The sequence below is a fragment of the Camellia sinensis genome, chromosome 5 (assembly GCF_055761805.1).
Source record: "Camellia sinensis isolate YWXY chromosome 5, ASM5576180v1, whole genome shotgun sequence".
NCBI classification, from domain to species: domain Eukaryota; kingdom Viridiplantae; phylum Streptophyta; class Magnoliopsida; order Ericales; family Theaceae; genus Camellia; species Camellia sinensis.
This window is the reverse complement of record NC_138965.1, coordinates 109493771-109634561: the sequence shown is the minus strand read 5'-3', so window position 1 is coordinate 109634561 and position 140791 is coordinate 109493771. Positions and strand designations below refer to the sequence as shown.

General features: G+C 37.3%; 1 protein-coding gene and 1 long non-coding RNA gene across 7 annotated transcripts; both read left to right on the top strand.

The window, feature by feature from the left end:
- The first annotated feature begins 65104 nt into the window (after nt 1–65104).
- Nucleotides 65105–137435, top strand: LOC114323181 (F-box protein At1g47810-like). Of its 5 annotated transcripts, none has more exons than XM_082869499.1 (5): nt 65105–65227; nt 65471–65568; nt 65991–66052; nt 74114–75104; nt 78099–78573. In XM_082869499.1, exons 4-5 carry the CDS (start codon nt 74398–74400, stop codon nt 78136–78138), a joined length of 747 nt encoding a protein of 248 aa, XP_082725625.1. In that variant the 5' UTR covers nt 65105–65227; nt 65471–65568; nt 65991–66052; nt 74114–74397; the 3' UTR covers nt 78139–78573. The 5 variants fall into 5 exon arrangements, with proteins under 5 accessions (XP_082725625.1, XP_082725627.1, XP_082725628.1 ...); XM_082869501.1 differs by having other exon boundaries at nt 65106–65227; nt 74114–74328; XM_082869502.1 differs by lacking the exon at nt 78099–78573 and adding an exon at nt 136968–137435 and having other exon boundaries at nt 65115–65227; nt 74114–74328.
- LOC145790789 (uncharacterized) lies at nt 127789–130378 on the top strand. 2 transcript variants are annotated; one of them, XR_014329977.1, is made up of 4 exons: nt 127789–128200; nt 128295–128599; nt 128885–128950; nt 130093–130378. It is a non-coding gene; the product is annotated as an uncharacterized LOC145790789 (long non-coding RNA). The 2 variants fall into 2 exon arrangements; XR_014329978.1 differs by lacking the exons at nt 127789–128200; nt 130093–130378 and adding an exon at nt 129099–129506 and having other exon boundaries at nt 128481–128599.
- Nucleotides 137436–140791: the final 3356 nt, after the last annotated feature.

Sequence of the window (140791 nt, the reverse complement as noted above, 5' to 3'; positions counted from 1 at the left end):
CACATGCTCTAAGCACTGTTTGGGAATCCATTTGCAGAAGAGATGAGCTCAACTCTATTGCCATAGACTCTCTGAACCAGGAGCTCCCAATGTCTAGAGCTTTCTCATTCCCTCAATTTTGTGTCTTTATGCTTCCCAGTATGGTTCTTTTTTTATGCAATCATTGGTTCTGATGATTCTTTAATTAATGTTTTTGGGGTAGGCATGGATGATGGCGTAGTGATTGTCCTTTTTGTTGGTTGTTTTTTGCCTTGGAAAAAGTTTGCTGCACGTTGTGTGCATGTGCCATTGGCTTGGAAAAAACAAAAAGTTGTATTTAAAAGGGTTGTTTACTATGATTCGTTGATTATTATTTTGGGACATGATAATGGTTATCTGAGTATCCTTTTTTGTTGGGTTTCTGCCCAAAAAAAAGATTACTACACAATGTTCTAAAGCAGAGAAAAAGAAGGGATACTGCCATAGGAAAAAGGAAACAGTGGTATCGAAAAGTCCAAAAGGTTGTACTTTCATAAACTATTCCTAGGATGATGGTTCTCTGTCTGAAAAACAAGAAACAGCAGTGGATTATAAAGTTGTCATAATGTAAGAGCGGCTCAATTATTTTTTTTAAATGAAGGTCTTTTAATATTTAAGTATGGAAAATGCTAAAGATAGTCTTTAGGATTGTCATTAGTGTTGGAAAAGTGTGTAAAATTGTACTGGGATATGTAAAAAAATGTATTGAGATTATAAATATATTGACATTTTGTGGTAGTTACTGACAAGATCTTTTAAATATTAATTTAAATAATTATTATTTAATTTTTAAAATGGACAAATATTTTTTTTTTTACTCTCACTAATGTTTCGAATCTAGACTGTTGAGCAAATAAAAAAGAAGACCAGATGAAAAGTTACGAGTTTAACTATTAAGTGAACTGAAATCGAATTGTGAAATCGAATTGTGACGTTATATGTATGTTATAGATATATTTGAAATTACATGTGAAGAAAAAAGTTATAAGATGACATTCAATATGTGTATTTTCTTCTTTGTAGAAGTTTGCAAATGTGTAGAATTGTGGAATATACTATCTTTGTTGACTTGTAAAACAAAAATGATAAAACTTAGTTTTGGTCATTTGAATTTGAAGTAGTGTTGGTGAGATTCCAAAAGGTTGCACACGTTTTTTTTATTAATTCATAGTTCTACTACCCACACACTGGATTAGCACATTCGGTACCCACTTCCCACGTCGAATTAGCACATTCTTACCGACTTCCCACATCGAATTAGCACATTCTACTCTATGAAGCATCCAATCACACGTTTAAACATACATCCTAAATTCTAAATCCCACATCGGTTGCTTGCGGAAGTCTTAGACCTTTTTCTCATTTTATTGAGATGTGATAGCTCTAGTGTAAACGGTGCTAATTAATTGGCAAATTTTGTTAGTTTTTACAATGTAGGCCGGTTTTCCAGTGCAAAGTCTTTTGGTGACTTATTGAAACTCTAACAGGTTTATATTGAAACATTTTGTATTTTATAATGCAAAATTATTAATTAAGTTTTTATAAATAATTTTTTTAAATATATTTTTTCATTGACAATACTTTTTAATTTGTTTACTAATTAAGTTTGTATGATTTTAATCAATTTTAGAGAGATGAAATGTAAATTTTGTTGAAAAATGTTAGGCTTCTAACACACTTGATTATTTTAGAGGTCAAATTAAATATATATATATATATATATCATTTTTTTCTAGAACATTCAATTGCATGAGAATTTTATTTATTTGACCCCAATACAAAAACAAATAAAAAAATATATTTTATAAAAAAAAAACGAAGAAGAAGAAGAATAAGACATGAGGCTTCATTTTTTCTTTCTTTTCTTTAATTATGATTTGAACCTGTGAGGCATAGCCAAACTTTATTTTTTCAGAGAAATAACAAATTTTTTGAGCTTTGCCCATTATTATGAGAAGAAACCCCATATACCACTCAATGCGTGTGCAATTCATATAACTAATAATAAAAATAAATGATAAAGAATTTAGAGTAAATTATATAAATAGTCCTTATAGTTTACACAATGTGTCAATTTGGTTCCTATTATTTTAATTTGTTCGATTTTGTCCTTTAATTTAACAAATTGTGTCATATTGATCAAATAAATAACGGCTTTTAGGTTTGGTGGATGGAAATTTAAGCGATGTGTCAATTTGGTCCCTGTAATTTATCCAATGTGTCAATTTCGTCCCTATTATTTTAATTTGCTCGATTTTGACAAGGACCAAATTGACATATCGTGTAAACTACAAGGATCAAATCGACACATCGTTTGAGTTTCCATCCATCAAGCCTAACGACTGTTATTTATTGGACTAATATGACACAATCCGTTAAATTAAGGGGCAAAATCAAACAAATTAAAATAACACGGACCAAATTGATATATCGTGTAAATTACAGTGACCATTTGCATAATTTATCCAAGAATTTAATATCATAATATGTATGCTGCTTAAGTGATAAGTATATTTTTAATAAAATCCAAGGTCTTGGTTTCAAAACTTGCTTATGACGTGTATAATAATTTTTTAATTTTAGCATATATAAAGCTGATGTAGAGGGTCAGAAATTAAAGTCCAAATCAAGTATGGACCTAAGTGCGGAGGTCGCCTTTTTCAGGCAACCAGGAATGACCGAAGGAGCATGTACTACAACAAATTACACTTTGGCGACTAAAGTTTGTCACCAAAAGTCATTTTTTAGTCGCTGAAGATTTTTGCCTACTAAATTTTTTGATCGCCAGCTTTGTCGCTGGATGATTGTCGAGAAAGGAATTGGCGACTAATTTGTTTTTAGTCGCCGAAAGCCGCTAATTGGCGACTAAAAATTTAGTCGCCCAAAGTTTTAAATAAATGTATTTTTTGTTTCAACGACTAAAATATTTAGTCGCCAAAAACCGTTGGTTTCTTTTTAGCTACCAATTTTTTACTCGCTAAAATCATGGTGTTCCTTTTTAGCTACTAATTTTTAGTCGTCAAAAACTTTCATTTTTTTTGGCTACTAATTGTTTAGTTGCCAACAAGTTCCCTTTTTTTTTTTTGGTCACTAAATATTTAGTCGTCAAAAGCTCTATTTATTAATTTTTTTAAAATGCACAAATTGAATATTTTTCATTAATTTCTAAATTATATGCATTTCGTTATCAATGCAACCTATAATCTGTACATATACAGAATAATACATCTATCAATTATAATTTAAATCCATTATCAATAATACCCATTTCATTATCAATAATACCCATTTCATTATCAACTATCCAAAAACTTTAACTTGTAATATTATATTCCAAATATCATATAAATCCATACCAACCAAATATAATCCATTTAAATTAAATATTACATACAAAAATGCTGGATTTCCAACAAAGGATTGTACAAAAATAAATGTCTTCCATATACCGAACAAATGCTTTTAGTACACAAAAATAAATATCCACAATAATCCATGCAAAAGCAAAAAAAATAAAAAATATAAAAAAATCAACCATTAGCACTTATATATATATATATATATATATATTGTCATAGAAAACTGGAACATGAACACATACCTAAAATAAATTGCCCATGAAATCAGAACAAAAGCAACCCCTCATTCCCAAAGCAATCTCTCCCATAACTAAAATCTTCAAAAGAAATAAATTGGCTAAACAAATCTAAAGCCTCAAAAGATAAATGCACATATGTATATATATATATATATATATATTTATAGACATACATCAAAATCAGATGGACCTTTCCAAGATTCTTCAGCTAAGGAATTCACTCCTCCAAAGGAAACCAATGTCGCTGCAACATCAAGCCCACATCCAATGGAAGTGAACAAAGCCGAGAAGTCAACAGTGGAGGCTCCACTAGCTCCAATCCCCAAAACAAGAAGATCAAGCGTGGTTGGCTTGTTCCCATAGAACGATGGTGGACCCACCATCAAATTAGTCAAACTGGTGGCGGCTCCATCAATGTAGAGCCCTAGACCTAGCCCAGCCGCCACCGATGAGTTACTCTTTGGCTTCACAACCACAAGGCTTACAGTCAGATGTGCCGGCAAAGACCGCCGATGGTGTCGGCAATGGTGGTAAGGACATACAAAGTGGCTTTAGGGATTGAGAACGATGACCCACAAATGAGGAAGAGAGAGCTCCTTCAGAGAAACATATTCAATTTAGGGCAAAAAAATGGGGAAAGAAGAATATATATATGGTTATTGGCAACTAAAATATTTTTTAGTCGTTGAAAATATTTTATAAATCCCTCCAAAATTTGAAATGTCTCCCTCAAAATATTTTAGTTCTTTGGTGAGGAAAAAAATTTTTAGTCGCTGAAAATAAAGTTTTGGCGACCAAACTTTTATTTGCCAAAAATAAAAAGTAAATTTTTGTTTTTCATTCGGCGACTAAATACTTTTAGTAGCCAAAACTAATATTTTTTAGTCACTGAAAATAAATTTTTAGCGACCAAACTTTTAGTCGCCAAAAATAAAAAGTAAATTTTTGTTTTTCATTCAGCGACTAAATGATTTTAATAGCCAAAACTAACTATACAGCGACTAAAATATTTTTTTAGTTGCCAATTGTAGCATTTTTAGCAACTAATTTTTTTTTAGTCGCCAATTGTGGCATTTTTAGTAACTAATTCTTTTTTTAGTTGCCAATAATCAATATGCCCCGACTAAAAAAATTTAATAGCTAAATATTGTACTTTTGTTGACTAACATAATTTTTGGTCCCCAATTCCACAACTTTTGGGGACTAATTTTTTTTTAGTCGCTAAATTTGGTCACGAAAAGTGCATTTTGTTGTAGTGATGGACTAAAACCTAGGGGAAGTGGGTCAACAGTGGGTCGAAGCAGGTCCGACCCGCCAAGGTCCGAGTGGACTCCATGGGGGAAAATGTCTAAGTCAAGTTGTAGAGGCATTACTTGCAGCGGTCAATTTGCTGAGGCACTTTGTCTCAGCGTTGCCATTCCAAGTATTGCCAGTACAGCCGCCATATAGAGTTGTTGAGGGAAAGGGAAAATCAGAGTAACTAAGTTGCAGAGGTAGCACTTGCAGCAGTCAAGTTGCGGAGGTACTTTATCGGCGCTACCATCTCTAGTATTGTTGGCACCGCCATTTGAACTTGTCACGGGAAATAGCCACCGCAACAATTACAACTGCGGTAACTAACTTGTGGAGGGACCACCTCGCCAAGGTGATGGTAGCCTTTGGGAGAAGCTTCCCCTCCACAAGTAGAAACTAAGGCTTGGTGCTGATAGCAGGCCCCAAAGCCTATTGGTTGGAGCTGATAGTAGTTCCATAGATACCAGTATACCATGGTGACCCCGTGTAGCCCGACTTTTTCGCGCCCCCTTTCGGAAGGTTCAAAAGGAAGCCCTACAGTTTAGAATCTTGCAGTTCTAAATCTAATCTCACAAGTGCAATGTGAAATTGATAAACACCTAAGAGTCCAAATCCGACAAATTTTTTGAAAAATCGATTTTTGAATCAAAAATGCTAAAACTGGATTGCTTTGCCAAATACAGAGTCACCACCTAAATATTTTATTTTGAGGAAATTTAGGAAACCCATGACTCGTGGCAAAGGCCATTATATGCTCTTGTTCTGGTTTATTAGGCCAGCATTACTACGTCAGGCGCACAAGCAAAGTATAGACTAGTTTGCTCAAATTGGAACAATTCGATTTCATGTTTGTTTTTCGATCAGTGTTTGATTTTGCCATCTCAAGTGGGCTTAAAGTTTGCGAATTTGCCACTCAACAAAGTGGGCTTAAACGTACAATTATTGAATTATTCCAATTCAAGCAACAAGCCTTCATCCACAAGCATTCAAGCAGTTTAACAAGTAAGCATTTAGCTTCATGGCATGCATGCTAGTCATGGCAATCACTCACACTCATGCAAGTATGCTAAAGTACTAAAACTCACCTAGTACTCCGAGCCAAAAAAGAAACTAGTTAGGAAAAATGCATGTTCCTAACTATGCCAAATGTCTAATGCAACACATGCGAAAATGCAACTAATAGGCTCGGCTACTAGTATGACATATGAATCGATTTGATAACATGCGGTCAAAGCACGTATTCTATTTAAACAACAATGCAGTTAGAATTATGTGTCGAGCCTTGGTGCATGCAAGACAAGATAAATGGATGCAAACATGCGTTATACTAAACGAAACATGATACCCCTAAACTAACCATCGAAAGCGGATAAATAAAAGGGAGAAAGATGTGGAGTTAGAAGTCATACACATTATTACATTGTGCTCTCACGAATGAGAGTCTGAATGAATAAACCTAACTAGCTAACTAAGCTAAACCAATTAAGCTAAGCTAATTAAGCTAATTATTACAAACCAAAATGAATAACTAGCTAGACTAATTTAACTAATTATTACAACACTTGAACTAATTAACTCACTAAATAATTACAATACAAATGTAAGTAAACTAAGTAATTAAACTAAACATCAAACTACTCTGCCTCAGGAAATGAAGGATGTGCATTCGCATGCTCAAATATCACCCGAAAAAACCACCATTTTGCTCCCGAATGCCTTTGTTTGCACATTTGAACATTTCTACGGCCATTTTGCTCCACCTTACCAACACTCTACTGAGATTTGCATCAGTGGCTAGCCGGCCACTGGAAAGCTTGTCGGCCACCTGCCAGCCATGAAAGTGGCCTGTTGGCCATGGATGGTGGTCTGCCGGCCACTTGCTGGCCATTGGAAGTGGCTTGCCGGCCACTGATGCACAGGTTCAACTTGCTGCAACAGAGAACAAACAGAGTATATATACGGTATTTACAAGGATTGTTTGCATAATTCCCTCCCTCCTTTTCATAGCAAATCCAAGGAGTGGTGAACTTAACCCACAAACCACCAACTCAAGTAATTTCATTGCGTGACGGCTTGTGACTCAAGATGTGCAAGCTCAATAAATGCAAAACAAGACACAAACCTTCCCCCTTTCATGAAAGATCAAGGGAAGAAGGTGACCTTGGAGACTTGGATCATTTCATCACTATCAAGTATGAAATGGCCCAAGCTTCCTTGTGTTCAATTAACATTCGATTGAACACAACCAAATTATTATCTTGCTTAATTTTTAATCCCAAGTTTTAGTTACTCATTTTAACTTACCAACCATTCTTTAATCCAATTAAGTCCATTGGGTGAGTTAAAGTCCTCTAGTGGAAAGAGGGCTTAAAACACAAGTTGCTTTGGGTATGAAAGAAGTATCATTCCATTGGTAATGAACCCTCTAAGGGATTAAACCATTAAGTATGAAACCTCAATTTCACACTTAGGCAAGCAAGTGACTTGACACCACTTTCAAAGCAAAATTAAAAGCCAAGAAAGGAGGGAGGTTACAGAGATTATTAGTGCTGAAATGAAGTAAGAAAAGCACTAAAACAATGCAATCATCTTAAACAAGTGGTGTCAAAAGGCCTAAAACACCAAGCTTGTGAGGACTATTACACTATAAGCATGCAAAATAAGACTCAAATGACTTAATCAACCCAAAACAGAGTTAAAATAGTCCAAATTAGAGGCTAAAACATGCTGGAATTAAACTAGAATAAGCTAGAAAAATAAGCTAAAGCGTGGCACCATCTAGGCTAGCAAACAAGACACAAGGAGGGGAGGCTAACCCCTCCAAACTTGGATTTCAAAACATGATTTTCATCATTGAAAAAGCTCTAAAAATCAGTGCTTAAAGGCCCCAAAAAAGATGGTTTGAAAGTGGGAAACAAAGGTGGAAAAGCCTTATGAGTAAGGAATAAAGAAGGGTGAACCAACCCCAAACCTTAAATAGCTTAAAACCACAGATTTTACCCCACAAAGATAGAGTTTTTATAGCCCAAAAACAGTGGGAAAAAGATAGAAAACAAGTATGCAAAGCAAGCTAATAAAGCAAATATTATACCTCTTGAAGAGAATTGTAATTCCAAGCTACAAAACCAAGCAAGTACACCTCTAGAGCTCAAACAAGCTCAAGAACACCTCAGCTCAAAGATGGTGAAATTTGGTTAAGGGTATATAGGCAAAGGTTAAGGAATTGGAGGCTAAAGTGTAGAGAAATGCTAGAGAGAGAGAAGAAAATTTTTGAGTTCAAAATTTTCTAACCTTGCTACAAGAGAGAGGGGGTCTCTATATATAGAAAACATGAAATTCTCTCAAGGAGATCTAGCCCTCCACGTGTGGATAGATGCATGCATCTGTGCAAACAGTTGGCACAACTAGCATAAAATATCTACAAAATACACTGGTGGCCAGCAAGCCACATCAGTGGCTAAAAAACCAAAAGTGATGGCCGGCAGCCTTTAGGGATGGCCGACAGGCCACCAGAGGTTGCAGGCTAGAAAGACACCGAGGCATGGTCCAAAAATGAGACAAAAAGGGTGCAGGGTTTGAAAGGCTCAAAGTTGTGGCATTCTGCTGAGAACTTCGAGCACTTGGCAAGCAAATAGACTCATCATTGGGTGTACTTGCAAGGACGCTCAAGTCGTAAGGGCCGTCAAAAATGGGTTATCTACAGTTGCCCCTCTTTGACAGAACTCAGAGTCATGAAATGACGTGAGTGAATGTCAAAGCCTGAAGATGACCCATTTTGACAAGGCCGTAAGGCTTGGACAAAAAATCAAGATAGAAAACAAAATGGTTGCGCCCACAGTCAGCATACGTATCCCTTTGCAACGAATCAAACCAGTGTAGTTCTGGGAAAAAATGCAAATGATATGCATAATGCAAGAACATAACTTATGATCATGCAATAAGGCTCTGCAATGAAACATTTGAATACAAATGCAATGCAAAGAAAATGCCACATTTAAACAAACTGAAACAAGGCACAACAATTCCAATCATGAAAACAAGTAAATAAACAAACTCGCCCTGCGTGGGAAACGCGAACCCAAACCACATTTCATGCAGAAAGGATGTAAGAAAATTATGCAAGCTTAACTACGCGGCGTACAGGAAAGACGAGGAGCGACATAACCATCGAGCGCACCTGAGGTCTCAACCAAGATCCTAACGCGCTGCACTCGTGAGGAGAAAAAGAGTGGTGTGAACACCAGGTGCACCTGAATGTTTTTAACCGATTGGAAATCCTAACGCGTCGCACGCGAGAGGAGGAAGGGTGGTGTGAACACCGGGCGCACCTGAATGTTTTTAACTGATTGGAATCCTAACGCATCACACGCAAGAGGAGGAAATGTGGTGTGAACACCAGGCACACCTGAATGTTTTTAACTGATTTGCAATCCTAACACGTCACATGCGAGAGGAGGAAGGGTGGTGTGAACACTAGGCGCACCCGAATGTTTTTAACCGATTGGAAATCCTAACACGTTGCACGCGAGAGGAGGAAAAGGGTGGTGTGAACACCGGGTGCACCCGAATGTTTTTAACCGATTGGAAATCCTAATGCGTCACACGCGAAAGGAGGAAGGGTGATGTGAACACCGGGCGCACCTGAATGTTTTTAACCAATTAGAAATCCTAACACATAGCACGCGAGAGGAGGAAATGCGGTGTGAACACTGGGTGCACCCGAATGTTTTTAACTGATTTGCAATCCTAACACATTGCAAGCAAAAGGAGGAATGGGTGGTGTGAACACCGGGTGCACCCAAATGCTTTTAACTGATTGGAAATCCTAACGCGTTGCACGCGAGAGAATGAAAGGTGGTGTGAACACCGGGTGCACCCAAGTGTTTTTAACTGATTGGAAATCCTAACGCGTCACACGCGAGAGGAGGAAAGGTGGTGTGAACACCGGGCGCACCCAAATGTTTTTAACCAATTTCCAATCCTAACGCGTCGCATGCGAGTAGAGGAAAGGGTGGTGTGAACACCGGGCACACCCGAATGTTTTTAACCAATTTGCAATCCTAACACGTCGCACATGAGAGAAGGAAAGGTGGTGTGAACACCGGGTGCACCTGAATGTTTTTAACCGATTGGAAAAAAGATACGATCCGAATGTATGATTTTATCTGGAACTCCTCTGAATGAACTGTACATACAATATCGTTTGCCTATATAAGAAAGAAACTTAACAAGTGTGATAAAGTAAGAATGCGTATTCTATGCAAGACAAACAATCGAGATACAATGTTAATGGCATGTTCTATGCGAGAAACAAAAGCAGAAGCATATTCTATACGTGATTCAAGAGCGGAAGCATATTCTATGCGTGATTCATAACAGATGCAAAACGTGCATGCAATATGCGTGAAATGCATATCTTATGCAACAACGTATGTGAAATGCATATTCTATGCAACAACGTGAAATGCATATTCTACGCAAGGTACAAAAGCATAATTTGACAAAAAACAAATTCAATGGCAACTTCTGATTTACCTCTTGAAAGAGTTACAATATGTTTAAAGGATACACCTTGTTCAAGTTAACAAGTGATGAACATTGTGCATCGAAAACACAGTTTTGAGCTTCCGTAGAGACAATCTGGACCCAACAGTGAACCATTCCTACATTTTTTGGAAACCAAGGACACAAAACAACATCAGGACCCTAAAGGAGGCCATCGGCCACTGGCCGGCCACAAGAGGAGGCTACCGGCCAGGTGCCGGTCACCAGTGAGCCTTGCTGGCCACTTGCCGGCCAACGATGGCAGATTCGGGGCTTTTTGGTCTTTTAGCCTCGGGTCTTTAAGTATGAGCAACTAGGGCTCATTTCCTTATAACCTCATGTCCGAAAATCTTTTACCTCTTTCTTTAGACACTCTTTCTCTCTAGATTTGTGCTTTCTACGCATTTTCCAACGCCCCACGTGAAGTTAATTCACTAAACCCTCTTTATTTTCTTCATTTTGAATCGATTGAAATTTGATTTCGGTACTTTTTCTTGGAGTTTCGCCATTCTAGGCTCGTTCCCCTCGAGTTTCTCTCGAGTTCTGTGCACTTTTCCCGGTTTTGACTTTTTCTTCCATTTTCTCTCTCCTAGGGTTGAGTTTTTCCAAGTTTGCCTTCTTTTCTGCATTTTTCTTCACTTTTTCACCTACTTCGCGCCCCTTTCCAAATGGCGGATGATCTACCACACGACGGGGCTCTTCCAGAGACTTCCCTGGTATTTCCACCAGTTTCTGAGGTAGTAGAGCCAGTAGCTGACCTTGAGGCCGACCTTGAGGCAGAGTTCGAGCCTGAGGTCGAGCCTAAGCCCCTACTGCTGAGGGTACGGCCTTTCGATCTAGAGAGATACCACACCCAGACACATATATTGCCTACTGCCAGAGGCATCAGATGCTTCACTGAGTTTGCTCACGACGCACCGGAGGACCTCCTGTTGAGGGAGCTGGCTTCTCACCTATCAACCATTGCCGTTGAGGTATGAACACTGTTTTCATGCATTTTGCCTTTCTTTATTTTCATTTCTTGCACTGCCTTTTATTCGACTATACTATCATCACTGCTTTATCCGACTACACTTTCATCACTGTTTACTGCATTTCTTACACTGCTTTTCATCTGACTGTATTTTCATCACTACCTGATCTGATTCATCTGTTCTTTGCCACAGGGTGAGGCTCGTGCCTTTCGAGGCTACGGTGCGACGACCGCACGAGACTGGTATGACGAGCTCCCCGCTGGAGTTCGTGACATCATAGACAAGGCTGGCTTCGACCTTTTCTGCTCTGGCCTAACGCGGGTCACCGCGAGCCGTCCTCTCATCGGAGCGCTCATGGAGAGATGGTGGGACACCACCAATTCCTTCCACTTTTCCGCTATAGGGGAGATGACGATGACTCCCTATGACTTCACCATGATCACTGGCTTAGACCTAGGGGGCAATCCGATCTCTCTCGATACAGACATGGAGGAGTGAGAGGCGGCCTGGTTCGAGCACATCCATCTATATATCGGACAGGCATGGTCAGATACTCCTAGTTTGCCGAGCGATTTAGAGGGACCGAGCCCGAGACGATAGAGGAGATTGAGCGGTACGCCAGGGGCTTCCTGATGTTTGTCTTCAGTACCACCTTGTTTTCGAACAGGTGGAACACCGTAGGCCTGTATTTGCTGAGCGCCCTAGTGACCCTTCCTCGGGTTCATTTTTATGACTGGGGCGGAGCGGGCCTCTCCACTTTATATGGCTACATGAGTTCGACCTCCCATCTGAGAGGAGACTTGATTGGAGGCTACTGGTGAGCTTGGGAGGTACACATCTCAATTCCCTCTTAGCACTTTACAGTTTTTGCTCTACATCTGTTCAATAACTGTGCTTTCTGCTTTGCACTTTCTGCATCTGCTCATACATTGTGCTTTCTGCTTTTCACTTTCTGCATCTGTTCAATACTGTATTGATCACATATCACTGCACTTTCCCCGCAGCTGTGGGTGTACGCATAGTTTCCGACCCTCGCCCCAGAGCTTGTAGAGGAGCTTCCATTAGTAGTCCTCTATTCGCGGAGATTCGACGACAGGCTTCATCATAGGACTCATGAGCCCTTCACGTTTTTCTGCCAGTACTTCGACATAGTAGTTGCCCATGAGGTAACCCAAAGCACAGTCATTTTCATTTTAACACTGTTCTGATTTACATATTTAGCAACTGACAGCAACTAATAATTTGTACAACCTCTATTTGTAGATCATATGGCAGCCATGGGCCTTGATACCAGCTGGGATTTGGGACCAGTATGTTAGGGCCTGGGCCACTTCCTGCTTCCGCATTCTACTCGAGGGCCCAGTCTACCGGGCTTGGTTCCTGGGTGAGCGTTTCGTGCGCCAGATTGTGGGCCTGCCTGACCCGATCATCCCGATGGCTTCGCTAGAGTCCATGCGATCTACAGACAGCCTATCCATTGAGGAGGTCATTCAGTTCATGGTGGACCTGGATGCTGACTACTTCTGAGCGGAAGGTAACTATGCGGCCTTCATCCAGACACATCTGATGCCACCCCTGACCGGTGTTCGTGGAGGTGAGGAGACGAAAGCTCCTGCTGCGCGAGAGGCATCGAGAGTGACGCAGGCGACTAGGGCCCGTGGTAGAGGGGCTTCCCGAGCGAGGCAGAGCACTGATTGGCCAGAGCTTCCAACCATGCTGATATGCTGGCGGCATATAGGAAATGCTTACCAGGTTCCGATTAAGCCTGCAGCGGTTGGTTATGAGCTTGTCGGGGTTCGAGGCCCGACTCAGGTATGGACTACTCTTTATGTTTGCACCACATATTTCATTTCAGATATGTTTACTGCAGATACTAATCACCCAAACGCATTTGCAAGCCTCCACAGAGTACACGAGGAGGGCTCTTGAGTTGATAGCCTCCCTGATGGAGATGGTATAGAGGAGAGAGGCGCTATTCAGCCTCTACGGTATTCAGGTAATTTTTTCAGTTTACATTCCAGACATCGAATTTCCACTGACACACTGACACTAACATTTCAACTGAAAACTTCCCAAACTGCACTGATACACTGCATCCGACATACTGCACTCATACACTGTGTTCATATTGTACTCATACTGTATTTGATTTCTACATACACTCATTCTGCACAACATGCTTGCATTTAATACAAATACTGTATTTGATATGTGACAATTGTCTTTTTAGATCCCACCAATGACGATGGCACTAGCTGCAGTTGCAGTTGCAACACTTGCACTAGCGGTACCTCCTCCAGCAGTGGAGATGAGAGAGAGACAGGTTCCAACACGCGGCCGAGGCAAAGCTAGGGGCACCCGAGATGAGAGCGGTCCTTCAGAGCCCATTCTGAGTGATGATGATGCTGAGACGAGTGACTCTGAGGAGGCAGTGAGTCAGTATTCAGAGTCATCTGAGAGTAGGGATGATGCTGGCTCGGGTTACGAGAGTGGAGATGACACCGAGGCAGGTTCTGAGGTGGAGAGCGGAGATGACACCGACTCAAGTTCCGGTTTAGGTTTAGACAGTAGTGCTGACGGAGATAGTGTCCCAGAGTCTTCTCCTTCGAGGAAGAGGACGAAGAGGGCCTTTCGAGCCTAAGGCGACCAGCGTTGATTTTTTGTATTTTTGCTTAGTTTCTTTTTGTTTATAGTTTTAGCACATTGTATAGCTTTAGACTGATTTTATTTTTGTTAAAATTTGTATTCCACTTTTGTAAAAACAACCATGATCAGAATTAAAAAACAATTTTTATGAAAAAGTGTTGTATTTTGCATCATGAGCACTATATAGCATGAAATGGGCATGGAAACGAAACGGCCAAGAGCACCCTTGATTGAAACAAAATCTTAATCGAGTAACGAACTGACCAACAGATGAAATACAAACAAAGCAATATACAACTCGATAAACAAAACAACATATAACTCGATAAACCAAACAACATACAACTCGATAAACAAAACAAAACAACACAGGTACAAATTCAACAAACTTGCTAAAACCAAAAAAGGACTCAAAACAAGACCTTAAGACATACAAAGAGCAAAACAAAACACATGCTTTCAGCATTGTTCAACACAAAGGAGGACAGCAGGTCAGAGTGAGAGATTGCCGGCCACATGCCGGCCACCAATACAACTTGCCGGCTACCTGCCGGCCATCAATGTGAAGGACCTCCAGATTGTTGACACCTGGCTTTCACTCACTGCCTTATCTTCTACAAAAGGTTTAAGCTTCGTGGTTTCTTCATTTTAGCTGCAAATTCTTCACAAATAGAGCCATTTTTTGCTGAAAAACTCTCGAATTGAATTGTAACTTTAGACGACTCGGAAAAGGTAAATTTATGGGGTTTCGGCATAAATGCACTTTTCCCGCTGAGCCGTTCTCCGCTTTGTTTTCCGTTCCTTCATGCCGTGGCTAGATGTTGGAACCCGATTACACATGTCTTCAGCTTCGGGGGACAATAGATATGCCCAACAATTGAAGAATTTCAGGCACTAATGGAATCCCGGCGCAACGAAGAGATCATAACTCAGCCCTGTTTCGGCCACATCCAAGCTTTGGGACGGATGTGCGGGCTCAGTCTACATGAGGCTCGATCCTTGGTCCACAATGGCGAGCTGGATATTCCAAGTCTGATTCATCGATTTTCTGACGTTGGTGACCAAGGTAATCTTCTTTGGTGGGGTTTTTGGTAACACGCCCTTTGCTTATATATGTCGGCTCATTTCCTTCTTGCCCCAAATTTTGACGGGTCTAGCATTCGACTGATTGAAGTAGCCCAATGTTTGAAAGAGGGCAAAAGTTGTATTAGCTTGGTACTGGCCGAGACTTTGACGGGCTTAGACGCTTTCCACCAGTGAGAGACTACCAAATTCGCAGGGAGTCCACTATTTCTACAGGTACTGTTTCTCACCCTTTCTCATATGGGTTTCTCACATCTCTCGGCACTCATGCTCTATTTTTCTCTCAAAGCCCTTTTCTCTTTCTCACTTTTCTCTCAACATATATCTCTCTATTCTTTAATCTCTCTTTTCTTTTATCCCTCCCCAAGTGTGGCTAATGGACAAGCTGAAGGTAGTGGACTCTTGCCTTGCATACTCAGCTCGAGCATACTACTTCCGCCAACAGTTAGTGTATTTTCCCAACGAGGGGCGGTGGTGCTACTGGATGTGCAACAGGTCTGCTACTGACATTGCTTGGCATTACCTTGGCTTAACCTGACCGAAATGAGCTACAGCATGACTCGACAACCTGGTATTCAGTTGATCGGCCTTACATTCTATGTATTCTACTTTTCGTTCTAGTTCAGACGTCAGTTTGGACATAACAAGATCCGCCCATAGGAGGGGGTAGAGTACCCGGTTTCATTCTCCATCCAAGGTTTACATTTGGCTAGGTACCTCACTGCTTGGAGGATGAGAGAGCTTCTAGACCCTGCCCCTAGTTTCAGCTGTGCCCTTTCTGGTGAGTGCCTGGCTTAGCTCAAGGATGAGGCACAAACCAGGCCCACTTTAACATCAGAAACTTCCACAAGCACGAGCGGGAGATGCAGGAACACCTAACTGATCTATGCCCCTAGTTTATTGCTTTGATCTTTCTTTTCAAGTTTTTGAGTGTAATAAAGGCGACTTTGATTTGTATCGAGAGTTGGAGAACTTTGTATTGAAATCAACGAAATCAAAGTTGTGAGCACTGAAAATTTTCCTTTTGGTCCAAAAATGGTCTAAGTTGTGAAAGACAAAATTTGAACAAAATCAACTTTTATCAAAACTTTCCAAAACCATTTTTTATAAGGATCACCACTTGACACACATGGAATCTATCTTCGAGATGTACAACCCCGAATCCAAAGATCACAAATTGCCCCTTGACCGAATAACATTGCTCAGCACTATAACCAATTCTCAGAACAAAGATCACAACCGAACCCTCAGATAAAGAACAGACAAAGATGACCTGATTAAACACATAGACGAGACAGTTGATTTGGAGGTGTTTACAGCCGAACTTCAGGATGAAGTTGCCTACATATCCCAAAGATGGGAATCAGGCCTTACGTAGTTCGTTTTAGGTTCACTCGAGTATTAATGCTCTCATTTTGCGCTCTAACTTTTGCCAAGGCCGCCCTTTAGGGTTTTCAATCTTGCGAGCTCAGTTTTTCTTTATTTCTAATTTTTGTGCTCTAACTTTTGCCTAGGTCGCCTTTTCGCGTTTTCGGCCTTGCGAGCCTCTCAGGGATAATATTTCTTCAATTTGTCCATGTTTATTGGTTGGGAAAATTCTAGGCCATCCAGGTCCATGAGAATAACAGCTCCACTCGACCAGATAGTTTTGATGGTGTAAGGACCAGTCTAATTGGGTCTGAACTTGCCCCTAGGGTCATGGATGGGAGCTCGGTTATCTTTCAGCACCAAATCCCTTTCTTTGAGATTCTGGGACTTAACCTTCTTGTTAAAAGCCCTGGAAATCCTACGTTAATAACCCTGAACATGGTACAATGCTTTCAGTCTTCTCTCATTAAACAACATTAGTTCTTTGAACATGCTCTGTTGTCAGTCCGCCTCTCCTGTTTGACATTCAGCCATAACTCGTAACGACGGGACTTCTATTTCGATTGGCAGAACGACTTTCATCCCATAGACAAGAGAATAAGGAGTTGCCCCTGTAGACGTCCGGATTAAAGTTTTATAGCCCCAAAGTGCGAATGGCGATTTGTCTGGCCAGTTCCTGTAGGTCTCAACCATTTTTTGCAGAATATACTTGATGTTCTTGTTGGCGGCCTTAACAGCTCCGTTGGTTTGCGGCTGGTATATAGATGACTTATGAAAAGCGACGTTGTATTTCTCCAACAAGTCTACCATTTCTTTCTTGAAATGGGAACCATTATTTGAAATGATCTCATTTGGGACTCCATATCAACAAATAATGTTATTTCGAATGAACTTAGCCACATGGGCTGTTTTCAACACGGCGTAGGACTGAGCTTCCACCCACTTTGTGAAGTAATCAATTGCCACCAGAATGTATTCATGCCTATTCGACCCTTTTGGTGTGACTGCCCCAATGACGTCGATTCCCCAAACTGAAAAAGGCCATGGTGAAGTCGTGTTGTACAGGTTCGACGGCGGGATATTCATGCGACTTGCATGAATTTGGCATTTGTGGCATCGCCGAACAAAACCAATACAATCCTCATCTATAGTAGACCGGTAGTAACCCTGCCTGAGAATCTTTCGGGCTAACATTACTCCGTTCATGTGTGCTCTGCACTCTCCTCCACAGATAGCCTCCATCAAGTGCTTTGATTCCTCTGCTTCGATACACAACTTGCGCATTTCCAGGTGGCCTCTCTTGTACGGTTTACCTCTGCAAATAATAAATTGAATAGCCATCCGCCGTATTGCCCTCTTGTCTTTGGCATTTGCCCCTTGTGGATAAACCTTCTTTTCCAAGAAGTTTCAGACATCATAAAACCAAGGGTTTTGATCTTGTGCTGCATCTATTGCGGCGATAGTCTCGTAGGCTGGCCTATATCTCTGCTAAATGATGATCGTACGCATTCGGACTCTAAGCGGGATGTCTATTATAGAAGATAAAGTTGATAAGGCATCAGCGACCTGTTGTTCTCTCTCAGTAGATGCGTGAAAGTCAGTTTTTTAAACCTAGGAATCAGAACGTCCAGGGTCTGGTGATAAATCTGCATCTTTTCTTCTTTGACCTTCTAGTCTCCATTTGCTTGAGACACAACTAGGTTTGAGTCTCCGATAACGTCCAGTCTTTTTGCTCCTAGTTTCAGGGTGACTTCCAAACTAGCGATACACGCCTCATACTCTACTTCGTTATTTGATACCTTGAACTGGAGTTTGAAGGCTAAAGGTATATGGGAGTTGTCGAGTGCTATCAGCAAAACACCTATCCTATAACCGTATTGATTAGACACTCCATCAAAGTACATTGTCTAAGTCTCTTCCTCGACTTGCAGAATGGCATCTTTTAGGAACAGGTATTCCACCGCTTTATCCTATATTCACTAGGTGATTTGCCAAAAACTCCGTTATTGCTCTCCCCTTGACCGACTTGCAAGTAACATACTTCAGATCAAATTTGGAGAGAAGAAGCAACCAACAGGGCAGCCTACCCGTAAGCGTTGGTTTCTCAAAGAGATATTTGATGGGATCTAATCTCGAAACCAAAATTATGGAGTGAGCTAACAAGTAGTGCCTCAACTTCCTGGTAACCCATACCAAGGCTAAGCAAGCTTTCTCAAGCGGAGTGTAGTGGGTCTCGTAATTCAGCATTTTCTTGCTCAAGTAGTAGACGGCTTTCTCCACCCTATCCTTAGATTCCTGAGCAAGCATGCATCCCATCGTTGTGTCTGTTACTGAAGATACAAAATCAAAGGCTTCCCCAGCTCTAGCGGTGACAACACAGGTGGATTCTGAAGGTACTGCTTGATCTGTTCAAAAGCGAATTGGCACCGATTATCCTATCGGAATTTCTTTCCTTTCTTCAGGAGACCAAATAGTGGTTCACAAGTCAAGGTTAATTTTGAAATAAATCATCTTATGAATTACACTTTACCCAAAAAGCCTCGCACCTCTTTTTTAGTCCTGGGTGGTGGCATTTCTAGGATGGCCTTGATTTTGGAAGGATCTACCTCGATGCCCCTTTGTGTGATCAAGAAACCCAGCATTTTCCCTGTTATTACGCCGAAAGTGTACTTCTGTGGATTCAACCTCAGTCTATATTCTCTGATCCGTTGAAAGAATTTCTTCAAGGCAGTGTAGTGGTTCTTTCTTTCTTTGGACTTGACAATCATATCATCCACATACACCTCAACCTCTTTGTGGATCATATCATGCAGAATTGTGGTTGCAGCCCTTTGATAGGTAGCCCCGACATTTTTCAGCCCAAATGGCATCATCCTATAGCAGTAGGTTCCCCACGGAGTAGTGAAGGTAGTTTTCTCTCTCTCTTTGGGCGCCATCAGAATTGGATTATACTTGGAAAATCCATCCATGAAGGAGAGCAACGCATGACCCGCGGTGAAAGCCACCAATTCTTCAATGTGTGGCATAGGGAAGTCGTCATTCGGACTGGCTCTGTTCAGGTCTCTAAAGTCCACACATACCCGAATTCTGCCATCTTTTTTTGGGACTGGAACAATGTTGGCTAACTACGCTGGATACTCAGACACAAGCAAGAACCGTGCCTCAATCTGTTTGGTAACTTCTTCCTTAATCTTCAAAGCCTAATCCGGGCGTATTCTCCGCAATTTTTATTTAACGGGTCGGGCCTCGGGGTTGAGAGGGATATGATGCTGTACAATCTCAGGATCGATTCCAGGCATGTCTTCGTAGGACCATGCGAAAACATCTTTGAAATCTTTTAATAAAGCAACTAAGCGCTCGTGCTCCTCCGAAGACAACGTGGACCCGATCTGGACCAAACGCGGATCCTTCTCAGTACCCACATTAAAAGCAATGATTTCATCAACAAGGGGTTTTGCAAACCTCTCATCCTCTCAATTAATCAAAATTTTCAAAACCAGAGGAATTCCCTCATCTTCATTTTTATTAAAATTTTGAAAGTCCTGATCAATGCAATAAACAAGCGGCACAAAGAAATACTCAGAATCTACAGTGGCATTCTCATTTAAAAGGTCCAGCTCATCCAGCTCTTCGGTTACAATCGACTCAAAAGAAAAAGAAAAGGACGCCCTGGACAAGACCTTGGCATCCGGGTTATCACCTCCAAGAATACCGGACTCGGACTCAGAAGAACTGGAATCTGATTCCTACTCCACAGACTCTGTGGAATCAGATTCTAGTTCACTACCTGACTCAGAACAACTAGACAGGTAGCCCTACTCCAGTTGCCAAACGAGAGATGGCGCTTCAGATGCATTCAAAATGTTGCTAGAAGAGTTCACACCCAGTTGGTCCCCGATCATGGAGATGGTCAGGTTATCCCCCAAGCTCTCTGAGTCGATTAGAGGATTTGAAAGGAGACATGCCAATGTTGCCCCTACTTCAAGTTCGTTGCTGTCCCGGTCACTTTCTATGCTCCGTTCAGCTTCAGTAGTCAGTTCAACCTTTTCCTCTGTATCACTGTCTTGCAGCTATAAGTCAAAGAAAATTTCAAAACCGGGAACACGCTACTTCTCAGAATTCAACCAGGGTTCAGAAAAGCCACAAAATGGGAAATCTTCCCCTTCTCAAACAAAATGACCATTCAGTGTTCCCTGAATCAGTCTGTGAACAAGCTTATAGCATTTCCCAGCTTGCTTAGTTTTGGCTCTGCCTGCCATCTCTTTTCCTTTCCTAACCCAATCCTTTTTGGTGGGTGTATAGCCAAGACCAAAGGCATATGGATTATGTGGCACACTAGTCAGTGCTGTGATGCCTTTTCGGCCACTTCTTCCCAACCCTATTCTTGGCACATGTTGGAGCTTGTTCATTAAATAGATTGATTTGGCATTGACATACATGCCCTCATTAGCTGCTAAGATGGTTTGCACTACTCGGGCTTTAGCTAGAGTGAACCCTGAAAGGAAAATATCTTCCTCGCCATGAATAATTTCCAACACAAGTGTAGTTACCTCTAGCGGAGGATGTATGGACGAGTTCCCAAACACAATAGCCGCCCCATTCCCATGAGGGTATTTCAGCATTTGGTGGAGGATAAACGAGACAGCTTTCACCTGGAGTAACCAGGGCCTCCCTAGTAGTAGATTGAAAATGGCCGGCATATCCAAGACATGGAACTCAATATCCTGTTGAGCTGGACCCACTTGAAATCCGATCTGTACTGTGCCCATAACCTCTCTGCTGGTATTGTCATACGCCCGAATCACCTGGGCTGGAGGCACGAAATCTACTGGTTTCAGGCCGATGGGATATGCTATACGAGATGGACAGACGTTGATAGTTGGCCCAGTATCGACTAACACCATCGGCACCCATTTTTCTGTGCACTCCACTAATATGTACAGAGGTTTGTTATGTGCTAAGCCTTCTGGCGGCAGTTCTTTCTTGGAAAAGATTAGGGTTGGACTTGCACCACCTGGGAAAACTAGTCCCACAAGCTGTTTAGGAGTGGTGTCAATGGACAGTTTGGCTTTGTCCATTATTGATAATACTACCTGTCGATGCACCTGAGAAGCTATGAGCTGAACCCAGATAGAAATATTGGCTTGAATTTTCTTTAGCTATTTAAGCACTACCTCTTCTTCAAACTATTTTTCCTTCTACTTCTCAACTTCTTTATCTTTCTCGGAGGCTTCAGCTTGGTCTAAATGTGGGGGATTCAAATACTGCCCACTCTTCATCATGTGGTCCACCTCTTCAGAGTACCAAGTATTGTCTGGAAAGGACTCGTCCCAATCATCATCAGTGTGGACTAGATGTAGATCATCATCTTCCTACCATACACCTCCGGCAACTGACAAGCAATTGCCCGGTTCCGTTCTAATCACTCTCACATCAAAAACATCCCCCGCAAGGTGTTGGGCTTTTCCAGTTTCCTGTTTGTCTTGATCCCTTTCTTGCACAAACCGCTTCAATGCGGCTTCCTGCTCTGTATCAGTAGTACTCACGATGCCCAATTCCTGAGCTAAATTCTTAATACCAGTGCTCTCTGGCAGTTTCCCATTTTCTTCGGCCATTCCAGCCATTGTAGCAATTCTTGCTTCTTTCTCTTTAGGTTTTGTTTCAGTTTCTTCCTCTTGGTTAGGTTCATCACCAAGCTACCCTCCTGAGTTGTCCGTCGACCCATTCAAATCAAACCAGTCAATCTGCACGTCCCTTTGATCTTGTTTGTCATAGAATTGCAGATTGTCTAAGTCCTTTTCCAGCTCTGCTAGATTATCCAGTCCCTGACTTGGGCTATCTTCTCGAACCACATTGACCTCCACTGCTGTTGGCAATACCACTTCGGGTTTGGCTTGATCAACTAGCACAATGTAATAGCACGGATCATATTTCCCTTCAGATAAGTTCGCAAGGCTCTCAGGCAATGGATTGATATTCTTCTCCAAGGCCAACCTCCTTCCTCCTGCCATTGTCACCACCATAGGTTCAGGTTAGAGTGTGGATGTGTCCATCATGCACAAGTCTGTCCTTTCAGGAATGAACATGGCCGGTTTGGGTAGGTGGGAAGGGGTGATATATACGCTGGGGTCGTATGGGATGGCCAGTGTGTGTATTAGGTTTAGGTTCTGAGGTAGGGGAACTTGGTTGTGGGTCGGAAGAGGTTTGGTGGTCACATTTGGGTTTTAGGGTGGTGCTATCACCTTGTTATCGATGAGATCTTGAATCTCATGACGCAACCTATAGCATTGGTCGGTGTCGTGATTGTGCTGCTGGTGAAAAGCACAGTATTTGGCTGGGTTGTGTTTAGGTGGGAGATGATCGGGTAGTGGGAATGGCTTAAAATGCCCCTTTTTGATCAGCACCCTCAGAGCTTGGGATAAAGGCATATAGAGCGGGGTAAAGACCCTTTGAGATTGAGCCTGGTTGTTTCAGGTTTGTGGATTTGTACCGGCGAAAGGGTTAGCTGTCTTGGCTGTAGTGGTGACAACATTCATATCAGATGGCCACGTAGTTGTGCTTCCACTAGTGGTTGCATTAGAACTGGGTGCAAAAGGCCTCTTGGGCTGCTTCTTCTCATTGGTTATCAACCCTTGTTTCATAGCGTCTTCAATCTAAACTCCCATCTCATGGAGCTCGGTGAATGTGAACAAGGGTAGGACTATCATTTTCTGCAACAGTTTCCCATGCAGATTGCTAACTATCATTCTTATCTGGTCTTTCTTTGAAGGTCGTATAGTCATCATCGAAGCTTTAGCCTTTCACCTCGTTACAAAGTCTATGAAGCCCTCATTTGGCTCCTGACGGGTTGCCTCAAGATCACGAGTTGTGACCTCGATCTGCGTATTGTATGAGTATTGCGCAATGAAGGCCTCAACCATTTCCTCCAAGCTCTATTTCACAGAGTCTTCCAGCTTTGCATACCAGATAGCCGCTATTCTTGACAAGGTCTGGCCAAAAAGTGATAACTTTTGAAGTCTGGTAAGGACCATTGGCCGCAGGATATAGGAGAACAGCCGCAAATGAACCATGGGATCCCTAGAGCCATCGAATCGGTCTATGTGTGGCATTTTGAACTGATTCGGCAAAGTTACCGCGGAGTCAGTATATCCATATTCTATGTCAGGGATTGAGTTCACACCCTGTGCTCGTTTGAAAAGCTTCTCCAGCTTGTTGACCTTTAGTACAGTCGGGTCAACTTCGAATTCAAACGGAGGCTCGGTTTGGTACACTGGTGCCTTAGAGGCTTGCGGTGGGATGGGGTCTACCAGATTGCCCAAATTCTCTTGGACATTAGCATGATTCCTGGCGTTGGGATACCCGTAAGAGGTGTATGGGAAGCAGAGGCCGCTGCCGGCTGTGGCTGCTATTGCTGCAGCTTGTTTATCACTTCCGCTTGGTGGGCTGTAACTTCAACTTGGTGAACAACATCTTGCTGCATGGTTTCTTGTTTGTTGGAGATAACCAATCAAGTCCTCCATACTAGCTACAGGGTACTGAGTCATTTGAATAGGTGAGTGATCTTTTGCTGGCCTAGATGTAAAAGATTGCCCTTGACTGGATGCAGGTGAAGTAAAGGGTGTCTGTTGGACTGGTGAATTATGCCTAACTTTTCTCCGTCTGGTAACCAGTGGGAGCGAAGCAAACACAGGTTGTCCCCTAACAAGATCCCCAGATCTGTAAAGTCTCCTAACACGGGTCCAGAGTGCTTGGGGGGTAACCGAACTATCCGAAGCAATTGTGATAAACTACCTTGCAAAAAGAAATAAAGCAAAAGGAAAACAAAAATCAAAAATCGCACAGCACCTCAGCTCAGATGTTAACCAGACACTAATGTATCAAAGCTGTAGGACTACAATCAAACACTGAATTCTGCCCCCTAAATCTGATACCCAAACTTTGCAACTGATACGCACATTCCTATAGAGTATCACTCTGAAAGCACATACCAGTTAAGTGAGAACCAAAACACTCCTATGAAGGGGTAGGGTGACCTTGTCCTAGTTTCGTCAGGAACTAGGGTTCACTATTCAAGCAAAGTGGTTTCACACAATCTTGCATTCGGGTAAGCATCATGTCCTAGTTTGGAACAGTCGCTATAGCTTTCAATATGCAACTAGGATGAATGGTCAAAAATGGTACCTCAACAAGACTACCTAATATACCTTTCACACCTAACACTGAGAAGTGAAAGGAGGATTAAACGGTACAGCGGTAGTCCAGATCCAAGGGTTGTGTTCCCATCGTGGTAAAGCACGCGACCGGTCAACCTTTTGGCAAGCTTTTCCAGGTAAGCCTCCGACAAACCGTCCAGGAATAGCAGATGAAAAATACAGTGACTTAGGCGCACCAATGCAAAGAAACACATGAGTGTAGATAAATTTTTATATCATGAATTTCAAGTCAAGTTCTCTAAATTCCCCAGCAGAGTCGCCAGAAACTGTAGCTCAACTTTTTCGCGCCCCCTTTCGGAAGTTCGAAAGAAGCCCTACAGTTTAGAGTCCTGCGGTTTTGAATCTAATCTCACAAGTGTAATGTGAAATTGATAAACACCAAAGAGTCCAAATCCGGTAAATCTTTTGAAATATCGATTTTTGAATCAAAAATGCCAAAATTGGACTGCTTTGCCAGATACAGAGTCGCCACCTAAATATTTTATTTTGGGGAAATTTAGGAAACCCATGACTCGTGCTAAAGGCCACTTGTCCGTCATCACCAATGTGGCCTCGGCTTGGGAACTTAGGTACAAGAGGGGAATGTCATGAATTGAGAACCCCCGCTCGCCCGATCAAAGATCGGCCTCTGCTAATCATGATATGATTTTTATCAACATTATATGCACTTGTTCCAGTTTATTAGGCTAGCATTATTATGTGATGCGCACAAGCAAAGTATAGACTAGTTTGCTCAAATTGGAACAATTCGATTTTATGTTTGTTTTTCGAAAAGGGTTTGATTTTGCCACCTCAAGTGGGCTTAAAGTTTGCGAATTTGCTACTCAACAAAGTGGGCTTAAACGTACATTTATCGAATTATTCCAATTCAAGCAACAAGCCTTCATCCACAAGTATTCAAACAGTTTAACGAGTAAGCATTTAGCCTCATGGCAAGCATGCTAGTCATGGCAGTCACTCACACTCATGCAAGTATGCTAAAGCACTAAAAACTCACCTAACACTCCAAGCCAAAAAAGAAACTAGTTAGGAAAAATGCATGTTCCTAACTATGCCAAATGTCTAATGCAACACACATGAAAATGTAACTAATAAGCTTGGCTACTAATATGGCATATGAATCGATTTGATAACATGCAGTCTAAGCAAGTATTCAACTGAGTATTTAAACAACAATGCAGTTAGAATGATGCGTTGAGCCTTGGTGCATGCAAGATCAGATGAATGGATACAAACATGCGATATGCTACACGAAACATGATTCCCCTAAACTAACCATCAAAAGTGGATAAATAAAAGGGAGAAAGACATGGGGTTGGAAGATATATACATTATTACATTGTGCTCTCGCGAAGAAGAGTCTAAATGAATAAACCTAACTAGCTAACTAAGCTAAACTAATTAAGCTAAGCTAATTAAGCTAATTATTACAAACCAAAATGAATAACTAGCTAAACTAATTTAACTAATTATTATAACACTTGAACTAATTAGCTCACTAAATAATTACAATACAAATGTAAGTAAACTAAGTAGTTAAACTAAGCATCTTACTACTCTGCCTCGGGAAACGAAGGATGTGCATTCGCATGCTCGAATATCACTCCAAAATACCACTATTTTGCTCCCGAATACCTTTGTTTGCACATTTGAACATTTCCAAGACCATTTTGCTCCATCGTACCAACACTCTGCTGAGATTTGCATCAGTGGCTAGTTGGCCACTAGTAAAGCTTGCTGGCCACATGTCGGCCATGGATTGTGGTCTGCCGGCCACTTGCCAGCCATGGAAAGTGGCCTGCCGGCCATTGATGCACAGGTTCAATTTGTTGCAACAGAGGACAAACAAAGCATATACAGGTTATTTTCAAGGATTGTTTGCACAATTCCCCCCTCTCCTTTTCATGAGCAAATCCAAGGAGTGGTGAACATAACCCATAAACCACCAACTCAAGCAATTTCATTACATGATGGCTTGTGACTCAAGATGTGAAAGCTCAATAAATTCAAAATAAGACACAAACCTTCCCCCTTTCATGAAAGATCAATGGAAGAAGGTGACATTGGAGACTTGGATCATTTCATCACTATTAAGTATGAAATGACCCAAGCTTCCTTGTGTTCAATTAACGTCCGACTGAACACAACCAAATTATTATCTTGCTCAGTTATTAATCCCAAGTTTTAGTTACTCATTTTAACTTACCAACCATTCTTTAATCCAATTACGTACATTCGGTGAGTTAAAGTCCTCTAGTGGAAAGAGGGCTCAAAACACAAGTTGCTTTGGGTATGAAAGAAGTATCATACCGTTGGTAATGAACTCCCTAAGGGATTAAACCATTAAGTATGAAACCTCAATTTCACACTTAGGTAAGCAAGTGACTTGAAACCACTTTCAAAGCAAAATTAAAAGCCAAGAAATGAGGGAGGTTGTAGAGATTATTAGTGCTGAAATGAAGTAAGAAAAGTACTAAAACAATGTAATCAACTCAAACAAGTGATGTCTAAAGGCCTAAAACACCAAGCTTGTGAGGACTATTACACTTTAAGCATGCAAAACAAGGCTTAAATGACTTAACCAACCCAAAATAGAGTTAAAACAGTCCAAATCAGAGGCTAAAACATGCTGGAATTAAACTAGAACAAGCTAGAAAAATAAGCTAAAGCATGGCACCAACTAGGCTAGCAAACAAGACACAAGGAGGGGAGGCTAACCTCTCCAAACTTGGACTTCAAAACATGATTTTCATCACTAAAAATGCTCTGAAAATCAGTGCTTAAAGGCCCAAAAAAATATGGTTTGAAAGTGGGAAACAAATGTGGAAAAACCTTATGAGCAAGGAATAAAGAAGGGTGAACCACCCCCTAACCTTAAATGGCTTAAAACCACAGATTTCAGCCCACAAAGATACAGTTTTTATAGCCCCAAAACAACCCAGAAACAATGGAAAAAAGATAAAAAAAAACAAGTATGCAAAGAAAGCTAATGAAGCAAATATTATATCTCTTGAAGAGAAGAGTAATTCCAAGCTACAAAACCAAGCAAGTACACCCTCTAGAGCTCAAACCAAGCTCAAGAACACCCTAGTTCAAAGATGGTGAAATTTGGTTAAGAGTGTATAGGCAAAGGTTAAGGAATTGGAGGCTAAAGTGTAGAGAAATGCTAGAGAGAGAGAGAATTGTATAGAGAGAAGAAAATTTTTGAGTTCAAAATTTTCTAACCTTGCTACAAGAGAGAGGGGGTCTCTATATATAGAAAACATGAAATTCTTTCAAGGAGATCCAGCTCTCCACGTGTGGACAGATGCATGCATCTGTGTAAACAGGTGGCAAACCTGGCATAAAATATCTGCAAAATACACTGGTGGCCGGTAAGCCACATTAGTGGCCGGTAAGCCACATTAGTGGCCGGCAAACCAAAAGTGATGGCCTGCAGCCTCTAGGGATGGCTGGCAGGCCACCAGAGGTTGCAAACTAGAAAAACCAAGGCATGGTCCAAAAATGAGACAAAAATAGTGCAAGGTTTGAAAGGCTCAAAGTTGTGGCATTCCGCTGAGGACTTCGAGCACTTGGCGAGCAAGCAAACTCATCATCAAGTGTACCTGCAAGGACGTCTAAGTCGTAAGGGCTGTCAAAAATAGGGTGTCTATACCCCTTAAAGATGGAAGCAGGACAGCCCGAGTGCAAGGGACTCCCTTTCCATTTACTCAGGTCATGGACCTGTCTTGGTTGCACAAGTAGGACCAATTGGGCTTGGTACTAAGGCACAGCATGACTGATAACAGGCTTGGATGTGGCCTTCACTGTGGAAAGCTGGGAGTTTGTGGTTAGGTGGCTAAAGGTAGAGGTTTTGCTGAGGTGAATACGAACATAGCCGATAGCAGGCTATGAAGTCTTGAGAATGCATGTCTTGGCTAAACTGAATTGAGAAGGCAAGTGCAGCGGGCAAACAATACTGCCGCAAGTGCACTTGCTGAGGTTTAAACTGAGGAGGCAAGTTTCAATGACCAACACTCCCGACACAAGTGCACTTGCTGAGGCATCTGTGCCAAACAGATAGTACATAGTACATCTAGAGGGACATGTGGCACCTTCAGTTTGGTGGCATAAGGTAGAATATTCCATGTGATTCTTAGGGACACATGTCCTTACTTTATTTGGCCAGTTGGTATCCTTTAGTACCAAGGAAAAGCCTATAAATAAGACCCATTTCCCAAGGTCCAAAGGAGGATTTTCTGGGAATTTGGGGGAGATGTTGCCCATTGGTGCACTGCCATGCTCTTCTTCTTGAGCCACTTGCTCCACTGTCACCTAGCTGCTCATCCCCCAGCTTTCTTAGAGTTTTGCTAACTCATTCTCCAATCATTCCATCTTTGTTGGACCATTAACATAGTTTTGTCTCTCTAATCACTTCCTAATCATTGTTACCTCGAACCTCCCTACAGTTGCCACGTGGCATGAGGAGAAGAAGATTTCACTAAACCAATTTACGCCTTCACTTAATAATAGTATAGATTATTAAGGGTCCTTAAAACGTGGGTGTCTTCTTAAATATGAGACCTTTGGTGGTTAATTAACTCGCCTAATGGACATGTCACTCTTAGATAGCCAAATGTACTACAAGGACAGCTTGAGATGCTCTAAAAGGGAGTGTGTAATAGAGAAGTAAGGGGTGTGAAATGTAAAAATACCAATGAGTGGGGATTGGGGCTCAAGACTGCAATTAACCTTGAGCAAGGGTCTCAGGTATTGGTGTTGGGTTTTGTATATTTTTTTCTGACAATTGTACTATTTATTAGTCATAGTAAATTTACCTATTTCGCCGATGGATGTAGTCATTTTTGCTGAACTATGTTAAATATCATATGTTTTTCCATTGTGTGTGTAAATTTATTTTGAGCATGCTTCTGCTATCACATGAGAATATTTTTCAACAAGTGATATAAAAAATGATAAGGGGGACTTACGTATTGGTCCTAATAAGTAGACTTGTTGTCCAACAAGTCATATGATAATTAATGACCTTTTTCATCAAATACTGTTAAAAAACGTCATTAATTGTTAATTTTTAGCGACAATTTGAAATTTTTGACACAAAAAAATCACTAATTATAAGTTTTAGAGATAGTTTAAAAAATTGTCACTAATTTTCAATTTTCAGCGACAGTTTGAAAATTTGTCATAAAAAAAATCACTAATTGTAAATTTTAGCGACAATTTATAAAATCGTGACAAAAAAAAGTCATTAATTGTCAATTTTTAGCGACATATGCAAACAATTGTTACAAAAAATTATTTTTAGCGACGATTTTAGTAGGACTTATTTTCAATAGAACTTGATGAGAATTAAATCCAACTATTAGGACCTATTGGTAGTTTACTCTAATGATAATTGGTGATCTTGGTGGCAGATTCATGCTAGGCCAACGGGTATGGAAGGTGACGGTTCAATGCCATAGTAGCAGCCAAGGCCGAGGTTGATGGTACCAAGGCAACACACACTAGAAAAAATGGTAAGCAATTCTTGGGAAGGCAAACATGTAGGTGCAAAAGAACAAGCGTATGGGAGTGCATTCTAGGTACGCTTGTATATACAAATTTCGTGTTATGCGATAAAGAGCAAGAAATAAATGGACAAAATTTGATTTTATTAATTTAAATAAAATGGGTACAATTTTATGTGGTTACACTAATTACAATTGGTGAACCACTGATTCAATCTTCAAGTATGGTTGCAATCCAATGGCTATAATGGCTTGTTGTTGAATTGAACCACATGATGAAATTCTTCAAATCTTCGAAGGACAAAAACTAAAGAGAAGTACTTGATCGAGTTCTTGAAAATCTTGATCTTGAATGATTCTTGGCACGTAGAATGTGCTTGGTTTGCAAGCAGTCAAAAGAATCGGCACGTTGTAAAAATGCTTGTTGATCTTCCACGAAAACTATGAAGAGAGTCTTGGAGAGAACTTTATGTAAATCCTTGAGGAATCTTTGAGAACTCTTTGTCAAAAAGTCCTTCCATGAATGAGTCTCTATTTACATGCTCAAAAGATGACGTGTTAATTTTGAAAACCTCATTCAATTGATATTGTAATTGATTTCAATTTCTAAATTGGAGAAGTTTGTCTATCAATTTTTACAGATAAATTGAATTTGAATTTAAATAATTTCTATTTTTTTAAGAATTTTTGACAAGTATCCTTGCGGAACCCACACATTTGGATTGGGCCAATTGTTTGATTCAATTGTCAAAATAGATTCACATGTTTCTCTTGGGCATGATCAATGTTTTGAAAGAAGTTTCTTTTGGGTATAACCCGTATTTTGAAATAAGTTAAGTCCAATGATTTTGATGATACCCACATCTTTTTGAAGACTTTGACTATCTTCATTTTGATTAATTAAATTTTTTTAATTTGTGTTGATCAATCAAACGGTGTTAAATTATGTATAAATTTAAGTATCTACAACAAGTATATCGTATAGTGGGATAGGCGTAAACCAAGGTTATACACTAAGTGGATGTGTGAGCACTAAAAGCATCCTCAAATGGCGGAGTATGGTCACCCAAGTGAGAGGGTGCCAAGTACGGGTGGATAAACACCGAGCCAGGCCAGGTTCTAGCTGTGCTTACACTATATGATAAGAGCACATGTGTTATCCCAATCCAATTAGCCCAAGATCGGGTCTAATTTAACCATTCAAAGCTTGATAGATTAATGGCCTAAATTAAGATGAATTTAGAATCATGAATTGTCCTTTCCAATAAAATGACTATTAGAAAGAAATTCATGGGGTCATGAAGGGCTCAATAAAGCTTCTTCTTTTTTGCTGATAAAAAAAAAATGATGGGCTCAATCTTACAGTTACTCCATTTGCACACTATATTTTATCAAAGTTTATACATTTGTGTCGTTTAAATATTTATTTATTATAAACAAAATCTAATTGGTCTGATATCAACTATTGAATAGTTTTTTTTTTTTTTTTGTAAGTTGATACATGAACAACTTATTTTTGTTCAAAAATTGATATCAAAATGACAAAATGATATAAATTCAAACATAAGTTGGTTTGCAAATAGAATAATCCATTTCTTGGTTATCAAAGATATTTATCAATTCAAAGACCACAAAATTCCACTCAAGAGCATGGAGTTAGACGCCACCCATATGTGAAGTCCATAATGTTGTGTTTAAATCATGAATTTGGATGAAAATTTAAAAAGAGAGAAAAAAGATGAGATAAATATGAATGAAATATAATCAGGACATTTGGCTTAGTGGTGGGTGTAACACTCTTTGTGGTGTGAGGTCTTGAGATCAACTGTTGTTCTACTTCTCTCTCTCTCTCTCTCTCTCTCTCTCTCTCTCTCTCTCTCTCTCTCTGCATATCTACTTCCATGGCATCTCTATTGTAGATCCATCTAAAACCTTCATTTCATTGCGTGAAGATGAAGACAATGACCTCTCTCTCAATCTCTGAAGTGGAGGGGGCTCCCTCTCCTAGCAGCCATCGATCCGCCTTCCCCAACGACCTCCTCTCCCTTTCATCTTTCCTTCCCAGCGATACTAAAAACAACAAATCAAAAAGAACAGGCTTCTCCCATTTTTCTAGTAGGTTGGTCATTCATTGCACAGTGGTATTTTATGCAATCAAGATTTTCACCTCCAATGGATTGGATATTCTTCAAATTTTTTGCATTGCCAATTGTTGTGTGGGTTGTTGCAAAATTGAGATCTGTGTACAAATTATTGGAGTTGCCAATTATTGTTATTGTTTTAAACCTATTTGTTGGGTAAAATCAAAATTGAAGAATACCTAATTACAAAAATCTTTTCATTTTGAACATGTTTGACAATTGATCTTACATTACAAAGCTAGCTTTATGAGCATAATTGCAGATTTTGCCTGTAAAACTAGGTACGGGCAAAATAGAAAAAGATCGTTTGTAGCGGTGTTGGCGGAGGAAGAGGAGTTTGGTGAGGGAGGGAAAAGGAGGCACTGGTAGTGGTGGTGGCAGCATTGATAGTAGCAAGGTTGATTGGGAAAATGTAAGGAAGAAAATGATGTGTATATATATATATGATATGGTGTATATATATGATGTATGTATATAATTATATGGTAAATTGACAAAATTATCCTTTTCTGTCGGTGCTTTGAAACGGAGGTGAACGGGTGATTTGAATTGAAATCAATTCATAGGTGTATAGTTTAAATTCAAAAATTAAGGTAATGATGGTATCGGTGAAAAGGTGATCAAGATAAGTAGGTGCTAGACATCTTTTGGTTTTGTGTGGGATGTGGGTTAACTTTTTTTACTTTTTTAGCTTGAGGCTAAAAAGTCTCTTTTGGGATGGACTTTTTGACTTTTTTAACTTTTGTGGGAGAAAAAATAAAATGATTATGGTTTGGATGTGACATTTTTTAGCTTGAGGCTAAAAAACCTACTTTGTCTTTTTGTAACTATTTTAGCCCCAACCCACTCCAACCTATCATGCCAAACCAGTGCTTTAAAAAGATGTAGATGCTCTATACAACACATTTTGAGAGAAGGAAATCAATGTACTGATAAATTGGCTAATCTTGGAGCTGATCAAGATGAGCACCTAGTTGTCATGGAAGACCCTCCTGGTTCGAAGTTTGGTGGTGGCTGATCTTCTTGGGCATGAATATCAGAGGCATTAGGCCTCGGTTTGTTGTTATAGTTTTATTGCTTTTATTTTTCTTATCTTTCTTATCTTCTGTGTATTGTTCCATTCCTTTTCGGAGCACCAAAAAAAAAAAAAGAAAAAAGAGAAAGGTAGACGTGAAGGGCTGTAGTAGTTATAGTAATGACAATGGCGCTTATGGTAGCGGTAATGGTAGTACTTATGGCAACAATGACAATAGTAATGAAGGTAGTGGTGGTGGTGGTGGTGGTATAATGATGATAATGATGGTGGTGGTGGTGGTGGTGATGGAGGTAGGGAGTTTATAATAGTGTATATCGACACTTATGTTTAATACTTTTATATTTGCATCAGAATTACGTAAGTTTCATAACATTTAAGGTAGCGTTTTGTTTTGTTTTGTTTTGGAATCGTGATTTTGATCAAAAAATTTCAAAACTCTTTTCAAACACATAACTCAAAATTCAATTCACATTTTTTTTTTCAAAACTCATAACTAAACTCTTTTCAAAACTCTATTTAAAAAAAAAATTCAAAAAAATATTTTTTTATTTTGTTCTTTAAAATTATTTATATTTTATATTTTTTTTGAAATATAATTTTTTTATTTTCATTTTTGAAGAAAAATATTTTTTATTTTTTCAAAAAAAATATTTTGTTATTTTTTTAAATGTTGGCCAAATAATTTGTCACAATTTAAATATATATGGGTGATCCAACTTTTTTTTAAAATTTCAAAATAAGATCAAATATTTAAAATTAAAAAATTAAAAAAATATTTAAAATATTAAAAAAAATACAGCGCACAAATGTAATAAATACAACGCACATTAAAAATAAATAAATAAATATTTACAATAAAGAATATTTACCCTAAAAAAATAAAATTAAGAAAATTTTTAAATATTTGAAAAAATAAACCGAAGAAATTTCAAAATACAACTCAAAACTCTTTTCAAAACTCATAATCAAACAAATTTTCTCTTTTCAAAAACTCAAAACTCAAAATACAACTCAAAAATTAAATCATAATTCAAAAACTAAACCAAAAGTTTGGGGTTTGATTTGTTATAATAAGGGTGAAACTCTAGGGTTTTTTTTTTGTTTTGTAATTAACCCAAATTACTTACTAAGGATATTTTCGTAATAGTGGTGTGTGCTAGACTTTTTCAAAAAAAAAATTTGTGCTTATTCTTAATGTATTAAAGATTTATTATAAACAGGTTTTGATCAAATTCCTCCCAAAAAACAGAGTACATATTAAAAGAAAAATCACAACAACCAAATATAAAATTTTACTTTCATATTTACAATTGAACTTACTTTTTGTAATTGGCACCATCAATCCACCTAAGTCAATCCTTCTCCTTATACTTCTAAAATCAAGCACCAACCAATTGATTATTTTGTGTATATAATTTTGTGATTGTGTGTTGGACAATTGGATATAATTTTGTGGCTATTTTGTAACTTCAAATTAACCATAAGAGACTAAACGGGAGCTAAGTAAGTAGTGTGTATTAAACTAAATAGATGTGTGTACTAAACCAAGTAGTTTTGTTTTATTTCCGCATATAATTTTCTCTCAATGTACATTTTTTTTTTTAATAGAGAAATCAACTTTGGAATAAAATTATTTGGTTATGTTATATCTTTGTTTTTTAAACCAAAATATTAGGAAATAAACATTCAAATTAAAATTTTGAAAATTAAGTGTGTGAAGTGAGATAATATGGTGCGTAAAAATAGAAGCTTTCATAATTTGCTAAATCAATTTTTTGAAATGGGCATGGTTTGTCTCTAGTCCACTAGTTAGATTGGACAATGCTATTCAGGCCTATGAGGCCACTAAGGCTTACATTTTGATTGTTCAAATTGTTTGCTTTTAGGTTATTTTGTGTAGATTATTCACATAAAAAATAGATCATTACATAATTTTAGGGTGAAACAACAATAAATCTCATTTTGTGAACTTGTGCACTAGTTAGTCCTGCAAATTTTTCGTTGAACTGAAAAGTGCGCGTGTTGATGTGTTTAATGGGGGTGTTTGTGGCTTTTTGCTATTGGTGGAATTACAGTTGTGGACATAAAGTGCACTATAGGCATTTTTTGGGTTTCCCTAGTCTTTGATTGAATGTTACGAGCTTCATATGGAAACATTGAGAAGAAATGTTCCAACATTAGAGACTTTTCCATGTTAGTTGATTGAAACCCTAGATGTTATTGAGTGTTCTCTGAAAACTTGTTCCATCAAATTCCACATTTGATTTTTCAACTGGAACCCTAATTGCAATAGCCTCTTCGTTGAGGAACCACCTACAACATTTGCCAATTACTCTACTCCAACGAGGGTTTGGCGGATTCTTATCCGTATAGTTAAGTACATACGCAATGGAAAGTAATCCGTTTCCGATACACCGATCACGACATTGTAGCAATTTCAGACGAATACAATGACATTCAAAGGTGTGTATTGTTTAACAATGTAAATGATGATGTTTGTTCCAATTTGTTTCATCGAATTCCATATTATTGTTGTGTGGGTTACTGATTTTGGGGTTTGTTTCGTCATTGCATGGCCTATGTTGTTAATATAATGTGCAATGCTATATTTGGGTAAAATTATGTTGTGAAGATTGAATGTGACATTGGAGACACAGTATATGTGTAAGATTATGTTGGGTATGCTGTTGTTTCTAGTTGGTATGCTGATGTGTGTGACAATTGAAATCACAGTACCTGGAATTTTGTTGGTATGAGTTGTGGTTATTATTTTAGGAATGAATGTCGATGTTATGTTGTCGATTTGTAACTAGGAAAATGCCCGAGTTGGAGGTATGATATTCATTTAGTTAATAAATGTTCGTGCATGTTAATTTCGCTGTTATGTCGGCAAATGCATTGGAATATTTTCCCGTGTTAGTTAATTCTATTTTAATGTGAAGTTACATTGTGTGAAAAATGGAGTGTGTATACGGTAGTATGGTGTTCCCCTGTTGCATTATTTGGGAAATGTGTTTGGGAGCGCATGAGAGAGTGCATTGTTAATGTTCGACGTCGTACTACGAGAATGATGTTGATGTTGTTGTTTAACTTAGTTTTGCCTCGTGAGTATGTCAATTTGGTGGAGTTGGACGTTAGTACTGTGTTTGGAATATGACGGCCAATCTGTGGCACTTTAGCCATTCCCCAATTGGTATGTGTTGAATGTGTCATTACATTGTGCGTAAGTGTTGTGGTTTTGACTGTAATATGTGGAGTACAATGTGACCATGTTGGTGCAACAGTCATGTATTTGCGTTATGGTGATGGACATATATTATGTAGTAGACGTTGCATTAAGGTTATCATATGAATTGTAGTTGCATAGTGAACATTGTGTTGAATACAATCAGGCAAATACATGCTCGTACGGTTTCATTTGAGAAGAACTAAAATGCAATTGCTTGATATTGTGGTTGGTAGGATGTTTGTCATTGTTTGGCTACATTAAAAGTAGAACAATTGAAATATGAAATAGTGAATTATTTGATACAAAATGGGCATCTAATGAAATTGGTTGCTATGGTTTTGTTTGTGTGGTTGACATGTTTGTGAGCTTGAGGTTTTAATGTTGCAGATAGTATGTGCATAATCCATTGTATCATTTGTGGAATGCTGATGTTGTTTATTCATTCAGTGCTTGATAAAGACAAGCGTTGATGCATGCATGTAGTCTTGGTTTTTATTTTTTTAAAATGAGAAAAGTAAGTTGACATATTTGTTTAGCCGTTTGATTTGGTGGTTTACATTACGTCAAATGTGAAGTGTAAGTGATACGTGAATAATAACAGTAAACATGACTATATTTTGCATTTTTACATGTTAATTTTTTTGATGCCTCACGTTGTAGGAGCTTGTTGTCGTTTGGGTCGGTGTTGTGTTTGTGATTTGTTTAGTGTGACAATATTTGATTAGGCAATATCCACTTTGGTCCACTTTATTCAAAATTCGTTATTATCATGTGTATTTATGATGATGCTTGTGGCGTTTTGACATGATGAATTGCATACCCAATCTGATGACCAGTTCGTAAAATTCATTGCAAGTAATGAACAACATCGAACACCCTAAAAAATGGCTGCTGTGAGGACACGCGGCTCTGGTGCGAAGACGTCCACGTCGACAAGGTTGACAGTAAGAAAACAAGCAAAATTACCTTTCAAGTCCCAAAAACTTGCATCAGGCATGAAGAAGATACCATGCGTTGACCCATCATGGCTAATGTATCGTTCAAACATAGCAGGCGTATAACGATTCTAGTTTAGACCCGATCCATTTATTTGATTTTGAATCCGAGAATCCTTGCACTTAACTATTGTCCATATTTTTTTCCATCTTAATGCTTGTTGAGTTGGGCTATTGGAAGTTTTGGTTGTGTTTGAAATGGGTTGGGAAGTCAATTTTTCAATAAGTGGTTGCCTAGATTTTTGCTTTTTCGCTTGGGCGATGCTTTTTGCGCTCGAGTAGTCTTTTACAGTCTGTAAAACTACTAAGAGTGTGATATCTGTGCTCGGGCGACACTTCTTGCGCTCGAGAGATCTTTTGCAGCCTGCAAAACTATTATGAAGGGGTCATTGTGTGCTCGAGTAGTGATTTTGGTCGCTCGAGCAGTGTTTTGGTCGCTCGAGTGGTCTGTGCGTATATCAGTCCAAGAAAAAGATTTGTTGGATCACTTTTTCATCTTTATCTCTCTCTGAACATTTGAAAACCCTAAAATCTTTACCTTCTCTCTCTAGTTCTTGTACTCTAGCTCCAAATACTCTCAATCAGTTGATTTCTTCACCCTAGCCCTTTAAAAGATAGAGCACGTCAAGGGCTTCATTCTAATTGGAGAAGTTAGTGTTTTCGGCTCCGTCACGTTCTACCCATCATTTCTTCTTGTCTTCTACTCTGAGATAGGGATTTCCTTGACTCTTTTATATGATTTTTAGCTTAGAAATTTGCACTTTGAAAAGGGTTAATGATTTGGGGATTTTTGGAAAAACTTAGGGTTTGAGTTTGAAATCAAAATAGGGGTTTTTCAAATGCATTTTTGAAAATGGTTATGGGAATGTATTTATGGTTGAAATATGTTAAAATGGTGGATATCTTATCTTGAAATTAATTTTGTAATAAAATGGGGTTTTGCCCTATATTTCAGATATTTGGATTTGTGAAAGGAAATGGAAAATGATGTTGGGTTTCATGAGATTGGAACAATGATTATGTTGATGATGATGGTGGAGTTAGATATGTAATATCACTCCCATTGTAAAATGATGGAATTGTATATTTTGATTGAAAACTATCTGTGAATAAAAATAACTGTTTTGGACTATCGGTGGAGGACAGTCTTGATTGTTACAGATGTTGCATGAGGATTAGGTTGAATTGAAATTAATTTCTCATACATTGTGCATTGAGCATCATTTCATATTGAACATTGTAAATGTATTGATTTTGAAGAATAATGGGTGAATACCTTGGTGAATCTGGTTAGGGGGTGTAGTTGTGGTTATTATGTTAGCCCGTGTGTCCTTGATAAAAGTCCAGAAATCCGTGCAGTTAGGTGCCGATCCTTTCAGATAGTACCGGTAAAATGGCTTTGGTAATTGTAGACACCCCATTTTTAACCACCCGTAAGACTTAGGCGCTTGGTCTAAAGCACTCGATGATGAAAACTACATTGTGTGATTTGAGTTCTCGACGAGGGAATCCAAGGTCGAGTCCTGAAATAATCCTAAAACCTTCTTAGTTGCCTTATTCTTACCTCAGAGGTTCATTTTTGAACATTATGTCACCTTACACTGAGCTTGTAATAGGGGAATAGGGTAGCACATTAGGGCCCAACCGTGCCCCATTGAGAGTCGGCCGTGCCTTGCTGGCGATACACACTGTTTTGGGCGAGAGCCCGCCAGCTGTCTTTTTTTGAAGATATTTTCAACTTGTTTTGCTCAAATTCTATAAAAACGAGGTTATACCTCTATTTTGAGGGTTGAACAATTTCTAAAGAGCCTATACACACAAAAGAGAGCTCATTCTTTCTATGCACCATATACCACCTTAGATCATAACCTTAGAGCCTTGGTTGAGGCTTGTGCATCACAATTCAAGCTTGAGAGTATGCTTGAACCAAGTTTGTGTTACAAACAAGAGCTTGCTTCTTTGAGAGGTATAAGCTTACCACAATCTCTTTTACTTTTTTTTCCTATCTCTTATTAGCTACTTCTTGTGTCTTTGTGCTATCTTGAGTCCATTTCAAGTGTTTAAACTTGGGTTTGGATAGCTACCAAAAGGTAAAGAAGGTTAACACTTTCTCTTACATCTTATTTCATAGCTCAAGCCCTTGTTTTTACACTCTCTTCTTTGCCTTTTAAACTGATTTTCAGAGCTTGGGAAAGGCTAAAAAACATGGTTTGAGGTCTCAAATATGGAGAAGTTAGCCACCTCTCCTTGCTTTTGTTCACTAACTTTGCTTTGTCGTATTCTTTCCTACCTTTTTATGCTCTCTAACATGATTTTTTGTCACTATTTTTAGCATATTAGGGGCTATTTTAGGGCTGTTGTAATTTATTTAATTAGTATATGCTTGAATATCTAGCTTGCTGTATTGTAAGTCTTCACATCTAGCTTGTTATGTTGTGTTATACATGCTTTAATTCTTTTCTATGGTTAATCAAGAATCAATCTCACAATCATGTCTGCAACCTTCCCTTTTCCTTCTTTTCTTCTCTTGTTTGAGAGTTATTTCAACCGATCGATGGTTATTCAAAATATGAGCTAGAGACCTATGCTCAATGGCTTAATCTCTACGAAGGTTCATCGTCAAAGTCATGGTCTCTCCTTCATATTTAGGAGTACCTCTCGCTTGACGTTCTACTCATTTAGCGAACTTAATCATCACTTTGGACAAATGGATTAAAGAATGGAAAGGACGAAGAAAATTAGCTTAAAATGAACCAACCAACATAAAGAAGATGAGTTGTATTGCCTAGGCTCGGCCGGACGTTATGCCGAGTCCATTAAGTCAAGGGTCATCATACGTCAATTCATGATGTTTTGATAAACCTTGAAGTGTCTCTACTTCCCTCTTTGAGCTCACTCCATGATAAGAGGGAGGGGTAGGTGTTGTTCATTGCATTCATCGATTTTTGTCCAACTCGTGCCCGAAATCATCAAGTAATCAACTTTCTCATTGATGGTTTTGGAAGCAGTTTCACCCTTCTCTTGAGGCTTTCCATGACAGAGAAGGGTAGAAGGGACAAACAGGGCTCAGAAAAATTTTGTCTGCACTGTTTTCACCTCAAAGCATAAAAATAGAGTTTTACATGAAATTACGGCATGATCGGCTTTATTTGGGCCCGATCGGGCTTCATTGGGGGCCAGCCGCCCTCCAATGTTTGGTAAATCGAGTGTTTTGTAGAAACAGAGGGCAGTGACTGAAGGTGAAACAGGGCAAATTCCAAGGAAGGCAGATAGAGTTGCTTCTGAAAATCGTTACGTGCATGACATACTTGTACTTCTTGGTTTTATCAAATGTTGTAAATTAATGCTCTCATTATTGTTATAATTATATTATTGTTGTTGTAAATATTATTAATATCATTGCAATTTCATGTGTTGTTATTATGCTTAGTATCGTCATTATGCCTTTGTTGTACCTATAGTTAGATAGATAGTTGATTTAGAATTCATTTGAATATGTAATAAGTAGTTAGTTTAGTTCAATTTGTTTCTTTGGGTGTTGTAATAATTAGTTTATTTTGAACATTTGGACATTAATTCGGACCCTCATGCGTGAGGGCAAACATTCTGTGGGTGTTGATTTTTTACCACACATTCAAACGGGGAACTCAGCTAGAGAGCACCGGCAGAATAGATTAAGCCCAACAACCTGCACAAGAAGATGAGAATCTGGCGGTGGTTCGTTAACTCGGGGGCACTCCGACGATCAAGTCAGTAATTAATATCTCTCAAAGATAGCAAATTGTGCTTAAACTCACCAGAACGAACTTACCTCAAACCCATGAGGGTGCCCTACTTTTATAACCGGCACTGATCTGATCCCTGTAGATGCCTAACTTTAATGGACTCAAGCTCAATGCTCATCTTGGACTCTCAGCTAGATAGGGATAAACTCCCTAAGAGCTTTATCTTTATCCAGACTGAGACCCTCCTCTGTTCTAGGACTCTTGTCCCTTATCCGCTCATCTTGGATTTTGGCATCTCCGCGGGTAACCTCGGCCTAGCCGAGATCACCTCAGCACCAGGACCAGGCCACGTGGCACCTTAGCTAACACCCCAGCGTCACCTTGGCCACGTGCTGTCATTCACAAAATATGTCCCCACAACTGGCCCCTAGGTTCTATTACCTCAGCAACATGAGGTAATGGAACCTACACCGCTTGTTTATAGACCATGTTGGCTAAAATTCATTATTCCCTTTTACTGAAGTCACGACTCGTCGGTTTTAAGTTCCCAGAACTCAACTGCCCATTTTTATCAAGGATCAGGAACCTAGAGTTAAGTTCTTTAAACATTTCAACCGAGATCGCTCCTCTAGCCGAGGTTTTTGTTTCATTAATTAAGAACTCCAAGGGCTTTGACTGCGCATGAGTTGTCACGCACAGTTTACTCAACCATTTCCTTCACGCGTCCCTTTTTCATTGGTTCATGCCTGACACGCGCTATTAGGTCGCATTGCTTCTGCGCACGCCGCTTGACAAGCACGTCGTCCAAGGCATTTCATTATGGTTTGCCGCCTTTTCGAGTTTTAATAAAACTCATTCTCTCTCTCTCTCTCTCTGCCTCTTCACTTTCGCAAAATTTGATTTCTTTCTCTTGTGCTCAAATTTTCGTTCCCTAGATTCTGCCATTTTCATACATTTGAAGCTCTGCACTTGCTCCGATTACCTTCTCCGGCGACCTTTTCATCATCTATTTCTGGCCATTTATGCCGTCTGACTCTGGCGATCCCCATATTGGCGCTCATTTCATTTGGTAAGTTCACAATTTCTTTCCTCTTTAAGTTCAGTCTTTCATTATTTCTTTGATTTGTTTCAAATCTGTTACCTATTTACATGTTGTTCGCTGCGATTGCAAATCAGTTTTTGTTCTTGAATTTTTGTTGTATTTTGAATCTCGTGTTTGTCCGTGATTCGTGCTGTTCAATATATCCTTGTGTCTATTCACATTGTTTGTGATTCTCGCACACATGTACGTAGTGTTCATAAATTTGAAGCTTTAACAATTTTTGCCACTGTTCTTGGCTTTTGCACATCCTCACACACCTACTTAATGTTTCTTGAAAAATGTTGCTTTCTTGATTCTGAATCATGTTCTTTTCTATTTTTTTTTTGACATGATTCCAGATTCTTGCCTTTGATTATTGTTTCCATATAGACTTAGGTTTGAGATTTGATAGAAATCACATTCTTTAGGAAAATTGAAACAAATCCCCCCTAGATCTTCAAAAACCCTCACCCCAGTTCCAATTTAGGTTTTAGCCGAGGTTCTCAATCCCTACCATTTTCTTCTCTCTGGCATTCATCCCAAAACACTCTAAGCTGAGATAATGGGTATGTTTAGGTGGAGGGTAGATACTCCAGAAAAACTCGAGCACTTTAGGAGAGAGTTTTCTATCCCAGCTGACGTCCAGATTAAGTTGGCTGGGGAGGAGGACTCTATCATGCCGGATGAAGACTCCATGCCCTTTCTAGTGGTTGCCTTTATCGAATGCGGACTTCGGTTTCCCCTTGATACTCTTTTTTTGTGAAATCCTCCACTATTACAAACTTAACCCCATTCAACTTGCCATAAACTCACATAGGGTCATCAATGGCATAATTGAACTAGCACACCGAGAAAAAGCTAGGATCACTTTAGCCGACATCTAATTCTGCTATACCATGTGTGGCCTTAAGTCTGAAAAATGCTACATATACTACCTCAAGCCTAGGTCCACTGCCTACAAACTAATAACCGACCTCCTGGACTCTAACAAGGGTGCTGGAGATGATTACTTCATCGTCTCAGGCAACTGGGAATTTGCACCTGATGATGACCTTCATCTCTATCCTCTGCGTCGACTGGTGTTTAAAGAGGGTGATGGTAAGAGCTAAGTTACTCTTTTAATCATATTTCGGCTAGGATTTGTCAGTATATATTTGTTTTTTGTAATGTTCTTCTTCTCACTTCTTTTTGCAGCTCTTCCCTAGCCAGCAAAGGACTTCTGGCAGACCTTTTTTCCCAACCCCAATCTAAAAAGGCTTTTAGGTTTGGATATTAATAAGCGCAAAGCCCCTTTGTTGCTTAATTATATACCGACCTACAGGTCCGCGTTACCCGACGTCCCAGCTCGAAGCAAGACTCCCCCATCACCAACAACTCCAACAGTTGCTTCATCGCCAAGGCCAGATTAGGCCTCTTCATCAGACCCAGTAGAGCAACCCTCCATTTTGCTCTAACTCAACTAATCCCACCATCTCAGTGCTGACGTCAACGTCGTGCTCTATCAAACGTACAAGCAGGCCAAACTCGTAGTCGCAAACGACAAGATCTTAAGGCATCGGCCTACGATCCAGCCAATCCTCCCACCGCCCTTCTCGCCATTCACTTTAGCACCAAAGTTATACTTGCTGCCACTGCCGACGAAATGGGCCGCAAACCAACCGTCGTTGAGTACCTTCTAGCCAATATCCCTGGGGTAGTGACTGTTCAGTCCTTATCTTCTCCCGCTCAATCCAAGCCAAAGCCTAGGAGAGTTAAGAAGGCTAAGGCTACAGTGACTTAGGTTGATTCTGAGGACACTATACCGATCTCAAAATTAGCCGAGTCAGAAAAGAATACTTCTGCTGCCGATAAGAGGCTAGCCGAGGCCCTATCGCCCGATGTCTCTCCGGTAAAGAAACCAAGATTTGACCACCCTGAAGGTAGCAACAGCTTTTCCCATAGCATGATCTAGGCGCCCGAGGTCATGGTAGGGGACAGACCTTCGACGGCTGGCGACAGCGTGATCCAGGACATGGAGGTCGGCGCCGCCTTGTCAACGGCTGTGCTCCTACCAGAAGACTTGAATCAAATAGCCGACCTCCATGAGTATGAGAACTTCGGTCTGATGATGTAGCACTCAGTCTTGGTAAGCCTCCTCATTTACTCTTTTATAGTTTTTTAACACTTAGTCAAAATTTTCATAATCTGTTTCAATCCTTGCAGGCCATCCAGCACGCGCATTCATACACGGTCAAGACAGAGATGACAATGAAGGAGTTGGCGAAGAAAACTCAAGAAGCTGCCAAACTCCTGTCCTCGCTCAATCATGCTGAAGCCAACGATAGAGCTCTGTTGGATCAAGCCAAGGCTTCCAGGGCTGCTCAGAACCAAGCCGAAGAGAAAGCAAAAATGGCCGAGGCTGAAGCCAAAGCCGCTAAAGCTGATCTTGAGGCTGCCAAAGCCAAGGTAGCTGAGTTAGAGGCCAAGTTCCAAGAGGCCCTTGACTCAAAGGATGCCAAGGTCAAGGTGGGCGACGAAAAAGCTTTCGAAGAAGGGTAGACCGTCCTCCTCGATCAGTACAAAGGGCAAGTTAACCTGGCTTGCAACTGAGGTTATTACCTCGGCTGGACGGCGGCGCTCAATAAGATGTTTGTCCCAATGGACTCTCCACTCTGTGATATTGACTAGCTCCAAGTGTCTTTCCCTCCGGCTCCACAAGAATCCGATGATGATGCCGAGGAGGATGACGCTGAAGAAGAGGCTGCGAATGAAGACGAGGCTGCTGTTGAGACCAAGTCCCCCACTCTAAATGAGCAAGTCCTTGACTTGACTCAAGATGAGAAGGATGAGGTCTCCAAGAGTGCCTCTCCCAAGAGAGCTATGTCAGAAGCTAAGGTACAGACAGCCGAGAAAAGCCTTAACCAAACTCTTCTTGAGATCGATGCCAAGATCGAAACGGAGAAGATTGTCGAGAAGCTTTCCCAGCTGTTTGCCGAGGCCGACACACAGCCAATCGCCGATACAGAACAGTCCACTTAGAATCTTTGTCCTTTTTGTAATAATTGTAACTTTTTTGCTCAAACAATGTTTTTAGCTTCAATTTGGCCGATGTGCCTTTTTTGCACCCGAACAAGTTGTCTTTTTACCAGGTCGAAGTGCCTTTTTGTCTATGAACAAGTTCCATCTTCTGAGTGCAAGTCTTAAATTTCCTTCTAAGTGTTAAATGTATGCCTTCTTTTCTTCTATGCATGTTTCTATACTTAGAATATTTTTTGCATGTCTTCAAAGCACAACTTAACTGTATAATCACCTCGGATATGAACCTTGACTGTTTGTTTCAACTAACAATTGGAATACCTCGGCTAATATTTCAAAATATTTTTACAAGTGCTTGTTTCTTTAAATTTATTCAGTCAAGTACTGCTTCTTTACTTCTACTTGCTGTCTTCTATCAAGACTTCATCCTTCCATCATTTCCAAGCTTGGCAACCTGGTTGGTCATCTTGGCTAGTATGTACCTCGAATACTTCTTTCAATATTACCTCGGCTAACTTCAACTTGTAAATTTTCTTGAAATTTTAACAAGTGTTAAGTCAATTCTAACTTGTAAATTCCTCTAAAAAAAAATTAACATGTCCCAAATCATTCCATTGAAGAGTAGTTCCATTGAAGTTCACATTATGCTTTTGTAGTCTTTTGCCGAAGTCAGACTCAAACAAGACTAGCCGAGGTGTTCAACATTGGTTTCTTTGTTAATCCAACTAAAGCACACTTAGTTTCGTTTTGAGTTTAACTCTGCCGACATGGCCTGCCTAGATTAATTCAACTTAATTCAACTCTATTATATGCAAGTGTAATTCAACTCTGCCATATAATAAGTCTAAGCTACTCGTCATGTTTCTTTTGGAAACATCGCCAACTTAGTTCAACTTTATTATATGCAAGTATAATTCAACTTTGCCATATAATAAGTCTAAGTTATTCGTCATGTTTCATTTGGAAACATCACCAACTTAGTTCACTCCATTATATGCAAGTATAATTGAACTCTTCCATATAATAAGTCTAAGTTATTCGTCATGCTTCATTCAGAAACATCGCCAACTTAGTTCAACTCTATTATATGCAAGTATAATTCAATTTTGCCATATAATAAATCTAAGTTATTTGTCATGTTTTATTCGGAAATACTGCACAAATTTCTAATTCAAAAAATCAAACTAACTTTTTATTATTACTTCAGCTAATAAAATTATGATATAAACTCCCCAAAAATAAAAAAAAACTAATGATAAAAAAACTTCAAGTTGCAAGTGTTCCAGGGTCTTGGCAACTCTTTGCCCTCAGCGTCTTCAAGCCGAGATGTCCCATTACTGGCAACCGAGATGATGTTGTAAGGCCCCTCCCAGTTTGGGCCAAGTTTTCCCTCCCTGGGATCCTTCTTGTTGCCGATGATATTTCTTAGGATGAGGTCTCCAACCTTAAACTCTCTTGGGTTGACCTTCTTGTTGTAAGCCCTAGAAAGTTGTTGCTGGTATGCCCCCAACCGAATTGCTGCTTTCTCTCTTTTCTCCTCCAGTAGGTCTAGATCTCAGGCTAGGAATGCCTCATTAGTCCCATTTTTTACTCCCTGGGTTCTGATCCCAGGGATGCCGACTTCCAGTGGGATAACTGCTTCAGTGCCATAAGCCATGACAAATAGAGACTCCCCAGTCAATCTTCTTGGCGTAGTCCGATATGCCCAGAGTACATTGGGCAATTCTTCCACCCATTTTCCCTTTGTTGCTTCCAGCCTCTTTTTGATCCCATCCAAGATAGTCTTATTGGATGTTTCTACTTGACTATTGCTCTGAGAAAACTTGGAGTAGAGTAATAGTTCTTGATTTTATACTTTGCACAGAAGCTTTTGATTAACTTACTGTCAAACTGTGTACCATTGTCTACTATTATTGCCTTTGGGATCCCAAACCTGGTGATGATATTCTTCCATATGAAGTTCTTCACATCAATATCTCGAATCTTCGCAAGGGGTTCAACTTCTACCCACTTTGTGAAGTAATCAGTTGCTAATAGCAAAAACTTCATTTGCCCAGTTGCTTGGGGCAATTGTCCAACAAGGTCCATGTCCCACTGGGCAAATGGCCAAGGGCTGGATACTGGGTTCAAATCTGCTGCTGGTTGATATATCAAAGGTGCAAACCTTTTACGCTTCTCGCACTTTCTGACATAGGCTTCAGCATCCTTTTACATGTATGGCCACCAGTACCCCTAAGTAATGGCCCTATGAGCAAGTGATTTGCCCCCAGCATGGCTTCCATATACTCCTTCATGTATTTCATACAAGAAGTCTTCAACTTGGGAGGGATGCACGCATCTCAAAAGGGGACCAGCGAAGAATCTCCTGTAGAGATGGCCATCTGCTGTTAGGCTGAACCTGCCCAATTTTAACCTGGTCTTATGTGCCTCTTTTTGGTCGTATAGCAGCTTGCCATCCCTAAGGAACATCACTATTACATCAATCCAACTTTGTCTCATCTCCACACACATTGCTTCATACTCTGTGATTAGTGGTTCCACACTTGGGCCTGACAAATAATCAACCATTATTGTCCTTGCCTTTCCTGATTTCATTGCACTAGCCAAGTTAGCCAATGCATCGGCATGGCTATTATCATCTCGGCTAACCTGTTGTAGCTGGCAATCCTGGAACAATGCTAGCAGTCTAACAACTTCCTTGACATAGTATATCATTCTTTCATCTCGAGTTGTGTACTCGCCTGTTGCCTGATTCACAATAAGTTGGGAGTCACAGAAGACCACCACCTCATCGGCTTCCATTACTGCTGCTAACTTCAACCCTGCGATTAGTTCCTCATACTCTGTTTCATTGTTTGAAGCCTTTGACCCCAAACGAATAGACTACTCTAACATTCACCCGTCTGGTGATACTAACACTACCTCTGGCCCCACTCCTTGATGGTTTGAACTTCCATCAATAAACAGACGGAATGAGTCACCGATGTAGATGTCGTAGGGCTTTGGTTTTTCTTATTTCTTCTATTTTGCTTGAGTGGGGTTCTTTGGCCCCAGCTGGGTTTCTTCTTGCTCTCCTGGGCACCCCAAGCCGCGGCTCGGCTGAGTCCGACGTGGAATGGCACCAGGTGCGAACTCGGCTACAAAGTCGGCCAAAACCTGACCCTTAATTACTGTTCTGGGCCTAAATTCCAATCATATTGACCCAGCACTACTGCCCATCTGGCTACCCTGCCTGTCAGATCTCCTTGTTGCAACAAGGACTTCAAAGGATGCTCAGTCAGTATCACGATCTTGTGGGTTTGGAAATAGTAATTCAGTTTCTTTGAAGCCATTACCAAGGCTAGTGTCAATTTTTCCAGGGGTAAGTACCTGGTTTCTGCGCTTGCTAGGGTTTTACTTACGTAGTATATTGCCCTTTGTTCTCCCTTCTCTTCTCTGATTACCACTACACTCACTACGTGCTCTGAAACTGCCAAGTATAAGAACAGTTCCTCCCCAGGTATTGGATTTGAAAGAACTGTAACTGTTGTCAGGTACTTTTTCAAGTCGGCCAAGGCGACTTTGCACTCTTCCATCCACAAAAAATCTACGGCCTTCTTTAACAAACTATAAAATGGTTTACACTTATCCGAACTTCTGCTTATAAACTTATTCAGGGCTGCAGCCCTTCCAGTCAACATTGCACTTGTTTTGCCGATGTTGGGCTTTTCAAGTCAATGATGGCCTTGATTTGATCTGGGCTTGCTTCAATGCCTCTTCTGGTAACCAAGTACCCAGGAACTTACTAGACCCGACTCTAAATGCGCATTTCGAAGCGTTGAGTTGGAGCCGATATGTCCTCAGGATGTTAAAAACTGCCTTCAAGTTGGCCAGATGATTTTCAAGTTCTTTGGTCTTCACGACCATGTCATCAATGTACACTTTTACTGTCTTGCCAATCAGATGTCTAAACATTTTGGTTACTAACCTATAGTAGGTTGTACTTGCATTTTTCAGTCCGAAAGTCATCACTCTGTAGCAATACAGCCCTTTCGGGGTGATAAATGTAGTCTTTTCCTTATCTGGGGGATACATTGCTATTTGGCGGTATCCCCTGTAAGCATCTAGGAAGCTCATCCTTTCATGCCCCGAAGTGGCATCTACTAACTGGTCAATCTTAGGAAGTGGAAAACTGTCCTTGGAGCAAGCCTTATTCAGGTCGGTGAAATCACCACAAACCCTTTACTTGCCGTTCTTCTTTTTCACCACCATAGTGTTGGACAACCAAGTAGGGCAGTTCACCTCGTGAAAGGCCTTGGCTTCCATCAGTTTTTCCACTTCATCCTCAATTGCCTCGATATGCATCAACATTGACCTCCTTGTTCGCTGGATAATAGGTTTAGCAGACCTGTCTACATTGAGCATATGTCACGTGACCTCGGGGTCAATGCTTGGTATCTAGCATCCAGGAAAATACTTCTATGTTGGCCCATAAGAAAGTTTCCAACTCCCTTTCCTCATCCTCGGCCAAGCCTGAGTCGAGAAGAAAGAAGCATTCTTCATCCCCTTTTTGGACCAAAATTTTCTTTAAGGCTTCCTCACCCTTCTCGGCCGGTTCTTTGCTGACATCATCTATAACTTTCATGTCTTTGTCTTCAATTTCTGCTGTTTTTGTCTCTCATACATTGTAGGTAGATTTCATTGCTGCCATGGAGCAATTTTTTGCCTGCACCTGATTCCCTCTAACTTCCTCAATTCCATGCTCCGTTGGGTACCACAATAATTGGTGCAGCGTTGAGGAAACAACCCTCGTCGCGTGCAACCATGGCCTTCCTAAGATAACATTGTAGGGAGAGGGAGTGTCAATTACTATAAACTCTGTACTTACCTTCCTGGTACCTGTCTGCACCTCCAAATTTATTGCTCCCATGGGCCATGTCAGCGCTCTATTAAACTTGACCATTGGGCTGTTGGACTGCTCCAAGTCATCTTGATGAAGGCCTAGCTCCTTGTAACATCGGACATACATGATGTCACCAGAGCTGCCTTAGTCGATTAGAATGCGCCTTACCTAGCATTATCCAATGTTGAGGGTCACTACCAGAGCATCGTTGTGTGGATGCTGCACCATGTCTAGGTCTTCCTTAGTAAAGGACATCATTGGTTCCTGGTACTCAGTTGTCATAGGCCTCTTTTGCTAAACCTGACACGCATGCTGTAAGTGTTTTACCTTCTAGGTTTCTCCTCGTATATCATTCTCATTAACCTTTGAGTGGATCACATTGATCACCTGAGGTTCTACTTGCTGTGGTTGTGGTGGAGGTGGTGCTGCCGGTGCTTAGGGCAGTCTCACTTACTCTTCCCTTGTTCTGGCCTCATCTACTAGGTCCCTCAAGTGACCTTGTCTGACCAGATCTTCCAAATGCGCCTTTAGGGCTCTGCAACCCTGAGTCAGGTGTCCATCTTCATTGTGGTAAGCACAGTGCTTTCCTAGACTTCTCCCCATAAATTTGCCAGGGATCCTCTCTGGTGCTCTGTAATACGGCTGGTTCCTGATCCTTTCTAGAACTTTATAAACTGGAATTTGGAACACAGCGGTGATTGCCTGTGCAGCCCTCAGCCCTGTTTCTTGTCTATTAAATCCAGTATTACCTCGGCCTCGCTTCGATGAGCCGTTTCTCTTTTCTTACTTCGGTGCCTTTGCTCCCGGTGTATCCTCTTCTGCTTTGGCATATTTCTCAATCCTTGCCATGAGCTCCTTCATACTCTTTTGGCAGAGTCTTTGCTAGTGACTTTCGAAGCATGTAGTCATCCTCCAAGCCATTCTTAAAAGACATGACTGCCAACTCTTGGTTAAATCCCGGTATTTGGTTGAACACCTCATAATACCTTTTGGCATAGGCCCTGAGGCTTTCACCCTTGCTAATTTTCAAAGCCATCGGGGAGTCTACCCTTAATAGTTACAACTTGTTCTTGCCAAACCTGGCCACAAACATCTCGGCCAGACCTTCCCAACTCTTCACAGTTCTTTTCGGCAACTTGTGAAACTAATTCGAAGCGATTTCCCCAAAAGATGAGGGGAACACCTTACACAGCAACGGTTCGTTCCCAATATATAAGGCCATTGAATTCAGGTATAAGTTGACGTGAAAGTTCAGATCTGACTTACTATCATATATCTGGAACCTCAGCATATGGAACCTTTTTGGGGCCTCAAACCTATCCAGCTCTACTGAGGATAGCGTTCTCGGCTTGACGGGTGATGTGACCTCGGCATTCTGCTACTTCCTCTGGAGGTAGTCCCTCAAATCCTTCTTAGTCCGACCAGGAGGTCGGCTGTTGACGGATTTCAGCCTCTTTGGTGCGCTGCTCCCAGTGTTGTTATGCGTCCTCTTAGATTTTTCTTCATTCACCGTGTCAAAACAAAGTTCATTCCCTTGAACATGCTGAAGTTCCTTGGCATAAGTTCCCTTGGTACGAGGCGTCCTTTGAGACTCTCATTTCATCAATTCTGCTCGCCTAACATCTCATGAAGGCCGATATGAGCGTTCCTTCGCTTTGTTATGCTGAGGGACTGCTGGGATTGCTTTCTGCCCCCATTTCTGGGCGTTGTTCTTAGCCGCTGGAATCGGCGTGTCCTTCAATGGAAATAGCGGCTGCATGACGTTGTTCTACATCATGAAGTTGACAACCGATTGCAGGTCTGCCAACTTGTTTGCCATTCCCTTCATCTTGCCGTCCCTCCTTAGGCATTTATCTTTCCATACCTGGAGCTTGCTTTGGTTGTAATACTCGTCTTAGCCTACTTTCTTTGGTGCGTCTCCCTCTTGGCCAACATCTTTCTCCCCGGGATTCTGATCCCATGTTCCTTCGTTATGGTTTTCTTTTTCCATGTTTGGATCGACATGCTTACTGCTCCCACTAGGGATGTCGTCCTCGATCTTTTCTTTTTGCCCGTCGTTGGCTATCTATTCTCCTTACGTTGCCACAGACGATCCCAAATTATGGGTGTTGATTTTTGACTGCACAACCAAACGGAGAACTCAGCTAGAGAGCACTGAAAGAATAGATTAAACACAACAACTTGTACAAGAAGATGAGAATCTGGAGGTGGTTCGTCCACCTGGGGGCACTCCGACGATCAAGTCAGTAATCGATATCTCTCAAAGATAGCAAATTGTGCTTAAACACACCAGAAAGAACTTACCTCAGACCCACAATGGTGCTCTACTTTTATAACCAGCACTGACATGATCCCTGTAGAGGCCTAACTTTAATGGACTCAAGCTCAATGCTCATCTTAGACTCTCAACTAGATAGGGATAAACTCCCTAAGAGCTTTATCTTTATCCAGACTGAGACCCTCCCCTATTGTAGGGCTCTTGTCCCTTATCCGCTCATCTTGAATTCCGGCATCTCCGCAGGTAATCTCGGCGCCAGGACCAGACCACGTGGCACCTCGGCTAACACCCTGGCGTCACCTTGGCCATGTGCTCTTATTTACAAAATATGTCCCCACATCTTTCAATCCCCATTTATTTCTCTCTTTTATTTACCCGCTTATGATGGTAGCATAGAGCATCATATTTACTTAGCATTCCCATGTTTGCATACACTTGTTTCATGAACATTTGGGTTCGGCTCATCATACTAACCAATGTCAAAATCAAATTCATTGCTTGAAAACTTGATCTATCGCATGCCTTGAATTGGATCATATACCATGCTTTTAGTCGAGCCTATAAAAATTGCATAAATGTATGCGTTGCATTAGTCACATTGCATCGTTTAGGAACATGCATATTTTCTAATTATTTTTGCTTTGTTTGGCTTGCCTTGGAGTACTAGGTGAGCGTTTATTGCTTTAGCATCTTGCATTGCGTGTGATTGTTGCCATGTCAAATGCTTTCCATGAGGCTAATTGCTTAAATGATATATCTATTTGAATACAGGTGGATGTAGGCTAATTGCTTAAATTGGGCTAAGTTGATTAATGTACGTACAAACTCACATTTTCAAGTGACGAGTATCAAAAATAATTTTCAAACAAACACAAAATCAAATGTTCTAATTTTGCCAAATTAGTCTATACTTATGTGCGTCACATAGTAAAATAGCCTAATAATCAGAACAATAGCATATAATGTAAATAAAAATCACATCATGATTAGTAGAGGCCGATCTTTGATCGGGTGAGTGGGGTGCTCAATCCATGACCTTTCCCTCTCATACCTAAGTTCCCGAGCCGAGACACTTTGGTGATGACGGATAAGTGCCCTTTGGCATGAGTCTCGGGTTACCTAGATTTCCCAAAAATATTTAGGTGGCAACTCTGAAATCTAGCAAAGCAGTCCATTTTTGGCATTTGATTCAAAATCGATTTTCCAAAAGAATTGCCGGATTGGGACTCTTTTTGTGTTTTCACTATTTCACATTGCACTTGTGAAATCAGATTCAGAACCACAAAAGTCTGAACTGTGGGGCTAGTCGTATCCGAAAGGAGCACGAAAAGCCAACCACAGTAATGCTTGTATAGCCTACTAGCAGACACATATCTAGAGATTCCTAGTGTGTTATATCCACTGCCCTGTTTTCTATTATAAAAGGATTATTTTCATGAATTGATTTATAATCTGGCATTGCATTATTTTTGGGATGGAAAACGAGGAATGTTTGACAAACGACATGCATGTGCATTTACCTTATAATTTTGTTAAGAGTCATATAATGTGTTAAAGTATATATACTGAGTCGTGGCTCACCCTATGTGGAAACAACTTTCAAGTGCTGATGATATGCCTCCACCAAGGACGTAGTTTGAGAGGACTTGGAGCTTAAGGCTTCATTTTTGGTTTCTTAATGTAATTATTTTTGTTTAAGTCTTGGGCATTACTTATATTGAGTTTGAACTCATTTTGTTGTAACTAAGTATCATCTTGGAAAGTTATAGCCCTTAAGGCATTTCATTACTTGGCTTTGTTTATCTTTTTACTCTTGTACCCATGCCATATACCATAGATTCAGAATCTAGAATTTGTGAATATATATTACATATGCCATCTTTTGTAATGATCAAAGATATAATGAATAGAAGTTATGAGATTGTTGATCAATTATTGCACTGTTATGAGATGGATTAATGTTAATTATTTCGGGTGTTACAAGGCGTAATCAAAACAGTGATAGATGTGAAGCTGGATGATAGGCACATCCGACAACTAAAGAAAACACCATTCTGGTTGATGATTGAGGCTATCCGTAAACACAAATTGCAGCCAAATTCCTTCAAGAAATGCAATGAAACGGTATGTCGAATAATCTAGACATATAATCCGTTGATGGGAAGTTTTGCATTGGAGGTCAAGAGCTAACATTACAGAATAACGACATTCGACTCATATTTGGCGAGCATTGTGGGAAGGACAAATTGGATGTGTCTTACGCGACTAAACCTCTATTTGATTTTGTACAACGACGAAGCCCCCATGTCGGAAGAATATGTTCGAAAGTCATAAAAGATCTATTGGTTGACGCACTAAAGGGAAAAACAGAGCGTGATGAGGAAGACATTGTGAAGCTACTATGTTTGTACATCTGCGCTAAATTATTGTTTGCAACCACCGGAGAGTTGATTGGTTGGTCTTTCGTCCGTGTTATTGACAAGTTGGAGACGTTACAACGATATGACTGGACAACAACCATCCGAGACACACTAATCAATTCCCTGAATGAGTTCCACAACAAGCCTGCGAAGGTTACAGGATGCGTCGTCGTTTTGCTCATAAGTTACCTCAATTACACTGCGAAAACACAAACGAACATAGTCACCAACAAAATGTGCTAGGTGTTGTATTGGGAATGAAAATGTGATTGTTATTTTTTTTGTAAATTTATAGTTTTTTTATATGCAAACACACGACCCTTATAGAACCAGATCAACGTACGGCATATCTCAAATTTTGTAAGTGGAACATCGAGACGCTCGTTGCTAAAATGAAGCGCTGGACTTGACAACAACAGACTCAATCGAGGTTTGGATACACTCTTGCATAAGCTATGTATTATAAGTTGGTACTATGTTCGGTTTAATAACATTACTGACTTCCATTCTCAGGTGGACTACGAGAAGCTCGACGCGACTATTCTTGAGTGTTTCTACCTGAATCCAACAACCAATGACATTTTGGGTAGTCAACAAATTCAGGGCGCGTTGGGGGTTGATCATGAGGTAAAGAAAGATGCTTGGAAGAATGTTATGAGTGAGATGAATGATGTAGAGCCAAGCTTTGATTGTTGGAGACCGGACTCCCCCATGGGTAGGGCTGCAAATGAACAGAGTCGTTCGTGAACAGACTCGAGCTCGACTCGGTAAAAGCTCGTTCGAACTCGGTTCGTTAATTTTTTTTTTGCGTTCGAGCTCGAGCTCATTAAATTTTTAATAAACAAGCCCAAACATTCTAAAGCTCGGCTCGTAAGCTCAGCTCATTTAATATTTATTATTTATATATTAAATAATATAAACATATGTATGAAAAATAAGAGAAATATGCTATTTATATATTTAAAAAATATAAATGTAACTAATAGTTAACTATAGATAGTACATTTATGTAATAATGGTAGTAGATATTATTATTTTAGTAAAATATGGACTTTTTTTAGTATGTTTATATATATATATATATATATATATTGTATATATAATTGTATAATTAAAATTTTAATTGTAACTTTAGTCTTACATACAAGTATGAATTTAAATTTTTTTTGGCTTGTTAAGGCTCGTGAACAGGCTTGAGCTCGAGTCGAGCCTAAGCTAACTCGGCTTGAGCTCGGTTCGTTAAATTTTTGTTCAGCTCGAGCTCGAGCTCGAGCTCGAGCTCGAGCACGTTAAAATCTTAATAAACAAGGCCAAACATACTAAAGCTCAGCTCGACTCGGCTCGGCTCGTTTGCAGCCCTACCCATGGCTAGTAATGTTTAAAACGATGTTGTAGTTGATGCCATGATAGAGGGAGACGATGTGCATCATCCAATGGGGAATCAGTGTGTTAACATGCCAGACGCTGGAGAGGGTTGGCCGGAACTGTTTCCCAATCTTTTGGAGTTGTCTAGCATACTTGTAACTGCTGGGGATGTGGACGATAACGATTTAGTTGAAGGGCTGAGGAAGGCGTTGCAAAAAATTAAGGACTTAGAGGACGTAAATCGAAATAAGATTGCAAGGGTAAATGAGCTGGAAACACGTGTGAGAGCAGTGGAACGTATGCTTGGCACACGAACAACAAATTTATTTATTGGGTTTGACAGGGTATTTGCTGCATAGGATGCAGAAATATCATGTCTAAATGCGATGATGACTCAATTGAAGGAAACAATCACAATGTTGGAAGACTAAGTTGATGACTACGAAGCACATGTAGTGACGCAATCAGCCGTGAACACTAACTCAATTAAGAGCATCCCATCCAACCAATAGTCAGAGAAGTATGTCTGCTTGAACCAAACTCACAGCGGTGGCAATGAACATCGTTCTGACATTTCTAACAGCAGTTTTGTACTTATTGTGTCATATGCTGCAATTGGTGTTGATGTGAATGATGGTGTGGAAATTGTTTCCCCAGGGAAAAATGCCCCAAGAGTACCTTCGCAACTAAACACGCCACTAATGGGTCCATCCTTACTTATTATTCGATTCGATGTTAATTGTTCCGTGGGTGTGAAAGATGTTCAAAAAACTATTGTGCAAACATTGGCGAGACAAAGCAGAATGTGAATAGCTATAGTCTGATGGTATCGTCATTGGTCCAGCATTTCAAAAACAAGTCGAGACGGGAGTTGAGATTGGCTGATTACGAGTATCCTGGATTTGTTGGTCATACGAAATATAATACAACATTCGAGAAAACCATCGCTTTGGACTTGCAGTACATTGTCAACGTTGATGACATAGACATCCAACATAAAACATAGAACGGGTTCAATATGAATAATAAGCACGTCATTTAGATGATGTTGTCAATAGAGGACAAGAAACAACTACAGGATGTGTAGAGTTTCCACGGAGATGGGTAAGTTGTGTGTTATGTTAAATATGGCATACTTATATGTTTGCTTTATGTGTTGTGTTAAAGATGACGAAATTGTGCTTTTGGTTTGAAATTGTCTATAATACCTTGTTGTGTACGTAAATATGCAGGGCTGTTATTTGGGACGGGGGAGATAATGGCATATGCATCTACTTTAGTGATATCCAGGCTTTGGTTCAGTAGTCATGCCTAAGTGGGAAGGAATATAGCGTGTGTGAGTGAAACGGTGTTAATTTTCTTTGGCTTATGTGTTGTAATGGTAAGTAACTCTATCATGAACTCAAATCGATGCACTAACCATGCACCGTGTGTTGCAGGTTATCGATGCTTATGTCACCATTATTACCGATTTACAGAATAGGTTTAATGCAGAGGGCGAATATGGGGACATTTGCTACTTTTACAATAGAATTTGCATGGTTCGTATAGTACGTTATGTAAATTGAAAAGTATCAGTGTCGGAATGAGCTTAACATAGACTATCTATATGAATAGGACTTGATGAAAAACCCGAGTATGACGTCAAGAGAGAAGTACCTTGATGTCGGAGTCGCAAAAGGACACATGTTCATTCATTTCCATATTTACTATGATAACCACTGGACCATCATGGTAAACGATTTGAAGTATGCGACTCAGAAACACTGCAATTTTATGAGGCAGAGGCATTGAATCCGAGACATGCATTTCACTGAGGCACTGAAAGTGGTGAGTACACCCCTGCTATTTTTCTGAGTTAAATTTGCACCACCTGGAGGAAAATGAATAACATTATCTGAAGTTAGCCAATAAAATTGTAATTGTTCATGTGGAATGATGTACACAAAAATCGTCATCATGTACTGGTTTGTGATCATTTGACAAATATGAGTTCGAGTGGTTTGTGTAGACCTCATGTAGGTTGCCTTTTTTTTTTTTTTTTTATCATACTTATTATGTATAATTGCATATCATTATCACAATGGTTATGTAACCAGTGAACGTGTTTGATGCATAAACAATGGGTGGTTGACCATATAACTAAGCTTGCGGAAAGTGGTACCACAACAATTGTAAACCAATGGAAGACATCGATGGCACATTAGAGTTAGTGATGAATTACCCTCAACAAAAACCTAATACATAAGTGTTTATGAATCACGCCAAAATTTCACCCCCCAGTCCGCCCTCCTCCCCCCTGGTTAACTGTGATTTATGTTTTGTGAAACTTTCACCTTTAACACCCAATTACCATAGCGATACAGGTCTGAATGTGTGATGTTGGTATGCTTCATCATGCGACAGTATGTGCACATGGTCGATATTGATACAACAATGGACGGGCTGATGCCACCTGTCTACCGTACGACAATGGTGAAAACATTCATAAACAACCTGAAGAGATGGCTGGTTTCCAGGGTGCTATGATGGTGCAATGCCAACACCCTCCTCCACCAATCTTAACATGTCTACATATTTATTTATTTTTTTGTTGGTTTTATTTGGACGATGGAATTTGAGTGATAACAACATTATTGCTTAATGTTATGGATTGTTCTTATGGAACTTATTTGTGAATGACACTAGAACTGTTAGGTGGTTTTGGCTTAATGTTTCTCAAGTTTAGAGACGATTAATTTTGTTGAGGCACAATGTTTGGGTGGTTGATCATAATTTTGTTTTTTGCATACACAGTTATGAACACTATTTTGTGGACAATGCATGGATATGGTTAAATATAAATTTTTAGATTGCACAGTGCACTTGCTAATTGGTAGTAATGGAACTTGCTAAATTGCACACCAAACTTTTTGATTGACATCAGAACGCCAACGCAGGGAATGGCCTGGATGATGATATGCACCCGTCATGTACAAAGTGGGACGTACTGTCAATGCAACGTTACTTAAGTGCACGTGGGTTAGATCATGATATTTCACATCTCGATAATGTGTTGTTCTCTTGTCATGTTGTTTTGTTGAAAAGTTTGGCCAATGTTGTGAAATCTGACCCAACCACACCAAACAACCACTTTGGACAGAAGAAAGGGCCCAATTACACAGTTGAAACACAAGAATAATGGAAATCGGTCAAAATACTCCAAATGTACCATGTAACAATAAATATGAATGACAATCTACAAAATCAATTCCAGTGTGAAAATCAACCCACCCAATTAACAATGGCTTGCCATAGTATATTAGAGTATATACATACGACGTATGCACATGATACAACAATAACATGTGAACAATATATCAACAACTAATGTATTATTGGTAAATTAACTACAACTATTGAATATGAAGATATCATTGATGGTTATTTATAAGGTTAACGTGCGCTATTGCACCGTTAACGTAGACAAACATAATGTAGATATTTAAAAAGTGTTTTGCGAATTTAACAAGAGAATGCCAAAATTTGAAATGCACCATAACTATATCGATTCCTTACGTGTCTTCCTATTATGGTTACCCATTTTCCACAATGGCTACAACGAATGCGTTGCACCATCTCACCCCTCGATAGAATTCTATTACGTTTAGGCCTCCCTGGTGGGCACTTGACAATAGATGGAGCTATGAGATAGTCGGTAGGCATGAATGTCGGCTTCTCAACTATTAGAATAGGAAAAATTGACTCGAAGTACAATGCTCTAAACTCCTTAACGTGGTAGTATGGTTCAATCGAGTCATAAATGTTCCTTCCACTATTACAGAATGCAACCACCGCGTGCGAACACAGAAACCCATTCAATTGCCATTGGCAACACAAGCATATACGCCTACTAACATCAACTAATATCGACAGGTGCGAATGCACCTCATACACATTATCATCAGCCTAACTTACAATCCAAGCTCTACTAATTTTTTATGTAGCCTTCAATTCCTTCTCCATCTTCAGACAAATCTCGCCAACCCAATTGCTAGATTTTGCCCTACGCTTCGACCTTTGTTCCATGATTTGACCTCTAATGGCATCAACCAATTGCGTAATGAAAGATGACGTGCTTTGCCAATCCAATTGTTGAAAGACTCAGCAGCGTTTAACCACATCTCACCGTACTGACAATCCCTGCACAAGCCCGACGTAACCAAATTAGAAAATACCTATAACATATAACAAATAAACGTACATACAGTAAACCAACCAAAAAAATCTGAATAGACCCATGACATTTACATACTGAAAATGCGCATTAGCCCAATGTTTTGGGTGCAAATCTTTTAAGAACTCTCCGACAATAGTTGGACTATAAAGTCTCAACGCCTCAATTTTCTAGTTGAAAGATATGAAAGTAGGTGCGCAAGCATATTCATGTAGCTTCGTATCAAACCAATTTTGTGCTCGGCGTTGACATATTTCATTCGGTCCCTTAGATTCATTTGAATATGTAACAGGTAGAATGCGTGATGTGCCGACAGGAAAATGTACAACATGGATTGTAAAAGTCCAATGTGGTGGTTCGAAACAAATGTCAAGGTCTGATTGCGATCAACACCTTCGACAAATGACGAAGAAACCACTCCCAATTAGCTACATTTTCGGAATCAACAATCGCAAACGCAATGGGGAACAACCCTATTAACATTTACAAAAAACGAGAACAACAAAATCAAAACACACTTCATATCGCCATGTTGAATGCACTAAGAAACACACAAACACACCACACAGGTTATGCAACTTGGGCTGCAGAAATTTACTGAAATAATAAAAATGTTCGCTTACAAACACAACATCTATTACCTTAGTTCTTATCCTTGGCAGTAGCTGCAAGCAAATTACGGTTGAACCTGCCCTTCAGAAATGTACCATCCAGAAACAACAACGGGCGACAATTCTTAAACCCATTTATACACGCACGAAATGATATGAAATATCTAACAAACGTACCGATTCCTTGATCGAAATCAAGATTTATGTAATTGTTTGGGTTGCTTTTCATAACCGCATTGCTATACCACCTAAGTTGGTCGAACAATACAGCATGATCCCCATATACTTCACCTCTCGCTTTCTCAACCCCAAACCCGATAACTAATATCCACCCCGTAATCATTTTTCAAATCGAAAACGACTTTGCTTAGGCGTGTCAATGGTTGAGCGCGAACACGATCCGCAACAACATTGGCCACCAAATCAGACCTAGTACGTAGGTTCTTGGTCGTACGTACAGCAGCCCCACACGTGTGCAAGCTATTAAATCTCTTCACACAAAAATTCCTGTTCAATGCTAACACCCTCGTATATACTATCCACGTACAACCCATTGAATCTGCAAATTTACACATAGTTGTAACACGGATCAAATCATTTTTCACATATTTAAACTGAAATCCACATTCGACAGTGTACTTAGAAAGCATCGTCCGAAATTCGTTTGCGTCACTCATAAAAACCTGACCCATATTTGTAACACCTTATGCCCACCTAGCTGACAAAAACGATTTTGATCTATGCGGGCAATATGACGGTAGCAGATCTGTCCGGTCATCAAAATCGGACATCCTTCCACTATCGAGCCTGCTCCCACTATCCCCCGTGAAAACACCCTTACTGTTGTTAACACCGACAATAAGATCGCATTTTTTAATAAGCACATCGATATGATCGAGGCCAAAAGACTTGGCAAGACACCACATGTTCCGAACATCCTCATAGAAAACAACCATGAACTTATTATAACCAAGAATAGCGAACAATAATAACACCATTTTGGGTGCCAACCCATCAAACTTCCCACATATCTCATCAACTAACTGCGCAAATGTCAATGCTTGATGAAGGTGAACAACATCGTTTGTTTTGTTGTAGGTACACAATAATAAAATAGAGACCTCCATGCCTGTAAAGCGCACAAAAATCTTAGGTTGCGTTTGGTAAAGTTTTGTAAATATAATTTGAGAGTATGAATTATATTTTGAGTTTGTAAGTTGTGGAATTATGATTTGAGTATAGAAAATTTGTTTGGTTATGGTTTTTGATTAGAGTGTTGAATTGAGTTTTGAATTGAGTGTGGAATTAAGTTTTGAAAATTTGATTTGACATGTGAAGTAAGGAAATTTGTTTGATTATGTGTTTTGGAAAAAGTTTTCAAAACTTAATTTAAATTGTTATAACTCATAACAAAATATACTATTTTCACACTATTGAAAATTCTAATCAACATTCATAACCAAACACTTTTTAGAATTCAATTAAAAAAATTTATTATTAACAGAAAATAACATTAATCAATTTTTTAATTGAAAATATTACAAAGGAAATAATTTTTTTTCAAAATAAATATTCAAAAAATTTAAATCATAAATATTTAAATAATTTAAATAATCTAAAAAATTTAATAAGTAAAAAATTAAAATAAATATTCAAAAAATTTAAATCATAAAAATTTAAATAATTTAAAATGTTACTATTTTAAATTTAAAAACAACTCTACATTCAAATCGTAACCAAACACATAAAACAAAACTCAATTAAGAAATTATTTTTAAAACTCATAACCAAACACATAACTCGAAAGTCTATACTATTTTCACAACTCTACACTCAAATCAGAACTAAATACATAACAAAAAAATTAATATATTTAAAAATATTTTTATAAAATATTTTAAAATTTAAAAAATTAAAATCGTAATATTTTGAAATTAAAATATTTAAAAATATTCAAAAAATAAAAAAATTAAAAAAATCCTAACATATTTAAATATTAAAATATTTAAAATCTTAACAAAATTAAAATATTTTTAAAATATTTAAATATTTAAAAATTTTAAAAATTAAATCGAATTGAATTTTGAACAGAGTTTTGAATTATGTATTTGGTTATGAGTTTTGAAAAGTAATGATTATGTTTTGAATTGAGTTTTGAGAAATGAGTATAGAATTATGACTTGAAGGCTCAAAACAAATAACACACTCAAATCAATAGATAAAACTATAATTTAAGAGACTTACCAAACGATGCCTTCGTATTCCACTGACACCTCCTAACCCAAACGCATCACTCTCCAATGGAACACAAACCCCCCATAAATCAACAGCGCTGCATACAGCCTCCTTCTCATAAACATAAGAATAACCCACACCCTAAAAACAAAAAAAATTGTCCCTACATTTACCTCGTCACATAAAATTGCAGAATAGCCGCCAACATCGCAAAACAACAAACAACCCAACAGACTTCTAGCAATCCAGAAAAATGGTTACCACGTTACAAGAAATACAACATCAGTAACTGTAAAACAACATACACATGGAAATGTAAAACATTGCCCCCAACATCGTTACCACACTTCAGCGAAAAGAAATCACACCAAATCCCACAAAAGGGTAAATATATAAACTCTACACATGCCAAATCACAGGAAAATATTTCTTGCCCATTAAATAGACCAAATGGTTCATAAAAAAAAATACAAGACTAAATGTATCAACATTCCCCAAATTGGGATTTACCGGAAATTTTTCCATAATTTTATCACATTTGTATGCAAAACATATATAGTCTATTTTCAAAATTATTTTTGTCATTTATTTTTTGAGAGACATATATATTGGATTGACTTGATTTTTTGTATACATAATTTACACAATAATCTAAAAAATAAATAATTCAAATAATCAAAACAAGATCCGTAATAAAACTTATAAATCCAAATAGTGCGGTGTAGTCAAGCTAGTGAATTGAAGACAATTTATCCCAATTAACAAATTTATCTCCAAAACATTTCGTGTTAATGTTACACATTTTATGGTAATGTTATTTATTTTTATGATAATGTTATATATGTTTTTATTCAAATATTTTCTAACTAAAAGATATATAATATTATTACAAAAATACCTAATATTATGGGAGCATTACGTGTAGGCCTTAATAGATGAATTTATTGTTCAATAGGTCTTATGATAATTAATAACGTTTTTCATCAAACACTATTAAAAAAGTCACTAATTGTTAATTTTTAGCAATAGTTTAAAAATTTTATTACAAAAATGTTTACTAATAATAAGTTTTAGCAACTGTTTTAAAAAAAGTCACAAAAAAAGGTCATTAATTTTTAACTTTTAGTGACAGTTTAAAAATTTTATCACAGAAAATGTTATTAATTGTAAGTTTTAACGACAATTTATAAAATTATTATCAAAAAAATCACTAATTATCAATTTTTAACGATAGTTAAAAAAAATTATTTTTAGCAATAATTTTACTAGCAAACCATTTGGGCTAAATAATCACAAAAAAACTAAAAGCCAAAAAGCCAAAAAAACTAACAAAAAGTTTGTCATTCCAAAGCCAAAATGCCAAACAATAAAACCAACCAAATAAAAAAGTATCAGGCTAAAAAAGTCAAAAAAGTTAAAAAACCAACTAAAAATGTCATTACCAAATGACCCCTAGGATTTATTTTTAATTAGACTTAATAAAAATTAAATCTAATTATTATGACCTATTAATAATTTATCGTAATATTATTACAGTAACATCATTTCTTTTTTTTCTTTTTTTTTTTTTGCAACTCTATCAAAAGAGTAAACGTAATATTTAATACGAAAATATGTAACACTGCCATATTTGGTACGCGTGTTCCATAGCATTTCCCTTTATAAATAGTCAACCTTCTACACAGCTCGAAAACCCAGGTTTTGAACTATTGGGTTTTGTTGAACGAAGAATCTTGTTTTGTGTTTTTCAGTAGGTAGTTGATTATTTGTGTTTTTCCCTTTATGTTGAACTATTATTATGCGATCTGCTAATCTTCCATTGATTTTTTAAAATTTTTTTATGTTCGTTCCAATTGTAAAATTTAATTTCATATGAAATATTGGTTTTCATGGAAACAATTTTTTTTTTTTTTTTTTTTTTGTATATATTAATTCTTGATTGATTAAGTGGCTGATTGGTAGGTAGGTGTGACTTTGATTTCTTATTTGCAACACAGACTAGAGAGCAATTGGGGCACTGCTAAACCCATTCTTCATCAATTTTGAAGGGGTTGGGACTCAAAAGGGTTGAGAGACATGCCTCCTCAGTCTTCAGGTAATTTTTCTACTCCATTGTCATTGCTGCACATGTTATCCTTCTTGGGGTTATACATTTTTTCCTTTGGGTTTGACTTTGTTTGGATTATGGATTTGGATACAGATTGGAACATATGAGGTCAATGTGAATGAAAAGTTTTTATTTATTTATTTATTTTTTCTCTATTTGTCTCGCCTTTTCCCTCACTTTTCAAATCCCTAACTAAATTCTAAATCCATGATCTAAACACAACCTTCGTCATTTCTAGATCGAGGTTCACTATTTGCATTATTTTGATTAGCATATATATTAATGAACCAAAGTTTTTGGAAGTGCTATTGTTTAATATCTAAATATTTTCCAATGCTTGTAAACAAGGGTAAATGCTTTCATATCTTTCTTTCTTTCTTTTTTTCTTTTTTTCATTTGTAATAAAATAGGTTTACTTGGAACTTTGGAAGTTTTGATGGCATGAGTGGAGTCGGAAAAAAACTAAAATGAGGTATGAATTGTTTCTCAATATTCTATGTAAATTTTACTAATTCAATTAGATTCATTTTTATTGTTTTATTTATTTAGTGTTTAGTTTTCTTTTGAACTATTCAATCATTAGATTCTCTGCCCTTGTAATAATGCTGCATATTTTTAATATTAGTTTGATGAAACATTTTTCAGGGGAAAATTAAAAGTCGTTTTGATTTATTGTGTAACCTAAGACGTATGGGCACAGACACGTGACATGACACAGACATACAAATTTTAAAAAAATACAGGACACGACACATTGGAGATACGTGCAAAATATATAATTTTATATATTTATTATATGTCATGTTTTAAAATTTTTAATATTTATTTTATGTTAAATATTTAATTTTATCAAATTTATCAACTTTAGGTATGCTATTTTAGTAAAAAAAAATAAAAATAAAAATACAAAACTTTGAAAAAAAAAAATGGTCCTCAACTATGAAGCACGGACATGTGACATGACACAGACACGCAAACATGCAAATTTTCAAAAAATGAGGGACATAATACATTGGGGACACGTTCAATATATATATAATTAAAATTTATTTATTATATGTCATAAAATTAAAAAAAAATCTTTGAAAGGAAAAGAAAATAAATAAATAAATAAACTAATCAATCAAAATAAATAAATAACAGAGATAGAGTTAGAGATAGAGAAAAGCCAAAAAAAAAGCAAAGAGAGAGAGAGAGAGCGACTGAGAGACAAATCGAAAAGCAGAAAAAAATAAGATTGAAAGAAGAAGAACAAACTTGCGCAAGAGCAAAGAGTAGCTAGCAACCTTCTCTCAGCCTCTTCTCCTCTTTTTGTTTGAAATCAAGGTTAGGGCCCCCAATTGAAGTTTCAGAAATTATGTTTTTGACCCATTTTGTCCGAAACGTGTCCATAACGTGTCCGGCTGCAAAAAAAGAAAAAAGAAAAAAAGGGGACGCCTTTTGCAACATGTCAAACATATGTTCACTGCGTATTCGTGTTCGACACTAATACGTAACCCTCGGAGAGGTGTCTGTGCTTCATAGGTCCTCAATGTGCTCTCAACGTGCCCTCAACGTATCCCCAACATGTCTACAGCGTGTCCCAACGTGTCTATAGCGTGTCCCACATGTGTTAGGAGCGTGTCCCACACGTGTTAGGAGCGTGTCCATGGCGTGTCCGTGTCCGTGTCCGACACATGTTGGACACCTGTACGTCGCCTCTGGAGAGGTGTCTATGCTTCATAGTGAGTAACTCATGTATTGGTTTGGTTGGTATTTTCTTATTATGCCTTATGGTGGTTACACTTGGTTCTTACTCATTGTGGGCTGAAAATCTTTACCAAAAATTATTAGCAAAGCAATTTCAATCTGTCACGCCCGGATTTTTCACCCTTGCTCTTTTTTTTTTTTTTTTTGGGAAAAGGGGGTTTTGAAAATCTTTAGCCAAGTGTGATGAATTGAGATGGAATTGACAACTTATACATAAGCCTTGAAATTTTTAAAACTAGGAGTCTTAATCTAATATGGGAGCTATATGCTCAATTATTGGTAAAGGTGACTTTCAATTATTGAAATGCTGAAATCAAAAACCATATGTTCAACTATTTCGATTTTTGACCTGGAAGAGTTTATATTTTTTGTCTGAATGAAACTTAATTTCATGAATGAAACTTAATTTCGGGACAGGCGCGGGGCTCAAGAGTGTAACGGTGTTTGAGTCAGACATGGGGTTTATCAGTGTATCAGTGTAACAATGTTTTAGGTGTGGGACTCAAGAGTTTGTACCTTCAAATTTCATATTTTTAATGGAATTTTTCTTTGCCGATCAAAAAATAAATAAATTCATGATATCATATTCTTTGGTGCTTTTTAAATTTGATTAGTGTGATTATCCTAATACTCACACAATAGAGACTAGCATAATTTCCAGAGTAAGACTGTAGGAGCCATTCCCATCGAAAATGTGACTAGACAAACATGTTCTAATTGGGGAAACACTATGAAGCTAATAACATGGAGCATGCGGAGTCTATTTTGCTTATAAACTTGGAAAGAGATGCAAAATAATGACTAAAATCTCACTGGTAATGACTTTCAATTGTATAGAATTTTTAAAGGCCAAGAAGGATGGATATGGATGAACCTGGGGTTGGTGTTGTGCCTTATAGGCATAGCACCGTGCTGTGACCCTGTGAAGGCGTGTCCCAAATTTATTTTATTAATCCAAACTATTCATAAAGTAGGGTTTGCTGAGTAGATCATCTATGAAAAAATTCAAGTTAATTAGACATCTGTAACCTACAACATGACCACGCTTATGTTTAGAAAAAATAAACAGTTAACATGATTTTAATAATTTTTTTGGGTTATTATTTGGCTTGATCATAGGATTCTACTTATCCGATTAATTTCATTTTTGATATGGATGATATACCCAACAAATCCTACAATATGAATGGCTCGGATCAAACATGATTGGAACAAACCTCACGGGAGTGTGACAGCCCACCCCATATCTGGATATGGACACAAGAGACGGAAATGACTGGATATGAACACATTGGCAAAAATTTCCAAAAAAATTAGGACTTGACATGAAGGGACATGACAACAAATAAAGATATATTTTATACATATTCATGGAAATAAAACAGTTTCTTTATTTTCTGGATTGGAAATACTTTGGCCATGTTTGGTTCGATTTTCATAAATTTGTTTCAAATTTAAAAAAAAAAAAAACTAAAAATTGTTTGGTGAAAGAAATAAAAAATTCAAAAACTTATCATTTTTACATAATTTTATATTTTAGGAGGTCAGAAATAAATTTTAAAATATCTTTTTGATATTTATTTTTATGAAATTAGCTTCTTTTTTTTCAAACTGTTTTTTTTTTTTTTTTCTTTTCCTGAAATACAAACCAAACATAGCATTTATATTTTATCATATAAAAATAAGAAGTAACTTTTCACAATTTACATGTTGGGAGAGAAATGTGAAAAAAAATAAAAAATCATAATATCTATTTTAGACAGTTATCCCAAATCACAAAAGTTGAACTGAACTCACTCTAGGATAAATAGTCGTACTTGTCCCCGTATCTATGAATCAAACATGACCCTACTCTATCACTAGGCTACTTCTCATCTTTGATTCAAAATTACCTTAACTCAAAAGTTGTCATTACACAATAATTGATGTCGTAACACCATTGAGTAGTACACATTGATTAAATTTTGAGGATATTTAGGTTTGGGAATAGTTATCTTTGCCCTATGTTGTTTCCTATAAAGGTACTAAGTGCGATTTGAATCACATTCTATCTAATGCATTCTCTTACAGTGATAGGGCACCATGTGACTTAGACCAATTCTGGTCTTACATGGATATGGTTTGGACTTGCTCATGAATCATGCTCATGCTAATTATACATTGGGTCTGATTCAAATGTATTCTTCTCACACCATAATTAATTCGATAAGTTTTTTGTACAAGTGCAGGTAGCTTGTGTGAAACTCATGCGTTTAGGTAGTCCATACATATGTGCACACACATTGTAATTTTATGAAATCTACATATTTCATACGTGGACGTTAGGGGTTGTTTAGTAAAGATTAGCATGTGAAGGTATGTTTTTAAACTCAGGCACATACTCTTTAGTGAAGACATCTGCACCATGATGATATATGATAGATATAGAACTAACTATGCTACAAGAGCCTGCGGGCTTGGCCCAATTGTGTGCACATGGCCCTCCATCTGTGGCCCACCATTGCTAGCTCATATTAGAGTTTCTCTATGAAAGACTTAAGGTAAGACAAACACAAGGTAGGCAATATTCAGCAACTCTAAATCTCTCCTCTCAATCTATCTCTACTCTTATTCTATTCCATCAAATTGAGTACTGATTGAACCATTGGAGGGCTATTGGATGACACCACAATGGTGTCACTAAAGAATCGCCTCTTCTTTTTCAAGATTGGTAGATCAGCTCAGGACCATATGGATTTGATCTTCATCAATATATATATATATATATATATGTGCATGCTTTTTTGATTTGATGGTCCGAACCAATTAGATTAAAATGATTTAGTTTCCTTTTAGTTGTAGTTCAAACCTATTAATACACTTCTGGTCATGTAGAATTTTATCTAGATGCTTATATTCAGTAACCAGTGTTTGTGTGAAAACATGGCACTTGTTTCTAAGTTCAATAATCATGTAAATTATGGGATTGAATGCAATTGATATTTATTCTCTTTTGCTAAATACGTTTAATTGTGGAAACATACGTCACAAATACAACATTGCCTTTTGGTCCGCCTTTATTGTTACAAACTTCTTACTTGAATTTATATCTTGTTTTAGATTTAGTACTAAATAAAATTTCATTTATGTTAATTTCATTGATGATCAGTTGTAGTCCTATGATAGAAGTTATTGCTTGCCTTTTGTGTGAGTTTTTTCCTAGTTCATGATTTGCAACCAGAGGTATTCTTTAATACTTGTTTGGATATGAGTAGTAGCAAACATACTTGTTATATGGTTTATTGTCATGGTTGAAATAAGCCTTTTGGCTCAAATCTCTAGTCTAAACTCAAATCCTACAATTTGTGTGTAAACACTATGTTTCTTTCACTTGAATTAGGCGCATGAGAGTAATTCAATTTATTGTAGGAAAGGGAATAAGACATTCATTTTTGCTTATGAGTTTATTTGGATATTGGTATTCTTTGTATGGGATTGTCTAAGAATATGGTTCACAAAAAATGCTTGAGACACCTAATTTATCATCCCTAAAAACCACTCCTAATGATGTGTCTGACAAGTATCAAATTTTGATTTGTCAAGCATTCTATCATGTGGAGTCTAATCTCAATGTCACATCATTAGGGGTGATAAATTAGGGAGAAATGTAGCATTGTTGCATGGTTCACTGACTATTGGCACACCAATTTGATATGGAAATTTTATTTACAATTTTATAATTTGATGTCATTAGTATTTTAAATTATTGTTTAATTAGGAGTCTTTTTAGTATTTGGTTTCCTATTTTGTTAAGAACTCTAAATTTCTTTTTAGTATTGGGATTTTTGCCTATAAATAAGAAGTTGTGGTAATTGTATTGGATATAGTTGATTAATAGATTTGTGTGATTTGAAAATAAGAAGTTGTGGTAATTGTATTGGACATAGTTGATTAATAAATTTGTGTGATTTGGGTTGTGGCCCTTGTGTTTTTCCTCTATCTGTTTACATCAATTGGTCATGATGATTGATAGTGAAAAAGACAAAGAATAAAAAAAACTGTTGATAGAGTCAAAGGTGAAGAAATATGTAAAGATTAATTAGTCGTATGATACGTATTGAATTGCGATGGATACAATACCAAATCATATGTTATATATAGAAACATCTCTAATCATTTAAGTCACCAGCAATAGGACCAAAGATTAAAGTAGCCGAGCCTAATTTGAATTTTTTTCCCTTATTTTTTATATTTGCAATGAAATATCATTTATCTTTTGTTATATTAAAATTTAACTTTTATGCCTAACCTAATATCTTATAGTTTGATGCTTTGCTTTTTTATGAATGTATATTTGTCTCTTTAACCAATTTGTAATTTTACTCACAATCTGTTGGTCAAAATCAAAAGGGTTAGTTACACTTCTCACTTTTATAGTTTGATATAGTTTCAAATTGAATAATTTGATCCCTACATTCTAAATCTAATTTCTGCTTGGTCATTCCATTCAAGTTTGAGGTGAAAGTTAACAATTTTGGGACACTTGTTAGTTTCCTAAAACCCATGTAGGAAAATTAACGAAAATTTGGACAGAAGGACTAAATTGAAATTGAATTAAAGTCATAGGGATCGAATTGTTCAATTTGAAACTACATGGGCTAAAGTAAAATTTGAGTCAAAGTGTAGGGGCTAAGAGTGTAATTAACCCAAATCAAAATTTGATATTAGTGGTTTGCCTTATTCTTCATGTTAAAAAACTCAATGAATGATACTGCATTTTTAATCATCTATATCAATTCATATTTCAATGCCCACTTGATTTTCTATATTGTTTTCATTAATCAGAACATAAATTATCAACTTTGGGGGTTTACTAGCTAGGTTGGTTTTGTTGCCTTAATTTTTCTTAGCTTATGTTTGTCATTGACACATGCGCCCTAGCTAGCTAATTTATTAGTTGTTTCCATATCAAGACCACTGCAAACCAAAGTTAATAATCTTTTCCACACTAGTTAGGGACATATCATTGTCACCAAGAAATTAAATTTTATTACCTTGTTTGCCATCTTGTGTTTTGTTGTTTGGGGTTTTTTGGCATCTTGGTTTGGTTTGGGAAATAATTTTTTTCATTTTGTAATTTAAATGATGACTAAGGTTAATAATGAGAAATAGGGAAAAAGGCTATTTTGGGCAAAAGAAAGTTGGTAATGTTAGAATATATGTCGTTTATATACCAAGTGTCTTTTATTGTTATTAGCGAGGGTACTAATGTCATTGTGTTATTTTATCTATACTATTATAAAGTGAACACATAACTCTTATGGTGTCCTGAAGCTTTACTCTCCTCATGCCATGTGGCAGTATTTTTTATTTTTAAAAAAAAAGTTAAACAAAGAGATGGACAAGGCTTAAACCCATGACCATGGATTTAAGTACAATGACTCATACTATTCAAACTAAATACACATTATAATATTAATTTCATTATTATTTTTTTTTTATTCCTACTTATTTAAATTGCGCACACACACCACTAGTTACAGTATAAATATGGACTGAGGTAGAGGTACGAGACACAACCCTAATACCTATTCCTATAATTTTTTGTTTCCTCTCTGTCTTCTCTTCTTGTTCTCTCTAGCCCTAACCTTGATCTCACATATTCTATAATTCAATTGGTAAGAGAATAAAACTCATCATCTCTTACGCACGATCTCACTTTCTCCGTTTTCATTTGTTTCTCCCCCAATTCCTGAGCCTCAGTCCTCGTGAAGATCCATGGGATTCGAGTTCGAAATCACTGAGCCCTAGATCTAAAAGAAGATAAGAGGGATTCGAGTTGTTCTTTCTAACAAATATGTATTTTCTTTAATTCCTCCAACATTCAAACACACATGCATTTATTGCTTCTAATTGTGATTGTTCTTATCATTAATTTGTTTTCCTTTTTGCTAATTTTTGTTGTTGAATGACTTTCTTAAACTTTATTTGCTTTCTTGAGGTGGTATTTTTAATTTGTCAGCAATAAGTTTATATTGTTTCTTTTTCTTTCCTCTTTGTTGCAATTTGACGCAATTAAATTGTTAAATTATAGCTATGGAAAATAAACTAATGTCATTGAGTTGGGCAAAACTTTGCCAAGTTTCAAAATTATTTTTGTTAACTTTCTTATATTTCCAATAAAACTAGGGGAAATTGCAAATCAGTGGGACAATCATAAAATAATTGCACTGCAGATGGAATTTTTTTGGTGCAATTCTGACACATAGTAAAGACTTACACCAAACACATAATGGACTTGCACCATACATCTAGTAGACTTGCACTACCGTGAAAATAAAATTATTTTTCCATTGTTCCATTGAAAAGCATTTCCCCATTAAATTATCTCACATGTGGTTGATGAAGATTATTTTTAATTTGAAACAGTAAAAAAGTGGGGTACCGCATTACCAATCTAAAATGAAAATTAAGTTTCCTGCCGCCAATAAGAGAGGTGCAGAGTTCAAATCTCTACCAGGGCATGAATATCTCTAAAATTTATCCAAATGAATGAAAGATAAAAGAGAAAAAAATAATAAAAAGAAGGTGACACTAGGTTTATTATTTTGGTTAGTTGGTTTAAGTGAGATTTTTCTTTTGTATGTGCTTCTCTTCCTTTTGTATTTCATTTTGTGCCAAAGACATTTTCATGTCCAAACCTATAGCTTTTTATTCCATAGATGTGTGAACAATGTTGTTATTTGTCTTATTTTTTTATCATCATTTATCAAATTCTTATAGTTTTCTCTCTATATTTTTGTAGGAATGCTTCATCCTCTCAAACAAAGGAACCGAAAAATGACATCCCATTTCTTCCCGAGGACATCATTTTCCACATTCTTATTTGCCTTCCTGCTGAGTTTTTGCATTGCTGTGGAAAATTTGTGTGCAAGGCTTGGGCCAAAATTATATCTAATCCTTCTTTTATCAGGGCACACCTCCTTCAGTCAAATGATGGCTTGTTCGTCCAAAAATTTGGTAAGCCATATCATTCATGTTTCCTTGAGTTCAATGAGGGAGAATTCAGAACAACACACCTAAATTGTCATGGACATATGTCCTGAGAGATTTCTTTTTGTTGGGAATCATGTGACACAAAAGTATAAGAACTTACCTTTTCCTATTGCGAAAGGTCATCTTTTGCTCTCTTGTCATATTGGTTACATTTCTCACATTGAGGAGTACAAGGTGGTTTGCCATTGTGAAATATTAGGTGGAGAATATAGATGGTTTGTATTGTCTATGGATAATAATAACATGTCATGGAGAAGAATGGAGACTTCACTAAAAGGAATCAGTTTTTATTGTGATGACAGAGCTTCAGTGTCTGTTGGAGGCGCTATTTATTACTCTCAAATGAACAGTCATATTTTTGCTCTTGACCTTTATGATGAAACTTCTCACACCATTAAAGTCCCAAATGAATTTGTTGGGAGTTGTTATAGTCTTCTTGAGCTGGGGAATAGTTTATCTTGCATTGTGAGACATTCGGCAGAGATTCATGTATGTGTATTAAAGGACTTACGTTGCAATGAATGGGCTAAACTTTACAAGATTAGAGAAGCAATAGATGGACCAAATTTTTTATGTGAGAGTTTCATACCTGTTGGTTGGCTGGATGATGGCCAACTCTTGGTCTTCATTCACTTTGAAAAGTTGGTTGTGACTTATAATGTGAAAACAGGAGAGGCAAGATCCTCCGATGTTTTCAGCTCTGATTTAATACGGAAACACACCAACAGCCTTGTTTCATGGTAAATATGCATTCAAAGCTATTGAGTATTTCTTTTTATTATTGGCTATGAAATCATTTTTGCTTGTACTCATGAATTTTATTAGTTGAAGACTTTATTGATTGTTTATTTTCTTGTATCTGATGCGTGGTATCCAGCTGGGTGTTGTGTAGAATGGGTAAGTAGACACCTTTTTTTTTTTTATATATATATTATTATTTGTAGAAAAAGATAAAACATAAACAAGAGGGGATGAAGAACTATGTAGAAAAAGATAAAACATAAACAAGAGGGGAATAAGAGGGGCTTAGCCTCCGTTTGGGAAGTGGGTTAGCTTTTTGGCTTTTTAGTTTTTTTTTGGCTATTTTAGTTTGGGCTAAAAAGCTTGGTTTGGGAAGGACTTTTTGGTTTTTTTGACTTTTTTTGTGAGAGAATAGTGTAATAATTATGGATTGGATTTGATGTTTTGTTTTTTGTAGTTAAAATAGCTTATTTTGTCTTTTGTAGCTAAAATAGCCAAAAAACCCTGGAATAGCTCTTCCCAAACGGTCCCTAAATTGTATTTCAGGAAGAAAGGATAGATAGGTAGCACAATTTGTTGCCTGAAAGGAACAGGTGGAGCTACATCTTAATGAATGGTCTCAGTTTTAATTTTTTTATAACCAAAAACCGACCCTAGTCAGGAGGCTTTGGGACCCACCTTAGAACTACAAACTCAAGATACATGCAACCACCTGCTAACCTCACATATTGACCACTCGCTAGCCTTTCATACTGAGTGGTTTTAGTTAGGGATGGCAATTTGAACCCGGCCCGACGGGGACCCGATCCCCCGACCCCGAATTAGGCGGTTTTTCCCCGAAAAATATCCCCAATGGGACGGGGATGGTATTTAAAAATTAATCCCCGACCACTTTCGGGCCGGGGACGGGGATAAGTGTCCCAGCCCCGTCCCCGGCCCGTCCCCGTCCCCGTCCCCGTCCCCGTTAGTCCCCGAAATAAAATTACCTTTTTACCCCTCATATATATATAAACCCAACCCTCCTCTAACACTCACTGTGCGTCTCATTTCCCTTCCTTTACTTTCTCTCTCCCTTTCCCTCCCTCACTCACTCCGATTTCACCAAACCTCCTCTCACTCACACTCACTGGGTCTCTCATCTCCGTCCCTCTTACTCTCTCTCTCCCTTTGCCTCACTCACTCTCAGAGACTGCGTCTCTCATCTCCCTCCGTCTTTCTCTTACTCTTACTCTCTCTCTCCCTCTCCCTCACTCACTCTCATCATCGTCATCATCATCCAAATCCACCACCATGAAGCCATCAATCTGAATCATGAAGCCACCGACGCGAAGCCACCAAGCTGAACCCACCGATTTGAACCGTCAAGCCACCGATCTAACAGATCGTGGTCCGTAAACCGTCAAGCCACAGATCTGAACAACTCTCTCTCTCTCCCTCTCTCTCTCTCTCTATATATATATATATATGTGCGTGTGTGTGTATAATCAACAAATCTGTTGTTGATGAACAATTTTTTTTTTTTTTTTTTTTTTAAGTTGTTGATCGAGTGTTGTTCATATATAGATTACATTTTTTTGATGATTATTGTTGATGAACAAATTTGTTGTAGATCTGTTATTGAGAATTGGGAATTGCGTCTGTTGATGAACAAATTTGTGGTAGATCTGCTTTTGAATCTGTTTTTTCTTTTCTTTTTTTAACTGGTTTTTGAATCTGTTGTTCAGAATTGAGAACCACGTCTCTCACCTCCCTCCCTCCCTCTTACATTTTTTTTTATTGTTGTTCTTGTGTGTGTAAAGAACAGATCTGGCGGGGATTTTTCGGGGTCGGGGAAACCCGATCCCCGTTAGGGGGCGGGGATGGTGGAGGAGATGGGTTCCCCGTCGGGGATCGGGGCCGGGGCCGGGGAGTTTTTTGTCATCGGGGATCGGGGACGGGGAGTGGCATCCCCGGCCCCGCCCCGCCCCGTTGCCATTCCTAGTTTTAGTTGACTACACTCAATTTTGATTTTTTTAAAAATTAAATGTAGAAATTTATCCAAAATGTTTGGAGTTTTACAAATTGAACCTAGTAGATTTAGAGAAAAAAAGAGTTACTTTTCCTATTCCACTTCATTATAAACACAATCTAAAATTTGTCTTTACTGTTTAAACTTATACATGACATGATTCTTAATACATATTAGAATATAAATTCTGAGGTGTATTTATAATGTGGAAAACAATTACAAATGTTATTGTCATTGATTGTATGAGTTAACTGTAGATATTTGCTTTTGTTGAAACGAAAGTATTACAGGGAGAGGGAATGGAAGGGAGTGAATACTTGTTTTGAAAACAAAAGAAAACAAACACTTATTTTGTTTTTGTTTTCAAATGTTTCGAAAATTTTAGAATTGATTCTAGTTTTATGAAAATGAAAACAACATACTAAAACACAAAACAAAAACGGAAGAGTTAACAAACGACCCCTTCTCAATGTTTGTTTTTATACATAATTTGATGAAGTTTGAATTACTTTTGTCTATGTATATAAAATTATAATGTATTATGTGAAAGTTGATTTTGAAAGGTTGTGTAGAACTAATTTTACATAATGACTTGATATTTTTTGAATGACTATACTAAATTAAAATCCTAGCTAAGCCACTGAATAGGAACATGTTTCATCAACACCCAAAAGGTTTATGCAATATATCTGGTATGTAAGTAGGCCAACATTTCTATTGGAAGATTGGAAGTTTCCAAGTCCATAACTCTTATGTACAAAGTAGTCGTAGTAGTCTGGGTTGAGGATGATTAGTAATATCTGATGTGTCCTCAAAAAATAAAAACTTAAAAGAAAAGGAACGAAAATGTATGATGTGTAAAAATGATGCAGTTGTGACAAGCATACTAGTAATTACGTTCAGAAGCATACTAGTAAATACACACATACACATGGTATTTTTGCTTTTATTTGGATCCTTAAATCTGTATGCTCTGTTTGTGCAGGAAGCATTTAGAAGGCAAGGACAAGAGAGGAGGAGTCTGATCAACATAAAATGTTGGCAGAAGCTAAGCTGCAACATTTGGAGTTTGAATTCTATTTCTTTGCATGATGCCAGAGTTTATAAAAGATTATGTATACCAACTTGGGGGTAACTTGCTTTGAACCATTATTGGTGTCCAAGTTGTGCGTATAATTTTCTTACAGTGAGTTTGTTATAAATAAGGCTTGGAAGTTGATTAGGAAAATAGTAAGGGATGAATGAAGTTGGGCAGGGTATTGGTCCTAACAGTTGAAGACTAAGTGGTTGGTAACTTTAAAGTGTCTTTGGTTTTGTGTGTGGTGGTTTACTTTTGTTTCTGTTGTGTGTTACCTAGTTCATAAAACAATTCTGTAGATTTATGACGTTACCTTTTGCCCCGTGTATGCAATATAGTGATGAACATAGCATTTGTGGGTTGTGCTTGGTTTTCTTGTCAATGTGTTTATCTGTTTGGTATGCATATTTTTCTCTAGTTGAACATTTTTAAATTGAAAACAGTTTTTACTGTCAAAGAGAAACAACATCTGGTTTTATCCTTTCTTGTCCAGATTGCACCATTATTCATAATGGTTTGCAATTGTATTATGAGAGACGGTTGCATAGGGGATCGACAGTGAGCAGTAAAAGGTTTGTTTTATTTTTGGAGCAACTATTTTGAAGTTTAAGTCACATAAACAGTTTTTTATAGAACTTTATTTTTGGAGTGGCTATTTTCAGGTTCACATAAACCTCTTCGGAAATCTGGGACAAGACTATTTGCATGATAGCCTCCCTAGAACCTGTTTTATCCAGAGCCTGAATTGTCCTTTCTAATGAAATGACTATTTGGTAGAGAATAATTGTGGAACCTGAGAAACAATTCATGGGGTCATGAAGGAACTTAAAAATTGGGGTTTTTGGTGTTGACTTCTTGGGAATAATTCTATTCACACACTATACTTAAAGCTTGTTTGGGAATTGACTATTTTATTTAATTTTTGATTTTTTATGAAAAAAAAATGTATAAAAAATAGAGAAAGTGATGTGATAGTTTTGTTTGACTTTTAACTATGTTAATCAAAAATTCACTCTCTAAGCAATCTTGTTTGTTGCGTTATTTTGATATTTATTTCTAAATAAAAAATAATTGTTCGGATATCAACTACTGAATAGTGTATTTATTTGGAAGTTGGTAGTTGAACAACTGATATTTGTTCAAAAATTGACATCTAAATCACAAAAAGATGTGAATTGAGACAATTCTATCAATTCATAGACCACAAAAGTCCACTCAAGAGGTGGAATTAGATGTCAGAATTCAAAACCATTTGAGACACACCCATCTATGTGAAGTCCATAAATTTAGGGTCTGTTTAGTGGATGTTGTGTTTCCAACATTGTAGTTATTGCTCTGCTTCCGATGGGATTTATTCTTAATCATATTTCGATACTCTAAATTATGCACTTTTTAAAATATGTTAAGTAGAATATATTTATAAAAAATTAAATTGATTAGATATAAATGTGATTAATGAAAGGGCTATTGATCTCTAATCAATTTTTTACAAATATATTTTACTTGATATACCTTAAAAAATAAATTGTTCGAATTATTAAAGTGGGACCCAAAATGAGTCCTATTGAGTGCACAACCGTGATTGTTGCGCTCACTTTGTTTAGTGTGGTTTTTATTTTGTAGTTTTAGGTTTTTTTAGTTTTCACAAATTAAAGCAATGAAAATTTTGAAAATACTTATTTATTTCATATTATTTTCACTTTGTTCTGTTTGTTTCGACATAAAATATTTTTCTTGTAAATTAATTTTACATCGAAAAAATATTTTTCTTTTAGTTTTTTGGCGTTTGGTTGACACTTGAAATAAAAATATTTCATTGCCTAAAAGAGAAAATTTGATTCAATAAATTGTCATCTAATAACTTTTTAGTAAGTTAAGATATTTATTTGAAAATACTAAATGTATTGAAAAAATGGTGAGTGAGAGTCAACTTTGTAAAAATTGACTTACAAAATTTTTATTGGTAAGCTATTTTTGAGAAAATTATGCAACAATATTTTATTTAAAAAAATATTTTACTTGCTTTTTGTTCAATCAAACAACGGAAAATGAGTAAAAAATATTTATGACAAAAACATCTTCTCTCGAAACAAACGGAGCCTTCATGTAAAAATATATTGTAAAATTTTAAAAGCAATCAAACACGGCGGAAAATGAGTAAAATATTTTTAACAAAAACATTTTAGGTCAAAACAAACGGAGCCTACATGTAAAATTATATTGTAAAATTTTTAAAAAAAAAATTATGTGTATATATATATATATATATTAAATAGCTCGTTCAATAATTTTTGTCTTAAAATAAAAATTTTAAAAACTAAAGTGATACCAAATAAGCCTTGGTATATATATCATCACTTATGTGTATGCTTGAAATTGATAGTTATAGATTGAATTATAGAATAATTTGTGCTTGACTTGTTAGTTACAAAAAGATAATTTTGGAATAAAAATTTTGTGACAAAAAATATCAACACCAACTCAGCTCTTTGCACTATAAATAGAATGGATTATTGACATAGGGACGGAAAGAGCGGAGTCCTTGAACCTAATGGCACACAAAAAGTAATTAAGAAAACTCTTATTAATGTCAAGTTTGGGATATTGAGAAAAAGTTAAAAAGTTACTTAAAAAGTTAAAAAGTTAATATTATTCACCAAAAGTCAACAATTACGGCTACACAATTCCCAATTCTAATTTTTTCTTACAAATCAATTTTTACAATTTTTTAATACACATTTTTTCATAAAAAGTCAAAAAGTTAACCCAAACATCCATATTTTTTTCCTCAATTTTTTAGTCCAAAAAGACAAAAAGTGCACTTATTTAAGACACCCCAAACAACCCCTAAATATAGATACACACAACAACACCACACACACAAAACAAAATAAATAAATAAATAAATAAAAATTGGAGCTTCTTTTAGCTACATCTAACAATTAAGGATTCTCTATTTCCAATTTTTATTTTTATTTTGTTTTTGATTTTTTTTTTTTTTTTTAAAACCCATAGTCTATGTACGACTCATATATGTTGGGTCAAGTGAGTGGATAAGTTTTTTTAGTATCGGGCTTGAACCCATTCCCAATAATCTCCCTTGTTATAGAAACTTTTTGTTATATTGTTTATTTTTATGCAATGAGAGATTTATTGTTAATTTTCCCTATTTACAGTCCGTTTGGATTGATGATGTAGGAGGAAAAGTAAAGGATTTGGAGGGTAAGGTTATTTAAATCATGCTTGAATTCTTTTAAAGGATGGAAATGGAACTGCACAGAGGGGGTTATGGGGAAGAGAGTACAAGTTTTTAAGGATTTTATTTTTTCTCCAAAATTGGGAGGAAACGGAAGGGAAGTGAAGTATTTTTCATAATAATATATGCAAATATCTAATTGAAATATCTGTTCATAATTAAATATTGTCTAACCAAATAAGATAGAGGAGACTTTCTCTTCCTTTCCTTCTCTCACAACCAGGGACGGAGGCATGTGAGGTCCAGAGGGGTCACGTGTCCCCCCTCAACTTTTGGGAAATTATTCTTTTGCCTCTAATAAAAATATATAATTTAATACAAGTAATATCTTGAAATTTTTATATCACTATTTTCTTTACCTTTTTTTTTATAAAAAAAAAATGTTTAATTTATCACTTTAAATGTTTAATTATGCTAAAAAAAATTGTTATAAATTTTATAGTAGAGAAATGTTATATATCACTGATATTTTGTCACTGTTTTATATCAACTCTTATACAACACATAATTATTACACAATTAATGACAACTAATAATATATTGCCATGTAATTCAATTATTCAAAACAGTGAAAAAAACAAGTAATATATAATAGCCTCTGTATATTATTTATTCATCTTTTTCTCATTTCTTTCTCTATCTTCGCTATATCTCTTTATCTGTGTGTGTGCATCTTAATATAATTTTGTTCTCATATTTTATGAGGGTATATGCGATTATTTTTTAAGCTATGGTGATCATCATATATAAAATAAATTAATAACAATAAAGATAATGATTAGTTAACTTGATCTTATATTTAAATATAACTTTTGCATCGCACTAATTTTTAGTCCTACCATCAAATAAAAATTAAGTTAAATTATGAGTTTTGTTAAGATTTTAATTCAAAGGTGTCCCTTCTAAGCCAAAATCCTGGCTCTGCCACTGCTCACAACTAGCTTTTCCTTCCCCTCCCCTCCCCTCCCCTCCCCTCCCCTCAATCCAAATAGAGTCTTACAATCAAAGCGAATCTTTTATCATGTGTAGCAAAAATGTGATCCCAGTGAGCTTTATGGTCTAGAGAAATGAAAATTTGGTCAAAAATTCTTCACCATATTTGTATAGTGATACAAGAACAAATAAATATTTTTTATTGCATAAAATCCTTTAAAATAAATTTATCATGTATCAAGAACAATCAAAATATGCTTACCCTTTTTATTGTAAAATCTATCCATGAGATTTTGTTTGCACAGTTAAATGCAAACAATGAGAAGATCATAAAATAAACAAATAAACATGCATAACTTTCTTTCTTGAACATGATTGATGATGACTGAAACTTAGGGAAATTATATGCACCATATGTATTATTGTGATGTATGTTGTATATTTTTGTGGCAAGTGTTCTGTAATTTTCTAATAGAATTGTGATAATTTGCGATTCAGAAATGAAGATACTTCATCTATTAACGACAAATATCATAATTCTACCTAAAAATTATATAATATTTATTATAAAAATACATAAAATACATACAATAGAATGTATATAGTACACACCCTTTCCTACAACTTTATTCACTACATTCGCACTTCTTCATTTCAGATCTAGAATTTTAACAGTTTGTTTTATGGTGTCACCCATTTAAATGCACACATCCAATCGAAACAAATATAGACAAGAAGAGAGTAAGAGATGGATTAAAATGTGCCCACACCAGATTTCTTTTTAATTGTTTTTGTTCTTGAAAATAAAACCTCTTTCTTTTTTGGCCAAATAACATAATAGTGATTGCTAGAAAAACAATAATTATAAAAAATAATAAATATTATAAATATAAATATTAAAATTATAATTTCTTTTCATTAATGTGCAATAGTTTTTAAAAACTACATTGAATGATAATTTCGCTTTCTTTTTTTCCCAGTTCATGGGCACCTAATCTCATTATTGTTAGTTATATACATATATATGCTTGCTATTTTATATCATCTCCAACCCTTCACAAATTTGATTCCAAGTTTGAGTAGAAGGTTTTATTTGATATGAATTGATTTGAACTACTCCAATCATTTCATAAGATTCTCATCAAAATCTTTTTAAAAATTCTTGTCTTATTCTAAATTTCCCTTTTCATCAAATTTGATAAAAATAAAAAAAATTCATTTTCATTACTTCATCTTTTTAAATTTTTTTCAAATTCAAATTTTCAACAAAGGATTAATGAGTTTTAAATTTGATGAAAAAAATCATTCTCGCTTGATTTGATTAACATTTAATGAAAGCATTAAAGATTATTTTTTAATACTTTTTCATCAAATTTAAATTTGATATAATAAAAGAAGGAGAATTGAAGATGCTCTTAGGCCATCTCCAACTGTATACCAAATCTATCACCAAATTCAAATTTGATGAAAAGTAGCTTCTTTTCTTGTTCCAACAGTTTCACCAAATACGTATCAAATCGAGAATATCAAAAATCTTTCATCAAATTGAGAACGTCTGGGACCTTTCAACATTTCACTGTTCAGGACCGTCGTTTTCAGGCATCAGACGACCCCCGGACGACCGGCCGAGCGTCAAGCCATATGTCCACCAGGTCATCTGCTTTGTTGAAAACTTCCCACAAAAATAGGTGACATAGCTCCAAGGTTCCAAGTTAAGTATAAAGGGCCATTTTTGATATAATTTCCAGTGATTATTGTTGTTGTATAAAGGACCAAGAACAAAATGGGAAGTAACAGAGGGCCATCACCATTAGTTCCACTACTAATGGTGGAAGTCCTTGCTCTGCTCATCTTTGGACCTTTCTTGGAATCTGTAGTTGAAGCTTTCTCATCTCTGTATCAAGAAGTGATGGACTATATGAAGGTGGTTTCACCTTTATGATGCTGCTTTGTATGAGCTTAATGTTGATGGTAATGTACTTGCTCACTCTCTTCTTTCCCATACTTGACATCTTTTATATTGGAAATCGACAAAGCGAGAGATTGGGTTATGAAAATGAAGGGCTTGGATTGGGATCTTTTCTTCTAGCTCTGCTCTTCTTTGTTCTGTATAATGTCATGTGAGGAGTTTGGAACGCTTTACAATTTTTTAAGGTGTATACGTAGTAAACATTAACAAAAAAATTGAATAAAAAAACTAAATTGAAACTGAACTTAAAATGTAATGACTAAATTGTTCAAATTGAAACAGTAGATTATTTTGGGTCAAACTATAAGGGTGAGAAGTATTTGATCTCTGGTATAAAAAATAAAAATTAAAAATTTTGGAGGAAAAAAAATCTTCATGTTTGATCACTATGATAGGTATTTTTTTTAGGGTGGATCGAGAGGAAGATTGAGGTGGAGGTGGAGGCCTGGCAACCATATATTACTAAGAAGACACTTCATCAACTAAGTTGGCATCTTAAATTACAGTGCCTTTGGTTTTTATTCTTACGCAAAAGTTTGCATGCTTTCATTTTCACCAATATTCTCACATTTCAAAATTTCAAAAATAGAGAAGAAAAAAAAAAGGAAAAAAAAAAAAAAGAAGCAACCATTTTCTTCTAGATTGTAATGGAACCAGGTTTGTTTTAAATTGTTTCTAACAATGGGAATCCCAGTATGCTGCTTGCAGTTATTGCCACATGAGTATTCTATTTTGACCTTTTTTGCACTGACTGGTCGACTAGCCGGTCGACCGCTGGTTTGCTAAAAAGCCAAATCCCTCCGTTGGAGCAGGCGATATCAAAGAGAGTTTTTACTTAAATTTGATGAAAAAAGTAATGCACCGTTGGAGATTCCCTTGTACGAGTAATTTTGTTTTGTGTACTTGGAAAGTAAATGTTATGTAATACCATTCTCTTATTTGACTGCTTTGACAATTGGTCAATTACATTTATATTAGATTTTTTTTTAATGATTGGATGTCCAGGCTAGCTTACACGTACCTCGATTAATTTTGGGACCCACGCAAAGCCTCCTCCAAAGAGCCCATGGGCGTGGTCTCAAGGAGCGGATTACTCCTAATGGGAGTGAACCTAAGACTTAAAGAGAGCACACCCCTAGACCACAAGTTGCATTCACTAGGCCAACATGAGGGGCAAGGTACCTGTGATTGGTTTAGGAGCTCACTAATGAGGTGGTGCATAGAAATATATATATTTTATATAAACACGGCAAATTTTACTCTTCTTTTAAGGGTGGTCAACCCTTAGGTCCATTCTATAGACTTTTAACGACGTAGATCCAGGGGCCTTTTTGTTTGGGTCAATAAGGACGCATCTTTCAATTTGTTTAGATCTACACATGTTATCTGTTGAAATCAAACCCATTTTCCTCTATCTCTTCCATCCATGTGTGTAATGGCCTAGGGTCAAAAAACCTTACCCGGTTTGTTTTTGGATGGGACACATGTCGTCCTAGTTGACTTTGACCTTGTCGGGGTGGTTTAGACCCTGGTGTGCTTCGACTTGGCTACAGAACAGCAGCCCAGGTTTGTTGTGTGAGCTTGGTCACACTCGTGACCTACGTGACTGCGTCCGCGATGTTGAGGGGTGGAGGTCACGCCCACGATGGATCGCGACCGAAAGTGGAATTGGTCGTACCCACGACCTATTATATCGGTGAGATCGCGCCCTCAAAGGGTTAGACTGCGGCTGCAATGGTGAGATTATATAAGTCCGCAGTGCATTGAAAAGTCACTTTTTTTTGGTTTCCTCCCTCTCTGCCCTCTCTGTTTCCACCATTTTTGGGTTTTTTCAACCTAGAAGCTTGGGTTTCATCTATTTATACTCATTTTTACCCCTAGTTCCATGGACCAAAACGTAGAGGGTGGCGAGCGTTGTTTTAATCTGAGCAGGTCGTGATTTCGTCGTCGTTGATTTTCGGGTGGTCTCCTCTTCGCTTCAAGAGGTAGGGATTCTTGAGTTTCTTTTCAATATCTCACTATAGATAGATTTGTAGTACTTTTTATTGCATTAAAAGCATAGTTTTCATGTTTGATTTTATTAAACTCATGTGGGTTGGTTTGCGTTTAAATTTGGGGGCTTATGGTTTATAATTGTGGTTGGTTATGGGTTGTAGGAGCATGGTTAGGAAGAGGGGCCAGAAGGCTTGGTGTTTAAATTGTTAATGTCATAATGTTAAAGGAATTGTCGATGGTTTTATAAAATTGAATTTAGGGGTTTTGATAAATAACCATGAGAGTTGGGTTGTTGTATATGTATGTTGGGGATTTGGAGAAAAAAGAACTAGTTTTCAAAATGTATTGATGTTGGTGTAACATGCCCAGGCGGTATCCGTGTGCGTTAAACAGTTCGGACCCTCGATTTCTTTGATCTAGTCTCACTAGTGCAATGTGAAACTTAGATGAGAGTCTAAAGTTGGCAACTTTTAGAAAATTCATTTTATTGCAAAAACCATTTGCCATAAATGGACTGCGTCATCAAATCTTAGAGTCGCCACTTAATATTTATTTTGGAAAAAGTAGGAAACTAGTGACTCGTGTTAAGACCACTGTTCGTCGTAACCAAGGATGCTTAACTCGGAACCTTAGGTATGAAGGGGAAAGGTCATTAATTGAGCACCCTCGCTCACTCGATCAAAAGATCGGCCTTTACTAAACCATGATATGAATTTTATTTTCTTTATATGCTCATGTTTGATTATTTAATAAATCCTAAAATTTACTATGTGAAGCATAAAAATATAGAAAATGCCATTCATTTTGGAACAATTTGCTTTCATGTATTTTGAGAGAGTTTTGGAGATGTACAACCCAAATAAATTGAGTTTACAAACATGAAAAATCAACATCATTCCAAATTAAGCGACATAACCTTCATCCACTAGCATTCATACAGTTATATCAAGTAAGCAAGTAGCCACATGGTAGGATGCTTAAACATGATAAAAAAAAACACACACAATGCTAAAGCATAAAAACTTACATATTTACCGACGTCCCACGAACAGCTACAAAACAAAGTTAGTAAAACATGCACGATCTTTTATACAAAATCCAAATGAAATTTACTCATGAGATGCAACTAAAGATTCCGCTTCTAAGATATGACATGTCAATTATCTAAAAAATATGAGGTAGCGCGAATAATTACATAGGAATTGATTAAATCCATAAATGCAAATTTAGCTTAATCAAGATGCATGAAACATGGATACAAAGCATCGATATAATAAAAAACAAAATATGATGCATATTCACAAATAAAGAAAGCAAGTAAAAGAATGAGATAGAAAGAAGCGGTGTGAGAAATTATTACAACATTTTAAATATTACAAATCCAAGGGAGATGAATAAATATTACAACACAATATAAAAAACCTCACAAACACTCAAAATAAAATAAATATAAGAAAATAGCAGCTTCAACCATCTCAAAGACCATCGGAGGTTGATCTTCTTATTGTCGAAAGGCTATCCGGTTTTGCCTAGAGGTCGCGGGCACGATCATGAAGGCTGCGGGCACGATGGTGTACTTTTAGGTGGCTACCCGACCAACTAATGGACTGGGTAGCTCGATAGGCTCGGCCAAACTCTGTTTTCTTAGATTTTCACAAAAAAAACAAACAAACAAACAGAACTAAAAATAATATATATGGGAGTCTCAACTCACCACTTTCAATTACAACAATACAAAATATAACAAGAAATCAAAGCAAAAGAGTAAAATAAGTAAGAAATGCAATGGGTTCAATATGACGTCTGATTAAACGCAACTCAATTTTATTATCTTGTGCCTTTTTTAGTCCAATTTTATTAGCCCTTTTCATTACCTTTCCATTCTTTATTTATTTTGTCCAAAAATAATTATGTCTACTAATGAAGAGAAGCGTCAAACAAGAAGTTTGTTTTTGGCATAAGAGAGAGATGTAATGCCTTGGTAATGAACCTCCGAAGACATTAAACCATTTAGCATGAAAGGTCTCTTTTGCATGCTTAAAACAGAACTAAAAATAATATATATGGGACTCTCAACTCACTACTTTCAATTAGATTACAACAATATATAATATAACAAGAAATCAAAGCAAAAGAGCAAAATAAATAAGAAATGCAAGAAAATGAAAAATTTGTGAAATTCACCTTCCAAGGAAAGGATGAAGTTCTTAGTTCACAAACTCCCTCTTGATCACCCTCGTGTAGGAAGGTGTTCTCAAATCCTCAATTCGAAATTATGGAGTTTATGGAATGGAAAGTGAATAACTCTCTAGTTTTTCTCACTTTCAATCACTAAACACTCTTCCTTATGATCAAGGAAATTGATCTTTGGCCATATAAGAATTTTTGGAGTGGTTTTGGTGTATGTAAATGAGGAATTTCAGTAGCTATGGAAGCTTGGAAGTGTTTTGGCTCAAGGTTGCACTTTAGACAGTCTTTCCTCTTTTGCTCTCTTTTCTCTCTAACTCTCTCGAATGATTTTCCCCTCTTCTTTTCTGTCATCCCCCTCTTGAATATATCATTTGAGTGTATAAGCCATGTAGGAATAAATAAGTCAAGGAATGGGGGACAAGGTGGAGGACAAAGGTGATGGGCATGACAAGGATGATAATGATGATCAAGACTTTGTTGCTTTTGATTCATCCTTTATGACAAGGCCAAAACCTCTTTTGATAATGAAGAGTGAGTGGAGATAATGGAGGATGAATGGGTACACTTGAATGGATCATAAAATGGCTCAATGGGGTGTCCCAACCGAACCAAAAAAAAAAAAAAAAAGAGGTCTAATGCTGTTTCAGGTCCGGTTAATAAAATCTGCTCTTAAGCCCAACTTCAAACGGGCATATCTCATTTATCCAGACTCGGTTTTAGGTGCTTCTTGAGCCTAAATTGAAGCCCCAGAAATCTAATTTCGAATAGTGGTGGCCTCACATATAAATTACAAGTGTACAAAGAGATATACCTAATTTAGTGAAGGTTGTTCATTTCCCTCAGGCCAGGTCAACAAAATCTGCTCTTAAGCCCAACTTCAAATGGACGTATCTCCCTTATCTGGACATGGTTTTAGGTGATTCTTGAGTCTAAATTGAAGCTCCAGAAGTCTATTTCCAATGGCGGTAGCTTCATATCTAAATTCCAAGTGTACAAAGAGATATGTCTAATTTAGTATAGGTTGTTCATTTCTTTCTTAACAATTTGATGCTCATTATTTTCCTAAACCAGTTTTCTTCCACCCTTCCTATTTCCTTCAACTCTAAACCTATAAAGAAGATGTTTTTAAATATTTTTCAAAGAGTTCACCTGCCTTCCATTTATTTCCACTTTGTCCTTACTCAGTTTACTAAAAAGTGCAATATTTTAATCGAAATGGGAGCCTCGAAACATCATAAAAATATTAGAAAAAATATTTTGAAAAGAGGGTTTTAAGGTCTAAAATAGTTTGGCAAAAAAAAATTGTGTAAAGGTTAAGTTTAAAGTTCAAATTTCATCTGTCTTATTAAGGATTCTGTGAGAAACATATTCCAATTGTTATCATTAGGTAATCAAAAGAAAGCGCCCAAGTCTTAGGGCGGGTCAAAATGGGGTATATACAGTTGCCCCTCTCTGACAGAGCTCGAAGTCATTTCATGACGTGAGTGAATGTTAAAGCTCGAAGATGACCCTTTTTACAAGGCCATAACACTTGGGCAAACAAACAAGATGCAATGCAAGTGGTTGAACCTGAAGGTTGCCTACGTATCCCATTGCAAGGAATCAAACCAGCGTAGTTCAGGGGCAAGATGCTAATGATATGCAGGAAGATTTTGGGAACTGGACTTATACGCTACGCAAAGCCGATTATTTTTGAAAAACTTATGATCATGCAATGAGCAATGTGATAACATGAATGAAAAGCTTAAATTAAAACAAAAAGAAAGCCATGTCTCACACAGAAAGAAGTAAGCGAATAATAAGACGGTGTAACCAATCAAAAATATCTCCTCGCGTTGCATATGGAAAGAGAGGGAAGTCCTCAACCAAGAGAAATCAACAACCTAACGCATCTCACGCGAAACGAGGAAAGGTGGTGTGAACAACAGGCGTACCTGATGTCTTTAACTGAGGTGAAACAATAACCTAACACTTCTCACGCAAAATAAGGAAAGATGGTGTGAACAACAGGCGCACCTGATGTTTTTAACCGAGTGAAACAACAACCTAACCCGTCTCATGCGAAAGGAGGAAAGATGGTATGAATACCAGGTGCACTTGATGTTTTTAACCAAGTGACTAAATAACCTAACACATCTCACGCGAAATGAGGAAGATGGTGTGAACACGAGGCGCACCTGATGTTTTTAACCGAGTAACTAAACAACCTAACGCGTCTCACGCGAAAAGAGGAAAGATAATGTGAACACCAGGCACACCTGATGTTTTTAACCGAGTAACTAAACAACCTAACGCGTCTCACGCAAAAGGAGGAAAGATGGTGTGAACACCGGCGCACCTGATGTTTTTAACCGAGTAAATAATCAACCTAACGCATCTCACGTGCAAGGAGGAAAGATGGTGAACAAATCCAAATGCGTCTCACGCGAGAGGAGAAATAGTGAACAAATCCCAACACGTCTCACGTGAGAGGAAAAATAGTGAACTTGAGATCCAAACACATCTCACGCAAAGAAGAAAAGTGAAATTGAGATCCAAAAGTGTCTCACGCGAGAGGAGAAAAGTGAACTTGAGATCCAAACGCGTCTCACGCAAGAAGAGAAATGTGAACTTGAGATCCAAGCACGTCTCACGTGAGAGGAGAAAGGTGAACTTGAGATTCAAACGCGTCTCACGCGAGAGGAGAAATGTGAACTTGAGATCCAAGCGCGTCTCACGCGAAAGGAGAAAGGTGAACTTGAGATCCAAACGCGTCTCACGCGAGAGGAGAAATAGTGAACAGAAATAGTGAACAAATCCAAACATATGTATACAGGCACACACAGGCAAGCTATACACATATACAGACACAAAAAAAAAAACACACATACACAGACATATACGATATATACATAGTTATATACAGACAAAATACATACATATATGTACATACGATACACATATACACATTCGGGAAATATTCTGTTACTGATAAGGACTATTCCGTTTGCTAACATCAGTTAGGAATATTTCGTTACTGATAAGGAATATTCCGTTTGCTAACGTTAGCATACACAAAACACGCAAAAATAAGGAAAAAAGCACAAATGTATTGATACGGGGGTTCGAACTCCCAATCTCAAGCTCAGCCTCCCAGTCCTTAACCATTGAACCAGACCACCTAACCTAGCCACTCTTGTGACAAAATTTTCAAAGAAATATATATATAATACATAGGTATACAATGCACATACACATAAACCAAAACACAAAAAGAAATACTCGTTGCTATAGGGGTGCGAACCTCTGACCTCAGGCTTAGCCTCTCAATCCTTAACTGTAGAACCAGATCACTTAACCAAGTCACTCTTGTGACAAAATATTCAAACAAATATTTATAATACATAGATATACAATATATATACACATATGCATATAACTCTCCCACCTCTCCTGTTTTTGTCTTTCTCTCCCTTTGAATGTCACGCCTGACATACAGCTTTGACTTTTGCGTCATCCAGCCGACAAAGCTAGACTGTTGCCAATTTGTACCGATTGCCTCGCACTCTCTCTCTCTTTGTCTTATTCTCTTCCGTCTTCTTCTTAATCATTGTCTTCCGTATTCTTCTTAATCACTGCTTGAGAGAGAAAGAACAGAGAAACTAAGCAGAGGAGAAAGGCTGCCCAAAACTCAGTCTGCTCTCTGCTATTATTTCGGGACTCCTTTCTTTTACACCTCTCTTCTTTAACACATGGCCTTGTCTCATCCCCTCACTCTCTTTCCAAACCTTAATGATCCTATAAACCCCCCTGGACCAAGTGCCCCTGCTCCTACTCCTCTTAACTTTTCTACGTATCAGTCAAGCAAATAATGGCAGCTCAATCTGACATTAAAGCCAACCACTACATGTTGAAGTCTTGTATGGAGACGGTGACTGCAGTCTCTAAATTGGCTCTCCGACTACAAAACAGGACAAGCGAGGTACACTAATGCCCAACTCTCTCTGCTCCAAAGCATGTACAAGGATGCACGAGTAGAGATTTGCACACTGAAAGCGGAGAATAAAGAGCTGAAACGACAGGCTACCTCCATGTTCCGATTCAGAGTACCGCCATACTCTCTGCCTTTGATGGTCAGTGATGAGTCAACTCTCTCGTTGATTTTGTAAACACTGAGGCAGGGTCTATAAGGATCTCCCAAGACGAAATCAAGATGAAAAGATTGGCAGGAGAATTAAGTGAGTAAGGTTAGCGTGTGGCCTTCATCAAAAAAGAAAACAAATTCCTCCATTTTTTTTTGTTTTTGTTTTTTTATTTTTTAATTTTTTTAATTTTTTTAATTTTTTGTTTTTGTTTTTGTTTATGTATATATGCTTGCACAAATTTGATCGGGGTTAATCCCCAGCATTAATAAAACGAGTTTGTTCTGCAAATCCGAATGGCATGAATGACACAACACTGAGCATAAAAATCATTTTGTTTTGAATTTTGAACTTGAAAATGACTGCATTATAATGAATTCTGAACTGAATATTGAGCCTATCACTGACCAAAACATAAAATACAACTCAATGAAAGGAAAACAAAGCAAAAACTATCCGAAACGCACCTCTTTACGCTTATCGAAATAAAATGGACACAAATCAGAGCAACACCGCTCGTCTGCCTGATAGAAAAGCATCGCCAGTGACAACGAGCAAAAACCAGCCCAAACGCACCTTTTTATGCTTGCTAGAATAAAATGGACACAAAAAAAAAATTACAGGTCGATTGCCTGACGGAAAAGTATCACCGGCGACAACTACTGTGCATTTTTCGGCGATTGCTTGATTAAGGTGACAAGAATTCGAAGTGCGGGTAAAGGACAAAAACCTGACTCGACTGTGCCCCTTGTTCATCACTTTCACCTTTTCTTTTGTTTTTTTATGATATAAAAGCAACTTTGATTTAACCAAAGAGTTGGAGAATGTACTTGTGTTGAAATCAATGGAATTAAAATTGTGAGCGCTAAAAATTTTCCTGTTTGGTCTAAAGAGTGGTTAATGTTGTATAATGTAAAATTTTGAGAAAAATCCACTTTTATTAAAACCTTTCAAAATAATTTTCGAAAACGGTTATAACCTGACACACATGGAATCAGTCCTTAAGATGAACAGCCCTGAATCAGAAGATCATAACTGCTCACAACTACATTCACCATCACCGCTTTATCTTGTAACTGGCCCTTCTGCCAAATAAAGATAACACAACCAAGCACAGAAGATGGAAAAAGATGGACCGATCAAACAGAAGGGATAGGACAATTAAGTTAAAGATAGTTATGGTCGAACTTCAGGACGAAGTTGCCTACGTATCCCAAAGATGGGAATTAGGCCTTACGTAGTTTGGTTAGGGTTCGCTCAAATGTTAACTCTCTCTTTTTGCGCACTAATTTTTGCCAAAGCCGCCCTTTCAAGTTTTCGACCTTGCGAGCTCTGTTTTTCTTTATTTCTAATTTTTTCATGCTCTAACTTTTGTCTAGGTCGCCCTTTTAGATTTTCAGCCTAGCGAGCCTCTTAGGGATAGCATTTATTTAACTTGTCCATATTGATCGGCTGTGAGAACTCTAGGCCATATAAATCCATAAGAATAATCGCTCCTCTTGACCAGATGGATTTGATGATGTAAGGACCAGTCCAATTGGATCTGAACTTGCCCCTAGGGTCATAGATGGGAGCTCAGTTGTCCTTGAGCACCATATCTCCTTCTTTTAGATTTCTGGATGTAACTTTCTTATTAAAGGCCCTGGCAATTCTGTGCTGATACCCTTGGATGTGATATAACGCCTTCAACCTCCTCTCGTCAAATAACATCAATTCTTCAAACCTGCTCTGCTGCCAATCTGCCTCTGTTACTTGACACTCTGCCATAATTCTCAGCAACTGTACTTCAATCTCAATCGGTAGAATAGCTTCTATCCCATACACTAGAGAATAGGGGGTTGCCCCTGTAGATGTTCGAATTAGTATTCTGTAACCCTAGAGTGCAAATGGTAGTTTATTCGGCCAATCCTTGTAAGTTTCTAACATATTTCGTAGGGTGTTCTTGACATTCTTGTTGGCAGCCTCAACAGCTCCGTTGGTCTGTGGTTTGTATGTTGATGACTTGTGAAAAGCCACATTGTATTTCTCAAGCAAATCTACCACCTCCTTCTTGAAGTGTGAGCCATTATCTGAAATGATCTCATTTGGTACCCATACCTGCAAATGATATTGTATCTGATGAACTTAGCCACAGGTGACGCCTTCAACATTGAATAAGACTGAGCTTCCACCTATTTAGTAAAATAATCGATCGCCACCAAGATAAACTCATGTCTACTTGAACCCTTTGGCGAGACATCCCCGATGACGTCAATTCTCCAAACTGAGAAAGGCCATGGTGAAGTCATATTGTAGAGCCTTAACGGCAGGACGTTTATGTGATTAACATGAATTTGACAATTGTGGCATCGCTGAACAAAGTTGATATAATCCTCCTCCATGGCTGACCAATAATTGTTGTGCTTGAGGATCTTCCTAGCTAGCATCACACCATTCATGTGCGCTCCACATTCTCCTCCGTAGATGGACTCCATGAGACGTTTCGACTCCTCTTCTTCGACGCAGAGATTGTGCATTCCCAGATGGCCTCTCTTGTACAACTTATCTCTACAGATGATGAACTGAACGGCCAAATGTCGTATTCCTTGTTTATCCTTGGCATTTGTCCCTGGTGGGTATGCATTCTTCTCCAGAAGTTTCCAAATGTCATAATACCAGGGTTTCTTGTCTTGAACGTCGTCTATCGTGGCAATGGTCTTATAAACAGGTGTATACTTCTGCTTAATGATGATTGGACGCATATTCACTCCCAGTTGGATGTCTACCACGAAAGACAGAGTTGCTAATGCATCAGTGAACCAGTTGTTCTCTCTTAGCAGATGTATGAATGTAAGTTGTTCAAACCTCAGAATCAAAACATCTAGGGTTTGTTGATAAACCTTCATGTTCTCTTCCTTGACCTTCCAATCCTCGTTGGCTTGAGAAACAACCAGGTTCAAGTCTCCAATGACGTCCAACCTTATTGCCCCTAGTTCTAGGGTAGCTTCCAATCCAGCGATACATGCCTCATATTCTTCTTCATTATTGGACACTTTGGGTGTTATTAGCAAGACACCTATTCCATAACCGTACTTGTTAGACGTTCTGTCAAAGTACATTGTCCATGTTTCCTCTTCTATCTGTAGAATGTCCTCGTCTGGAAAAAGATACTCTACTGCTTCATCTCCTTCCACTAGGTGGTTTGCCAAAAATTTCGCTACGGCTCTCCCTTTGACAGATTTACGCGTGACATACTTAAGGCCAAACTCAAAAAGAATGAGCAACTAGCAAGCTAGCCTATCCATAAATGCTGGTTTCTCAAAGAGATATTTGATGGGATCTAATCTCAAAACCAGAATTACGGAGTGAACTAACAGATAGTGCCTCAACTTCCTTGTTGCCCATACTAAAGCTAAACAAGCTTTCTCGAGGGAAGTGTAACGGGTCTCGTAATCTAGCATCTTCTTGCTTAGATAGTAGATGGCCTTCTCCACTTTAGCTTCTGATTCTTGAGCTAGCATGCACCCCATAGTTGAATATGTTATCGATAGGTACAAGATCAGCGGCTTTCCAGGTTCTGGTGGCGACAATACAGGTGGATTCTATAAGTACTTCTTGACCTATTCAAAGGCGAATTAACAATGATCATTCCATTGGAACTTCTTTCCTTTCCCTTTCCTCCTCCTGGTCAACCAAATTTTTCAAAGCCTGAGAAATTTCTTCCTTTTCGTTTAAGTCAAAATTTTGAAAATCAAGATCAGTGTAACAAACTAAAGTCACAGAGAAGTAAGTGAAATCCATTGTATTCTCATTAGCAAAGTCTGAATCCTCTGTTACAATCGACTTAAAAGAAAAACTAAAAGAAGACCTTGACAGGATTTTGGCACCTGGGTTACACCCTTGGAAGTACCAGACTGGGACTCCTCAACAGACTCGGTGGAATCAAATTCAGACTCTTTATCTGATTTAGAATTGCCAATGGTACCTTTCTCAAATTACAAGACTAGCCATGGAGCCTCAGACGTTTCCACAATAAGACTAGAGTAATCTACTGCTGGTTTATCCCTGATCATAGAGATAGTAATACTATCTCCCAAGTTAACGAGCTTAGCCCCAGCATTAGAATCCATTAGTAGGTCAACTAGTGCCATCCCTAGCAGTTCCTCTTTGTCGATGTCCAAGCTTGCAGTCCTACCTTACTCTGTAATGTTGCTCAAGTCAATTTGCTCATCCTCATCTTCTAATAAATGGTGCTCGAAGAAGATCTCAAATCTCGGGTACCTTATCTTTATTTTCCAGTCGACCCATGGCTCTAGAAATCCACAGAATGGGAAATCTTTCCCTTGGCGAACAAAGCATCCATTCAGGGTTCCCCGAATCGGCTTGTGGACTAGTTCATGTTGCCTCCCAGCCTTTTTTGCTTCAAGTCTCCCTCTCAACTTCTCCCCCTGTTTCTTCTAGTCTTCGGCAATAGGCTTATATCCTAGCCCAAAAGCATGGGGGTTGTGACTTATTTCTCTAGCAATAGTACCTCCTTGCCTGCCACTCCTGTCCAGTCCCAATTCGAGAATGTATCCCTGTTTATTCATCATATAAATGGACTGGGCGCTCACATAGTTCCTGTCATCCTCTGCCATGATAGATTGAATCAGCCGGGCCTTTGCCAAGGAAAAACTAGAGACATGTGACAACCCTCACCACTGATTAGTGCTAATCCATGATTAAGCATGTTAGCTGACTGATTGACTAAATTACTAAACTGATTGATTGATTGTGCTAGTTTGAATGCAATCCTATCTGTTGACTGTTAAATTATCTGTTCATGTTGTATGCTTTAAACTGCGAATTGAAGGCCTTATCGGCGGTCGAATCTGAAATTGACTGATGTTTTGTGCTAATTAAGATTTATGTGATTTTATGACATATTTAATTGAAATGTGATTTGGTATGATTAAATTAGATTTAATAAAGCTAAATTACAAGAGTTGGACTTAATTGCCATTTTGCCATTAGTGGGCTTTGCTAGACAATTGTTTAGTCTTGACACTTATCTATGCTATACATCATCCTTGTTCATTTGTGAGAGACCAAAACCGACTTGAGTGAGAAAGTGAGAGAAATTGGGTTCAACTTGAAGGTTTTGCTTGGAAATTATAGGAATTGAAGAGTAATTTGCTTAATTAAGCTCCCTTATCTTGCATTCAAGGCTTAAGGTAGGAGATTCATCCTCTCATTTGTGTATTTGAGTTGTTCTAGCATGGTCCATGGTGACATTAGTGATTCAAAGTCTAGAATTGGTTAAGATTGTTGAATTAAGTTGTAATTCATGCATGCATGTATATATTTTGAAGTTTAAAGTTATTTTCATGGAAATTCCTCACATGCATGTCCATATCTTGAGTATAGTCCATGAATTCATCTTGTTATAGAAAGAATTGGCTCATTTGTTCATGTTTTGAAAGCTTGAAGTTGATTAAATTCATGCATGTTATGTTTTACATCATGTTCATGGAATTTGTTTGAATTTGTGTTCAATTGATCTACCTTTGGGCCTTGATTTTACAAATTGAGCTTTGAATCATGTTATATTATAAGTTTTAAAGTGTTTTCCAGAAAATTAACCCAAAAAGATCGAATTTGATGCAATAAAACTTGATTTTGAGCTTGAGGTTCAAATCTGGAAATTCCAGATTTTGGACTCCCGCTCGAGCGGGGTAAGTGGCGCTAGAGCGGGAAATTCGTGTATCCAGCACTTTTGTTGTGTTTACAGTCCGCTCGAGCGGGGTTTTGCACACTCGAGCAAGGACTTGTGTCACACGCTCGAGCGGGTGTCGAGCGCCCATCGAGCGTAATTTTCACACATCCAGTACTTTTGCAGTCGCTCGAGCAGGAAAGTTTACGCTCGAGCGGAGCCTTTTGTTTGCATGTCCGCTCGAGTAGATAAATACACACTCGAGCGGGACCTCTATTTTCTGAAAATTCTGAAAATGTTTTTAAAGTGCATCTTTGTATCCTCATTCCATTCTAGGCATTCTTAGGCCTAGTTTAAGGCATCTTAATGAGGATATTGATGTAGAACCATACCGAGTCAAGATAGGGATTAAGTTATTATTTCCCTACTGTATAGCTTAGTGTGTGTTCACTCTGTAACTGTGTAGGGTTGGCATCCAAGGACGCGTACTAGCTTATCTGTAGCCCAAAACTCTGTGAGTAACAATGTTGTAAAGATATGTTCAATTGAGATTATTTTCTACTGTTTACTGAATGAATGTTTTAGGAATGACAACGGGGCGGGGCAGGGGCAGGGGCGGTGTCGGGGACCATACTCCCCATCCCCGATCCCCAATATTGAGAAATTCTCCGTCCCCGTCCCCGATCCCCGACGGGGACCCCATATCCCCCCCGCCTCCGCTCCCGATCGGGTATCCCTGATCGAATTAAAAAAACAATTTTACAATCTGTCACACAATTTTAAGATTCTGTACATGTTTCAAAATTAAAATAATCTGTACATGTTTTAAAGAATCTGTACAATCTGCCACACAATTTTAAGAATCTGTACATGAATTTTCAAAAAGCAATTTCAAGAATCTGTGCATGTTTTAAAATTAAAATAACTTTCGTCCTATCACAAAAAACTTTAAAAATTCAACATAATCTTCACATGTTTAAAAAATCCTATCACACACAACTTTCATCCTATCACAAAGAATTTAAAAAATTCAACATAATCTGCCAATATATACAATCTGTCCAGCAACATCTACCAATATATACAATCTGCCAAAAATTCAACATAATTTGCCAATATATGTCAACAAATTCAATAAATCTGTCCAGCAGCATCTGTCAAATACACAACTCAAACACAAAACATCCTGTAGCAACAAAAAAACACAAACAAAACATTTGTCTAGCAACCCACACACACAAAAAAATTCAACAAGTAACAAAGATAATAATTAATCCCAAGCACAACCCGCAAGGGATAGGTTACCTAAAAATTGAAATTAAAAATTAAAAAAAAATATCCATTACAACATAAAAAATCAAATCCATTGTTTGTCCAATACCCATACAAACCACACAACTTCCATCATCTCCTTCAACTTGAATTCATGTTAAATAACAAAAGGAAAAAAACAAATAATTAATACTAATAATAAAATGTAAAAAATGTTAACAATTAAAACAAAGTGGGGTTTTGAAAAAATAATTACAAATCAGTAAGAAACTTTATATATATCAATAATGAAAATTGTAAACTCTTTCATATATGTATTTTCCCCCCCTGAATTTCACTACGGTGTAATTACCCCTTTCTGTTTTTTTATAACGAGTACAATGGACACAACTGCATCCTCACTGCAGCTCAAGCTAACAACTAACACTTGCTTAATTGGTATAGCATGTTATGACAGCACTTATACATGCACTTCAATATTGGGTAACTATTACTTCCCAAGGTGGCAGTTTGGCCGAGTTTAAGGAATTTGGGAACCAACCAAGCAAGAACTAATGTGAAGACTCACCAAAAGCCAAATATTCATATTCATTTTCATATTTAAATTATAAATGTTAGAAAAAAAAGAGAAGAATATAAATATTCAATGTTGTATCCAGTTTATAAAACAACAAATTACTAAATTTTATATTAGTACTAGCAGCTTTATAGTCTGTAGTCTACAACAGAGTGCTGTAACGAAAGTTCCAAACAAGATAATCTTGTCATTCTAGCTCTAGAGACATCTCCCAGTTCCAAACAAGATCTCACACATCAACCCATATGTGAAATCAACATGAATACATTAACGTTATGTTTGGAGAAAGATATAGCTGAGTCAAATGATGCATCAAGGAAGAGTTCAGTTCATAACTAGACCAAATTAATTTCCTTGGTTGACACATGAATTCAAAGGGGAGTTCAAGAATGATAGTTACGAAATCTTTCAGAAGCACAATATTTTCATTTTAGCTAATCAAATTTTAAAAACAAAGGTAAATCCTGGAGCAGTAACTGACAAGCATTGCAAGTATTATCCAAAGAAACTAATTTATCAAAAATAAATAAATAAATTATCCGAAGAAACTATACCTTATACAGTAGTCATATTTAGCAGGAAAGTCAATCTTAGTCATAAAAACCTCATCAAATCCACCATCTCTACATTTATCGATGCAACCAAGTGTCAGAGCAGCTTCATCTTGCAACTGGAATTATGAGAGAAGAAATATAATATTTAGACTAGTGCACTACCTCAAAAATTGGAGACAAACATGGATTTATGTCTATATCTAAAGTCATATAAACCGAAGGTTAATATGATTGAAATAGTACCCCGAGAAAACCACTCCTTGTCATGCGAAATGTCAAATTAAAGCCAGCAAATGGATCGCATATGATTAATGGAAATGATTGTAAAGATGTCCTCCTTTCCTGAAAATCAAAAGTTTAGAAAAGATAATTACATGAGCTATAATGTAAAGATAAAAAGCTAAACCACAAGTTCAGAGGAAGAATACAGTAAACTAACACCCAGGAGCTGGAGGGATCAGAAGATGAATTTCTGGGCTTAAGGAAGATAAAATATTTGAACTCTATGTATTCTGATGAGGACGTAGTTCAAGTCCAAAGGTTGGCAATATTATCGAGGCTAATTGGCTAAGAAGTATATTAATAGATATAAACTTCATGATTGTTGACCCTGCTATTGCAATTGATTTTCTTCTGTGTGTGTGTGTGAATTAAGAGATTCCTCATTAGCACTCAACTGTAAAATGAAAATAAGGAAACTAAACCCAATTTGAACCATGGCCCATAACTTGCTCCGCATCCCCCCAACCCGGAAATGTAAATATATATATTATATACATCAGTATCATAAAGGTCGTGAAGAAACATACCTTCAAAGTATTGCTCTCACCTTGAGGCTGGAAGAAGAGCCCAGTTCCCCATAATTTTGAAGTGGCTGCAAAAAAACAAAAAAACAGAAACAAAAAAGAACTTTCGTTAATTCACAAACATACCATTTACTAAATGGTTATGAATTCTTGTGCACAACAGAGCTAGTTGTCAATTGAAAAAGGAGACAAAAAATAGTTTCATTGCAAATCCTACAAGATATGCATTTACAGGGAAAATAAATCATTTGGTTCTCCAGTTTTATTCAATGAAAAAAAAAACAGATATATATATATATATGTATATATAAACAGATATATTTATATATATATATAAAATAATTAAATTTAGAAAAAAAAAAACAGAGGTTGAAGAAACAGATCTATACACTCAGTCTCAGATATACAGATCTAAAATAAACAGATCTATATACTCATATATATATATATATATATATAATATACATATATGTAAACCCTAGATCCAAATCCCTAGAAAGAGAGAGAGATACCAGCGACGGAGAAGCGTCGGACCGTCGTAAGGGAGGATCGGAGGATTGCCGGTGAGGAGGGAGGCGCGACGGTGACAGATGAAAGAGAGAGGGAGAGACCAGTGGCGAGCGAGAGAGAGAGAGAGTAGCGCCGTGTGTGAGTGAGAGGCTCGGTGGTGACGGAGGATCGCCGGTGAGGAGGGTGGCGCGGCGGTGACCGATAAAAGAGAGAGGGAGAGACCAGTGGCGATGGCGAGCGAGAGAGAGAGAGAGAGAGAGATGAGCGCCGTGTGAGTGAGAGGCAGAGGCTGTATGTTTGTGTCTCTGTGTGTCAAACCCTAAACAAATATATATGGACAGGGACAGAACTGTAATTTCACCTCAGGGATTAAGCGGGGCGGGGCCGGGGTCGGGGGTCAGGGGCGGGGCCGGGTCTGGAACACCTATCCCCGCCTTCAGTGCCGATATCATCGGGGATGAATTTTTGAATACCATCCCCGGCCCGTAGGGAATATTTTTCGGTGAATAACCATTGAATTCGGGGTCGGGGGTCGAGTCACCGTCGGGCCGGTTTCAGATTGCCATCTCTAGAATGTTTATCCTATTTGTGAACTGTATTCGTGGCATCCATAGCAATATACTGTTACTGAACTGTTACTACTACTGTTACAGAGATCTCTGTCGGTTCCCACGTTTGGAACCATTACTGATGGCCATCATTGACTGCTCGGTCTGTTAAGACCTACTGTACTATTTTGCTATTGGGTGTACCACATATGACTATTATAGTTTCTGAATTACTGTGTGGCATGATTTATGAGCCACAAACTGAATGACTAATATACTATTTAAATGACTGTTTTCAATACTGAAAGGACATTCATTCTTAACCTCTTTACGCATATGTTATTCACTGGGCTTTAGCTCACTGCTCATATATATATGTAGGTGTTCAGGCACCGGACCGTTGCTAGGGGCGTCAAGCTTAACTCCTATTTTGTCAAGCCAACCTTTGTGCCTCACTCTGAGGTTCCAGAACTGTTCAAGCTGAGGCTGGTTGGGGTGTTTTAGTTTTTCCCCTCTTTGTTTATGTTCTGTATAGACTGAATGATGTTGTACTGTATTGTTCTAATAGGGATTAAGTCCCTGTCCTGAATGATTGTATATATTGTACATACTGTTTTGGTACTGATTGTACATGTGTATTGAAAAGTCTTTTTGCATACAGACTGTCACAGCTCATTGGACATCTTTTAATTACAGTTTTGGCTTCCACCAGCCCATGTACTCTGTATTACTGTATTACTGTTAAGCAGGCCTTCGGTAATCTCGGATTACTGGCCGGTTACGGTACTAAACCCATAGGAGCGGGTTTGGATCGTAATAGAGTGGTATCAGGGCGATACTAAACCTCGAGTTATACCGCACACACGTGTCCAAATGAGCTATAGGATGTCCTAGAAAAGTAAATAGGGCATTGCATGAACATTGATAAGTGTGTGTGGCCAAGACATGAATATCTGTGCTAATGCGTTTAAGTATGCAACTGCCTATGTTTATAATTTCCATAATTGTCTATAGTGAAATGGATAACGCAAGAACTACTGATGAATCTGAATCATCTGAGGCCAGAATGGCAAGGTTAGAGAGAACAGTGGAAATGTTGACTGAGGCCTTAAGGCTGCAACAACAGAACCAACAGCCCCCACCTCTTCTAGTACAGCCAGAGCCATCTGTTAATGATGACATAATAGCTCTAACACAGAAGTTTAGTAAGATGAAACCGCCATCCTTTCAGGGAGGCCTTGAACCCTTAAAGGCCGAAGCGTGGGTGCTTGAAACAGAAAAGTTATTTGAAGTCTTTCCGTGTTCTGAAGTGCTACTGGCTACTTTCACCTTACAAGAAGAGGCTAGAAGGTGATGGATGCTAGTCCGTGACACCGACACCGTTATGACTTGGGCTTAGTTTAAGGGAGCCTTCTTTGAGAAATATTTCCCACAGTGTGTCAGGGACAAGAAGGTGACCGAATTTGAACAACTGAAACAAGGTACCATGTCTGTGGCTGAGTATGAGTCAAAGTTTACTGAACTCGCTAGATATGCACCGCACATGGTTGACACTGACTAAAAGAAGGCTAGGAAGTTTGAAGGTGGCCTTAATGTAGAAATCCTTGATAGGATCAATGTTCTGAAACTGCTGAAATATGTAGATGTTCTTGACAGAGCAATAATGGCTGAGTCAAACATTGAGGCATTGAAACAGACTGACACACCATCGACTGAGTGGCGTGGTAAAAGACAGGGTTTTAAATTCAAGAAAGGCAAAAATAATTCATCGAATAAGAAGCAAAATACAGGGTCAACAATCAGTTCCAGTCAGGGAAGTGGTTTCATACCGCCCTGTTCTGAATGTGGTAAGAAACACAAAGGGGTTTGTTATAAACTTTCAGGTGCTTGTTACAAGTGTGGCAAGATGGGCCACATGGTCAAAGATTGCCTTTCCACTCCTCAGGGCAATAGTAAAGCTGCACCAAGCACCGCAGCATCAACTGCTCCACCGAAACCCAACCCTAAAGCTACTGGGAAAGAGCCTATGAGGCAAGGCCGAGTGTTTGCACTCGTACTGGGAGACGTACAAAATACCGAGACCGTCGTGTCAGGTATACTCTCAATTTGTGCTCAAAATGCGTATGTTTTGATTGATTCGGGGCCTACACATTCATATGTATCGCATGCTTTTTTGCGAAAATTGAATAGACCATTGGAACCCATGAACTATCTGTTAGCTGTATCTTCACCTGTTGGGGGATCCATGACTTGTGCTTATATGTATCCTGCATGTGAGATTATTGTTGAAGATGCGCATCTGTATGTTGATTTACTGTCATTGAATATAGATCATTTTGATGTGATATTGGGAATGGATTGGTTAACAAAATACCATGCTACCATAGATTGTGTAACAAAACAAGTTGTTTTCCATCCACCCGGACTGCCTGAATTTGTGTTTAATAGAGTTGGAGCAGTACCTCCCCCATACCTGATTTCATCCATGAAAGCTTTTAAATTGATTAGAAAGGGGTGTAAAGGATATCTATGTTCTATATTGACTGTACCTACTGATGATAAAACTAATGTGGACAATATTCCTATAGTCAGGGAATTCCCAGATATTTTCCCAGATGATCTGCCAGGGGATTTGATTAACAGGGAGATTGAGTTCACCATTGATGTGATTCCGGGTACACAGCCAGTATCTAAAGCTCCTTACAGAATGGCACCTACTGAATTGAAGGAGTTAAAAGTTCAGTTGCAAGAACTGTTAGATAAGAACTTCATCAGGCCCAGTACTTCACCGTGGGACGTGCCGGTCTTATTTGTGAAAAAGAAAGACGGCTCACTGAGACTCTGCATTGATTACCGTGAACTGAACAAGGTAACCGTGAAAATAAATATCCATTGCCTCGCATTGATGATTTATTTGATTAGTTACAGGGTGCCCAAGTGTTCTCCAAAATTGATCTGAGATCTGGATACCACCAGTTGAAAGTCAAGACAGGGGACATTGAAAAGACTGCATTTCGAACGAGGTATGGACATTATGAATTCTTAGTTATGCCTTTCGGAGTTACCAATGCACCTGTTGCATTTATGGACCTTATAAAACGAATTTTTAAACCGTTCCTCGATGACTTTATTGTTGTATTCATAGATGACATTTTAATTTACTGCCAAAGCATGGAGGAACATGAACATCATTTGAGAATTGCCCTACAGACCCTAAGAGAACAAAAACTTTATGCTAAACTGACTAAATGTGAATTTTAGCTTGACAATGTTATGTTTTTGGGGCATGTAATCAGTAAAGATGGAATTTCAGTTGATCCACAGAAAATTGAAATAGTAGTGAACTGGCCTAGACCGACAAATGTTACCGAAGTCCGAAGTTTTCTAGGCTTGGCTGGGTATTACAGAAGGTTCGTCAAAGATTTCTCCAAAATTGCCCTACCACTGACACAACTGACTGAGAAGAGGATATCATTTGACTAGACCGATCAGAGGGAATCAGTTTTTCAAGAGTTGAAAACTCGACTAGTGACTGCACCGATTCTCACCTTACCCTCAGGTACGGATGGTTATACTGTATTTAGTGATGCTTCTCATAAGGATTTGGGGTGTGTTTTAATGCAGAATGGGAAAGTGATTGCATATGCTTCCCGACAACTGAGACCACATGAAAAGAACTACCCGACTCATGACTTAGAACTTGCCGCAGTGGTGTTTGCACTAAAAATTTGGCGTCACTACCTTTACGGGGCGACATGTGAAGTATACACCGACCACAAAAGTTTAAAGTATTTCTTCACACAAAAAGAACTGAACATGAGACAGCGAAGATGGTTAGAACTGATTAAAGATTATGATTTGCAAATTTCGTACCATCCCGGGAAAGCTAATACCGTTGCCGATGCATTGAGTCAGAAATCAATTGGAAATTTGGCCTGTTTACTCACCGGGCAAAAAGAATTGCTTTGTGACCTTGAGAGACTTGAAATTGAGATTGTTTTGTGTGAACAAGGTGGAACCTTAGCTGCTATTTCTGCTCAACCGGCACTGATTGAAGAGATTAAAGAGAAACAGCAACAGGATGACTTCTTGAAGAAGATCATCAAAGAACGAGAATCTAAGCCGAGGCCGGATTTCAAATTTGAGAATAATGTGTTGAAATTTCAGGGAAGATTGTGTGTACCGAATGATCCTGAACTGAAAAGAAGAATTCTGCAAGAGGGCCACAATTCAAAATTGTCTATCCATCCAGGAAATACGAAAATGTATCAAGACTTGAAATTGAATTTCTGGTGGCCGGGAATGAAGAAAGAGATTGCTGATTTTGTGTCAAAATGTCTTCATTGCCAACAAGTTAAAGCCGAACATTAATGACCCGCAGGTTTACTGCAACCCTTACCGATACCGGAGTGGAAATGAGAACATATCACTATGGATTTTGTTGTTGGGTTACCTCGCTTCAGTAAAGGTATGGATTCAATTTGGGTTATTGTTGATAGATTGACTAAATCTGCTCATTTCTTACCTGTCAAAACAATTTATAATGCGGACAAATTGGCTATACTCTACATTGATAAAATTGTTAGATTGTATGGAGTGCCTGTGTCCATTGTTTCTGATAGGGACTCGAAGTTTATATCAAGATTTGGGCAAAGTCTGCAAACTGCATTGGGTACTGAATTGAAACTGAGTAGTGCCTACCATCCTCAGACAGATGGTCAGTCAGAGAGAACCATCTAGACTCTGGAGGATTTACTGCGGATGTGTGTTCTTGATTTCCAAGGAAATTGGGAAAGTCATCTACCCTTAGCTGAATTTGCCTACAACAACAGCTTCCATTCAAGTATTGGTATGGCGCCTTTCGAGGCTTTATATGGCAGGAAATGTCGATCTCCAATTTGCTGGGTAGAAGTTGGAGATAGGCCTTTGCTTGGGCCCGAGATTGTACAGGAAACCACCGAGAAAGTGAAATTGATTCAACAGAGACTGAAAACTGCACAGAGCCGACAGAAAAGTTATGCGGATGTCCGAAGGCGAGACAGAGAGTACGAAGTAGGTGATCATGTTTTTGTGAAAGTGACACCAATGAAAGGGCAGACCCGTTTTGGGGTTAAAGGCAAGTTAGTGCCGAGATATGTCGGACCGTATGAGATCATTGAGAAAATCAATCCGGTGGCGTATCAAGTAGCGCTTCCTCTTGAAATGGAGCATATGCATAACGTGTTCCATATTTCAATGTTGAGGGATTACCTTCGGGATCCCTTCCATGTGATTGAGCCTACCCGTGTAGTGCTAAGTGATGACTACACCTATGAAAAACGGCCTATTCAGATTGTAAACAGACGGATAAAAAAGTTGAGGAATAAAGAGATTCTGCTAGTGAAAATTGACTGGCAGAACCATGGTGACGTGTATGCCACTTGGGAAATGGAAGATGACATGGTCAAGAGATATCCTAAACTGTTCCACTAAATCCTGTTTTCCTCCAAAATGAAGGTAATTTGAGTTTGGAGGACCAAACTCTTTATAAGGAGGGAAGACTGTGACAACCCTCACCACTGATTAGTACTAATCCATGATTAAGCATGTTAGCTGACTGATTGACTGAATTACTAAACTGATTGATTGATTATGCTAGTTTGAATGCAATCCTATCTGTTGACTGTTAAATTATCTGTTCACGTTTTATGCTTTAAACTGCGAATTGAAGGCCTTATCGGCGGCCGAATCTGAAATTGACTGATGTTTTGTGTTAATTAAGATTTATGTGATTTTATGACATATTTAATTGAAATGTGATTTGGTATGATTAAATTAGATTTAATAAAGCTAAATTACAAGAGTTGGACTTAATTGCCATTTTGCCATTAGTGGGCTTTGCTAGACAATTGTTTAGTCTTGACTTATCTATGCTATACATCATCCTTGTTCATTTGTGAGAGACCAAAACCGACTTGAGTGAGAGAGTGAGAGAAATTGGGTTCAACTTGAAGGTTTTGCTTGGAAATTATAGGAATTGAAGAGTAATTTGCTTAATTGAGCTCCCTTATCTTGCATTCAAGACTTAAGGTAGGAGATTCATCCTCTCATTTGTGTATTTGAGTTGTTCTAGCATGGTCCATGGTGACATTAGTGATTCAAAGTCTAGAATTGGTTAAGATTGTTGAATTAAGTTGTAATTCATGCATGCATGTATATATTTTGAAGTTTAAAGTTGTTTTCATGGAAATTCCTCACATGCATGTCCATATCTTGAGTATAGTCCATGAATTCATCTTGTTATAGAAAGAATTGGCTCATTTGTTCATGTTTTGAAAGTTTGAAGTTGATTAAATTCATGCATGTTATGTTTTACATCATGTTCATGGAATTTATTTGAATTTGTGTTCAATTGATCTACCTATGGGCCTTGATTTTTACAAATTGAGCTGTGAATCATGTTATATTATGAGTTTTAAAGTGTTTTCCAGAAAATTAACCCAAAATGATCGAATTTGATGCATTAAAACTTGATTTTGAGCTTGAGGTTCAAATCTGGAAATTCCAGATTTTGGACTCCCGCTCGAGCGGGGTAAATGGCGCTCAAGCGGAAAATTCGTGTATCCAGCACTTTTGTTGTGTTTACAGTCCGCTCGAGCGGGGTTTTGCACGCTCGAGCAAGGACTTGTGTCACACGCTCGAGCGGGTGTCAAGCGCCCATCGAGCATGATTTTCACACATCCAGTACTTTTGCAGTCGCTCGAGCAGGAAAGTTTACGCTCGAGCGGAGCCTTTTGTTTGCATGTCCGCTCGAGCGGATAAATACACGCTCGAGTGGGACCTCTATTTTCTAAAAATTCTGAAAATGTTTTTAAAGTGCATCTTTGCATCCTCATTCCATTCTAGGCATTCTTAGGCCTAGTTTAAGGCATCTTAATGAGGATATTAATGTAGAACCACACCGAGTCAAGATAGGGATTAAGTTATTATTTCCCTACTATGTAGCTTAGTGTGTGTTCACTCTGTAACTGTGTAGGGTTGGCATCCGAGGATGCGTACTAGCTTATCTGTAGCCTAGAACTCTGTGAGTAACAATGTTGTAAAGATATGTTCAATTGAGATTATTTTCTAAACAAATGACTGTACTGCTTTATGAAATGACACTGTTTACTGAATGAATGTTTGTCCTATTTGTGAACTGTATTCGTGGCATCCATAGCAATATACTGTTACTGAACTGTTACTACTACTGTTACAGAGATCTCTGTCGGTTCCCACGTTTGGAACCATTGCTGATGGCCATCATTGACTGCTCAGTCTGTTAAGGCCTACTATACTATTTTGCTATTGGGTGTACCACATATGGCTATTATCGTTTCTGAATTACTATGTGGCATGATTTATGAGCCACAAACTGAATGACTGATATACTATTTAAATGACTGTTTTCAATACTGAAAAGACATTCATTCTTAACCTCTTTACGCATATGTTATTCACTGGGCTTTAGCTCACTGCTCATATATATATGTAGGTGTTCAGGCACCGGACCGTTGCTAGGGGCGTCAAGCTTAACTCCTGTTTTGTCAAGCCAACCTTTGTGCCTCACTCTGAGGTTCCAGAACTGTTCAAGCTGAGGTTGCTTGGGGTGTTTTAGTTTTTCCCCTCTTTGTTTATGTTCTGTATAAACTGAATGATGTTGTACTGTACTATTCTAATAGGGATTAAATCCCTGTCCTGAATGATTGTATATATTGTACATACTGTTTTGGTACTGATTGTACATGTGTATTGAAATGTCTTTTTGCATACAGACTGTCACAGCTTATTTGACATCTATTAATTACTGTTTTGGCTTCCGCCTGTCCCTGTACTCTGTATTACTGTATTATTGTTAAGCATGCCTTCGGTAATCTCGGATTACTGGCCGGTTACGGTACTAAACCCATAGGGGCGGGTTTGGGTCATGACAAGAAGAATACATCATTTTCTCCATGGAAGATTTCTAACAAGGATGTGGTAGTTTCCTGGGAAGGGTGGATAGAAGAATTGTCGTAAATAGTAGCAATCCCACCTTTGAATGGATATTTCACCAGCTAGTGAACCGTTAATGAGACTGCCCGCATCTGGTGCAACCAAGGCCTTCCCAAGAGCAAATTAAAATTTGCTTGCACGTCCATAACATGGAATTCAACCTCATGCTCGGACGGGCCAATCAGTATTTGGCTCTTGAAAGTCTCCATGACATCTCGACTAGTGTTGTCATAGACTCGAATAGTTTGAGTTGTAGACGTGAAGTCAATTGGTTTCAAGCCTATGGCATAAGTGGTCCTTGTCGAACATACTTTAATTACCGAGCTAGTATCTACTAGTATCACCGGGAAGGGTCTGTTGTGGTTCGCACCCTCAGGTGGCAACTCTTTATCTGTAAAGGATATCACTGGCATAACATCCCCGGAGGTGACCAATGACACTAGTTGGTCAATGGTGGTGTCGATGGGCAGTTTTGTCCTGTTCATGGCCTCTAGTAGCGCCTATCTATGTTCCCAGGAAGCCATCAGCAGCCCCTAGATTGATATGTTTGCCTGAATCTTCTTGAGTTGTTTCAAGACCAAGTCTTCTTCAACGTCCTTCTCTTTTGATTTCTCAGCCTCATCGTCGGGGGATTCTGGCTGTTCTAAAGTTAAGGGTTTGAAATACTGACCACTATGGGTCATATGATTGATCTTGTCTATACACCATGTATCATTAGGGGTATTAGCTTTCCACTATTCGTTTGTGTACGCATGACTTAGATCACTATCTTCCCACCACTCCTCTGCAGTTATAGCGGGGCTATTATCATGTTCTACCTGGAACATGTTCACACTACGCCCCCCATCATCATACCACTCCTCTTCCACAACAGTTTTGGTTTCTGCGTTCCAGTACGTTCGCTTTGTGTATCTATCACACATTCACTTTGTGTATCCATCACACACGTTCGCTTCATGTATTTATCACACATGCACACTATATTCGCAGTGAGAATTGCAATAATTCTCTTACATCCTTTCTGCATTGTAATGTAGCTTGGTTTCTACTTGCTTAAAACTGTTGCATTGTTATGCTTCGTTACAGTTTTCTTTGCATGATTATAAGTCATGCTCTTACATCTTGCATACCATTTGCATTTTGCCCCAGCCTCCGGGCGCATCTCTGCATGCCTATATTGATTGATTGTCTGAGTCTTCGGCCTTGTCGAAAATGGGTCGTCTCTGGGCTTTGACACTCACTACCGTCACTTTGTGACTGTCGAGTTCTGTCAAAGAGGGACAACTGTAGACAACCCATTTTTGACCGTCCTCGGGACTTGGTTGTGCTTGCAGGTACACCCAACAACTAGTTCGACTGCTCACCGAGTACTCGACTGTCGCGGCAGAACGTCACCGGTTCGAGCTTCCCGGACCTTGTATCCCTTCTACCCCATTTTTGGACCTTGGCTAGGTCCTTTCAGAGTGACCCTTTTGGTGCACTGCCGGCCATGGCATGGAACTGCCAGCCATTGCTTTGCTCCTACCGGCCATTGGTGATGCCCTGCTGGCCATCAGTGAGCCACTGCCGGCCATTGATGATGGCCGGCATCCCCCCTGTCTCAGCTGGTTTTCCTCCAGATCTTTTGAGCCAGCTGATTTTTTGTTTGCTCTCCTCCATACACGTGTATGGAGGGATGAAGCCCTTGTAAAGCTTCTTGAAGAAGCTTTGGCTTTGCATTCCTTTATATAAGCAAGAGGGCTCCCTCTTTGCCAGAGGTTCTGAGTTTTGGAAGGGCAAAACCTCTCTTTCTCTCTATATTGCTTGAGTTTTGTGCTTAGAGATTGGATTTCTTTGCACTTTTACACTACAACACCTAGATATACACCACCACCATTGGACAAAGCTTCTTGGGAGGTCTTCTTGAGGTCTAAATGCAAGCTTCTACCTTCTAAAATTGCTGGTTTCAAAGAGGGTCTTCAAGGGTGAGCATTTTCCCCATTTTTGCACTTTTTTGTACCTTGCTTTAGCCCTCTTTGCATATTGATTTAGGCTTTGCTTATAACTGAAAAAAGTCTTGTATTTAAGTCCTTTTTAAGTTTGGTTAAGGTCATTTTGCTGTTTGGGGTGTGTAGCCCCTTGCATGCTTTGTTTGGCTTTGTTTTAAGCCATATCTTGAGGCCTCCGAGCTAGCCTTGGTTTGGCCTTCCTACCACTGAAATCCAGTGGGATTTTGGTGGTAGAGGTGTAGTTTTGAGGTCCTAAATCAGAGGGGGTAGTCCCCTCTCTTTGTGTTCCTCTTTGCTTACATTTTTGGCCTTCCAAAGGACCATCCCTCCATGCATCTTTGAGGCTTGGTTCAGGCCTATTTTTGTGACTTTTAGGACCTGCCTTGGCCCTATCCATGGCTAGTTTGGTCATATTTTGCATGCATATAGTATGTGTAGTGTAACTCCATCCATAACTCATTAAAGTAGCATGTGTGCTTAGCTTGTGTTGAGTCCATTTCAGTGGGTTTTTGGTGATGTTTTACCATGCCATGAACCTGTTTTGGGTCGGTTTTATCACTCCATGCTTCCATGATGCACTTGTAATGTAAATTCCCTAAACTAGCTTCATATGCTCCATGTCATGCCATGTCATTTTAGCTTGTTTGGTTTACATTCCAGCATGTATTTGGTCATCATTTGGCATGTTATGACCCTATCCATAGTTGGTTTAATCATCCTTTGCATGCTCCATATAGGTGTAGAACAAATCATGTTTACTAGCCCTTTGTGCATGATGTTTTGACTCATCATACTAGCATATTTTGGCTTCGCTCAAACTTGATTTTATGCTTATTTTGAAGTGTTCTAGGACTATTTTGGGCTGCCATGGCCATATCACTCATGCTTTGTATAGCTATAGTATAAATGCTTAGGCTAGTCTTGGGTTTTGAGGCCTCTATTATGCCATACATGTGATGTTTGCATGCCTTGCCCTCATTCCACATGCTATTTCAGTCCATGAAATATTGTTGTTCACTCGCATTTGACATGCCTTGAATGCTTTGTATAGCTTGTGCTTTACGCCTCAAGAATGAGCTTTTGTGCATGCCATTAAGCCTAAGTCTTTGGCTCATCATTTCAGTACATTTTGGGTCCTAATATACCATGATGTAACTCTGTTTTTGGTTGTCCAAGTCACGCCATGATTGGTTCTAATAGGTGCAGTGCATTGCCTCTTTTGTAGCCTTGCATGTCCTATGTTTTAACATTGTATGCTAGCTTGCTTTGGCTTACTTCCTTGCATGTTTTAGTCTCATATCAACATGTACTAGGATTGTTTTGGGTTGCCCTTGCCATATCCTTCATGCTTTGTATAGCTGTAGTCTAATTGGCCTTGCAAGCTTTGTGTTTCGATGATTCATGCATGCTATCCTTGAGCTATTTAGATGATTTGGCATCGTTTATCATCTCATTTCAGTGCCTCTAGTGTTGTTACACTTGCACATTTGTCACTTCTTAGGCACTTTTGAGAGTTGCCCTTTTAGGCCCCTTTGATGAACCTTTCGCATTTTGCATGCTTGAGTGTGTTGTGTGGCTTAATTCATCGCTTTGGCCACTGATTTGGGCTTAGTTGAGAACTGCCCATATTGGTTTAAGTCCATACCTAGCATGTTGTTGCATGTCTGTCTTGCATATTGTTGTATGCTTGCTCCATATTCGCATGTTGTCGCATGCTAACTACATTACATGTCATTGCATGTTCATTACCCTTCATTTTTCATGCTTAAGTCATATTGCATGATTAGATGATTCAATTTAGCACCGAGTATGCCATGTAGTTCATATTGCATGTTTGCCATGCTTATGTGTTGCATTGTTTGGATTAAGCGTTAATCCGAACACAAGGAACGAGGGGCGCTTCATACTCCGAGTAATGAAACGTGTCTCAATTCTCGGTCGCCGAAGCTCTTGATGATTCATGATAGAGTTCTAGGCTTTACTTACTTTATTTATGCATTTATTTTCATATTGATTTGCACAAGTTGGATCTTTGGCCATCATGCATCGGGATGCGTGATTGATGGTCGTGAATCCGACTAGGCCTCTCCCTTGATGTTTTGAGGTGATTTGGAGTGCCATGGTGCATACATGTCTTTGGGAGACCCTCTATTTTCTCTATTTTGTGCTTCGTTGCAGTTTGGTGTCACAGCACACCAGTGGCCGGCAGCCTGTCACTGATGGTCGGCAATGTGCCACCCTTGGCCGGCAATGGACCACCTTTGGCCGGCAGTGATCCTTACATGGCCGGCAGACCACTGGCGACTTCCCCTACAGTGTTTTGGTAAGGTCCAGCAACAAGCGCTGGAAGACACCCTGCAAACAGAGCCTCTAAAGAGCAACTGAAAGGCGTTTCGAGGCGAAGAACCGATGCAAGCATGCATGCCTCCATTCTTCAAACAGAGCTGGAATAGCACCGTTTACTGCTTTCCCTACCTGCTTGCTGTCATTCATTAATTAGTTAATTGATTCGTTAATTAATTAAGTTGTGTAATAATTAGTTGTAGCTAGTTATTCAATTCGGTTCTGTAATAATTAATTAGCTTGTGAGTTAGTTAATTAGGTGGCTTGTATTATTCATTCGGACCCTCCGAGCGAGGGTGCAATTGTAATAAGTGTGCGTGTGTGTGATGCATGTCTTCTAACCCCATTTCTTTCTCCCTATTTAGCCGCTTATAATGGTTAGATTTAGGGCATATTTCAATTAGCATACCTTATGCTATGCATGCATGCATTCATTCATCTGTATTGTATGCACCGAGCTCGGCGCATTATACTAACTGCATAGTATTTCAAATCTAACTTAAATACATGTTATTTGTTGCATTTCACATGCCGTCCTAGGATTAGCCGAGCCTATTCTAGACTGCACTTTGTATGCGATACATTAGGCACTTAACATGGACTTGGATCATGCATGATTGCTAACGAGTTCTCTGTTTTGGCGCGGAGTACGATGTAAGCATTTATGCTTTAGCATCTCGCATGAGTGTGATTGTTAGCATGACAGCATGCTTACCATGTGGCTATATGCTTATGTGATATACCTGCCTGAATGCCTGTGGGTAAAGGTTGGATTACTTGAATTGGGATAATTCATTGAAATCCGCATTTTAGCCTACTTGCGAGTAGCAAACTTCAAACATTTCCAAACAAACGGATATGCAATGCTTTGTTCCAAATTAGGCGATCTAGTCTATACTTGTATGCTGTGCGCATCACATAGTAATTCTAGCTAATTAATCGGAATAAGAACACATGTGTTTTCAAAAACGAGATATCATGGTTAGTAGAGGCTGATCTTCGGATCGGGCGAGAGGGGGTGCTCATAGCTGACCTTCCCCAATCGTACCCAAGTTCCCGAGCCGAGGCAACTTTGGTGATGACGGACACGTGGCCTTAGGCAATGAGTCAGGGTTTCCTAAATTTTCCAAAATAAAATATTTAGGTGGCAACTCTGTATCTGGCAAAGCAGTCCATGTTTGGCACTTCTTTCTTAAAAATCTGTTTTCCAAAAATGATTTGCCGGTTTTGGACTCTTTGATGATTCATCGATCTTGCATTGCACTCTGCAAGATTAGATACAGGACCGTGACATTGAGTCCTGAACTGTAGTGAGCCAAATGAACAAAACGATATGGGATTTCCTCCCGGGACATTCGGGGACGTCTATAGGGGTGACTGTGCTGTTGGTGGAAAATGCAATACTAGGTAGAGTCATGTCTAGGTGGTAGTGGGTTAGGGAGGGGTCGAGGATCAAGAGGCTTAATATGCCCTTTCTCCATCAGGAGTTTAAGGGCATGGGCTGGGCTTATGTATAGGGGGTAAAGGTTCTTTGGTTTCGATTTAGGCTGATAGGTTGTGAGGTTGTTGCGGCAAAAGGATCGGCCATTTTGGCCGTTGCGACAACAGTACTGACATCTGCAGGCCGTGGAATAATGTTATTACTAGCATTGGTACTCCTGGTGAATGGCCTCCTTACATGTTCATTACTCCTGTGGATGATGCCTTTCTTTAATGTACTTTCAATTTAGACCCCCAACTCGTGTAGTGAGGCAAATGTAGACAACGGCGCCACTATTATTCTTTGCAGCATATCGGGCTTAAGATTCTAGACCACCAGCCGGACTTGCTTCCTTTCAGAGAATCTGTTTGTCATCCAGGCCTTTGCTCTCCATCTGGTGAAAAAGTCGATAAAAGGTTCTTTAGGGTTCTAGGTAGTTGCTTCTAGCTCACCAAAGGTTACCTCTATCTGAGTGTTATATGAATACTGGTTAACAAACCCCTCAGACAGCTCTTCTCAGTCCCGCTTCGTAGAATCCTCTAGTTTTATGTACCAGATGGCCACCACATCGGATAGAGTTCTCCCAAACAACGATAATTTTTGAGCTTAAGAAAGACCTATTAGCCTCAAAACATCTGAAAACAGGCGGACATGTACAATCGGATCCCTATTTCCATCGAATCTATCGATGTGGGGCATCTTAAACTTCTCCGATAATCTGACCGAAGCTTCAGTGTGCCCGTTTTCAATATCCGAAATGGAATTGAAGCCTTAGGACTTTTTTAGCGCTTTCTCTAGCCTGACAATCTTAACCAAGGACAGATCTATATCATTGATGTCAAAGGGAAGGAGTCTCACAGGAGACTGTGCCAAAGGTCTGTAAGCCAGAGCCGGTGGAAACATCTCCTAAGGATCTAGGACCTGGGGATTTTCCACTGGTGGAGGTGGATCAGGATTTGGCTGAGCAGCCGGGATTGGGTGCATGGTAAATGTGGATGCCCCAAATGGGCATGGCAAATCAACGATGATTTCATCATGTGCGGCTATCCTTTGATTTACGGTATCCATTGTTCTTTGAAAAGTTATCATCATGGCAGCAAATTCTTCTGTGTTCTGTGCCATTGCTGGTCTGGGTGAGTTAGATGCTGGTGAACTGTTTTGGTGAGAACGGATGGATGTTTGCTGAGTGCTTTGTACTGGTGCTGCTGACTCTCTATTCCTTCTTCTTCAAGTAATTGGTGGGAAAGAGACTAATGTTGGCTGACCATCAACAAGATCTTGGATTTTACAAAGTCTGCCGGAGCGAGTCCACAAAACTTAGGGGATATTAGGTCTGTTTGAAGCTATGTTTGCAAACTACCTTGCAAAAACAATGGGACCCCCAATCAGAATTTTAGTAGCATTTCAAATCAACTAATTATTGATTACTGCTAACTCATACTGACACACTGAACTCAACCCTGAAATGCCTGAACCACACATCTGAATTTAAGATTTCCTGTATTGATCGCATACATTACTCATAGCAAGAAAGAGAACAAACACCCCTATGGGGGAGGAGGGTTACTCTGTCCTAGCTTTTTGAAATGATCTAGGGTTTCACTATTCAAACAAGTGGTATCATACATTCTAGAAATGATAGAGCATCTTGTCCTACTTTTGGAAGGCACTATAGCTCATTATATGCATAAGGTTGGCTCTACCCGGGTTAAAGTTAAGGTGGCATTACCAAAAAGTCCTTTGGGTCATAACCAATGAAGATCCCAGGAAATCAGAAGAGTCAATATTGCCTCTCTTCAAAGTCTGAGAACCTTAAGATCTCAAAAGGTTATAACACAAGGCCTCCAAAGTAACGTAGAGATAGATGTAGTGTCACAAAAAGTGTGCTTGTGCTCCCACCAGTATCTGGGCAACGCAGGGATTTTAAGTGCACCAATGCATGTACTGCAATAAACATATAATTGAAAATAAAAGTCATATCATGGAATTCAAGTCAAGGTTTCAAAAAATCCCCAGCAGAGTTGCCAGAAAGTGTAACATGCCCGGGGGGTACCCGTGCACGTTAAACAGTTCGAACCCTCGATTTCTTTGATCTAGTCTCACGAGTGCAATGTGAAACATAGATAAGAGTTCAAAGTTGGCAACTTTTAGAAAATCCATTTTATTGCAAAAACCATTTGCCAAAAATGGACTGCGTCATCAGATCTCAGATTCGCCACCAAATATTTATTTTGGAAAAATTAGGAAACCTGTGACTCGTACCAAGGCAACTGTTCTTCGTAACCAAATATGCTTGGCTCAGAACCTTAGGTATGAAGGGGGAATGTCATTAATTGAGCACCCCTACTCACCCGATCAACAAATTGGCCTTTACTAAACCATGATATGAATTTTATTTTCTTTATATGCTCATGTTTGATTATTTAATAAATACTAAAATTTACTATGTGAAGCATACAAGTATAGACTATGCCATTCATTTCGGAACAATTTGATTTCATGTATTTTGAGAGAGTTTTGGAGATGTACAACCCAAATAAATTGAGTTTACAAACATGGGAAATCAACATCATTTCAAATTAAGTGATACAACCTCCAGCCACTGGCATTCATATAGTTATATTAAGTAAGCAAGTAGCCACATGGTAGAATGCTTAAACATAATATGAAAAACACACAAAATGTTAAAGCATAAAAACTTACATATTTACCGACGTCCCGCGAACAATTACAAAACAAAATTAGTAAAACATGCATGATCTTATATAAAAAATCCTAATGCAATTTACTCATAAGATGCAACTAAAGATTCGGCTTCTAAGATATGACATGTGAATCATCTCAAAAATATGAGATAGCGCACATAATCATATAGGAATTGATTAAATCCATAAATGCAAACTTAGCTGAATCAAAATGCATGAAACATGGATGCAAAGCATGGATATAATGAAGAAAAAAAAAATGATGCATATTCACAAATAAAGAAAGCAAGTAAAAGAATGGGATAGAAAGAGGCGGAGCGGAAAATTATTACAACATTTTAAATATTACAAATCCAAGAGAGATGAATAAATATTACAACACAATATAAGAAACCTCACAAACACTCAAAATAAAATAAACATAAGAAAATAGCAGCTTCAAGCGTCTCAAAGGCCATCGGAGGTTGATCTTCTTAACGTCAAAAGGTTGCTCGATTTTGCCTAAAGGTCGCGGGCATGATCATGAAGGTTGTGGGTGCGATGGTGTACTTTTAGGTGGCTACCCGTTCAACTAATGGGCTGGGTAGCTCGATAGGCTCGGCAAAACTCTGTTTTCTTAGATTTCCAACCAAAAAAAAACTAAAAATAATATATATGGGAGTCTTAACTCACCACTTTCAATTACAACAATATATAATATAACAAGAAATCAAAGCAAAAGAGCAAAATAAGTAAGAAATACGATGGGTTCAATATGACGTCTGATTGAACCAAACTTAATTTTATTGTCTTGTGTCTCTTTTAGTCCAATTTTATTAGCCCTTTTTATTACCTCTCCATTCTTTAATGATTTTGTCCAAAAGTGATAATTACGTCCACTAATAAAGAGAAGCGTTAAACAAGAAGTTTGTTTTTGGCACGAGAGAGAGAAATGTAATGCTTTGGTAATGAACCTCTGAAGAGATTAAACCATTTAGCATGAAAGGTCTCTTTCTCATGCTTAAAATAGAACTAAAAATAATATATATGGGGCTCTCAACTCACCACTTTCAATTAGATTACAACAATATATAATATAACAAGAAATCAAAGCAAAAGAGCAAAATAAATAAGAAATGCAAGAAAATAAAAAGTTTGTGAAATTCACCTTCCAAGGAAAGGATGAACTCCTTAATTCACAAACTCCCTCTTGAGCACCCTCAAGTGTAGGAAGTGTGTTCTCAAACCCTCAATTCGAAATTATGGAGTTTATGGAATGGAAACTGACTAACTCTCTAGTTTCTCTCACTTTCAATCACTAAACACTCTTCCTATGATCAAGGAAATTAATCTTTGGCTATATAAGAATTTTTGGAGTGGTTTTGGTGTATGGAAATGTGGAATTTCAGTAGCTATGGAAGCTTAGAATTGTTTTGGCTCAAGGTTGCACTTTAGACATTCTTTCCTCTTTTGCTCTTTTTTCTCTCTAACTCTCTCGAATGATTTTCCCCTCTTCTTTTTTGTCATCTCCTTCTTCAATATATCATCTGAGTGTATAAGCCATATAGGAATAAATAAGTCAAGGAATGGGGGACAAGGTGAAAGACAAAGGTGATGGGCATGACAAGGATGATAACGATGATCAAGACTTTGTTGCTTTTGATTCATCCTTTATGACAAGGCCAAAACCTCTTTTGATAATGGAGGGTGAGTGGAGATAATGGAGGATGAGTGGGTGCACTTGAATGGATCAGAAAATGGCTCAATGGGGTGTCCCAACCGAACCAAAAAAAAAAAAAAAAAGAGGTCTGACGCTGTTTCAGGTTCGGTCAACAAAATCTGCTATTAAGCCCAACTTCAAACGGGCATATCTTCCTTATCCGAACTCGGTTTTAGGTGATTCTTGGGTCTAAATTGAAGCCCCAGAAGTCTAATTTTTAATGGTGGTGGCCTCGCATATAAATTTCAAGTGTACAAAGAGATATGCCTAATTTAGTGAAGGCTGTTCATTTTCCTCGGGTCAGGTCAATGAAATCTGCTCTTAAGCCCAACTTCAAATGGACTTATCTCCCTTATCCAGACTCGGTTTTAGGTGATTCTTAGGTCTAAATTGAATCTCCAGAAGTATACTTTCCAATGTTGGTGGCCTCATATCTAAATTTCAAGTATACAAAGAGATATGTCTAATTTAGTAAAGGCTGTTCATTTCTTTTTTAACAATTTGATGCTCATCCTTTTCCTAAACTAGTTTTCTTTCATTCCCTCATATTTCCTTCAAATCTAAACCTATAAAGAAGATGTTTTTAAATATTTTTCAAAAAGTTCACCTCTCTTCCATTTATTTCCACTTTGTCCTTACTCAGTTTATTGAAAAGTGCAATATTTTAATCGAAATAAGAGCCTCGGAACATCGTAAAAGTATTTGAAAAAATATTTTGAAAAGAGAGTTTTAAGGTCTAAAATAGTTTGGCCAAAAAAAAATGTATAAAGGTTGAGATTAACGTTCAAATTTCATCTCTCTTATTGAGGATTCTGTGAAAAACATATTCTAATTGTCATCATCGGGTAATCAAAAGAAAGCGCCCAAGTCTTAGGGCCGGTCAAAATGGGTTGTCTACAGTTGGTAATCTTTTTATAAAAGAAATTGTGAATTGATTTTCAAAACAAAGTGTAATTGATTACTTCTTTTTTAAAAGAAAATGAGAATTGGGAGGGATTGGTACGTCGGAGGTGCATCTTATTATCTTTATGTTTTTTATTATGTAATTGGAGTCTTAGAGTTCTCTCTTTGGCTATCGGTAGAGGATGGTATTGATTGTTGCTAGGTAGGTGCTATGAATATTATTGTAAAGTGATATGTTATTAGTTATTGATAGTTGATCTTATTTATCTATTATGTATTGTTAAGTGTCGATGGTTAACATTATCTGTTCGTTACTAAGTGTTGCATTATTGAAATGAGAATTGGTGAATGAGTGAAGAGTTGGGATTGTGGTAATATAATTTGTTTCATTATTTTGTTGTTGAGTAAGTGGTAACCATTAGGGAGTAATGGTATTGGTGGTGGATTGTAAACCTTGAAGTGTTTTGGAAATGAATGAAAACCTGTTGTTGAACGGTGGTGCATGGAGCATATTTTGCAAGAATGGGTTAATGCATTTAACCATTAGTGGTTGTTGTTGTGTTGATTGGATTAAGTGTGTGTATTACACTCATATACTAGCTATGTATTTTGCTTGTTGTGATATGGATTAGGGGTCTGTTTCCCGTCGGGTGAGGCCGGTAAAGCATGGTACCTTGGCAGAGGTTCCTCTTCCTTTTGGTTTGCGCCTGGTAAAGTGTGAATGGAGATCTATTCCTCTCTGGGTGGGGTCAGTAAAGCATGGCACCTTGTGATAGGTACCTTTTCCTTCAGGTTCGTGCCCGGTAAAGTGTGACCTTGGGGTTGTTCCCCTCTGGGTGAGGCCGGTAAAGCGTTATATGTTATTTTGGTTGTATCATTTGCCATCTGTGTTGTATGTCGGTGGAAACGAAAATTGAAGGATTTATTACATTCCGATATGTGTGTTTCTCAATATACGTTCATGGTTTCATGTTGTAGGTGTCCCTTGCCCTTGGGTCTATGGCTAGAGAATGTAGTAGATGTTTTGGTGTATAAATGTGTATAGTGTGTTGGCATGTGGGGTCGAATTATGACTGGTATGTGTTCACATGTCTTCAAATCAATGTTTAAATGAAATTCTTTTATGTCACCGTGGAAGGTTTAAGAGAAAAGAAGACGGGTTTTGAAGCGTTTTTGAAGTGAAACGGAAGTTAGAAAGAAAAAAAATGATTTTATTCTGTGTTGTGTTAAGAGAATGTTTTGAGGAAGAAAAATGTATTTATATGAGTATACTTTTCGATACCGACTGTCGCATTACTTATACGGTATGTTGTGGTGCATGCATGGTCGTATTTAACTATATGTTGTGATTAGTTAGGATTTTTGAGATCTCTACTAGACTTTATGTTCCTCTTACGTGTTGTCAAATTTTTCAGGTACAAGGCTGGAAGATTGTTCAGAACTTGAAGTCGTTTGTTATGTTTGGCCACGAGGCTTTTTATTTGTTGGCTGAATACCACGTATTATATAAGGGGAAATCCCTTTTATTTATTATTGTTCAATGTAAGCCTAAGGACATTGTATCAGATTTCATTTATATAACATCATCACTTTCGAGAGGGCATGTTATTATTTATTTATTGTTATGTTAGCACATGTTTGATATTATTGAAATTGGTAATAATATGGGTTTGTTTGGGAAGTGGGTTAGCTTTTTGGCTTTTTGGTTATTTTAGCCTGGGGCTAAAAAGCCTCATTTAGGAAGAACTTTTTGGCTTTTTTGACTTTTTGTGAGAGAAAGAATGTAATGATTATGGGTTGGATATAATGTTTTGTCTTATTGGGCTAAAAAACCTATTTTGTCTTTTTGTGGCTAAAATAGCCCCAAACCCAACCCAATCCAACACTTCTTCCCAAATGAAGCCTATAAAGGATTCGGTAATGGATTTGGATAATAAAAGTTGAGGCGTTACAATGTGTGCTACAATACTCCCATCTCTCTCTCTCTCAAACCCACCTACCAAAACCCTAGATATATTCAACCTCACTTTCTATTTCTCTTTCTCTACAAACTTTCTCACTCTCTTTCTCTCTATGTTTCTCTCTCTCTCTCTCTCTCTTTCTCTCTCTCTTACTCCTTATTTCTTTCTCTCATTTCGCAGCAAAAGTCTCTGGTGCTCGATACCACCAGCAAAAGCCTTCACACAAACCTTCACTATTTAATCCTCTCAGCAGTCCACGACAACGACGGACCTACTCTCTCAAAATTCTTGGCTTTCATAGCTGTGAATGCATTGAAATCATCCTCGAGCCTTTGTTGAGACTTTTTGTGACGGAAGTGGGGCAAACGTGGAGAAGGATCATGGTTTCACTACAGGGTAGTTTTAGACTGCCCATTTCACGACGTAGGCTTATCGCTCAAATCCATCACTATCGCGATCCTTCAATGAACTTCGAATGTCGATGTTCCTAACGAAAGCCTAGGGGACGCTGGAAACCTAGGGACGCCATATCAGTTTCTAGAGATAGATACTTAACCCTAAATTTGAAACTAGAGAGAGAAACAAAACATTGTAGAGAGAGGAAAGAGATGAGTAGGAGATAGGAAGAGGGCACAAATGAAGAAGAAGAAGAGGAAAGAGAAAGTGGATCTAGAAAGGAGTAAAAATTCAACAAATAGGGAAAATAAGCTTGGCGAAGTTCAACAGATAGGAAAAAAATAAGCTTAGTAAATTTTAGTAGATAGATTAAAAATATTAAAATAATTTGGACAGATAAAAAAAATTAAGGCATACACATTAAAAGAATTTCAATAGCTACAATTTCAACATATAGAATTTTAACAGATGGATTTTTTGAACAGATAGGGTATATATAAAATTTTCAACAGATCGGTATTAATGAACTTTTGACCAACAAATGTCCTTATCAGTAAATAAGATTTTTCCTTAGATTTAATGCCTTTATATCCTCTTTAGATTGGATTTATCACAATATTTCTATTTTTTAAATAGAATTTCATAGTCAATATAAATATTGTTTAATAGATTTCAATATAAGAACTTGAAAAATACTAATTTTATTAAAAACCAATATATATATATATATATATATCAAAACTATTAAAATTTTAAAATTTTAAAAATCAAAAAATTACTTTGTCAATAAGTTATAAGTTGTACACTTCTGTTCGTAGTGTGTGAAACATCAAAATGTTATCCCTTGTTTATGAAGGGAATATGGCCGAAACACCCTATTCAAAAATCTTTCTAAGATCCTATCATAAATTGGTAGATTTAAAGTTGGGGTCAAGCTTCTTTACAATCTAATATTGGACTGGAGTGTGTTGTTAGGCTTGTGAAGGCCTACCACGGGTCTTGTTTCAATGATTCGAATCGTTTAATGTATAGAGCTCGTCGAGTACTTTATCCTTGTCAAAAATCGTATTAATCGAATATCGATAGCTAGTTGATCGGTTTAGATTTCTATCAATGGTAAATATAATTTTCAAAATAAATTGTTGACAAAAATCTGATTCGATCAAGTAGTTATCAATATTCGATCAACGTGATTTTTTATAGAGATAAAGTACTCGACGAACTCTACACATTGAACAGTTCAGATTATTGAAATAGGGCTCGTGGTAGGCCCCACAAGCCCAACAATACCGTCTAGTCCACTTTGTGGATTGGCGATAAGCCTAACCCCTAAAGTTGTATTTAAATTTATATATGAAATCATCTTTTGCTAGGAAAATGATCATTCCATAAAAAAGTCTAAGAAATTAATATAACAAATATTAGAGACCGCAAATGTTTTATCAACATTCTACCAAATGTCTCACATGCCATGTGAGACATTTGATAAAAATATTAGTAAAACGTTTGGGATCCTTATTATTACTCAATTAATATTCCATTCTATTTCATCTCATTTTAATGAACCAAATAGAGTAATGGGACATTTAATTCATACGCTAAGTGCTAGATTTTAATTTACAGAGATAATTCATATTTCAATGCCCACTTGATTTTCTATGTTGTTTTCATTAATCAGAACATAAATTATTGACTTAGGGGGTTTACTAGCAAGGTTGGTTTTGTTGCCTTAATTTTTCTTAGCTTACGTTTGTCACTGACACTTGGGCTCTAGCTAGCTAATTTATTAGTTGTTTCCATATCAAGACCACTGCAAACCAAAGTTAATAATCTTTTCCACTCTAGTTAGGGACATACCATTCAGTGTATTTGGTTTGAGTTTTTTGGATTAAGTTTTTTGAAAATTGAGTTTTTTGGTTTTCGTATTCTTTTGTTTTTAGTGAATATTTTTTAAATTTTAAATATTTTTTTTACTTTTTTAGATGCACCTTAGTTAGATGTATCTAAAAAGTAAAAAATTTGTGAAGAAATATTTGAAAAAATTAATGAATACATAAAAATACAAAAAATGTACTGAATTCTTGTGTTTTTTTTTTATTTTTGGTATTTAGTGAATTTTTGTAATATTTTTTTTACAATTTTTTTACTTTTTAGGTGTATTTATGTTAGGTGTGTCTAAAAAGTAAAAAAATTCCTTAAAATATTAAAAAAAATCAGTAAAAACAAAAAAACACGGAAAATAAGAATGTAGAATTTTCTGAAAAGTGTTTTCTGAAAAATGAAAACAAGCAAGCTTATTGTAACAAAGAAATTAAATTTTATTACCTTTTTTTCCATCTTGTGTTTCGTTGTTTGGGGTTTTTTGTCATCTTGGTTTGGCTTAGGAAATAATTTTTTTCATTTGTAATTTAAATGATGACTAAGGTTAATAATGAGAAATAGGAGAAAAGGCTATTTTGGGCAAAAGAAAGTTGGTAATGTTAGAATAGATGTCGTTTATATATCGAGTGTCTTTTATTGTTATTAGCGAGGGTACTGTGGTCATTTTGTTATTTTATTACTCTAGTATAAATATGGACTGAGGTACGAGACACAACTCTAATACCTATTCCTATATTTTTATGTTTCCTCTCCATTTTCTCTTCTTCTCTCTAGCCCTAACCTTGATCTCACATATTCTATAATTCAGCTAGTAAGAGGATAAAACCCATCCTCCCTTTCGCATGATCTCACTTTCTCTTTTTTCATTTGCTTCTCTCCGTAATTCGTGAGCTTCAGTCCTCGTGAAGATCCAAGGGATTCAAGTTCGAAATCACTGAGCCCTAGATCTAGAAGAAGATAAGAGGGATTCGAGTTGTTCCTTCTAATAAACATGCATTTTCTTTAATTCCTCCAACATTCAAATATGCATGCACTTATTGCTTCTAATTGTGATTGTTCTTATCATTAATTTGTTTTCCTTTTTGCTAATTGTTCTTGTTGAATGACTTTCTTGAACTTTATTGCTTTCTTGAGGAGGTATTTTTGATTAGTCTGTAGTAAGTTTATGTTGTTTCTTTTCTTTCCCCTTTGTTGCAATTTGATGCAATTAAATTGTTAAATTATAGCTATGGAAAATAAACTAATGTCCTTGAGTTGGGCAAAACTTTGCCAACTTTCAAAATTATTTTGTTGACTTTCTTTTCTTGCCAATAAAACTAGGGGAAATTGCAAATCAGTGGGACAGTTATTAAATAAATGCACTACAGATGGAATATTTTTTGGTCCTATTTTGACACAGTAAAGACTTGCACCAAACACATAATGGACTTGCACCACACACCTAGTAGACTTGCACCACCATGAAAATAAAATTATATTTCTATTGTTCCACTAAAAAGCAATTTCCCCATTAAAGTATCTCACGTTTGGTTGATGAAGATTATTTTAAATTTGAAATGGTAGAAAAGTAGGGTACCGCATTACCAATCTAAAATGAAAATTAAGTTTTCTGCCGCCAATAGGAGAGGTGTAGGGTTCAAAGCTCTACTAGGGCATGAATATCTCTAAAATTTATCCAAATGAATGAAAGATAACCAAACCAAACCAAACCAAGCCAAGCCTTAAGTTCCATCAACTGGGGTTGGCTACATGAATCCTTCTTCTCCACGCGGCCCTATCAAAGACTATTTCGTTAGTCAAATTAAGTAGATCCATATATTTATTTATAACGCTAACCAACGTTAATCGAGGCCTACCCCGTTTCCTAACACTTCCATCTACTATTACAGCATCGCATCTCTTCACTATTGCCTTTTTTGGTCTCCGTTGAATATGGAAGCCTTATGAATGGTTGCCTGTGGACTTTCTTCCACTTCCTTTGAGGGGACAGGCCATCATAGGCATGTCCCGAACAATTCTTATTTGTTTTGAGAAGGCTTTCTATTATCGGCCTGACTTAAGCCCTGGGCAGTTTGGTTTGGAGGAGGATTTTCAGTGTACTTTGACGGACCCTCTTGTGGAAATAAGAACCATATCTCGGGGTGGGCCAAAGGTCAACCGAGATTAGTCAAAATTTGGTGATTATCATCGGTTTAATCAAGAGTGGGAAAGAAGACATTTTATTAATCAACTATCAAGGTATATACACCCTTTATGTGGTTTTTTAAAAATATGTTGAGTACGTATAGCTGTAGTTGATTTTTATTGTCTACTATTATTTTCTCTAATGTAGTTGATGGGCCCAATCCTTCCACTTCTGAAATCCCCCAACAAACCTGCCTTTCACAACATCCACTACCTCCTACATTTGTATATAATGAAGATAATTATAAGCCCGCCATTCCACCCATGATTTCTCTATAAATATGATTACTTACAGCTGTAGTTGATACCATTCTTTTCTCTACAGCTCTATATCATTGAACTGTTTTTTGAATTTTGTATATAATGAAGGGCCCAATCCTTCCACTTCTGAAATCCCCCAGCAAACCAACCCTTCAGAACATTCGCCGCCTTCTACATTTGTATATAATGAAGGTAGTTATAAGGCCGCCATTCCACCCACGATTTCTCTATCTATAACTAGTCTATGATTATTTACAGCTGTAGTTGATACTCTTCTTTTCTCTACAGCTCTATAACATTGAACTATTTTTTGAATTGTGTTGTAGGTGAAGAGTCTTTCTAATGTATTGGGCCTCCACACTAAACTTTAGTTTGGGAAGTGGGAACTTTTTAGGTTAACTGTTTTTTGAATTTTTTTGATGAACTGCTTTTAGGTGAACTATTTTTTGAATATTTTTGATGTTCTATATTTCATAGGTGCATTTGCTGGGGAAGGTGGTCTGGATGATGTAGCTACTGGGTCCACAACTCCCAATTCAACAGGTAGTTTGCAGCACTATCCAGATAAAGTTTTCCTCCTCATTTTTGTTTGTCCTACTTTGTTGTTTGATTGATATAGTTTCTATAGTTTTAGTTTTGTTTGATTCATATATTTATAATGTTTTTAATTTTGATGTTCTATATTTCATAGCTGCCACTGTTGGGGACACTCAGCACAACTCACCACCACCGCTGACCCCCAATCCAACCGGTTTAATAGTTTGTTGCACTGTCAAGATAAAGTTATCCTCTTTTTTTTTTTCTTTTTTTTTTCTTTTTTTGTCTTACCTTGTTTTAGTGGTTATGAGTTGTGAATTATTTATTTTGATTATGTGTATGTCCAAATTATTAGTCTATGTTAATTATTTATTTTTTTACTGAAAGGTGTGCCTCGCTTCAATGAAGCGTGCACCTCACCTTGTGCCTAAGCCACAATGAAGTTAAGTTTTGGAAGTGAGAACTTTTTAGGTTAACTGTTTTTTGAATTTTTTTTATGAATTGATTTTGGCGGTGTTTGGGAAGCCTAGGTAGAGGCTATTTTAGCCTCAACAATAAAAAAAAAAAAGCCTTTTAGCCCCTTTAGACCATTGATTTAAAAAAATAAAAATAAAAAATAGCCCGACTGTTGGCTGTCACAGTGACAGTGTAAGACTGTCACTGTGACAGGTTGATTAATTACAATTTTACCCCTTTAAATTAATTTTGAAAAATGTGAAGTTAGGGACAAATTTGTCATTTTAACTTCAAACATCATTTCAACACATTTTTCAATACACCAACTCAAATAAAAATCCATCCCATCTTCCCAAACACAAACTAAAATAGCCTACTAAAATAGCCAAAAAGCCTCTAAAATAGCCTACTAAAATAGCCAAAAAGCCTCTAAAATAGCCACTTTCCAAACACCCACTTTAGGTGAACTATTTTTTCAATTTTTTTGATGTTCTATATGTCATAGGTGCATTTGTTGGGGAAGGTGGTCTAGATGATTTAGGTATTGGGTCCACAACTCCCAATTTAACAGGTAGTTTGCAGCACTAAAGTTTTCCTCTTTTTTTTTGTTTGTCTTGCTTTGTTGTTTGATTGATATAGTTTCTATAGTTTTAATTTTGTTTGATTGATATATTTTTTTCCGTTGTCCTCAGTTGAGAACCTCAGACAGTTGCCCACTTCTGTCTCGAGGAGTCCGAATTTTTTAGTTAATCAGTTTGGGAAAAGGAGGGGTGCAAGAAATAGGAGTCCCTGCTAGACTGGGCAGTACAGATTATATAAAGATTTCGAGCTTGGTGCAGGATGTCCAAACAACTCCCAGTCCAACAGGTTTGTATTGTGGTTGCAATTTTTCTCATCTACTTCAACATTTGCAAATTTCAGTACGTTTAAATTTCTTTCCTGTTTTGTTGGTTCTTATTTGTTTAATTTTTTTTCTCCAAGCCCCTCATCATTATTAGTCCACGAGGGTACAACTCCTCTGAGGCTTAAAGGTTTGAAAAAACTATTTGAATAGTTTTAATTTTGTTTGAATTGAAAATGATATTTCTATAATAGAAGAGTCCCTGCCAGATTTAGTATTAGTTTGGGGAGGAGGAGGAGGAATTGATGAATGGAGTTTTTAGCCCTGACCAATTTTGACTATTTTTATGGATATTTTGGTTGCTTTGTGGTGGACTCTTACTCCTAAGAGTATCACTACCCAGGATTTTTTTTTGGTTGCTTTTTGGTAGACCGACTTTTAAAAACACTGGTTTGATTGATAGTTTCCATAGTTCTAATTTTGTTTGATTTTGATTGATATATTTTTTTCCATTGTCCTCAGCTGAGAACCTCCGACAGACTGTCACTTATGTTTTTTCTTATCTACTTGAATATTTGCAAATTTTAGTAGTTTAAATTTTTTTCCTGTTTTGTTGGTTCTTATTATTTTTCTCCACGCCCCTCGTGTGATGAGGGTACAACTCCTCTGAGGCTTGAAGGTTTGTTGGATTGATTTTTAGTTTGATTTATTTATTTATTTAAAAAAACTATTTTAATAGTTTTAATTTTGTTTGATTCATATATATTTTTTTGTTGTCCTCAGCTGAGAGCCGCATACGGACAATCGCCTCTCTCTTGAAGCCTCGTCCCAGTCCTAAACTTGTTTTTCATGTTAGTAGATTAGGGAAAAGGAGTGTTCGAATTAGGAGAGCCCTTGCTAGATTTAGTATTAGTTTGAGGAGGAGGAGGAATTGATGAATAGAGATTTTAGCACTCAGACCAATTGACCATTTTGTGGCTGCTGTTTTTCTTATCTACTTGAACATTTCTAAATTTCATTGCTTTAAATTTTTTTCCTGTTTTGTTGGGGTTCTTATTTGTTTGATTTTTTTTTTTTCTCCAGGCCCCTCATTATTATTAGTCTATGAGGGTACAACTTCTCTGAGGCTTGAAGGTTTGTTAGATTGATTTTTAGTTTGATTTATTTTTAAAAAACTATTTTAGTAGTTATAAGTTTGTTTGATTTGAGAATGATATTTCTATTGTTTTAATTTTATTTGATTCATATATTTATTTTTTGGTTATCCTCAGTGGAGAGCCGCATACGGACCATCGGCTCTCTCTCTCGAAGCCTCGTCCCTGTCCTACTAAACGTGTTTTTTATGTTATGTTATGTTAGTTCCATGTTATGTTGTTATGTTAGTTCCTCCTCATCCATCTTACGGGTTTTTTTTTGGTTGCTTATTGGTAGACTCTTTCCACCAAGAGTATCACAATGTGTTTTTTATTTTTTAAATGAATACTTTTTAAGTTCAACATAATTAGATTTATTTAAGAAGTAAAATATTTGTAAAAAAATATTTTAAAAAATTAATAAATATCTAAAAATACAAAAAAATATATTGAATTTTTATATTTTTTGTAATTTTGGTATTTAGTGATTTTTTAAAGAATTTCTTTACAAATATTAAAAAAATTTAGATCTATATAAAAAGTATAACATTTGTAAAAACAATATTTCAAAAAATTAATAAATATCCAAAAATACAAAAATGTATTGCATTTTTGTATTATTTTTTTGTAATTTTGGTATTTATGGATTTTTTTAAAGATTTTTTTTTTCACAAATATGATATTTTGTAAAGTAAAATATTTGTAAAAAATTAATAAATATACAAAAATATAAAAAAATGTATTGAATTTTTATATTTTTTTTGTAATTTTGGTATTTAGTGATTTTTTAAAGATTTTTTTTTTACAAATATTAAAAAAAATTAGATGTATCTAAAAAGTAAAATATTTGTAGAAAAATATTTTAGAAAATTAATAAATATTTAAAAATACAAAAAATGTACAGAATTTTTATATATATTTTTTTTGTAATTTTGGTATTTAGTGATTTTTTAAAGATTTTCTTTACAAATATTAAAAAAATTTAGATCTATCTTAAAAAGTATAACATTTGTAAAAAAAAAATTTAAAAAATTAATAAATATCCAAAAATACAAAAATGTATTGAATTTTCGTATTATTTTTTTGTAATTTTGGTATTTATGGATTTTTTAAAGATTTTTTTTACAAATATTAAATTTGGTAAAGTAAAATATTTGTAAAAAGTTAATAAATAAATAAAAAATGTATTGAATTTTTATATATTTTATTCTGTAATTTTGGTATTTAGTGATTTTTTAAAGATTTTTTTTTACAAATATTAAAAAAATTAGATGTATCTAAAAAGTAAAAATATTTGTAAAAAAATATTTTAAAAAATTAATAAATATATAAAATTACAAAAAATGTATTGAATTTTCGTATTATTTTTTTTGTAGTTTTGGTATTTAGTAATTTTTTAAATATTTTTTTCACAAATATTATATTTTTTTTCCCATAAATATGCTTTATACTGGTTAAATGTAGTACAAATTTATGTGGGTGTGTGCATGCATGTGTGTGTGTGAGAGAGAGAGAGAGTCTGCAAAGCTAGCTAGGAAACTATGGACGAAAATTTGACAAAGAGATCTTATATTTGTAATTTACTTTTTTAATTTATTTATTTTTACTTTTTATCTTCTTGGGATTCAAGAATAAAATTGATTTGCTCACAGATTTGCGTTGGAATTGCAAAACTGACAGAGAGGATCTATAAGGCATTTGACACACTCTTGAAGACTGGTCAAGTGCCTTCCGTATCCTCTCTGTTAGTGTTGCATTTTTAATGCAAGTCTGTAAGTAAATTCAATTTTGTTCTTAAATTCCGAGAAGGTCAATATTTTTTCGTTAACGACAGTGCTTCATACTGGTTAAAACTTAAGTACAGTACAAATTTGTGTTTGTGTTTGTGTCAGAGAGAGAGAGTTTGCAAAGCCAGGAAACTATGGTTGGAAATTTGACAATGAGATCTTACATTTATAAATTACATTTTTTTAAAAAAAAAAAATTAAGAAAAGTTTGCCTTGTTGTAAAGCCTAGTTTACTTTATTTATTTATACTTTTTATCTTCTTGAGATTCAAGAATAAAATTGATTTGCTCACAAATTTGCGTTGGAATTGCAAAACTGACAGAGAGGATCTGTAAGGCACTTGACAGGCTCTTGAAGACTGGTCAAGTGCCTTGCGTATCCTCTCTGTTAGTGTTGCACTTTTAATGCAAGTCTGTAAGTAAATTCAATTTTGTTCTTAAATTCCGAGAAAGTCAATATTTTTTCGTTAACGACAGTGCTTCATACCGGTTAAAACTTAAGTACAGTACAAATTTGTGTTTGTGTGTTAAGAGAGAGAGAGAGAGTCTGCAAAGCCAGGAAACTATGGTTGGAAATTTGACAATGAGATCTTACATTTATAAATTACATTTTTTTAAAAAAAAAAATTAAGAAAAGTTTGCCTTGTTGCAAAGCCTAATAAACAGCCACCCATCCTTGGGATTTTAGGATTCTTGACACCCTTCTGATCGTTGATTTCTATTGATACATTGATATATGGTTCATCGTTGATTTCTATTGATACATTGATTCATGGTTGACAAGAAGTTTTTAGCGCCACTTTTTCCTGGTGATCAAGAGACTCTTGATTTTCCATGTCAATTCACTTGTCATTTTCATCTTGCTCAAGTCTTAGAACTGTTCGATAGAAATTTTCTTTAACCTAATTTGGGTAGATACAGAATTTCTTAAATCAAAATAAAGCATCAAGAAAATGTATAAAAACCAAAAATATTAAGACATCTCCTTAAAAAATAGAAAACAAAAATAATCACCACGTTTGGTTTCTATTTTCAAAAAAAAATTTACTTTTTTGTATAATAAAAAGGTGACACTGAGTTTATTATTTTGGTTAGTTGGTTTGAGTGAGATTTTTGTTTTGTATGTGCTTCTCTTCCTTTAGTATTTCATTTTGTGCCAAAGACATTTTCATGTCCGACTTTTTATTCCATAGATGTGTGAACAATGTTGTTATTTGTCTTATTTTTTATCATCATTTATAAAATTCTTATAGTATTCTCTACATTGTTGTAGGAATGCTTCATCCTGTCAAACAAAAGAACAGAAAAATGACATCCCATTTATTCCTGAGGACATCATTTTTCACATTCTTGTTTGCCTTCCTGCTGAGTTTTTGTATTACTGTGGGAAATTTCTGTGCAAGGTTTGGGCCAAAATTATATATGATCCTTCTTATATCAAGGCACACCTTCTTCAATCAAAGGATGCCTTGTTCATCCAAAAATTTGGTAAGCCATATCATTTATGTTTCCTTGAGTTTAATGAGGGAGAATTCAAACAACACAGCTAAATTGTCATGGACATATGGTCTCTAGTTGTGGTGGCTTATCACTGTTTTCAGGCTCATATCCTGAGAGATATCTTTTTGTTGGGAGTCATGTGACACAAAAGTATAAGAACCTACCTTTTCCTATTGCGAAAGGTCATCTTCTGCTCTCTTGTCATATTGGTTACATTTCTTGCACTAAGGAGTACAAGGTGGTTTGCCATTGTGAAATATCAGGTGGAGAATATAGGTGGTTTGTATTGTCTCTGGATAATAATATGTCATGGAGAAGAATGGAGACTTCACTAAAAGTAGTCAGTTTTTATTGTGATGATAGAGCTTCAGTGTCTGTTGGAGGCACTATTTATTACTCTCAAATGAACAGTCATATTTTTGCTGTTGACCTTTATGATGAAACTTCTCACTCCATTCAAGTTCCAAATGAATTTGTTGGGAGTTATAGTCTTCTTGAGCTGGGGAATAGTTTATCTTTCATTGTGAGACATTCGACAGAGGTTCATGTATGCATATTAAAGACTTACGTTGCAATGAATGGGCTAAACTTTACAAGATTACAGAAGCAATAGATGGACTGAATTTTTTATGTGAGAGTTTCATACCTGTTGGTTGGCTGGATGATGGCCAAATCTTGGTCTTCATTCACTTTGAAAGTTGATTGTGGCTTACAATGTGAAAACAGGAGAGGCAAGATCCTTCGATGTTTTCAGCTCTGATTTCATACGGAAACACACCAACAGCCTTGTTTCATGGTAAATATGCATTCAAAACTATTTAGTATTTCTTTTGATTATTGGCTATGAAATCATTTTTGCTTGTACTCATGAATTTTATTAGTTGAAGACTTTATTAGTTGTTTATTTTCTTGTACCTGATATGTGGTATCCATATGGGTGTTGTGTAGAATGGGTAAGTAGACACCTTTTTTCTTTTTCTTTTTCTTTTTTTCCTTATATTATTATTTGTAGAAAAAGATAAAACATAAACAAGAGGGGATGAAGAATTTTGTAAATTGTATTTCAGGAAGAAAGGATGGATAGGTAGGCACAGTTTGTTGCCTAAAAGGAACAGATGGAGCTACATCTTAATGAATGGTCTCTGTTATAATTTTTTTTTTTTATAACCAAGAACCGACCCTAGTAAGGGGTCTTTGGGAACCACCTTAGAAGTGCAAACTCAAGATACATGCAACCACCTGCTAACCTCACATATTGACCACTCGATAGCCTGTCATATTGAGTGGTGTCAGTTGATTACACTCAATTTTGATTTTTTTTTTTAAATTAAATGTAGAAATTAATCCAAAATGTTTGGAGTTTTACAAATTGAACCCAGTGGTAGAGAAAAAAAGAGTTATTTTTGCTATTTCACTTCATTATAAACACAATCTAAAATTTGTCTTTACTGTTTAAACTTATACATGACATGATTCTTAATGCATATTAGAATATAAAATTTGAAGTGTATTTATAATGTGGAAAACAAAAGCAAATGTTATTGTCATTGGTTGTATGAGTTAACTGTAGATATTTGCTTTATTTTTGTTGAAGCGATAGTATTATAGGGAGAGGGAAGGGGAGGGGGTGAATAATTGTTTTGAAAGAAAAAAAAAAACGTATTTTGTTTTCGTTTCAAATGTTTTGAAAATTTTAGAATTGATTCTACCTTTATGAAATGAAAACAATATACTAAAACACAAAATAAAAACGGAAGAGTTGACAAATGACCCCTTCTCAATGTTTGTTTTTATATGTAATTTGACAAGTTTGAATTATTTTTGTCTATTTGATTGAAAATATATAAAATTATAATGTATTATGTGAAAGTTGATTTTGATAGGTTGCGTAGAACCAAATTTTTACTTAATGACTTGATGATATTTGTTGAATGACTACTGAATTAAAATCCTAGTTATGCCACTGAATAGGAACATGTTTCATCAACACCTAAAAGGTTTATGCAATATATCTGGTATATAAGTAGGCCAACATTTCTATTGGAAAATTGGAAGTTTCCAAGTCCATAACTCTTAATGTACAAAGTAGTAACAGTAGTCTGGATTGAGGATGATTAGTAATATCTGATGTGTCCTCAAAAAATAAAAACTTAAAAGAAAAAGAACGAAAATGTATGATGTGTAAAAATGATGCAGTAGTGACAAGCATACTAGTGATTATGTTCCGAAGCATACTAGTAAATACACATACACACGGTATTTTTGCTTTTATTTGGATCCTTAAATCTGTATGCTCTGTTTGTGCAGGAAGCATTTAGAAGGCAAGGACAAGAGAGGAGTCTCATCAACATAAAATGTTGGCAGAAGCTAAGCTGCAACATTTGGAGTTTGAATTCTATTTCTTTGCATGATGTGCCAGAATTGATAAAAGATTATGTATACCAATTTGAACCATTATTGGTGTCCAAGTTGTGCGTATAATTTTCTTACAGTGAGTGCTTTTTTTTGTTTTTGTATTTTTGCAACAGTTTGTTATAAATAAGGCTTGGAAGTTGATTAGGAAAATAGTAAGGGATGAATGAAGTTGGACAGGGTATTGGCCCTAACAGTTGAAGACTAAGTGGTTGGTAACTTTTAAGTGTCTTTGGTTTTGTGTGTGGTGGTTTACTTTTGTTTCTGTTGTGTGTTACCTAGTTCATAAAACAATTCTGTAGATTTATGACGTTACCTTTTGTCCCGTGTATGCAATATAGTGATGAACATAGCATTTGTGGGTTGTGCTTGGTTTTCTTGTCAATGTGTTTATCTGTTTGGTATGCATATTTTTCTCTAGTTGAACATTTTTAAATTGAAAACAGTTTTTACTGTCAAAGAGAAACAACATTTGGTTTTATCCTTTCTTGTCCAGATTGCACCATTGTTCATAATGGTTTGCAATTGTATTATGAGAGACGGTTGCATAGAGGATCGACAGTGAGCAGTAAAAGGTTTGTTTTATTTTTGGAGCAACTATTTTGAAGTTTAAGTCACATAAACAGTTTTTTATAGGACTTTATTTTTGGAGGGGCTATTTTTAGGTTCACATAAACCTCTTCGGAAATCTGGGACAAGACTATGCATGATAGCCTCCCTAGAACCTGTTTTATCCAGAGCCTGAATTGTCCATTTTAATAAAATGACTATTTGGCGGAGAATAATTGTGGAACCCGAGAAACAATTCATGGGGTTATTGTTAGGTTTTATTTATTGGCAATCCCGTTTGACAAAACTCCTTTCAGTTGTATTTATTTTCGCACTTTTATTTCAGTGAGGCTATGAGTTTATTAGATGCGAATCCAAACCCGAATCGAACCATGCAGAGAAGTTTGTGATGTTTGTGATGTTAATGCTTTCAAGATTATTACGGCCGAAGCAAAATGCAAAATTGCATTCAAAATTGCATGTCCGTCGTTGCTCGCTCGAGCCAAGGAGTTCTCGCTCGAGCTAGGTCTCGCTCGAGCCAAGGAATGCGCGCTCGAGCCAAGGATTGCGTCCATACAAAAACTTGAAAAAGTGTATTCCTCGCTCGAGCCAAGGATCCGTCGCTCGAGCCAAGGCACTAGTAGAAATCATGAAAAATACACTGCTCGCTCGAGCCAGAAAAGCTTCGCTCGAGCGAACCTCAGAATCCGGATTTCTCAAGAAGTTTGTTTTCTTCCCAATCTTGGATTACTTTTGGTTCTCTATAAATACTTGGTTTTCTCCCAAAACTAAGTGATTGATTGAAGTCCTCCAGATCTTCTTTTTGGTTCTTAAGGTTTATATCTGGGGATATTTTGTTTGTTTTCTTTGATGTTTTTATTGAGTCTTCAACTTATGATTTAAAGAGAGTACATCAAAGGTTTGTTTGTTATACACAAAAGAGAGAGTTATTCTTCATTTGTGGATTCTGAAGAATTCGAGCCTGAAGCTTTGGTGGAATCCGGAGTGGCTCATCAGAAAGACAATTCCGTGGTGAAGATGGGGTTGGAAGAGGCACATAGAGGTTGGTTCAATTAGGCGTTGTGGATTCGCTAGGTAATTGAGAGTATACCTGTGTAATTCCTTTAAATCTTCTTAGTGGATTGTTTTGTGGCTGTTGCCCGTGGTTTTTTTATCACAGTTGGAGGTGTCCAATTGTGGTTTTTTCCACGTTAAATCGTTGTGTCTCTTTGTCTTGATTGTTTGATTGGGATTGTTATATTCTGCTTAAAATTGATACATAATCACAAATCAACATCTAGGGGATTTCTAGATTTTTCAGTTATGAAGGAACTTAAAAATTGGGGTTTTTGGTCTTGACTTCTTGGGAATAATTCTACTCACACACTGTACTTAGAGCTTGTTTGAGAGTTGGTTATTTTATTTAGTTTTTAGCTTTTTATGAAAAAGCGTATAAAAAATAGAGAAAGTGATGTGATAATTTTGTTTGACTTTTTAATTATTTTAATCAAAAAGTCACTCTTTAAACAATCTTGTTTGTTTGTGTTATTTTGATATTTATTTCTAAACAAAAAATAATTGTTTGGATATTAACTCTTGAATAGTGTATTTATTTGTAAGTTGGTAGTTGAACAACTGATTTTTGTTCAAAAATTGATATCTAAATCACAAAATGGTGTGAATTGAGACGAAATTCTATCAATTCACAGACCACAAAAGTTCACTCAAGAGATGGAATTAGATGTCAGAATTCAAAACCATTTGAGAAACACCCATCTATGTGAAGTCCATAAATTTAGGGTCTGTTTAGCGGAAAAGGGTGGCTGTTGTGCTTCCAACATTGCAGTTATTGTTGTGCTTCTGATGGGATCTATTCTGAATCTTATTTCGATAATCTAAATTATGCTCTTTTTAAAATGTCAAGTAGAATATATTTACAAAAAAATTAAGTTGATTAGATATTGGTAGTTTTTGGTATCCAGATATAAATGTGATTAATGAAACGGCTATCGATCTCCTATCAATTTTTTGCAAATATATTTTTCTTGATATACTTTAAAAAATGAACTGTTTGAATTATTAAAGTGGGACCCAGAATGAGCCCTATTGAGTGCACAACCGTGACTGTTGTGCTCACTTTGTTTAGTATGATTTTTATTTTGTAGTTTTAGTTAAAACAATGAAAATTTTGAAAATACTTATTTATTTCATATTATTTACACTTTGTTTCGTTTGTTTCGACGTAAAATATTTTTCTTGTAAATTGATTTTACATAGAAAAAATATTTTTGTATAGTTTTTTGGCGCTTGGTTGACACTTGAAACAAAAATATTTTATTGCTTAAAAGAGAAAATTTGATTCAATAAATTGTCATCTAATGACTTTTTAGTGAGCTAAGATATTTATTTGAAAATGCTAAATGTATTGAAAAGATAATGAATGAGAGTCAACTTTGTAAAAATTGACTTACGAAATTTTTATTGGCAAGTTATTTTTGAGAAAATTATGCAACAATATTTTATTTAAAAAAATATTTTACTTATTTTTTGTTCAGCCAAACAACGGAAAATGTGTAAAATATTTTTGACAAAAACATCTTTCAAAACAATCGGAGCCTTCATCTAAAAATATATTTTAAAATTTTAAAAACAATCAAACGGTGGAAAATAAGTAAAATATTTTTGACAAAAACATTTTACATCAAAACAAACGGAGTCTTCATGTAAAATTATATTGTAAAATTTTAAAAACAACTTATGTGTATACATATATATAAATATATATATTAAATAGCTCGTTCAATAATTTTTTTCTTAAAATAAAAATTTTAAAAACTTAAATAAGCCCTTGGTGTATATCATCACTTATGTGTATGCTTGAAATTGATAGTTATAGATTGAATTACAGAATAATTTGTGCTTGAATTGTTAGTTACAAAAAGATAATTTTGGAATAAAAATTTTGTGACAAAAAATGTCAACACCAACTTAGCTCTTTGCACTATAAATAGAATGGATTATTGACATAGGGACTGAAAGAGCGGAGTCCTTGAATCTAAATGGCACACAAAAATTAATTAAGAAAACTCTTATTAAATATAGATACACACAACAACACACACACAAAATAAAACAAATAAATAAATAAATAAAAATTGGAGTTTCTTGTA

Excerpts from the sequence above, each read along its gene's own strand:
- LOC114323181 (XM_082869499.1), top strand. The coding sequence starts at position 74,398 with ATGGACATATGTCCTGAGAGATTTCTTTTTGTTGGGAATCATGTGACA. Across the intron at positions 75,105-78,098 it reads ACCAACAGCCTTGTTTCATG|GAAGCATTTAGAAGGCAAGG; the intron begins GTAAATATGCAT and ends CTGTTTGTGCAG.